Genomic DNA, 144,179 nt, shown 5'->3' with positions numbered 1-144,179 from the left:
TATGGTCCTCCAAGTATTACCAGGGGTCACTCCTGAGCACAGAGCCAGGAATAGCACCCTCAGCACTGCTGTGTATGGACTAAACCTCCCCACACCAAATTTTAAAAAAAGACAGAATATTACTTACTGGTGAGGATGTGAAGATTTGGAACCTACTTATATTCTTGGTAGAAATTTAATCTGGTGAAAACACTTTGGAAAATACCACTTCTCAAAAAGTTAAATAGAGATACTTTATGACCCACTACTTACAAGTATGTAGTAAGATAAATAAAAATACAAGTTCGTATAAAAGTTTGTAGATGATAACACAACATTCAAAATAGCCAACATGTTGGAATGATCCAAATGTTCATAAATGGATGGCAACATAAGATACTGGATACTTAGCCATATAGTGGAATATTACTCCACAGCAAAAGGAATTGAAACATTCACTGGTAAAGTCACATGGATGAAACCTGGAATATTATGCTGAGACTGTAATCAGTGATAAACAAAGACTACATGCCACATGATCATTTTTATATGAAATAACCGGAAGAAGCAAATCCAGAGAGATATAAAACTGATCAGTATTTGTCAGGAGCTGGAGGTAGGACTGACAGGGAAATGGAGAGTGACTGCTAATAAAAGTAAGGTTTCTTTCTTTTCTTCCTCCTCCTCCTTCTCCTCCTTCTCCTCTTTCTCCTTCTCCTTCTCCTCTCCTTCTCCTTCTCCTTCTCTTTCTCCTTCTCCTTCTCCTCCTTCTCTTACTCCTTCTCCTCCTCCTCCTCCTCCTCCTCCTCCTCCTCCTCCTCCTCCTCCTCCTCCTCTTCTTCTTTTTGGTGTCAAATCCAGCAACGTTAAGAGGAATAGGGGAATTACTCCTGGCGGTGCTGGAGGAAACCTATTGTATGCCAGGGATCGAACCCCAGTTGGTTCCAAGTCGGTAGACAAACACTCTGGTCATTGTACTATCATTCTAGCCCAAAGTATGGTTTCTTTATGGAGTGACAAAAATATTGTGAAGTTGAATATTGTGGTAGTGGTTATGTAGCCCTGTCATGTACCGATGGCCGCGGAATTGCATGCTTTAAATGGGTAATTGTGTTGCCTATACATTTTATTTCAGTGGAATGGTTTTTAAAATCTAGGTTATGCTGAATAACAAAAAAAAGCACACAGGCTCTAGTGCTTGACTATCCATTATAATAGGATCTAGACTCTACCACTTTACCAGCTACAAAGCCCTGTGCTGCTTATTTAATCTCTCCATATTAATTTTTCATCTGTAAATGAATGATTACTTCCATATCAGATCTCAAGGAACATTTTCAGAGGTGGAATTTGGACTATTCTCAAAGCAATCACTTTTTTAAATTTATTTATTTTTTATTAGTGAAACACCATGAGGTACAGTTGTAGACTTACAAGTTGTTGTGCTTGGGTTTCAGTTATACAATGATCGAATACCCATCCCACCACCAGTGCCTATTCTCCATCCCCACCAATCCCAGTATCCCTCCCACCCCTCTCATCCCCCATCCCACCCTGCCTCTGTGGCAGGGCATTCCCTTTTGTTCTATCTCTCCTTTTGGGTGCTATGGTCTGCAGAAGAGACATTGGGTGGCAATTATGTTCTGTCGATAGACTACTTTCAGCATGCATCTCCCATCCTGGGCAGATCTTCCCAGCACCCTTTATTTGGTGCTCCCTTCTCTATCTGAGCTGCCCTCAAAGCAATAACTTTTATAGATTATAAGATGAAGACCTTAAAGGGAAGGGAAAAAGGACTAATATGTTAGAGCATTTATTGTATGCCAGAATCTGTGTTAAACATTTCATATACATGACTGAATTTAATCCCTCTTCTATGTAATTATGAAAAAATAACGCTGAAAAGTAAGCCACTAAATGACCAAATAGGGTTCAAGTGCAGGTTTGAGGTGTCCTGTTTCTAAGTGATATGCATGAGGAGGAAGCAGATGGCCAAAGGAAGGAGTGGGATGATTTTGTTAGACAATACTAGGTGCAGGAAAGAGAGTTAAGAACTGTGAATCCAAACAAGTTCTCTCTTTTTAGGGTTGTTCTGGGTACAAAACCCAGTGGTGCTCAGGGGTCCTCCCAACCATGCGCCAGGGATGAAACCAGGGACTCTTGCATGGAAAGCAAATGTTCTAGACCTTTGATCTATCTGAGTTTCATTTGATGGGTGAGATGTAGCATGGCATGACTTATCAAAGAAGGCCATAAGCAATAGAATCGTGAATGTATTTTATGTGAAAATTAAAATTCATCTTGAACATTATCATAGTTGAACTATGCCTTTCAGAAAGTTTGCAATGTTACTCAAAATAGACAGTGTCTGATAAGCTTGTCTTTAATGAATTTTCCAGGAAGAAATTGGTTGGCATCCCAACTGAAAGTTAACTTTTAAATAAATTATGAATTAAACCCAAGTCTGAGAGTTTGTTCCTTTGAGTGCTGACTGTTATTAAGTGACAGAATGATTTTGATGCGAGTTTTAGAGCCAAGAATAAAGAAGAGAAACTTGAAATCATTAAAACTTACAAATCTCACCTTATCTAATGCTTAACAAAGTGAAGACCGCTGTCTGTATAATTATTCAAATGGAATAGCGGGTATGCTTTATGTACTCTATTATTTGATGGTTTGTTTGGGGTTGAATAGGTGGCATGGGCCCTTGCCGAAGATCCCACTCTCAAAATAAGGAAGCTCAGCAAGCACTGGGGACTTTCAGAACCGGAACACCAAGGTTGGTACTGTACGTTAAAAGGAACAGGGAGCAAAACAGTTCCATTCCAGGTGGTACTGAGTTTCAACTCAAGCAACTTGAGTAGCACACATGTAGAACACTCCACATCATGTGCAAGAGTGTTCTATGCCTTCAAAAGGGAGTACTCTGGGCAAAAAATGAGGGGAGAACACATTCTTTACACTGGTAGCTATAATGATTAGTAGCCTCTAGTAGAGTTAGCAACTCTTAAGACAATCCAGGGAAAGGTCTGCATGATGAAGGGTTGCCTTGCATTCAACATGATTTCCAAATCTCCTGCCACATAAATTATTATCTGAGCTTCTCCAAGACTAAACTCTAATACTATTTTATGTTCAGTTATAAAATATTTCTTACTTGGTTTTAAAACATGCTAACTTGTGCAGAAATAAGGCAACTATGTGGGAAGACTAAATTGTGGGAAACACTGATATTTTGTTTTATTTAGTTTTACACTTATTGAGCCATTATTTTTAAGTATGAAATATGGTCATCTATGTTGAAACCATTTCTTTTTGTTTGTCAGGCTATTAAATACCATTTCTATATATTAAGTATGCAGTTTATCTGTAACTACTTGGAGAACTGAGATTTTAAAAATACATCTTTAATTTTCTATTGCCCATATAAGAAAATTATCTTTATTGTATTTTAAAATACAAGAGAATGGTGTACACTGACAAGTAGTACAAATTGAAAGAAGGGTAACTTTCTAGTGATTGTCTTCTATAATGTTTCATGAATATCACAGGGAATTAATGATTGTGATGCGATAAAAAATAAAGCCCATCTTATTTGTGATATAAAACTTTCTCATTTTCTCTACATTAACAATCATCAATATATCTTGGCATCTAATCTTTACATTAAGGTAATTTTTGTCTATTTTTGTGATATTCTTAAAAGTCTCTCATTATTCACCCCAGGCCTTATTTTATTCTAATTTCACTTACTTCCATCTCTTCATTTTCTCATACCTTTTCTACTATGTAACTTCTCATTCTTTGAAATTCAAAAGTATTATTATAAAATCAGACTGTTTTGTTGTATTTTAATGTAGTCAAGCTGAATGCTATATACAAAATACAAAGTCACTTTATTATATGTTACTTTCATTTGACTTCACTTATTAAACAGACATTATGCTAGTATTCAGAATTATGTGCTCCATATCTATAAATTTTCAACCATGATAGCAAACAGAATATCTATTTGTCATAACACTTTTGTAAACTAAATGATAAAATTTGGGGCCAGAAAGATAGAATAGAGATTAATGTACTTGCCATGCATGCTACAATCCTGGCTCTATATCTGGCACCACAAATCATCCCCTGAGTACTGCCAAGAGTGAACTCCGAGCACAGAGTCAAAACTAAGCTGGGAGCACCACTCTGTGCAGTCCAAAATCCAAATATGGGCAAAGTACTTATGAAGCTCAGCACCAATAAATGCAATATCCCCATAAATATGTGAGAGAAAATGAATACACACTTTACTGAAGAAGACAGACAGATGTCCAGAAGATGTATCATCATTTATTATTGGAGAAATACAAATCAAGAAGATAGGTAGAGTCTCACATGACTGAGAAAGGCATATATAAAAATAGATTATTTCATAACTCAGAAATAATTTGTGTTGGTGGGGATTTGATGGAAAAGAAATTTTACTGCACATTGGTGAGAGTGCTGAATGGCCTAGCCCCTATAGAAAACAACATTGGAGATCACACACACACACACACACACACACACACACACATGCACAGAATACAGCTTCCATAGACCCAGCAATCCCATTGCTGGGTATCTACCCCCAATAAACAAAAAAATTAATTTAAAAAGATAAGTGCACACTTATGTTCATTGAAGGAGATGGAACAACCCAGGTGTCCAATGTCAAAAGAATGGCTAATTGAAGTTGGGTGTAGCTACACAATGGAATACTATGCAGCCACATGAAATGATGATATCATGCAATTTGCTTCCAATTGGAAGAAACTGGAAGATCTTACGTTAAGTGGAGCAAGTCAGAAGGACAAGGAAAACTACCAGATATTCTCATTAACCTGTGATTTATAGAATAATTTGTCTAAGTGGGGAAATAATTGGCTTGAATTTACAGAAACAAAAATGCCAAAGAAGGTGAGAAATGGAGGGAGACATACAAGAGGAGGCTTGGGAGTAAAATAGGGGCAGGGGCAGGGACCTTGGGCTTCTTTGGGGTAGAGGCAGGAACTTGTACATATAGCTAAGCCACTAGACCCAGCACCACTGACAGCAGGGACCAAAACTACAGCAATTAAACTTAAAAATGTATCTGTCAAGGAGTTGGAGGTATGCTGTGGAAGGGAACCTAAGGCCGCTGGTTATTGGGTGGTGGGATTCAAAGTGGAAACACTGTGGTTTATGCGTCAAGCCCATGTTCTCCCTTGAACATGTGTCTCGCTTGCTTGTCTTGATGTTTCTTTCCTTGCCTATTTCTACTCTAGAGAAGCTGTGTTTTCACTCGAACAGGTACTTCTCCCTTTCTCTCCCCTCCCATCATCCCAAGTAAGTTCCAGTAAACACTTGCTTCACCCTCCAAATAAGAAGAGGTGCGAACACTGTATGCCTGGAATCCTATTGTTAACAACTTTGTAAAACACCATGTCTATCATACTATTTAGAAGGAGTACTGTGATGACAAATTCGAATATTACAACATGGTTAGTAAAATTATTAATATTGCATTGCATGTTTGACTGTTTCTAAGAGAGTAGATCTTAAAAGTTCTCATGAGAAAAAAATGTAAAAATATGAGGGTAAGAAAGAGTGTTAACTAAAATGTGTATTATTTTACAATGTATGAAAATTATGTTAAACACCTGCAACAAATATAATGTTATTTGTAATTTCACCATAAACAAATCAATCACAGTAAAAGAGAGTCTAGTCTGGTGGAAAGGCGGGAAGGAAAGAAGAATCTTGATAAAAATTGTGAGAAAAAATAGAGAATTCAGAACTAGAATCCAGCAAGGGCTAAGGGTTAGGTATTTGTAAACCTCTTTAGGATGAATGGGCAGAAAGTGTTAGAAGCAGCTGCATTTCATTTGAAGGGTCAAGAGACAGTATGCAGAGTTAGGGACTGAACTAGAAGAGAAGAAAACAGAAGTGCTAAGTCATCTGCATTCTTTAGGGGAAAAAATTTCATGTTTGAACAATGGACAATTTTCTGGCTTGCTGTTACTGAGGGTCCTTTGGTTGTTTAGGAAGCAATTTTGGGCAAAGATCCCTGAAGGTGGAAATGATGAATAAAAGCACTCTCCTTTCCTCACCTGTACTTAAGTTGGACGTATGCAAGGTCTATAACTAATCAGAAATAGCTGTTACAACTCAAATATTGAGGGGGAAAGTGTATTTTAACTAGATTTATATAGCTCATAAGCTTTATACAGCACTTACATGTCATGATAGAGACTCATGCCAATTAAAACAAAATGAAACCAAGAATCCTTTGGGCATGCCTGGATGTTTCCTTTTCTCATACTTGGATGCTTCCTTTTTCCCTTTTGTGGACCTCTTACTACAGAAAAGCAACTACCTCTCTTTAGAAAGACACAGAAAATCACAATTTTTAAACTAATTGAATTACTGTACACTTCACATACTTATTGTGAAGCTCTGAATAAATTGAGATGGGATTTAAATCAGGTGAGTTTCTAAAGAGAAATGTATTATTTATCTTTGAGTTGTTTATACCGTGCATGTATCATGGACATAGGAGAGGCTCAATAAAGATACGATAAATCAAGATGAAATTATACTTTTCTATTGGACAAGGTGTGGGTGCTACCAAGGGTCTCTTGGGCTCAGTCATTGGTCACCACAATTAAATTCTAGTGAATTAGAAGAATATGTATGTTCCTCAGTAGATGCTACTTTTAATTCATTAGATTTAGCTGTAGCTTTGCAAACTCTATACAATCTTAGCTTTTGTGAAATCCTGTATGTGCCACATCCTTCACATTTCTGATGATGGGCTTAACACAGTAAAGCGGAGAGGGAAAGCTAATTACAGTATTGCAGGAAGGATGAATAGTTGGGACCACAAAGCCTTTTTGAAATTGTTCTTAGAGGACTTACTTATTGTCCTACTGAAATTACTGAGAAAAGAAAATGTAAATGATTTCTTCAGATGTGATTTTATTTTATTTAGACTTTAAAATTATTTTCCAAATGGAAGAGAAATGTATTTTAGCCTTGAAGTGATATTGACATTGTGTGCTAAGACTAGCACAGACATGTAAGATTCAAATGTTCCTGATAGCGCATAGCAGTACAATTTTGCTTTGGTTCCCTATTCACAAATTTGAATTAGCAAAATACAAATACAATAAGAGACAACATTTAATGTAAATTAAGTATAATGTAAATTAAGCTATTTGGGTTTCACTTTTAAAGTGTGTTCACACACATTTATATTCACTTAAAAATAATTATTACATTAGGAAGTTATATCTATATATAATTGACTTCAACTTTATACCTAATGCAGACCACTTCAGAACAAAAATAATCTTAGAAAAATTATTATACTATTGCCATAATAAATTTTTTTCCTTTAATATGTTGAGATTGTTTGCTTTTGGTGAACAGTTTAAATGATTTAGAAGAGTCTGTTCTGTTTATTTTATGACACTCTCCGACCCTAGGAGAGAAAGCATTAGCAATTTCTAACCTGTAGACCACCTCACTGTTCCTGTCTTTTCCATTCAGAATTGCCATGGTTACACCTTATTAATGGCTAAGAACAGAGGAAAATGTGGCCGGGCCATTTGAACACATAAGAAAGAATCAGCAGCAGCTTTCAGATGGAAGCAACAGTGGGACCAGGTCACAGTCACGCCCTTCTCTTTGCTTGTGTTACACCTTACATCTATATACTGAGGGCCTCTTCCGCTTGGCTGCTTAGAACATCTATGTTGAAATGTACAGAAAGAACTTCTTGGGCAAGTCAAATAGAAGCAATGATCGGGAGCCAAATTAAAATTGAAGGGAGATAACTTCATATCAAACAAACAAAAGAAATCATTATTGAACTTTTAAAATTGTGAAAATGTTTTAATCAGAAAGATTTTTACAAAGAGAGAACAGCTGCTATTGAAAAATCCAAAATTAGGAACTCTTTGCATTTGCATGGAAATTTGAATTAGGCCTTAAAGATTCTCCTCTGATTTACATGCATAGAAAAATTGTTCTCAGATATCCATTACCAATATTTTCTATTTCCAGAGTATTTTCATACATATTTAGATAAAAATTGATTTGACTCTTTTCAAGTTTCTGCTGGCCTATTTCTGTATTCTTTTTTTTTCTATCACAATGAAACACTCGCTGGCAACCCGTATAAGCAGCTATAAATACATCCTCTGCTAGATTGAACCCCACTGCGCGATACCTGAAAACTAGTAGATAAGCTCTGCATATAATCTGGTGCTTTTGCACTCCATCAGAGCCACCAATAGTGAATCTCCTCATTGGCGGTTTACTAAAAAAGTACTTGACATTTCTATCCTGGAGGTCACTGCAGTTGTTGCCTGTATCTCTTGACAGTAGCCTTTATATGATGGGAAATACCTTTTAACTCTCACACATTGCATATGTTATGATAAAACAATAGACCTGTCATTTTTTAGTCTCCAAATTTCCAGAATAAAAACCTTGTATAAAAAATATGATCCTCATTTACATAAATTCCTCATTGGTTCTTTGATAGCAACCAAAGAGAGCACAATTTGGCTGTCATAAATGCAATCTCATTGAATTCAGGTTGAAATTTCAACAAAAGAGATGAACCACGAAGATTCTACTTGCAGCGTAATTTGCTCCTGGGACATAATATTCACATGATTTGAAAAAGAATTTAGCTTACTTATTCTCCTCATAGATAACAAGTTGTGGAAGGTTATATGTTATAAAAGCCTCGAATTTGACAGCAGGATATTAATAAAATGATGTATGCTTGATGCAACTTGATTACAAATACGTACTTCTCACATGCAGGAGGAGAAAAGTATGTTTGGAGGGTTCAATTGTACAGCTGGTGAATCCGGAATACCACTAAAAACACTTTCATGACAAACTTTCAGCTAGTCCTTTTACCTTGGTAGTCTAGTATAAAATCTTCCTCAATTCTACCTGAGAAGTACAAGAAAAGCACACACACACACATGTATATGTATATATGTATATGTATATACATAATACTGGCATTAATATTAATCTCTCATATCTAAGAGATAACTCCAATAGTAATTATAATTAAAGCTAAAGTCTTGGAATTTTGAATAATGAACTTAAACTGGTTTTTCAACTGATTAAGGAAAAGGGAGTATTTGAAAATATTGAGACCGGAACAATACTATAGTGGGTAGGGCATTTTCCTTGCACACAACCAACTCAGGTTCAATTTCCAGCATCCCATATTGTCCCTGAAGCACTGCTAGGAGTTAATTCTTGAGTGCAGAACCAAGAATAAGCCCTAAACCAAAAAAAACAAGGGTGTATGTGTGCGCGTGTTTGTGTGTGTATGTGTGTGTATATGCGTATATCTGTGTGGTGATGATGGTTACCGTTTAAGAATGGGAGCACTGCAGTATTAATTTTAGTGGCATTATTTGATAACTCAGAAAAAGAAGTTTTATTTTTATATTGAACTATTCCAGACATACTTCATATTCAGGACATGAAGAGCATGTGTAATGGGACAGAGAGATACTACAGAACTGAGGCTCTTGTCTTGCATGTAGTCAAGCCCAGTTTGATCCCTGGCACTGTATAAGGTCCCCCAAGCACTACAAGGACTGATTCCTGTGCATACAGTCAAGAGTATATTGTAAGTGCTGCTGGGTGTGGATCAACCCACTGCAAATGAAAATTCCACAGTGTAGTTACACGAAGCATTTGGAGTAATATTCTTCTACATATAAGCATTTTAGTAATCATATTAAAGAACACATGAGGAGATTCAGAGTGATGCACACATGTCTGTTCAAATAAAGAAATGTCCAGATAAAATAACAGCAGCTAAACATTTGACAAAAATGAGTTGATAACTATTTTTATATAGCCATTTAAATAAAAAATCCAGTAAGTTAAGATGTAAGTCACTTTTATTCATACAGAATAATTGCAAATATTGAAGCTACACTAAGAAAAATTGTTCCCTTTCATTATTGTCAATAAAATTTATCTTCTGGAACTCAACCATTGAGATCATGACTTGTATAGATGAGGCTCTGTGTTAAATCCACAGCACCAAAAACAAACAAAAAGCAAATCATCTTCTAAGCTGTTGTTTTGATATAGGTATAGTCTTTAGTTTCTACTTAGTCTGTAGTATATATTTCAAGATAGGAATTTGTATGAAACCTACTGTACAAAATTAAGATTAGAATCACAGTACAGCAACATGAAAACCAGTGAAGAACAGAGTGAAGAGATCTAGGCCTCAAGAAGTAAAACACATTCTGATCTAACATCAAACCCTCTGTATAAGTTATTTAACAAAAAGTTTGAAATTTATAGCGTCCAGACAAGACTCTTTAAACAAATTTTATAAGCAAATAGTAATATATGCTTCATTAAGAAGACTCACCTGCTTTCTCTTTCCTTCCTTTGTCAGACAGCACCTAAAAAAAAATCACAACCCTTTTAATATTTCAGAATTACACTACTTTCATCCAGAATAACAACACTGAGTTTGGAAAAAAAAATTAAATCGTGAAACTGGAATCTAATGGCCTCCAGAAATAATAATACATACCAACTGGGGTATTATGATCGAATGATTTTAACCTGCAAAACCACTTGGAATAGAACTGCAGCACTGTCCTCCAGTTGTTCATCGATTTGCTTGAGTGGGCACCAGTAACGTCTCCATTGTGAGACTTGTTCTTACTGTTTTTGGCATATCAAATACGCCATGGGGAGCTTGCCAGGCTCTGCTGTGTGGGCGGGTGGGATACTCTTTGTAGCTTTCCGGGATCTCCAAGAGGGACGGAGGAATCAAACCTGGGTCACTGCATGCTAGACAAACACCCTACCTGCTGTGCTATCACTCTGCCCACAAAACCACTTGAAATAGTATAACTAATTAAAGTATTCACAGGGAGATGTTTTACATTTATCCCCTTCTGATTTAAGTAAGAATCTATACCACGCTTACATTAATAACCAAGAAGACTGTACTCTTGTTTCCGCCTTTAGTTCTCTGACCTCATGTTACCAGTGAGCTTCTAAGTGCTACGTTCAGTCCCTACCTCAACTTATCATCTAACAATCCACCTAACATTGCAGCAGTGATCCAACTAAGCACTCCTTTCTGAATTTTCATTCTGTCTTTTCACACTGTCCCTGATGTCATGTCTACATTTATTACTCTTCCTTCTCATTTTCTTCACGGTCTCTTTTCTGTCTGTGTTCCCCACAGAGACAGGTTTCAATTTCATTTTTTTTTTGTTTGTTTTCTTAGACACTGTTCAGACCCTCCTCTTTTTACTATGCGCTTTTCCCAGGATGAGCTCATCAACTTTCTATCCATGTTCTGATAAGCCCCAGATTTTTTTTAACCTCTAGCCTACATCTCTTTTTTGAGTTTCAGGGCAATAGAAGGAACTGGTTGATTAACCCACATTTATAGTCCAGAGTGCAATATTAGCCATCTCGTGTTACATACGCCAAGTCCCAAATTAAACCCCTTTCTAGAAGTGTTATCAGAACAGTGCAGAGTATCAATATTTCTGTGGATAAAATGTTGTGTCTTCTACTCCTTACAAAATTAATATGTTGTCACCTAGTCCCCAATCATTTAGTCTTTTTTTTTAAATTTTAAATAATGTAGGAGTACTGCTATTCGTTCAGTCATTGATTAAGCTGATTGAATTGGGCAAGAACTCCACATTACTTTTTTATTATATTGTGAGATAGAGTTACAAAGCTTTCATGTTTGAGATTCAGTCATACGATGATGAAACACCCATCCCTCCACTAGTGCATGCTTTCCACCACCAATGTCCCAAGTATCAACCCCTCCCCCCACACATACATACACATCGCAGTCCTTACCCTGCCTCTATGGTAGACAATTTCCCTGGTACTCTCTCTCTAATATGGGGCATTAATTTTGCTCGAATTTTCCCACCACCATTCAAGCCTATGTGCCAGGGGCAGACACTAGTTAATATATTTTCCACAGCTCAATTAGAATATCATGAGAGCTCAAATGGGCGCAATTGTAAATGTAAATTTCTAGATTGTAAATGGTTGGGTTCCAGAGGCATCTCTGTATAGCACTAATCCATTCTGAGATTTAATTGGGAGCCTTTGGGCCAGGGCTGTTGGTGTGCTAAGATGGAGTCCAGAGGCAAATTGTGGGCTTGACAGCTAGTCTTACGGGCAGGTGGTGACTCGAGGAGGTACAGCCCAGGTCCTCTGCCACCCTGTGGCCTGGAGATTTCATCCTGAACCTGCCTACCTGGGCCTTGCTTTAAAAGCTCTTGGTCACTGGAATTCCATCTGGAGTAGGTGGGGAGACTGCACTTGCTCCATCTGGAGTGTCCTGGTCTTTTGAGGTAGAGGTTGAGAGGAAACTAGATTTGGATGAGATTATAACCATGGGTCCCCATACTGGAAATTGTATCTTTATGAAAGGATTAAAAGCTTAGAACCCTGTTGGCATGTGAAGACACAGACAAGATGTCCATTGACAATCCTGAAAATAGACCATCAACGAACACTGCACGGCTGCCACTTTTATTTGGAATTTCCAGTCTTCAGAAATATGAGAAACAAAATATTTGCTATTTAAAGCACCCACGCAAAGGTGGTTTTTAGCAGTTCAGACTGCCTAGATTGACCTTCTTTGGTTGCTCAAAGCAGAAATTCAAGGATAACTCTCGATTCTATCCTTCTAGTTACCTAATTGCTGCTGATATCTACTCCCAAACAGGGCATGACTCCATCTACTTCTTTCCATCCCTATTGCTACATCCTGGGCAACATTCATGTCTTAGATAATTGGCAATATCTTTTTCATTCTCATCTGAGTCTAGTATTTTCTCCCTCCTACCTATTTATACCTAATGTGATCTTTCTAAAACACAGTCCTGTCATCCTTCCTGAAACCATTCTGCGGTTCTTCATTACTCTAAGAAAAAATACAATTTAGAGGTTAAGATCATATGTTCAGTAATCAGACAGTTACCAGATGCATGACCTTTAGAAAGTTACCAAGTTTCTCTGAGTCTTATTTCTTTACTGGTTACATAGGATTTCTTTGAGGAGTAAGTACAAGTATAATTCATGTGTTACTTTGAGCAGCAAGCGTAACATAGAGGAGAAATACAATACATACTTACCAATTATTCTAAAGGAAATTTTTAAAAAGATGCTCATATTTTACTTTTTGTAAGCATCAAATAGATGTCAGGGATAAAAGAAAAAATTTTGCAGTTAAAGCTTTGTCATTGAGACCACAGTACCTTCCCCCACCATTTTTATTCTTTCTCCAATACATAATTCTTCTGTGCCCTTGTTCATTACATAAATGAGTAAAATCAAAGTATAAAAGAGTGGAGAACTAACGGTGAAAGGGCCAATAACATTTTAAAATATTCTTATCCTACAAGCACAAAATACTGAAATACTAACTGTAAAATAACAGACTGTGTCACTCAGAGGAAGAGAATGTTATCACTACATTTTTCAAATATGTCAAGTAGGTGACTACTTACTGCTTTACAAAGAACCCAATTTTACTAGAATAGTATTTCATCTTTAAATGGCTCTCACTTGATTTGGAAGCAAACTTACTTTATTTGCTATTTTGTGTCAAGTAGTTATTAAATAAGTACTAAGTATTAAGTAAGATTGAAAGTAAAAAAGCTTTGTTACCTGAAAAAATTATACATGTAAATTATATTTTCTAATGTCATGTTTTAATAATCAGTGTAGAAATGGACCAGTAGGAGTCTTCAAGTTCATTGCTTGCAAGTACTTATGAGCTAACTATAGTTACTGTAGAGAAATTTATGCCTGAAGATATTAAAAAGGGAAACAAAAATGAGACTTCCTTAGTCACTTTTTGAGATTGAGTGCTAACAGAGATGATCATACATTAGCAACTATAAATAACACTTGAATGAACTAAAAATCAGATTATTTTGATTCCAAAATAAATCACTGAGGCCCAGGTGAAATAAGGATTCGTAAGAAAAATAGAATATTTGAGAAAAGTATGGCTGTTTATCAGATCTTTTAAAACATAAGTGGTGCACTAAAATACATAGTTAAATTTGGTAGGTACATAAATATGTATGAAAATACAAAAAATAGAAATGTTTTATAACAGAAAAGTGTAAATTAAATGCCTGAAACTTAAGAAGCTAAGGTTATTATTGTTGAAAAGTAAAAAATATTACTATATTTAGAAGCTGAAGTGATAATCAGCAGGTAGGGAGCTTGCTTTGCAGTCAATCAGGTTCAATACACAGCATGTTTTATGGTCCCCTGAATACCAGCAGGAATGAACTCTAAGTGCAGAGACAGGAGTAAGCCCTGAACACCAGTGGGTGTGGTCTAAAAACAGAAAAAAAAAGAACCCCTTACCCCAAATTGTTATACTTAAATGTATTAGAGTCACTTTAAAATGAACATTTAATGGAGACTGGCTGGAGCAAGGACACACTAGGTAGGGTGTTTGCCTTGCATGTGGTTGGCCCCTTGTGTTTGTTTCCTGGCACCCCATATGGTCCCTGGAGCCGGAGTGATGCCTGAGCACAGAGCCAGGAGTAACCCCTGAGCATTGTCAGGGGTGGCACCAAAACCATAGTAAAAAATTTAATTAAAAAACTCAAAAGCATGTGACCATTTCAAGAGCAAATAAAAAATTAGAAGCAGAAGTGTAGAAATATTCATTTCCTAGGAAGGTTGATGAAGCCAATAACAAATACATAATATGTGTTTTCTATGTCAGTTCTAAAACATTCATAATTGCTATGGGGAATAAATGTATTCCCTTCTGCATATTCAATAATATTTATCACAATAATTTTTATTAAAATTAATGATACGAAGGCTTGGGGGAGGAGAAAATGAGAAGTTGTGTTTAATGAGCACAGTTTCAATTTTCATGATTAAAAGTGTTCTGTATAAAAAGAAAATAGAAAACCTGTACAGACAAGTTCGGACTAAGGTTCTAAGAAAAAAATCTATATTAATATACTAAAGAATGAAACTAGAACAAAACTTTATATCATACCAGAAATGTACAGAAGACTTGAATGGAGAATCTGAAACCATAAAATGCATAGAAGAAAACATGAGGAAACCAGTCCACAATATTGGCTACAGTGATGTCTTTAGGTATTAGACTCTGAGGGCAAGGAAAACAAAACCAAAAATTAACAACTAGAACTACTCTAAAAACCTCTGCTTGATGAAACTATCAGGAAAACAAAAAGACATTCTACTGAACAGCACAAAACATTTGCACGTCATCTATCTGACAGGGAGTTAATAACCAAGGTATTAAAAAACTCCATAACAACAAACCAAATAACCCTATCAAAAATGTATAGATAAGATGAGCATACACATCCAGAGAAAACATGCAGGTGAGCCCTATACATATGAAAAATTATTATCACTTATGATCAGGAAACTGAAAATAAAAAACAATGCATCTCATTCCTGTGAGAATGATCTCTAATTATAAAAAGCAGAACAAACAAGTGTTGGCAAGAATGTGGGAAAAGGGGAACCATTAAATATCGTTGGTGAGAATGTAATCTGGTCTATACAACACCCAAAAGGAGAGAGAGAACAAAAGGGAATGCCCTGCCACAGAGGCAGGGTGGGATGGGGGGTGGGGGTGGGAGGGATATTATCCATGGTGGTGGAAAGTGGGCGCTGATGGAGGGATGGGTATTTGATCATTGTATAATCGAAACCCAAGCACAAAAATTGTAAATCTACAACTGTACCTCATGGTGTTTCACTAATAAAAAGGAAAAAAAAAGAATGTAATCTGGTCTAGTATCTTTGGAAACTGGTATGGACATTTCTAAAAATGCACAAATAAATAAATAATTTTTATAAAGTAGATCTATTATTCATGCGACTGGCCAAGCAAGTGGAAACAGAGATAAACAAATGGGACCATCTTAAACTAAAAAGCTTCTGCACCTCCAAAGAAACAGTGACCAAAATACAAACAGTTTACAGAAAGGGAAAGGATATTTACACAATACCCATCGGATAAGGGGTTGATATCAAGGATATACAAGGCACTGGCTGAACTCTAGAAAAAGAAGACGTCCAACCCCGTCAGAAAATGGGGCGATGAAATGAACAGAAACTTTCTCAAAGAAGGTATCTGAATGGCCAAAAGGCACACGAAAAAATGCTCTTCATTACTAATCATGAAGGAGATGCAGATCCAAACAACAAAGTAACAGAATGTAAGACTAACACCAAAGAATAGTAGAGATAAGGACCAGTAGAGATAAGACCACAGCTTGGAAGCCGAACTCAAATGCTGGAGGGAAAGGAACACCAAGTAAAGAGGACCAAACTCGTTTTGGGAGATGTTTGCCTAAGGTAGACTATAGATCGAACACAATGATCACTCAGTGCCTCTATTGCAAACTACAACACCCAAAAGGAAGGAAAGAACAAAAGGGAATGCCCTGCCACAGAGGAGTGGGGTGGGGGGATGGGGTTGGAGTGGTGGGAGGGATACTGGGATCATTGGTGCTCGAGAATGGGCACTGGTGGAGGGATGAGTACTCCATCATCGTATGACTGAAACGCAAGCATGAAAGTTTGTAGGTCTGTAACTGTACTTCACGGTGATTCACTAATGAAAAAATAAGTGAAAAACCTATCCAAATAAAAATAAAACATTTTTTTTCTTCTTTGCCCATACTTTAAAAAAAATTTTTTTTTTATTATTGAAACACCATGAGGTACAGTTAAGACTTACAAATTTTTGTGCTTGGGTTTCAGTTATACAATGATCAAGTACCCATCCCTCCACCAGTGCCCATCCTCCACCACCGTGGGTCCCAGCATCCCTCCCACAGAAAGAAGAAAAAAATAAAACATTTTTAATTATAAAAAAATTAGATCTATTATTAAATCCAGCAATTTTACTTTCCAGGTATCTTCCTAAAGAATATAAACACATTCATTTTAAAACATATTTTCTTTGCTTATTCAGTGACTTTTTCAATAGCACAATTGTGTAAAATCCCAAGTGTCCAATGATAAATAAATAGATAAAATGAAGACATGGTATATATACATATATATATGCATCTATATAATGGAATGCTACTTAAATATTGGAAAAGATGTGTATGAAGTTGAAGATTAATATGACATGTGAAATAACTCAGAAGGAGAAATATGCCAGTAATTTCACTCACATGTGGGATATACAGAAACAAAGCAAGAAACAAAACTAATCCAATACTAAACTATGGATTTGGATCACAGAACTGAGGTTTCTGAAGGGGGAGGAATAAGGACCATGAAGAGTGGGGGTAGGGGTCAATAAATTGTGGTGGAGGAATATCCACACTTTGATGGGAGGAGTGGTGTCACAACGTACATTGCAAAAGTATGAAAAGTACTCCTCAAACATATGTATTGATGTGGGCCAATGTTACCTCAATTTGAAAAAAAAATTAAATGAAAGCAGAGATAGTTTCATGATATTGAGAAAGATTTAGTCCATGAAATTGCACACAAAAATGACTGCTAATAAATATTACATTGTGTATATTTTTGATGACTAAACAGGTCGAACATGCAAAAGTGTTTAAGTGTACACTCTTCACACTTAATTATTGCTTCCTTTCACTTCAAAGTGTTCTGTTTAGAAATTTAAGTCATCACACAGAAACCTTTTACCCTAGACAAAAATAAAATTAAGAGGATATCTGTAAGAGACCTGGGCCCTACAAAAACAGGATGAGAACGCTATTCGGGTCTCTCAAAGAGGAATCAAAAGAGCTATGCTTGGAATATCACGATTCACTCAAATGAGAGATAGAATCCGGAGTTCTGATCTTCGTCAACGCTCAAGAATCAGGGACGCTGTCTCATTTGCCAAGACATCAAAAATCAGATGGGCTGGACACGTAATGAGGTTTACAGACAACCGCTGGACTAGAGCCATTACTGACTGGATTCCATGGGACATCAAAAGATCGCGTGGACACCCACCTACAAAATGGTCAGACTTCTTTGTCAAGACCCTGAATGATCGGTTTGAGGCTCTGCATGTTCCTAGAACAAACAGATGCCATTGGGCTATGCTAGCACGCAACCGGGATGAATGGAGATGTTACTGGCACCCGCTTGAGTAAATCAATGAATAACAGGGATTAAGTGATTAAGTGATCTGTAAAATCCAAATGGTCACTTGAGGGACTAGAGGAATAGTCCAGCAGGCAAGCCACTGCATATGGTCCCTTAGTACCACCAGTAGTAAGCACCCCCCCCCACACACACACACAAAGAATGTGACTTGATGGTAGAAATAATACAAGAACTATTAATAACATGGAGATAAATATTTATACTAACCTAAAGCCACTACGAGATTATAGTTAGTCACAGAAACATGAAGAAAAAAGTGATGTGCTCTGAAGCAGAATGTGATATAATGGTTAAACGATATCAGTCCAGTTAGACTAAAAATTCTAGGTAACCAATGAGTTTTTTTCCTTCCTTTTTTATCTTATTCAGTAAATATTTGTTGAATGCTGAGTCAATATACAGAAATAACAATTTCTAGAACTACAGTGGATGCTTGTCCTTTTTCTCCATTACACTGTGGCAATTTAAGCAATATAAACTGGAGATTTGGGAACTCTTAGAGTTATCTAGATGTAAAATGTGGATACAATAAATTCCCTTGAAGTGTAAGATTCACTTGCCTCATGTGGTGAAACTCCCAGAACGTGTGAAGATTTTAATTCTTCTGAAGCCACGGTAATTATAGATCTATGTTTATACAGATAACCTAAGAGCAACACCTTGGAAATTTGTTTGATTAATAAAAATTAGATATTTTTGCTACAGAGATTACTGAGGCATGTGTTCTAGGTACACATAGTTAAATAAATAAAGATTAAATGAACATAAAATTTCAGGTACATCCATATAATTTATTGTTGGTAAGATACGGTCATTAAGACAGGCGATAGTAAATCAGTCAGCAAGTCCAAGTGTAGCAAGAAAACTGTTCTAACACCTGCTGCTCCAGAAACACAAAGGGTACATTTATTCTCAATGTCCTTGTAGTAAACTTTTAAAACCCAAAGTCGTAGATAAAAATCCAAAAGTAAATAAACTCCTAGGAAAACACATAACTCATTTTGGTATTTGCTCTTTGACCAGGATGCACCTGTTGGTTTCAAACTCAGTTAATTATATTCAGTTGTGTTCCTGATTTTTCAATTTATGGAACAATGTCAAGGTAGCAATAAGCAGATAAGGCTAACTGAATATCACAAAGAGTTAGTTACCTTGGACAAATGTAAGGACTGTGGACATTGACCATCATCTTTGGGACAAATAATTTAAGGCAGGATAACTTTGATGTAGCGAATTAAATGTTTAAAATAAAACAAATCTTTCCCTTTTATTTAGTCAGATTATAACACCAAATTTATGACTGTCAGAGGGAAGGAAGCTATACAAAGCCAAATGAGTAAATTGAATAAAAGAACCAAATGGTATGGGAAAGAAAGAACAGATACTGATTTGTAACGATGCCTACTGGAAACTTATGGGATCCTATCATGCAAGGTTGCTTCAATTAAAAAAGGAAAGAGCCCCAAATTTGTCTGTTGGGGGGCCACACCTAAAGCTGCTCATGGCTTACTCCTGGCTTTCTGCTCAAGAGTCACTCCAGGTTAAGCTTGAGGGATCAGATGCGATGCCAGAGATTAAACCTGGGTTGATTTTGTGCAGGGCAAATGTGCCACCCACTGCATTATCTCTCTAGTCCCCAAATTTTAACTTGAAACATGACTAGATCTTACTTTTCCTCACTATAAAAATGACCTGATAATTATGTGACACGTTATAGAGGTGTTAGCAATCAGTATAATAGTGCCCAGATTGCATATGTAAATGCAAACAATAGAATACTACTCCGCAGTAAGAAAAAAATAAAGTCATGCAATTTGCTGCTATATGGATGGATCTGAGTGTATCATCTTAAGTGAAGTCAGTCAGAAGAGAGGAGCAGACACAGAATGATCTCTTCCTAAGTGCGATCTAAAGAAACTTCGTAAGGGAATAACAAAACCCAAAAGCAGTAGAAAGGAAGAGCAGGAAAACTGTTCTGCAGTAGGAAGCTTACCACTGGATCGGAGGTGGGGGTGATAAATTAGGGAAGGGAACACTAGAACAATGGTGAAGCGGAAAAGTGCCTGATCTTGGGGCCGGCTGGAAGGAGGGGGAAAACTGGGAACACTGGGAGAGGGAAGTGGACACTGGTGCAAAGATTGGTGTTGGAACTTTGTATGATTGAAATTTAGTAATGAACAGCTTTGTAGCTCTGTAATTCACAGTAATTGCTCCAGCGGGCCCAGTAACGTCTCCATTGGAGACTTTGTTGTTACTGTGTCTAGCATATCGAATATGGCATGGGGAGCTTGCCAGGCTCTGCTGTGTGGGCGAGATACTCTCGGTAGCTTGCCGGGCTCTTTGAGAGGGGCGGAGGAATCGAACCCGGGTTGGCCATGTTGACTGCGTGCAAGGCAAACACCCTACTGTTAAAATTTAAAAATCATGTTTCACTAATAAAAATTTAAAAAAAACTCAGAAGATTTAAAAAAATTAAAAATCATCAAAAATATGTAACCATGGGGGTATGGGGGCTGGAGCAATAGCACAGCAGGTAGGGCGTTTGCCTTGCACGCGGCCGACCCGGGTTGAATTCCCAGCATCCCATATGATCCGTTGAGCACTGCCAGGGGTAACTCCTGAGTGCAGAGCCAGGAGTAATCCCTGTGTATCGCTGGGTGTGGACACCCCGAAAAGTAACTATGAAATCAAAGCTGCATAGTGTTATGTCACTTATCTTTCTGTAAAAATAAACTTTTAAAATTAAATAAATACACATTTAACCTTTAGATAAACTAAGAATATGAAAAATAATTTTTTTATTTTGGGGCCACATCTGGCTGTACTCAAGGCTTAATTCTGGCTCTATACTCAAGAATCATTCCTATCTTGGAGGACCAGATGTGGTACCCAGGATTAAACCTGGGTTGGTCATGTGCAAGGCAAGGGGCTTACCCATTATACTGTCTCTCTGGCTTCTAAATTTTTTATTTTATATTCGAATTTCTTCCTAATCCCTCTCATGCTTCCTAATAGGGTGTGCACAAACTATATGAAACTATATGTGAAAATAAATGAGAAGAAAAAGTACTGGGAAGCATTATAATCCATAATACATTTTAAGGGGTCTGGTTGAGAGATGAGATTCAACTACTACATTAGTTTATTTTTAAAAATCTATAAAATTATAATGTTTCCTTAATGTCATTCTAAATCTCATTACTGGTTTTATTTTTGGAGGAGGAGCGAGAGCAGATACAGGAATGTTCAGTGATACTCCTGACTCAGTGCTCCGAGGTTGCTCCCAGCAATGCTCATGAAACTACGCAGAGTCTGGGTTAAACCCAGGACTCCTACGTGCAGAGCATGCACTCAGCCCTTTGAGCCATTCCTCTAGCTTTCGTTACTGACTGTAAATTTGAATTTAAAATGTTTCAAGCATGACTGCTGAGAATACTTTTCATAAAATTTATACTCAAAGGCCATAGTAATGCTTAATATGGGGAGAAAGAGCAGGAACAGATTTCCTGAGTTGGGAGGACTGGAGCATATGCTTTGCATACACAAGGCCCTGCATTCAAACCCAGGCTCTATGTGGCCCCCAAACATACCAGTTGTGGCCCTAGGTACACTCAGAGCTGTACTAAAGGCACAAATCACCAGGCCAAATACTACTAGCAATGACTCCCTGTCTCCAAACATTGCTGGGGACCTCCTCTCTCTCGGTCCTTCCAAAAAAAAAAAAAAAGAAAAGGAAAAAAAGTATATTTCCTCATAAATGACTTGGCCTGAAGCGTTAGCACAACGGGTAGGGCGTCTGCCTCGCACACGGCCCACCCAGGTTAGAAAATATCCCGCCCGCACCGCGCACAGCAAAGCCTGGCAAGCTACCCGTGACGTATTTCATATGCTAAAAGCAGTAACATGTTTCACAATGGAGATGTTACTGGTGCCCGCTTGAGCAAATCGATGAACACCAGGAGAACAGTGCTACAGTGCTACAGTGCTACATAAATGACTATGGTATGAAAGTGAAAGAAAGCACGTTAAAAAAATAGCAAGAATAAACCATAATGCCCAAAAGGAAAGAGAAAGAGAAAGGAAAGGAAAGAGAACTGGGATCCGTGGTGGTGGGAAATGGGCACTGGTGGAGGGATGGGTATTTGATCATTGTGTAATTGAAACCCAAGCACAAAAATTTGTAAGTCTACAACTGTACCTCATGGTGTCTCACTAATAAAATTAAAAAAAAAAATTTAAAAAGTGCCTGCCATAGAGCCAGGCAGGGGTGGAGTGGAAACAGGAGGGAAATCAAGGACATAGGTGGTGGGAAATGTACACTGGTGAAGGGACAGGTATTGGAACATTGTACGACTGAAACCCAATCACAAACAACTCTATAACTGTGTATCTCACTGGGATTAAATTAAAAAAATAAAAATAATTTTTAAACAGAATAGCAAGAGTACACTATATAATTTTTAAAATTTGATCCTCCTTGATTTCCTTTGGATCTAAGATATGAAAGCAATGCTTATTTTTAGCACTCCATAAAAGTTCTCAAAGCATCTTAAACATAAGTCTCCAATGTAAATCCACTCTTGTGGATTTAAGAATATTTCAATTAATCCCTGATGTACAAGTAGAAGTACTGCTAAATGTAAAATTGGAATATGTATATGAATAGTTACATATTTGAAGAGAAGTAGTAATACATAATTTTTGACATTTAATCTAAATGCAAAAAAATACTCTTTACTAGTTCAGTGAGTCTAAAATGATGTTATTTAATAAACCATGGCATTTTAATAAGCATTCTTGACATCTGGTGCTAATAAAAAGGATTTTATATTTTACAGTTAACATTTAGAGGAAAAACATGACTGTAGTTTTGCTATACTTCACAGACCACAGACAGCATGGACCACATTTGGGTGCTTTCATTTCCTTCTTGATTAGTTTATATAAAAAGACCACTTGTTTTCTCTTTCTGTATATGTTTTATATAAGATTTGGACCATGTCCCAGAAATGAATAAATGGAAGAAAAAAGGAATGCATCAAATGAAAATGAGGTTTCTTAATAACAAAACTGATTATAGAATTTTCCTGGATCCAGTTTAGTTAATGAAGTTCTTTCTAAAACAATGATCCAAGGAATTTTGCATCTGGATAAATATTTGAAGTACATTTTCCAGAACCTCTAGCTAAAAACATAAGGACCTAAAAATTTTTATCTTTTGATATAATTTACTTTCTCTAATTGTTTGATCCTTAGATTAAGGTAACTTCTGTGAGGAATTTTGAAAAGTAGCAGCTGAACAGATATTGCCTAGGATAGCCATTTAGACGTGGAGACTTTCAGATACTTTCCTTGTCTCTAGACCATGGACCTAAACTTATGGGTCTTGGTCTTGCTTGCTCAGAATTCTTATTTGTGTTTCTCTCTTATGATTCTATGCTAAATGTCCTCCTCAAACATGAGCATTGATTTGGGCTGTTCCCTGGCTCTGACTGAACTCCCACAAACCTGTTCCTATCCTTTAATCCTAAAAGAGATCATTACTTATCTAATTACATGATTGCAATAGTATAAACATGTATTGGCTGAATTGAAAATTAATGACTACATGTACAGAACCACTTATCAGATAGTAATAATAGAAATATAAGATATAAAAAGTGGTAAGTAAAACTTCTGCATGGTAAGTCAAGAGATCAGGCTATGAGAGATAGGGAAATGAGAGTGTGAATTCTTTAATTCAAAATCAGACATTTTCACCGGTATTTAATTTGGGCTGGAGCTATAGCACAGCAGTAGGGCGTTTGCCTTGCGTGCAGCCAGCCCAGCCGGCCGAGCTGGGTTTGATTCCTCTGACCCTCTCTGGAAAGCCCGGCAAGCTACCGAGAGTATCTCGCCCTCACGGCAAAGTCCATAACGTATTCAATATGCCAAACACAGTAACAAGAGGTCTCAAAAACTGAAGACGTCACTAGGTCCACTCGAGCAAATTTAATTTGGAATTCTTCAATAGTTATTAAAAATCTTTTAATTTCCTGACTTAAATACAGATTTCATTGTCAAGTAACACTATTACAGATCTAATAATAACTACTTCCAGTATCTATACCCAGCATTCTAGTTTTACAAGAGGTCTGATCTACCTAAGATAATTTTGTAGGTACATAAAAGACTATCTCAAGAAGAGATAAGATACACAAACATAGAACAAATAGAAAGCAATTAAGTGAAGTGAAGAATTAACTGATTAAACAATAAGTGCAATTACATTTATGAGCACCTTAAAATTAGTAGTAAATTTGGCTATTAGAAAAGATGAAATTGTGAAGTTCTACGTAGACAAAACTAGAGAGTATCAGGTTGAGTGAAGTAAATTGGGAGGAGAGGGACAAGCACAGAATTATTTCTCACAAAGATGGATTATAAAGAAGCATAGTATAGAAATTAAAAACAGTCAAGAGTAACAGATCTTTAGAGTCAACTCACAGAACTGAGTTTGCTAATGGGCTGGGGGTTTAAGTGAGCAGCAGGAGACCCAGTGGCAGTGTGAAGGGACCCTGACACTCTGGTGGCGGGTGTGATACTTGTCTATGTGGTATATGCCCGAAACTCAATTAGGAACAAAACTGTAAATCATGGTGCTTAAATTAAAAATTGAAGCAAGTTTTAAAAATAAAAGTAGTAAAGGAATTTATACTACATTTGAGTTTGCTGTTGAAAAATGGATTTGGTGGGAATAAACTTGTATTTTGTTCTTTGAATGAAATCAGTCTAGAGCCAATAGCCTTCTAATAAAGAGGCTGAATCATGTGGAACAACCACACCAAAAAAGGTTTTGGAGAGAGAGGGAGGAGCAATGAGCCACATGAAGAGGACCAGGGGATGTTTATAGAGAGAATCCTAATTGAGTTGTCTCTTTAGAAATAATCAGACTGGGGGCTGCGGAGTTAGCTCAGTTGGCTGGCATGCACGCCTTGCATGCAGAAGGCCTGGATCTGATCCTGGGCACCACATTGCTCCCCACGCACTTCCAGGAGTACTCCTGAGCACTAAACCAGAAGTACCTCCTGAATACCTGTGGGTGTGGCAAAAAAAGATTTAAAAACACAAAACATAATAGCCGTGCTGAGATAAAAAAAAAAAAGAGAGAGAGAATTCCAGAGAAAATAATCCACATGTATAAAAGAAGCAGTAGAGAAAAATGTGGATATTTTGGAAAATGCATATTTTGGTATGGTTTTAAATCAATTTTGGAGAAGACTATAAAATGATAGACCAGATCAGTTTTTCAACTGGGAGTCCATGTTGCCCAGGTGGGGCCCCAGGGCATTCTGAGGGGCCATTGGTAAAAACACATAAATGGGGGCCATGGCAAGAGGCCGGGGAGCCAACCAGTAGGATGGTGTAGGATGGTGTGGCTGGAGATCTGGGGAGAACCATAGAGTATGACAACAGAGTCAGAAAAGTTGAGAAACACTGAACCAGTTTATAAAGGAATCTGTACATAATACTAAAGAATTGGAAATGACGTTTATGAGTGATGAGGACCACGATAATGTAAGTTTCGGAACACAAAACCTGGCATGAATATGCGTGATGGACTGGGGAGGAAAACCCTGGGCACAAGTCAGGTGTCACAGTTGACTGGTGCCGCCAGATGAGAGTGGGTCCTGGTAAAGAGTTTTGCAGGGGAAGGAAAACAATAAGACCCGAACTAGACTGTTGCATAAGAAAGCAGTTGTTGGAAGTGACACTTAGGAGGGGATTGGTTAAAGCCTGGGAAGGAGGAGGAAAAAGAGGGATGAGAATGAAGTGTAATTGATGGTTTTCAGATTTTTTTCTGGAGCAACCTGGTGCATGAAGATGCCATGTTGAGGCCACGAGGAGGTGGTAAAAGGTTTGGGGTTAAAGGTAAGAAATTCTACTTGTAGGCTCAAATTGTCACTGTCACTGTCCTCCCTTTGTTCATCGATTTGCTCCAGTGGGCCCAGTAACGTCTCCATTTTTGAGACTTTTTGTTACTATGTTTGGCATATCGAATGCGTCACAGGGAGCTTGCCAGGCTTTGCCATGAGAGAGAGATACTCTCGGTAGCTTGCTGGGCTCTCCGAGAGGCTCAAGTTATTTAAGGAAATGTGGGATTGGATAAAGAAACTGAGATTTAGGAAAGTGGTCTGGACTGGATAAAAATAGAACATCAGTGAAAACTCTGGCCCTACTAGATGATGACATTGTTCAGAAAAATAGTGTGATTATACTTGGAATCAGAGAGATAAGGGCAAAAATTTTGGACCATAATATTCTTGAGGATGAAAAAATAGCTATGAAAATTAACCAGAGATGAGATTAATAACATGTATGACAGGAAAAGAAAGGAGCAGTGAGCTAATAGAAAAGGACTGAAAATGGACCACTTTGAAGATACAAAAAAAAAAAAAGCAATTACAGGGAAACCTTGGTGAGAGCCTGGGGACAGCAATTTGAGTAGGACAAATTAATAATTAAATGAGGACTAAAGTAAGCTAACTCAGATGCAAAAAAGGCTTATGTAAATTAGAAGAGATTCCAATGCAAATGGGGCCTGAGAAGGAAATGCTGAAGATTCTGGAGTAACTTTGCTGTGATTACAAAAGATCAGGGTTCCCTGGAAGACCCAGGAGCAGAGGTGACTTAAAGAGCATGCAGAAGCTGACAGATGCAGGAGCTGGAGTAAGAAGCTGTGACAGGAAGTTGTCGATGTACACATCTGAGGGTCTCTAGCTCCTTGAAGACCTGGGTGAAGGAGGCAGTAGCTGAAGAGACGCACAGGATAATGTTTATCATTTGACAAGCAACACAGTGTTTCCCCTTCTGCTCAGAATATAGTCTCACACTTCAATATATTTATACTTTTCGTAAATATATTCATTCCCTTGTTTACACACTAGTCTCCATTCTCAAGTAAATTATAAGTACTAGAAAATTAAGGCACAAATCTATTTCTTTTAAGGCATGATGGTGTTAGTAAGAGTTTTATTTCTTTTTGTTATTAATACAGACTGTACCCGGCAGTGCTGTGGGTGAGGTGCTGGGGATAAAACTCAAGACCCTGCCTATGCTAAACATGTGCTCTATGACTCACATGATCTCCCAGGCCCTGAATATTTTTTTAGTTAGACATGTTGAGTTTGAGTCATGAATCCAATCCTTACTTTTTACATGGACTTAGTTACTTTGTTCACTCGTTTGAGACATAGTTTCTGCATGCAGAAAATGAAATAGTAATATGGACCACATAAAAGTAGAAAGATGAACTTAAATAGTAGTCAACTCTCATCTCCAGCATATGACACCACGTAATACACTTAACTTGGGGCACTTACATGCATCCATATAAAAAATATTTTTTGTCAGTTATACTCAGTGTTTAAAATAGTGCCCACCATCAAATATGGAAAAGAAGCTATTTTATCACACTCCAGTCTTGCCCTTTAGCCATGGCACCCTCAACCTCATTTTGGTTGCGCATGAGTAAGAAATCAAAATCCAGAGTTTGGTTTGGCCATTTCCACATGATGGGCCTCCTGGGGCAACATCCCCCTGGGTTTGACTGCTTCATAAGCCTATTTGCATTGGCTTTTAGGCTTGTTTTTGTAGACCAATTCTGCCAGCTTTTAAGATTATACAAGATTATGGTGGCATATTTTATTTAATGCTTCATTTTCTTTATACGAGTAGTTTGGATTTAAAAAGAAAAACAAAACTCCCTATAAGCCTGATGACTTAGGCTCTGATTTTTGCTGTTGAAAATAGGCCAACAGAAGAATTGGGTCACCAAGTTCTGGACTCAGAGCCCTGGAAAATGTCAGAAGTTGGAAGCTCTACATCACTGTCTGGCTCCAGTACAAGTAACAACTTGCATGAATCCTAAGTGCTTTAAAAAATAAAAATGGCTCTTAGGAACATATTTTCTTCTGAGTAAGAATCATTAGTGATGTTGATTTTCTTTGAGCATCCTTTTCATTTTGAATTTGAAAACCACAGAAAAATTAAATCAATAGTTGAAGGAAACACCAAAAAGGGATGAAATCATAATCATGAAATCATGTCATTAATTTTGTTGATGTTAATGAAATTCTGGAACTTTGAAACTCTTATCTACCAAAATATAATTTAACTTCATCTTTAGAGAAAACCATGTGTTTTCTCTCTCAAATGCTACCATTTGATAAAGAAAAGACAAGACCAGAAACATAGGCAGGGTTTAGGAGATTGCCTTGAATGCACCAACCATGGTTTAATCCCTGGCATCACCTGGTCTACTGAGTACTTCCAAGGAGCAATGACAAGAGAGCACTGCTATGTGAACCAATCTTTTCTCCAAATTAAAAAAAAAATGTCGAGGAGAGGAAAGAATACTCTAATAAACGGAGAGTGGAAAAACGAAAACGTGGGATATTTTTTAGTTCTCAACAGCAGTTTAGTATTCAACAGCAGAAAGTACATCACCTGAATTCCTGCCAGTCTCTGCATAAAGGTATTAATGAGAAGCAAAAAGGATACAAGGAATATAACAGGAAATGAAGAACTTTAAAAGTAAGGTGAATGAGTTTATGATGTGAAACGCAGAAGTTAGGTAGAATTTTGAAAGATGGTTTTGTGGGGGTCTGTTTATTTAATACCTCATCTCCTAACTCAAAGGATTATCTATTTTGGACAGAGGGTCAGAGGGTGTTCTAAAAATGCTCTGCTTGGACATGCTTTGAGAGCTGTTGTTCTTCTATACCTCCTTAGCCCACAGGCATGCTACTGGCAGGCTCCTCCCATCAAATGTAGTATTTGGTGGAAAACACTGATTCTCTCTCTCTCTCTCACTCTCTCTCTCTCTCTCTCTCTCTCTGGCAGAAACATTTTTAGAAATCTAGTCCAGAGAGCTGAGATTTACAGGGGTGAGAGCACAACAAGTCTTGCATGTAGTCAACCTGACTTGATCCCCAGCATCACATGATTCCCCTGGCAACTCTGGACGCAGCCCTAAAGACTCTCAAGCACTTCAGGGAATGGCCCTGGTTAGCTCCAAATTCCTAGCAGTTTAACATCCACAGACTCTTAAAATGAACTACCCACACAGTTGACAACTCTGCCTTCCCCCCACCCTGACACACGCACACACACACACACACACACATACACACACGTAGTACAGCTGAGACTCCCCCTTTTATGTCTCCCTTTACAATGTCAAATCTTCAGTATAGTACGGAGGTTGTTATCATCTTTTCCGGTTCCCTTTCATCAAATGTATTGTTTACTTCGGCAGAGGAAGGCTCTTCCTAGCTGAAGTATCATTCCAGATATCACTTATCACTTAACTTCCCGTTAGTTGTCTATTTGCTCGAGCGGGCGCCAGTAACGTCTCCATTTGTCCCTGTCGCGTGCAAGTGTAGCCCAATGGCATCTGTTCACTCTGGGAACATGAAGAGCCTCAAACCGATCGTACATGATCTTGACGAAGAAGTCTGACCATCTGTTAGGTGGGCGGCCACGCGGTCTTTTGACATCCTGTGGAATCCAGTCCGTAACAGCTCTAGTCCAGCGGTCGTCTTTAAATCTCATTACGTGACCAGCCCATCTGATTTTTGACACCTTGGCAAATGAGACAGCGTCCCTGATTCTTGATCGTCGACAGATGTCGGAACTCCGGATTTTTTCTCTCATTTGAGTGAAACGTGATATTCCAAGCATAGCTCTTTCTATTCTTCTTTGGGAGACCTGAATAGCATTCTCATCCTGTTTGCGTAGGGCCCAGGTCTCTGAGTCATATGTTAATGCAGGAAGAACAGTGGAATCAAAGAGATGTGCCCGGAGCCGGAGGTTCTTTGTCCTCTTAGCTATTTCTTCGACGTTCTTGAAGGCGTTCCAAGCCGCTCTCTTCCTCCTGCGCAGCTTGGGTGCCAGGTCATTTGTCATGTTGACTTCTCGACCTAGGTACACATTGCTGTTGCATTCGGAGATGGTCATTCCATTGAGAGCGAATGGGGCATCAGAAACGAGGCTGTTTCTCATAAACATTGTCTTCTTAAGATTCATCTGTAGTCCTACCTTTCCACACTCACGGTCAAAGTTGGCCAGCATTTGTGCCGCTTGGCTGATGTTTGGTGTTATTAAAACAATGTCATCAGCAAAGCAGAGGTGGTGTAATTGCCGACCATCTATCTTCACTCCCATTCCTTCCCATTCCAGTCATCGCATGATGTTCTCGAGGGTGGCACTGAAGAGTTTCGGTGAAATGGTATCACCCTGCCGAACCCCTCTCTTGACATCAATGATCACTTCTTTGTAGAATGGTGAGATCCTGGTAGTGAATCCGCAATACAGCTCACGGAGGATCTTGATGTATTGAGCTTGAATGCCCTGATTTGCTAGGGCTTCAATGACAGCTTCCGTCTCAACAGAATCAAAGGCCTTCTTTAAATCAATGAACGTTAAACAGAGCGGCATCTTGAACTCCCGAGAAACCTCAATGAGTTTGGTTATAGTGTGGATATGGTCGATGGTGCTGAATCCTTTGCGGAACCCAGCTTGCTCGCATGGTTGTCCTTCATCTAGTGTTCTGCCAATCCTATTTAGGATGACTCGAGTGAACAACTTGTAGATGACAGACAATAGGCAGATAGGGTGATAGTTGCCAATGTCATGGATGTCTCCCTTCTTGAACAGTAGTACGGTCCTGCTGGTTTCCCATTGGGACGGAACCTTGCATTCAGACAGGTAGCGAGTGAAGAGCCGAGCCAGTGTATTGATGAATACAGATGGCAGGTTCTTCAGGTGTTCAGGTCTGACCTTGTCTGGGCCGGATGCTGTTTGTTTCTTTACCTACGAAATGGCGTGTTGGATTTCGTAAGGGAGAACTTTGGGAACGACATATCCATGCTGTGGAATTTGGTATGTCGGCAAGTGGACATGGCTATCAAAGAGATTTGAGTAGAAGTCATGGATAATCTTCTCCATTGCCGTTCTGGAGGATGTGATGGATCCATCAGGACATCGGAGGGCAGTCATCTTGGTCTTATAGTTGGCGAAGGACAGGCGGGCGTAACGAATACTTTTCCCAGCTTCTGCCGCATTTACCAGTACTTCTGTTCTTCTCTCTTTGAGGTCTTCCTTGATCGCATCTCTGCACTGATTTGCGAGCTCGGATGTTAGCTTGCGGTTGCCTGAGGCATGCGCCAAACCACGCTGGCGAATTAGCTGAAGAGTTTTCGAAGACAGGCGTTTTTTTGTGACTATCTCTCTCTTGGCGTTCCTCGCACATTCATGGAGGTGCTGAACCAGTCGATCGTATTCCTCATCAATGTTGTCAACAATGGCATCTTCCCATGTTGCCGCAATAGTGCCAACGAGTTCCCAGTTGGTGGTCATTCTGGGAGTTCTCTTTTTGAACTTTGCAGCCCTTTCTCCCCGCTCTGTGAAGTAGAATTTTGCACGAAGGAGACAGTGGTCCGATCCCATTCGAAATTTTGGGACAACAGCGACATCGGTCAGACAAAACCGACGATTGAATATAATGTGTTCTATTTCGTTGTGGAATTGTCCACTGGGAGATTCCCATGTCCAACGTTTAGATTCTGCCTTCTGGAACTGTGAGTTACCATGTATGGTCTTGGTCGACATGATGAACTCAGACAGTCTCTCACCCTGTTCGTTCCATTCTAGGCCATGGGTCCCGATGTGAAGTTCTTCAGCTGATCTTCTCGGTCCTATCTTGGCATTAAAATCACCCACGATACTCTTGTAGAAGGTGTGGTCTTCTTTTTAGAACTTCTCCAGCTCCATGTAGAACTTCTCGATTTCTCTTTCATCATAATGAGATGTTGGTGCATAGACAGCAAAGATAGAAACTGCAGGCAGTGAGCCACATCTATTCAAATGTAAACGTCCGATTCGGGTTGTTAGGCATTCGAATGACTCAATGCTCTTGGCCAAGTTTGTGTTGACAAGGACACCGACGCCTCCGACACCTCTTTTATCACATGTTCCAAGGAACAATTCTTCTCCAGTGTCGAAAATGGCATGGTGAGATTCGTGCCTTCTTGTCTCAGTCAGACCAATGATGTCGTATTTGATCTTTCACGCTTGTACCATCAGGTCCTCGATGGATGCATCTGATGCTAGCGTACATGCATTGAAAGTACAGACGATCATTTTTGTCTTCCTTCGTTGTGGCAGCCTAGGTCGGCCTTGAGATTTTGTCAGCCTCTCCTTTCTCATCCTTCTCAGTGCTGCCATGTCGGTGAAGACTTCAGGGTCAGGTGAATGAGACCAGTTGTAGTTACTGGTTTTGGCATATCGAATACACAACGGATATCTTGACAGGCTCTTCCGTGTGGGCGGAATACTCTCGGTAGCTTGCCAGTCTTTCTGAGAGGGATAGAGGCTTTTGGGGCGACCTCTAATCACCCTTGTAGGTGTTACCATATTTGAATCCTATCAAATGTGGTACAACAATTCCGGAAGATGGGTATTTAGTGTCTTATGATGTGTCGCGCTGCCGCTTTGCGGCCATGCGGGTCCAGAAAGCATCCTGGAGTGTGGCGACGGCTGGGTAGTGGAGGTAGTGTCACATTCCAGATAGTACTCGAGGAATCATTTGGTATGAGGGATTGAACTTCAGCCCACCTACTTGCAAGTATGCTCTCCAGCCCACTGACCTATCTACCTGTCAGTAAATCTTTTACACACCTAATCCTGTATTGGTATCAATAGCCTGTGAGCATTTATTTTTGGTCATAAAAAGTATTTATGAATAGAAAATATTAGAAAAGAATTACTTAACAAAGGTAAAATTGTTAAAGGAGAAACTATAAGGACCTATCTCGGCTCCATTTTAGGGCCCGAGTGATCCGGTCTGCTTGGCTCCGGACCTTATTTTAAGAATAAAGATCTACTAAATGTCGTGCTCAGATTATCCTGCTGCACATTAAAAAGTGAACTGAAGGGGCTGGAGCAATAGCACAGCAGGTAGGGCGTTTGCCTTGCACGTGGCTGACCCCAGTTCGATTCCCAGCATCCCATATGGTCCCCTGAGCACCGCCTGGAGTAATTCCTGAGTGCATGAGCCAGAAGTAATCTCTATGCATCACCGGGTGTGACCCAAAAAGAAAAAAAAAGTGAACTGAAGAGAAGTAAGTCTAGATAGAGGCCAGGTTGCAGAGCAAAACACTCAAAAGAAAAGGCAGCATTGTGAGTTTTGTCCCTAGTAGACAGAGGGGCAGGGGTAGGGTGGGATGGGGGTGTGGGTGTTAATAAGGAAAGCTGAAAAAATTAATAGTTGAGTAGGTATTTTCTCTGTACATAGTTCTGAGCTATGCACTGGGAAATCAGAGAATGAAAAACATTCTCACCTCCAGCAGCATTTGACTGATTTCCAATAAAGAATTGTGTGTGAAAATACTTTTGTTCCTCTTGAGGACTTTAAAGCCCAAGACATAATGGCAAACAGGAGGAGAGAAGCCCTCCAGCACCATAAAATGGCCATAAGCCTAAACCACTGACTACACAACAGAGAAGACAATTACAGTGGAAAGCTCTGTCTGAATGAGGATGCTGAATGTACCCTCAATCCATTCTAAATGTCAGCAATACAACAGTGGAAGATGGTGCCAATGGTGTTTTTTTTTTAAATGTATTTATTTATTGAATCACTGTGGGAAAGGTTATAAAGCTTTCAGGTTTAGGTCTCAGTCATGCAAATATCAAACACATTTCCCTTTACCAATATTTATTTTTTACCATGAAGAACCCCAATAAGACCCCACCCCCCACCCCTCCCAGTCCCTGTGAGGCAGATGAATTCTAGTTAACACTCTATCTGCTTTGATTAGATTCATTGTTTCATTAAAAGATTCACCACTATTATTTAGAGTTTACACCCCCCCAAATCAGACATGCTGAAAAAACATTGTGAAGTGATTTGCTTTCTACAGCTGGGTTCAAGAATTAAATGTTGGTTTTGGATTTCTGCTATTTTACTTATTGACCCTGGAAGTATTTCTACTGAAAGTCAGATAGTTAAGAAATTGGTTTCTGTGCTCTGGAGTTGTGGCCGTGCTGGAGAGCCGCTCATGGGGGGCAACTGGTGACCTCGGTAGGGCATGAAGGGCGGACCGAAACGCCCCCCTTCCCATGAGGTTTTAGTCGCCCCCACACCCCCGGCTCATACCTGCTGTCCACAAGGCTCCCGTGCGGCCACCATCCTTCTTTCCAGAGAAGAGAGGGCGAATGGGGCAACACCCTTTCCCCTCCGGGCAGACATGATGGCCTGGATTAACGCATAGTCCGTTCACTTTTCTGCTCCAAGCTGCTGGGTTCTGCATTAAGTCCTTGTGTTTCTGGGTTTGTGGCCGTGCTTCAAACTTAACTCTGATTTTCAGGGAGAAACGTTGGGTGGTTTACTTCCCATTGATCACTTTGTATATAGACAGTTGTCGCGCGGCCGCTCATGCGGCCACGCGGTTTTGAGGAAAAGTCCTAGCTCCCGCATACACGAGCTGTTCTTGTAGAGGCTTCTGGTCACCGGGGTTCCATCTGGGGGAGGCGGGATGCGGTACCTACCCCATCTGGGACTTCCCGATGATCTCGGCTCTTTTTGGAACCTGTTTTTTTCTTTTTCTCCGGGAGCTGTGGGTCCCGCCCTCCATGTGGCCCTTCTCTTCCGGCTGTATCGCCAATGGTGCTTTGATAAGAACAGACAACAGTAGGAGCATCTGAGAGAAGAAAGGGTTGTAGTTGTGTACAATGCCCAATCAAGGAAGACAAACATGAGCTCACCAAGACGGACCATGGCGTCACCCTCTTTCCTACACAGAAGTAAGAATGAGGGACAGAAGGGAATACCAATCACAGGGTTTTTAGTTCAAAGGCTTAATACTTTATTGTAAATCAAAGTTCCTCGAGGAGAGGGGATCCAACTTGTCCTAAAGCCTACTGGGGAAATCTAAATATTGCCCCTTGAAGTTCCAATGTAGCACTGTAGCACTGTAGTACTGTTCTCCCGTTGTTCATCAAATTGCTCGAGTAGGCCCAGTAACATCTCCATTGTGAGACATGTTGTTACTGTGTTTGGCATATTGAATATGTCATGGGGAGCTTGCCAGGCTCTGCCCTATGAGCGGGATACTCTCGGTAGCTTGCCGGGGTTTTCGAGAGGGGCGGAGGACTTGAACCCAACTCGGCCAGGCTGGCCATGCGCAAGGCATAGTATGAGCTGAAAATGGCCTTTACATTCTGAAAAGTTTCAAAAAATTAAATTAGGAATAATATTTTCTGACACAAGAAATTCAAATGCAGGTATTCATAATTAAAATTTTATTGAAATACATCCATATTCATTGTTTACATATTGTCTACAGTTACTTTCAGGCTTCAAGTTAGGGCTGCCAAGATAAAATACCACAATGACTGTGTGGGTGAAACAGCAGAAATATGTTTTTTCACAATTATGGAGACTGAATGCCCAAGATGGAGGTAATAGGAAAGTTAAATTCAACCAAGGTCTCCTCTTCCTTTTTAAAAATGAACTTCCTGCTGCATCCTCACAGGGTCTTTTCTTTTTTTCAATCATTGCTGGTGGTGTTATTTTCTTAAAAGGGCACTGACCCATTAGATCAAGACTTTCGCCCTTGTGACCTCATTTAACCTTAATTTCCACCTTAAATCCCTTATTTCCAAATAGTTTTGGGAATTAGAGCTTCAATTTGTAAATTTTGAGAAAACATAATTCTGTTCCAAACTGGCTTCAACAGAAGAGAACTGAAAACAGAAGATGTGTGTCTCACAAAATCTAAAATATATACTATCTAACCCTTTTCAGAAGAAGTTTGCCATAAATATCTAAATACAGGAGACTTGTAGTGCAAAAAAAACAACAGACATAGTGAAAGAAAATGGTAGAAACTATTCAAATATAACTGATAATCAAAAAGGAACCAGAAGGATATACAAAATGAAATTTGGAGGAAATGTATGGAGGCAGGGGAAATAATGGAGTGAAGATAAGAAAACTTTAATAAAAAATAATTACACAAAGGGATTCATATAACACAGTAATACCATCCCACAGTTACAAATACATTTATAACATGACCATCTATAATGTTCTTAAAGCTAATATATATATGCTTATTAAAATAATATACTATGAAACCACTTAAAAGACAAAGTCTCAATAGACAAGATCTCAGTTGAAAAGAAGGAAATGGGGACCAGAAAGATAGAACCAAGCACAGATATCCCAAGCACAGAGGCAGGAGTAAGTCTTGATCACTGGTGGATGTGGTCCCCAAACAAAAACAAAAGAATAAAAACATAATAATATTGCAGCACAAAAATTGTATGTGGAGCCACAACACTAAGAGATGAGTTAGAAAACAAGCCAGGACTTGGGAGACCTGAAGAATTCAAGGAAGTGGCAACTGATTACAGCAAAGAGGACAGATTTGGAAGAAAAAGAAAAATCTAACTATGAAAATTTGGTGATCCCAGAAAAGTAAACAAACAAAAAACCCCCAAGAACACAACAAAAGATCCTCAAGTAGGAATAGAAAACATCTCTGCAATATAAACAACAACAATAACAACAACTTAAATTTCTTACCTAATAAAAAACTGCCCAAGAAATTCCTCAGTGTCAAGTTCCAATGAAGAGAGTGACTTGCCCTCTAAGAAATCATATAGGCAGCCAGACAAAATTCCTCAATTCCGTGAAGAGTGAAGGTTTGCTTCCAAAGGTCTTTGGTGGTAAAAATGTAATGCAAAAGTGAATGCTTTATTAAGTTGTTATGAAAGTATAAAAACATTGGATAGCCCTGGGCTTGCAAGAATTCAAGGACCATACAGTATACTTTCTTAAAAAAATACAATTTGATAACAAGAGAAAGATAAAAATGAGAAATTAATTCAGAGATGTAAAAAACCACAATACAATGACAGGTGGTGAACAATGAATTCATTTAAACATAGAATCAAGGCATTTGCATAGCCGTCTATAGTTTTCATTTTGTAATTATAATTCACAATGTTAAGTTTTTGCTCTGACAATGTCAAAATAATAATATAAAAATAAAACATGTGGGGAAGAACATGAAGGGGGGTATAAATGTGTTAATTTATTTATTTTTTATAACGGGAGCTAACAGATATTACTTAAAGTTTAAGTATGTAGTTTACAAAAGTATAAGAGACCCAATTGCTTAATGCTTTTTATATTTTCTATAAGCTTTAGGTAGTCTTTTCTGATCTTTTTTAAATGTGTACAGAAGCTGTTAGTCTCAGCAATGCCCTCAGTGTAATGAGATTTTATTTCTTATCTTCAATTAAAATATGATAAATTATTATGATGATAACACGAAGATTCAGCAATGCTAATACTAATCATAAGAACTTTTCTGTGCGTTAAATAAGGCAATTTTTTGTGGGGGTGGGAGGGAATCACATACACAGACACATAGGCACAGAGAGAGAGAGAGAGAGAGAAGAGACTGAGAAAGGGAGATAGGGAGAGAGAAAAGGAGAGGGAGGGAGGAAGAGAGAGAGAGAACTCTTTGTGGCTGAATTACAAAAGGCTCTACCTTTTTCCTGACAAATGACAGATTTTTAGAGCTCTCTTTTCCGAGAAAGGGTCCATTAATCAGAAAATAACCTGCGCAATAACACAGTCCTTATTTCTTTAAAATAACTTTGTAGATTTTTTAAAGAAAAGCTTATAGCTACTTACCTATTCAAGACATTTCCTAGTTTTAATACTTGTGAGATTTTTAAAAATGCTTACAGCTTTACAGCTTGATAAATTTTAACATATGAAAGCTCCTAAAATCAACATCACAATCAAGGTAGCAGACATTTTGCTCTTGAGAACAGAAGTTTCAGGAATCCCTTTGTTAGGATCTCTCTCACCCTTACTTGCCTCTGGATATCAATCCCCAAAGAACCAATCATATGCCAGGAATACATGTAACCTTTGGAATGGGGCCAGAGCCACACAGAGCCATGCTCAGGGCTTAATCCTGGTTCTGTGCTCCAGCATCAGTCCTGACAGTGCTCAGGGATCTAAGAGAGGTCAGTAGCACGTAAGGCAAATGCTTTAACCCCCGTACTATCTCACCGGCCCATAGATTTAATGACTCAAAATTGCCAAACTATTTTTCAAAGTACGACACTTTCCAGTGTCCCAAGCAATGTATGGTTTCCGATTACCCCATGTCCCTGTCTATATGGGTTATGATTAGTTTTTCTAATTTTAGCCATTATAATAGCCTTATATATAATATATATAAGGATATATATTTTTAAATTTTTTTTGCATTTCCCCACCAACTAATGAGGATGATTAATCTTTTCCATGTGCTCACTTGCCATCTTTCCATATTTATTAGTTGGATGAAGTATCCTTAGATTACATCTATTTGTTACTTGTTTGGTTTTTGTTAGGGATCATAGCGAGTGTTTTTCAGAGGCTACTCCGGGCATGTTGCCTGGGGTTTGGGACAGGGAAATATGTTCCTGGAAGTGCTGGGTGATCATGCAGTGCTGAATATCCAACGTGGTCTGAATGCAAGATCTGCACATTGGCCATCTGCACTATCTCCCTGCCCTATTCCCCAACTTTAAATGCTTGGTAGTTTTTTTCATGATTGCATTTCTAAAGATTTTTTTTAACATTTTGGATACAAATACTTTAGGAGCTAAGTGATTCCTGAAGATTTTATTCCTACCTCTGACTCATCTTTTCATTTTCTTAGTAGTGTTCATGTTGAAAATTATTAATATTGAAAATATTCAAACTGTTAATTTTTAGAGATTATTTTTGATGTCATATATAAGAATTATGGTTATATCTGATTATATAAAGATAGTTCTATATTTTATTCTATAAACTTATAGTTTAACACTTTACATTCACGTATGACCACTTTTGCAATAAATTTTTTATGTGGCAACCAAAACTGTTTTTTTTAAAGTTGGATATGCAACTTTTTAAGGTATTGACTCTCCTACCAAAGGACCTATTTTTTCTTTACTGAACTGTCTGCCTTTCTGTCAGCTTTCTTTTGCACAATGCTTTTTTTTTTTTGCTTTTTGGGTCACACCTGGCAATGCACAGGGGTTACTCCTGGTTCTGCACTCAGGAATTAGTCCTGGCAGTGCTCAGGGAACCATATGGGATGTTGGGAATCGAACCCATGTTGGCTGCTTGCCAGGCAAATGCCCTACCTGCTGTGCTTTCGCTCCAGGCCCTGCACAATACTTAGTGAGAGGCTAAAGAGATAGTATATCAGATAGGGTGCTGCCTAGCACATGACAAACTGCAATTCTACCCCCAGCGCCCTATAAGTTCCTCCAACCCCCACCAGAAGTGATTCCTGAGCATAGAGCCAGAAATAAACACCGAGCACCATCAGGTGTGGCTCAAACACAGAGCAAAACAAAATTTAAAAACCTGTTTAGATCATTTTATTCCAGTTGGTTTTTAACTTTTAACTCTGGCCTTTCTTGCTATCGTTGGTTAGGTCCAGGCTATACAGTCCATGGTCTCAGTCTTCCTGTATTATAATACTTAATTCCTGTATGCAAAACAATACTATACTTCTATGTTCTGTCTTCTGCTGAAAGGCTCTGTTCTGTAGACTGTGGAAAGAATTCACATCAATGAAGTAAATGATGAAGGTGGGCATTATCTAGACACAGCAAAACAAACTAAATTCTTAGATGAAATGAGGGAACTTAATATGATTCAGGTAGAATGTCTTTGAGTTACATATTTAGGTGAAGGTCATAATAATCCTAATGATAATTTGCTTTAGAGATGATTGGTATATTAGACACTGAATCTGGTTTTGTGTGTTTTGCTCTTCCTACCTCTGGGATTTAGCTAAAGGTATCTTTGAGATGCTATTCAGGGGGTGGTCAGTCATTAGATTTTTATACTCTAGTTACTTTTTGAAAAATTCTTATATGTTATTAGATTTTTGCTAGTTAAATATTGTTAGAGTAAAGCTGGTGACAAAAATGATCAAAAATAAAGGATGTTAAAGTTAATGAATTATCATTTTTAGCAATAACATGCAATTATAGAAATATATCACTGTCTCTATGGATAGTACCATATAGTTCTATGTGAAGGACCACTAAACAAGCTATTACATTTTGGACTCTTCCATCCATCTCTGAAGTAGTAACTTCAAATTCCTGAAAGAATTTACCAAGTGGATATTCTTATGGCCATTCAATGTAAGGTTATAAATTGGTTCTTATGATTTACTCTTCCCAACTTATTTGTACTTCTTTGAGCTTAATTTAAAGTTATTAATAACTATAAGAATTTGAAGCATTTATCCTTAGTACTTACCTTTTACTGCTTCTTCCATCCTCAATCTCTTTTTTATATATATATATATTTATTAGTGAACCACCATGAGATACAGTTGTAGACTTACAAATTTTTGTGCTTGGGTTTCGAATATACAATGATCAAATACCCATCCCTCCAGCAGTGCCAATTTTCCACCACAATGGATCCCAGTCTCCCTCCCACCGCTATCCCCCCCACCCGACCCTGCCTCTGTGGCAGAGCATTCCCTTTTGTTTTCTCTCCCTTTTGGGTGTTGTTGTCTACAAAAGAGGCATTGAGTGGCAATCGTGTTCAGTAAGTACATAGTCTACTTTCAACATGCATCTCCCATCCTGGGAGGATCCTCCCAACACCCTTTATTTGGTGCTCCCTTCTCTATCTGAGCTGCCCTTTCTCCTAGAATGCCTGGCTGGCCTCTAGGCCATGGAATAATCCTCCTGTTACTTATCTTGGCTATTCTTGGGTATTAATCTCCTATTTTGTTACATTATGTCCCCCAGATGAATGCAATCTTTCTATGTCTAACCCTCTCTTTCTGACTTATTTCACTTAGCATGATACTTTCCATGTAGTACCACTTGTATGTAAATTTCATGACTTCATCCTTTCTAACAGCTACATAGTACTCTATTGTGTAGATGTACCAAAGTTTCTTTAACCAGTCATCTGTTCTTGGGGACTCAGGTTTTTTCCAGATTCTGGCTATTGTAAACAGTGCTGCAATGAACAAACAAGTGCAGATGTCACTTCGACTATACAATTTTGCCTTTCTGGGACATATTCCCAGGAGTGGTATTGCTGGGTCAAATGGGAGCTCAATTTCTAATTTTTTGAGAATCGTCCATACTGTTTTCCAAAAGGGCTGAACCAGTCAGAATTCCCACCAACAGTGAAGGAGTGTCCCTTTCTCGGCACATCCGCGCCAGCATCGGTTGTTTTTGTTCTTTTGGATGTGGGCCAGTCTCTGAGGTGTGAGATGGTATCTCATTGTGGATCTGATCTGCATCTCTCTGATGATTAATGATGTAGAGCATTTTCTCATGTGCTTTTTTTGGCATTTGGATTTCTTCTTTGAGAAAGTTTCTGTTCATTTCATTGCCCCATTTTTTGATGGGGTTGGATGTTTTCTTCTTGTGGAGTTCAACCAGTATTTTGTATATCCTTGATATCAACCCCTTGTCAGATGTGTATTCAGTGAATATCCTTTCCCATTCTGTAGACTGTCTTTGTATTTTGGTCACTGTTTCTTTTGACATTCAGAAGCTTCTTAGTTTAAGATAGTCCCATTTATCTATCTCTGTTTTCACTTGCCCGGCCAGTGGCATGGCATCTTTGAAAATACCATTAGCCTCAATGTCATGGAGGGTTTTGCCAACTTTGTCTTCAATGTACCTTATGGATTCTGGTCTGATGTTGAGGTCTTTAATCCATTTTGATCTTATTTTTGTACATGGTGTTAGGCAGAGTTCTGTGCCCATTTTTTTGCATGTAACCGTCCAGTTTTTCCAGCACAATTTTTAAAGAGGATTTCCTTACTCCACTTCACATTTCTTGCACCTTTATCAAAGTTTAGATGATCCTATGATTGAGGGGAGATGTCAGTGTATTCAACCCTGTTCCATTGGTCTGCAGTTCTGCCTTTGTTCCAGTACCATGCTGTTTTAATTATTACTGCTTTGTAGTAGAGTTTGAAGTTAGGGAGGTTGATTCCTCCCATTTTCTTTTCCCCAAGAATTGCTTTAGCTATTCATGGGAGCTTATTGTTCCATATAAATTTCAGGAGTGTTTGCTCCATTTCTTTGAAGAATGTCATGGGTATCCTTATAGGGATTGCATTGCTTTGGGAAGTATTCCCATTTTGAAAATGTTAACTCTCCCTACCCATGAGAAGGAGATATCTTTCCATTTCCTCATGTCCTCTTTTTTTCCCTGAAGTAGCGTTTTGTAGTTTTCTTTGTTCAGGTCTTTTACTTCCTTAGTTAAGTTGATTCCTCGGTACTTGATTTTCTGGGGCACAATTGTGAACGGGATTGTTTTTTTCATGTCGCTTTCTTATCTCTCACTGTTTGCATATAGGAAAGCCATGGACTTTTGTGTGTTGATTTTATAGCCTGAAACTTTACTATACAAGTCTATTGTTTCTAGGAGTTTTTTGGTGGAGGTTATTGGGTTCTCTAAGTATAGTATCATATCATCTGCGAATAGTGAGAGCTTGATTTCTTCCTTTCCTACCTGAATGCCCTTAATATCTTTTTCTTGTCTAATCGCTATTGCAAGTACTTCCAGTACTATATTGAACAGCAGTGGAGAGAATGGAAATCCTCGTCTCATCCCAGATCTTATAGGGAAGGCTCTCAATTTTTCCCCATTGAGAATGATGCTTGCTGTAGGCTTGGGGTAGATGGCTTTGACTATGTTGAGGAAAGTCCCCCCTATACACATTTTGCTAGGGGTTTCATCAAAAAGGGGTAGTGGATCTTGTCAAATGCTTTCTCTGCTTCTATTGATATGATCATATGCTTTTAGTCATTTATTTTGTTGTTATGATGGACGATGTTGATTGATTTCCGAACGTTAAACCATCCTTGCATTCCTGGGATGAATCCTACTTGGTCATGGTGTATGATGTTTTTGATGAGTAGTTGGATTATATTTGCTAGTATTTTATTGAGTTGAGGATCTTTGCATCTGTGTTCATCAGGGATATTGGCCTGTAATTCTCTTTCTTTGTAGTATCTCTGTCTGCTTTTGGTATCAGGGTGATATTTGCTTCCTAGAAACTGTTCGGAAGTGTTTTTGATATTTCAATTTCGTGGAAAATCTTAAAGATGATTGGGAGTAATTTCTCTTTAAAGATTTGCAAGAATTCACTAGTGATTCCATCTGGGCCGGGACTTTTTTACTTGGGGAGACTTTTTATTACCATTTCAATTTCCTTGATGTTGATAGGTCTGTTCAGGTATTCCAGGTCTTCTTGGTTCAGCCTTGGGAGTCTGTAGGAGTCTAGGAATTTATCCATTTCCTCGAAGTTTTCATGTCCCGTGGCATAAAGCTTCTCAAAGTACTCCATGAGAACCCTTTGAATTTCTGCAGTTTCTGTTGTAATGACCCCCTTTTCATTTCTGATTCGGTTTATTAGGGTTTTCTCTCTCCATTTTTTGTGAGTTTTGCTAGAGGCTTATTGATCTTGTTAATTTTCTCAAAGAATGAGCTCTTGGTTTCATTGATCTTTCGAATTGTTTTTTGGGTATCCATCTCGTTAATCTCTGCTCTGAGTTTTATTTCCTTTCTCCCATTCGGGTTGTGCTCCTTTTTTTTGGTCCTTCTCCAAACTCTTAAGCTGTGAGGTTAGGTTACTTATGTGTGCTCGCTCCTCCTTCCTGAGGAATGCTTGTAGAGCTATCAACTTTCCTCTTAACACAGCTTTTGCTGTGTCCCATAAGTTTTGGTAACTCGTGTCCTCATTTTCATTCGTTTCTAGGAATCTTTTGATTTCCTCTTTGATTTACTTACTAAGCCACTCGTTGCTTAATAGCGCACTGTTTAATTTCCAGGTGTTTGATTAAGTTTTCTGTTTTTGTGTGTGATTTACTTCTAATTTCAGCGCATTATGGTCTGAGAAGTTTGTTGATACAATCTCTATCTTCTTAATTTTATGGAGGCCTGCTTTTTGCCTCAGCATGTGGTCTATCTTGAAGAATGTTCCATGTATGCTTGAGAAGAATGTGTATTCAGCTTTTTGAGGATGAAGTGTCCTGTATATATCTACTAAGTCCCTTTCTTCCATTGTTTCCCTCAGATGAAGTATGTCCAGCTAAGCTTGAGTCTGGTTGATCTATCAAGAGGTGACAAAGCGGTGTTGAAGTCTCCCACTAGTATTGTGTTGTTATTGATGTCTTTCTCCAAATCTATGAGTAGTTGTTTTAAGTACTTTGCTGGTCCCTCATTAGGTGCATATACATTTAGTATTGTAAGTTCTTCCTGTTGTACAGATCCTTTGATCAATAAGAAATGGCCTTCTTCACTCTGAAATCGATGTGGTCTGATATTAGGATGACTACCCCAGCTTTTTTTTATGGGAGCTGTTTGCCTGTAGGTTTGTTTTCCAGCCTTTGACTCTGAGTCTGTGTTTTCTTTGACTATTGAGATGTGTTTCTTGCAGGGAGCAGTATGTTGGGTTCAATTTTCTAATCCATCCTGCCACTCTATGTCTTTTAATTGGTGCGCTTAGCCCATTGACATTGAGAGAGATTATTGTTATGGGATTTTGTCCCATTGTTCTGTTGAAATTTGGTGTATTTGAGGGGCCTGTCTTGCCTTAAAGTAGCCCATTTAGTTGTACTTGTAACCATGGTTTTGAGTCTATGAAGTTCCTGAGCTGTTGTTTGTCTGTGAAACTGTGTGTTGTTCCTTCTATCATGAATGAGAGTCTCGCTGGGTAAAGTATTTTTTGGAGAGGCATTTATTTCATTGAGGTTTTTCACTATGTCCCACCACTTTTTTTGGGCCCTGAGGGTTTCATCAGAAAAATCAGCCATGAATTTTAAGGATGCTCCTTTGTAAGAGATTTCTTTCTTCGGTCTTGCTGCTTTCAGAATTTTGTCTCTGTCTAAGGTTTTGGTTATTTTGATCAGGATGTGTCTTGGGGTATTTTTATTCGGATTTCTTCTAGCTGGTACCCTTCGGGCCTCCTGAATGTGGTCAGAAATTTTCTTCAGGTCTGGAAACGTTGCAGCAATGATGTCTTTGACAGTTTCTTCTTCATCAGGGTTTTCTTCCTGTCCCTCTGGGACGCCAATAATTCTTATGTTACCCCTCTTGGATTCGTCATGATCTTCTCTTGCCATCTGTTCCCGAATTGTGAGACTCTTTTCCATTTTCTGCTCTTTACCGTAGAGTCTCTGAACTTCATCTTTGAGCTTCCTGATTCTGTACTCAGCAGCTGTTACTCTGCTCTGAGGCTTCCACTGAGTTTTTCAGTTCACCATGTTTTTCAGGTCTCACATTTCCGTTTGCATTTTCCTCATTTCTGCCTTCAAATCCTCTTGTCTTTTATTGGCATTGCTTTCATTGTTTCTTTTAGCTCCCTAAGCATCCTCAGTAGCTCCCTTCTGATTTCCTTGTCAGAGAGGTTGTGTAATACTATAGTACTGTTGGTGTCTTCTGGGCTAGCCTCTTCTATCGGAAAGTTTGGTGGTCTTTTGCGTTGCTTTACCATTGTGACCAGCGTGGTTTACACCTTCACATTCACTGTTACTATTCTGCTTGATATGCAGAATGAATTGAGGTAGGCTTAACGAGTTATTGGCTAATGTGTTTTTAGTCGTTGAGCAAACCTAGAGAACCATAAGAGGGTAACTTATTCCTATGGGATATGTAGTGGGAGAATAATTCGTGGCTGCTAATGTGGCCACTGCTCCAGAAAGGGTCCCTGGCACTGTGCACGGGCGGTACCTGTTTGAATGAGGAGAGAATCCCCGGAGCCATTCAGCTTTGTTTCTGCGAGATGTTCCTCAGTTCTTGTCTCGCGCAGATCAAGGGGGAAAACGGGCTGTTCTTGAGATCAAGCTAGCTGCACATGCCCAGTAAGAGTCCCTGGCCCTGGGCGCTGGGTGGTCCATCCTCAATATCTTGACATTTCTCTTATAATAATTAACCATTGTCCTTCCTTTCCTCCATTATATGAGCAATTCTTACCAACATAATCAAAGCTAAAGTGATAACTTACTGGCAAAGAACTTCTCCCTTCCTTTACAATATTGCATAAAAATAAATCACTGGGGCTGGAGCCTTAGTACAGAGGGTAGAACCATGCACTCAGCTGACCCGGGTTCGATTTCCAGCATCCCATATAGTCCCCTGAGCACTGCCAGGAGTAATTCCCGAGTGCAAAGCCAGGAGTAACCCTTGTGCACCACGAGGTGTGACCCAAAAAGCGAAAAAAAAAATCACTGACTAATCAAGAACAAATGTCTCAATCTGATGGGCCAAGTCATCATTTCTTTAAGAAGTCTATTTGTTACCACAGACTAGCCTATTCTAATAACACACAGTGTCCATATGTCAGGCACTGTTTAGGCACTCAACCAGTATTTGTCTTTCTCCTCTTACTTGTTCTACTCAACATAGCACTCTTTCAATATGTCCATGTTGCTGCAAAATACAAAATTTCATCTTTATTTTTTATTAGTGAAACACCATGAGGTACAGTTGTAGATTTACAAATTTTTGTGCTTGGATCTCGGTCACATCATGCTCAAACACCCATCCCTCCACCAGTGCCCATCTTCCGCCACCAGGATAATATCCCTTCCCTCCCATCCACCCCATCCCCCCTGCCACTGTGGCAGGGCATTCCCCATTGTTCTCTCTCTCCTTTTGGGTGTTGTGATCAGCAAAAGAGGCATTGAGTTGCAAATATGTTCAGTCCAGTCTACTTTCAACCTGCATCTCCCCTCCTAGGAGGATCCTCCAAACACCCTTCATTTGGTGCTCCCTTCTCTATCTGAACTGTCCCCTCCCCTAGAACACCTGGCTGGCCTCTAGGCTATGGAGTAATCCTCCTGGTGTTGATCTCAGCTAATCTTGGGTATTAATCTCATATTTTGTTATTTTATATCCCCCAGATGAATGCAATCTTTCTATGTCTATCCCTCTCTTTCTGACTCATTTCGCTTAGCATGATACTTTCCATATTGTACCACTTTATGTAAATTTCATGACTTCATCTTTTCTAAGAGCTACATAGTACTCCATTGTGTAGATGTACCAAAGTTTCTTTAACCAGTCATCTGTTTTTGGGCATTCAGGTTTCTTCCAGTTTCTGGCTACTGTAAAGAGTGCTGCAATGAACAAACAAGTGCAGATGTCACTTCGGCTACACATTTTTGCCTCTCTGGGCTATATTCCCAGGAGTGGTATCGCTGGGTCAAATGGGAGCTCAATTTCTAATTTTTTGAGGAACGTCCATACTGTTTTCCAAAAGGGTTGAACCAGTCGGCATTCCCACCAATAGTGAAGGAGTGTCCCTTTCTCGCCACATCCGCGCCAGCATCGGTTGCTTTTGTTCTTTTGAATGTGGGCCAGTCTCTGAGTTGTGAGATGGTATCTCATTGTGGTTTTGATCTGCATCTCCCTGATGATTAATGATGTAGAGCATTTTCTCATGTGCTTTTTTGCCATTTGGATAACTTCTTTGAGAAAGTTTCTGTCCATTTCATTGCCCCATTTTTTGATGGGGTTGGATGTTTTCTTCTTGTGGAGTTCAACCAGCATTTTGTATATCCTTGATATCAACCCCTTGTCAGATGTGTATTCGGTGAATATTCTTTCCCATTCCGTAGACTGTCTTTGTATTTTGGTCACTGTTTCTTTGGAGGTGCAAAAGCTTCTTAGTTTAAGATAGTCCCATTTATCTATCTCTGTTTTCACTTGCTCAGCCAGTGGCATGGCATCTTTGAAAATACCATTAGCTTCAATGTCATGGAGGGTTTTGCCAACTTTGTCTTCAATGTACCTTATGGTTTCTGGTCTGATGTTGAGGTCTTTAATCCATTTTGATCTTACCTTTGTACATGATGTTAGGCAGAGTTCTGAGCCCTTTTTTTGCATGTAGCCATCCAGTGATACCAGCACAATTTGTTAAAGAGGCTTTCCTTACTCCACTTCACATTTCTTGCACCTTTATCAAAGATTAGATGATCATATGATTGAGGGGAGATGTCAGTGTATTCAACTCTGTTCCATTGGTCTGCAGTTCTGCCTTTGTTCCAGTACCATGCTGTTTTGATTATTACCACTTTGTAGTAAAGTTTGAAGTTAGGGAGGTTGATTCCTCCCATTTTCTTTTTCCCAAGAATTGCTTTAGCTATTCGTGGGGGCTTATTGTTCCATATAAATTTCAGGAGTGTTTGCTGCATTTCTTTGAAGAATGTCATGGGTATCCTTATAGGGATTGCATTGAATTTGTACAGTGCTTTGGCAAGTATTGCCATTTTGATGATGTTGATTCTCCCCATCCATGAACAGGGGATATTTCTCCATTTCCTCGTGTCCTCTTTTATTTCCTTAAGTAGCGCTTTGTAGTTTTCTTTGTACAGGTCCTTTACTTCCTTAGTTAAGCTGATTCCTAGGTACTCTTCATTTTCTGGGGCACAATTGTGAACGGGATTGATTTTTTTCATGTAGCTTCCCTCTCTCTAACTATTTGCGTATAGGAAAGCCATGAACTTTTGGGTATTGATTTTATAGCCTGCAACGTTACTATACAAGTCTATTGTTTCTAGGAGTTTTTTTGGTGGAGGTTATTGGGTTCTCTAAGTATAGTGTCATATCATCTGCGAATAGTGAGAGCTTGATTTCTTCCTTTCCTACCTGAATGCCCTTAATATCTTTTTCTTGCCTAATCGCTATTGCCAGTACTTCCAGTACTATATTGAACAGCAGTGGAAAGAGTGGGCATCCTTGTCTCATCCCTAACTTAGAGGGAAGGCTCTCATTTTTTCCCCATTGAGAATGATGCTTGCTGTAGGCTTGTAGTAGATGGCTTTAACTGTGTTGAGGAAAGTCCCCTCTGTACCCATTTTGGCTAGGGTTTTCATCAAAAAGGGGTGCTGGATCTTGTCAAATGCTTTCTTTGCATCTATTGATATAATCATATGCTTTTTATCTTTTCCTTTGTTGATATGATGGATTGATTTCCGAATGTTAAACCATCCTTGCATCCCTGGGATGAATCCTACTTGGTCATGGTGTATGATCTTTTTGATGAGTAGTTGGATTCTATTTGCTATTAGTTTGTTGAGGATCTTTGCATCTGTGTTCATCAGGGATATCGGTCTGTAGTTCTCTTTCTTTGTGTTATCTCTATCTGCTTTTGGTATCAGTGTGATATTTGCTTCGTACAAACTGTTCAGAAGTGTTTTTGACATTTCAATTTCGTGGAAAAGCTTAAAGAGGATTGGGAGTAAGTCTTCTTTAAAGATTTGGAAGAATTCACTGGTGAATCCATCCGGACCAGGGCTTTTGTGCTTGGGGACACTTTTTATTAACATTTCAATTTCCTTGACGGTGATAGGTCTGTTCAGGTATTCCAGGTCTTCTTGGTTCAGCCTTGGGAGTCTGTAGGAATCTAGGAATTTATCCATTTCCTCGAGGTTTTGATGTTCCGTGGCATAAATCTTTTCAAAGTATTCCCTGAGAATCCTTTGAATTTCTGCAGTTTCTGTTGTAATGACCCCCTTTTCATTTCTGATTTGGTTTATTAGGGTTTTGTCTCTCCCTTTATTTGTGGGTTTTGCTAGGGGCTTATCGATCTTGTTAATTTTCTCGAAGAACCAGCTCTTGGTTTCATTGATTTTTCGGATTGTTTTTTGGGTTTCCATCTCGTTAATCTCTGCTCTGAGTTTTATTATTTCCTTCCTCCTGTTAGGGTTGTGCTCCTTTTGTTGGTCCTTCTGCAAGTTCTTAAGCTGTGAGGTTAGTTTATTAATGTGGGCTCACTCCTCCTTTCTGAGATAGAGTTTGTAGAGCTATAAACTTTCCTCTTAACACAGCTTTTGCTGTGTCCCATAAGTTTTGGTAACTCGTGTCCTCATTTTCATTCGTTTCTAGTAATCTTTTGATTTCCTCGTTAATTTCCTGTCTAAGCCACTCGTTTTTTAATAGCGCACTGTTTAATTTCCAGGATTTTTGATTTAATTTTCTGTTTTTGTGTGTGATTTACTTCTAATTTCAGCGCATTATGGTCTGAGAAGTTTGTTGATACAATCTCTATCTTCTTAATTTTATGGAGGCCTGCTTTTTGCCTCAACATGTGGTCTATCTTGAAGAATGTTCCATGTATGCTTGAGAAGAATGTGTATTTAGCTTTTTGAGGATGAAGTGTCCTGTATATATCTACTAAGTCCCTTTCTTCCATTGTTTCCCTCAGATGAAGTATGTCCAGGCTAAGCTTGAGTCTGGTTGATCTATCAAGAGGTGACAAAGCGGTGTTGAAGTCTCCCACTAGTATTGTGTTGCTATTGATGTCTTTTTCCAAATCTATGAGTAGTTGTTTTAAGTACTTTGCTGGTCTCTCATTAGGTGCATATACATTTAGTATTGTAAGTTCTTCCTGTTGTACAGATCCTTTGATCAATAGGAAATGGCCTTCACTGTCTCTTATGACCTTCTTCACTCTGAAATCGATGTGGTCTGATATTAGGATGGCTACCCCAGCTTTTTTTCTGGGAACTGTTTGCCTGTAGGATTGTTTTCCAGCCTTTGACTCTGAGTCTGTGTTTGCTTTGACTGTTGAGATGTGTTTCTTGCAGGGAGCAGAATGTTGGGTTCAATTTTCTAATCCATCCTGCCACTCTATGTCTTTTAATTGGTGCGCTTAGCCCATTGACATTGAGAGAGATTATTGTTATGGGATTTTGTCCCATTGTTCTGTTGAAATTTGGTGTATTTGAGGGGCCTGTCTTGCCTTAAAGTAGCCCATTTAGTTGTACTTGTAACCATGGTTTTGAGTCTATGAAGTTCCTGAGCTGTTGTTTGTCTGTGAAACTGTGTGTTGTTCCTTCTATCATGAATGAGAGTCTCGCTGGGTAAAGTATTTTTGGAGAGGCATTTATTTCATTGAGGTTTTTCACTATGTCCCACCACTTTTTTTGGGCCCTGAGGGTTTCATCAGAAAAATCAGCCATGAATTTTAAGGATGCTCCTTTGTAAGAGATTTCTTTCTTCGGTCTTGCTGCTTTCAGAATTTTGTCTCTGTCTAAGGTTTTGGTTATTTTGATCAGGATGTGTCTTGGGGTATTTTTATTCGGATTTCTTCTAGCTGGTACCCTTCCGGCCTCCTGGATGTGGTCACAAGTTTTCTTCAGCTCTGGAAACATTGTAGCAATGATTTCTTTGACAGTTTCTTCTTCATCAAGGTTTTCTTCCTGTCCCTCTGGGACTCCAATAATTCTTATGTTACCCCTCTTGGCTTCGTCACGATCTTCTCTTGCCATCTCTTCTCGAACTGTGAGTCTCTTTTCCATTTTCTGCTCATTTCTGGCAAGTCTCTGAACTTGATCTTCGAGCTCACTGATTCTGTTCTCAGCCGTAGTTACTCTGCTGCTGAGGCCTTCCACTGAGGTTTTCAATTAGGCTACCAGGTTTTTCAGGTCCGACATTTCCGATTGCATTTTCCTCATTTCTGCCTTCAAATCCTCTTGTCTTTTATTGACATTGCTTTCCATTGTTTCTTTTAGTTCCGTAAGCATCCTAAGTAGCTCCATTCTGAATTCCTTGTCAGAAAGGTTGTCTAACGTTATAGTACTGTTGCTGTGTTCTGGGCTAGCCTCGTGAATAAGAAAGTTTGGTGGGCTTTTGCGTTGCTTTACCATTGTGACCAGTGTGGTTTGGTCCTTCACAGTCACTGTTACTATTCTGGTTGAGTGAGGAGAGACTGCCAGGAGTCGTTCAACTTTGTTGCTACTAGATGGGCCTCTTCTACCTTTATGAGTCTGACCTTCTTCTCACTCAGGCTTTATTCTTTGTTTTATAACTGACCTTGAGTGAAAATTTTGCAGGTGGTGTTATTTACTACTGAGCTTGTACAGCTATTTTCAAACAGGACTTTTGTTGGAAATGGAGTAGGCAAGTGGGATGTTGTTGACTTGTAGTAGAAGAGGTGAGAAATTTTTGGTTGGTAATTGGTGACAAGTTGATGAAAAGGATGAAAGGATGAAGGTCCAAACTGCTTGGAGTGAGTGATATACCTGCAGCTGCGTAAGCGCCCGCCCACCAGGAAGAAGGCCACGCCCACTTTAGGAGGTCACGCCCCCTTCTTAGAGGCCACGCCCCTAGCCAGTCCCAGGCCACTCCCTCCCAGGATCCTGGATTGGGACGGGGGTCCGATGGACTGCTGAGCAGCCGGTCCCGGAGCTGGATGCGCGGCGGGTCCACGCTGTCCTCAGGTGGGGATCGGTGGGCCACAACATTTCATCTTGCCTATGTTTTCTTCAATGTGTTTCATGGAATCCACCTGTTATCAAGGGTTTTAACCACTATGAGTTAATTTTGTGTATGGTATGAGGCAGTGGCTCAAATTTAAATTGTTTTGCACATAAGCTTCAACAATTTTGATAATCAATATTATGATGCCATAACTTATCTATCTTTGAACTATTTTTAAAGATGTTACAGAGATTTTGGCTTACTGAGCTATAGGAAATCTAGTTTACCTGTAATCTCTCTTAACCTTGAGTATTGGTAGAAAGAATTCTAAAAACTAGTTTGATATTTTTCATTCAATAAATATTTAAGAATGGTGTTTTTTAGGATCTTTATCATATGTGACTGTGAAGTGGAGATACTGGCAAGAGAAAATATCAGAGAAAAAGCAGATAGTAAAATTCAATAAAGCTATTTGTTGCACACAAAATTCAGTAGGATAGTAAAAGCTGGTACTATTATCTCTATACTTAAAAGGAACTTGAGTGTTTGAGTTTAACATTAGCCTCACCTCACAAAATGAGCTAATGCAGGAGGACCAGAAGAAGTGTCCCATCCACCTTACTGCAAACATGCAGAAGCATCTATTCCAAAAAATGTGGGATAAAGAGAATAAGGGTCAAAAGACATTCCTTTCAAAGTGTCACTGCTAGGATACTCTTTAAAAATATGTATTACTTTTAGTCAAATTCTCCTTCCTTTCAAAATGAAGAGACGAAGAGCATAAAATTTCCCTTGCTATATAGTTATAAAAGGGAGTTAGAAATATACTTGTGAAGATGTGTTATGAAAAGATTTTTTTCTGCATGATGCAAAATAGGATCCAGCTATACAGGGCAGCTGATTCTTAAAAATGAATTACAGCAATGACTAAATTACAATATTTCCTTGAGCAGCAAAGCATGCAGATTAAAATAAATTCCCAATTATTTTCTATCTGATAGATTTACAATGAAATTTATACTTCAAACTGGAGAGGGATATCTAGTATTCCCACAGAGACAGTTTCTATTCTAAAATACAGAATGTACATGGCTGTGTTTCAGAAGTAACCGATTACACAGAGTAGATATATTCGCAGTTGCATTAACCTTCTGCTTTCTTGGTTCCTTGGGAATGTCAGGTGATCAAATAATTTTCTGCCTATCTGCAATGCATACAGATACAGTTTCAATTTTTAAGGCAAAAAAAATGACGCTTCAGAGAAAATATCAAGAGTTATATCAAGCGGGACACAAATCTTTGCAATATTAATAAGCCAAACATTATCAGAGATAAATTTCAACCTAAATCTACCATTTCCTAGGTAGAAATGGGAAGGTTAACAATATTAAAGGTACATTTTTATGATAGATTCTTTATAAATTTCAATTATTTATAGAAAGATGAGAGAGAAGAGCAGAAGTACTGGTAGATGCGGCAGAAGCCGGGAAAAGTATTCGTAACGCTCGCCTGTCCTTCGCCAACTATAAGACCAAGATGACTGCCCTCCGACGTCCTGATGGATCCATCACATCCTCCAGAACGGCAATGGAGAAGATTATCCATGACTTCTACTCAAATCTCTTCGATAGCCATGTCCACTTGCCGACATACCAAATTCCACAGGATGGTTATGTCGTTCCTAACGTTCTCCCTTCCGAAATCCGACATGCCATTTTGTTGGTAAAGAAGCAAACAGCACCCGGCCCAGACAAGGTCAGACCTGAACACCTGAAGAACCTGCCGTCGGTACTCATCAATACACTGGCTCGGCTCTTCACTCGCTACCTGTCTGAATGCAAGGTTCCGTCCCAGTGGAAAACCAGCAGGACCGTACTACTGTTCAAGAAGGGAGACATCCATGACATTGGCAACTATCGCCCGATCTGCCTATTGTCTGTCATCTACAAGCTGTTCACTCGAGTCATCCTGAATAGGATTGGCAGAACACTAGATGAAGGACAACCATTCGAGCAAGCAGGGTTCCGCAAAGGATTCAGCACCATCGACCATATCCACACGGTAACCAAGCTCATTGAGGTTTCTCGGGAGTTCAAGATGCCGCTCTGCTTAACGTTCATTGATTTAAAGAAGGCCTTTGATTCTGTTGAGACGGAAGCGGTCATTGAAGCCCTAGCCAATCAGGGCATTCAAGCCCAATACATCAGGATCCTCCGTGAGCTGTATTGCGGATTCACTACCAGGATCTCACCATTCTACAAAGAAGTGATCGTTGATGTCAAGAGAGGGGTGCGGCAGGGTGATACCATTTCACCAAAACTCTTCAGTGCCACCCTCGAGAACATCATGCGACGACTGGAATGGGAAGGAATGGGAGTGAAGATAGATGGTCGGCAACTACACCACCTCCGCTTTGCTGATGACATTGTTTTAATAACACCAAACATCAGCCAAGCGGCACAAATGCTGGCCGACTTTGACCGTGAGTGTGGAAAGGTAGGACTACAGCTGAATCTTACGAAGACAATGTTTATGAGAAACAGCCTTGTTCCTGACGCCCCATTCGCTCTCAATGGAGCGACCATCTCCGAATGCAACAGCTATGTGTACCTAGGTCGAGAGGTCAACATGAGAAATGACCTGGCACCCGAGCTGCGCAGGAGGAAGAGAGCGGCTTGGAACGCCTTCAAGAACGTCGAAGAAATAGCTAAGAGGACGAAGAACCTCCAGTTCCGGGCACATCTCTTTGATTCCACTGTTCTTCCTGCATTAACATATGCCTCAGAGACCTGGGCCCTACGCAAACAAGATGAGAACGCCATTCAGGTCTCCCAAAGAAGAATAGAAAGAGCTATGCTTGGAATATCACGTTTCACTCAAATGAGAGAACGAATCCGGAGTTCTGACATCCGTCGACGATCAAGGATCAGGGACGCTGTCTCATATGCCAAGGTGTCGAAAATCAGATGGGCTGGTCACGTAATGAGATTTAAAGACGACCGTTGGACTAGAGCTGTTACTGATTGGATTCCACGGGATGTCAAGAGACCGCGTGGCCGCCCACCTACCAGATGGTCAGACTTCTTTGTCAAGATCATGAACGATCGGTTTGAGGCCCTCCATGTTCCCGGAGCGAAGAGATGCCATTGGGCTACACTAGCACGCGACAGGGACAAATGGAGACGTTACTGGCGCCCGCTCGAGCAAATCGACGACTAACGGGAAGTTAAGTGATTAAGTGATTAATCACTTAAGTGATTAAGTGATAGAAAGATGCAATGTCTATATTAATAAATTTTAAAAATAAAATCCTGGTAAGTGGAGTTATAACAGCTTTTTATCTTGTTTTTCATCAAATTATAAATAAGATGATCCCTTTATTTGCATTCTCCTTTTGAGTATAGATTTAGCCTTTTATTTTTGGTTTATTTTTATTATTTTTTAAAAATTTATTTTTTGTAATGGATCCCTGTGAGGTGCAGTTACAGACTTATAAACTTTCATGGTTATGTTTCAGTAATACAATGCTCGAGTACTCATCCCTCCACCTGTGCCCATTTTCCACCACCAGTGATCCCAGTGTGCTTCTGTGGCAGGGCATACCCTTTCGCTCTCTCTCATCTTGGGTATTGTGGTTTGCAATAGAGGTATTGAGTGGCCATCAGGTTCAGTCTATAGTCTATTTTCAGAACGCATCTCCCCTCCTGAGAGGTCCCTCTAAGCACCCTTTACTTGGTGGTCCCTAATCTTTCTGAACTAACTTTTCCCCCAGCATGTGAGGCCGACTTCCAAGCCGTGGAGCAATCCTCCTGGTGCTTATTTCTACTATCCTTGGGTGTTAGTCTTCCTTTCTGTTACTTTATATTCCACAAACGAGTGCAATCTTTATATGTCTCTGTCTCTCTTTCTGACTCATTTCAATTAACATGATACTTTCCATGTTGATCTACTTGTATGCAAATTTCATGACTTCATCTTTTCTAACAGCTGCATATTATTCCATTGTTTTGGTTAATTTTTTACAGAAACTGTTTTATTGAGAATTTTACCATTACTTTGCAATTATTTTAAGATTCATTTATAAAAAAAGAAACTCATTGGCCAAGACTTCTCAACTTTGATATTATAGTTGACAACTGGAACTGGGAAACTCTGTCATAATGATGTCTTTGGTGATGAGGAAGAACTTTCCCATGAATTGTAGGATATTTAGTAGCATTTCTGCTTTTTTGTCAACTAGATACCTCCCATGTTCTGACTTCTCCCTTCCTTTAATTGTTTTGGACATTACTAACTTTCCTCTTGTGGTGGAGCAAAATGGCCCAATTCAGAATATTTGACATATATAGGTGCGAATTTGTCACTCTATATAGTTTTATTATTCAATACTGAAAATTAAATATCTAACAATGTGTTATACAGCAAAAAAATGCATCCTCAAAGGGTTCTCAGCTAGTCATCCTTATAATCCATTTAGAATAGTCTAGAATCACAAATATGCAAAAGATGGAGGTTTTGAGGTTCCTTAAGTGAGGAACAGATAAAGCATTAAAAATAGAATGCTGACATAAATGTAAAAAGTAAAATTAAAATGAGTTTAAGGGAAATTACAAAAATCATCTTTATAACATGGAAAAAGTCAAAGTTCTATTAAATAGTTCACAAAAGGCATTTACCATAAAAGAAGAAATAATAAATTATATCAAAATTGGAAATATGTGCTCATCAAAATATCAAGAACAAAATGTTGGTGTATAGAATGACAGAAGATATCAGAAATTTTATAACTAAATGTGCATTATAAAATATTCACATGTATACATACACATCAAAAGAAAAAATACAGTCCCAATATAAAAGTAAACAAAGTAGGGGGTCAGAGATATGATGACTTCTTGGTAGAGTGACAGCCTTACATGCACAGTGCTTCAAGGTTCATCACTGGCACCAGCTTGCATCTTTTTGATGATTCCCTGACCACAAGAACCCCTAGCATACCACATCTAGGCGTGTGAGCACTGCAACTAAGTGTGCAATTCCTGGTCACTACAGCAACATGAAATAAAAATGAATAAAGTGTTTGAAAATACATAAAAGAGGACATGCAAATATTCAACAAACACATGAAATTATATGTAATATAGATGAGCAAGGATATAAAAATTGAAATTACAACATGCAACCATTATTTACCTGAAAGAACAGCTTAAGGTTAACAACAGCAAACATAATTTTGGTGAGATGCAAGTAGAAATTGGCATCATTGCCAGCAGAAATCTGCCAAAACTGAATATGTCAACACTGTGACTGAATAATGCCACCCTCAGGTGAAGACAGAAATGCATGTGCAGATGTAACAAAGCTCTCTCTAGAACAGCCCTAAATTAGAAATGTAAATTTTTACCTACAGTAGAATCACTTAATCACTTAATCACTTAATCCCGGTTATTCATCGATTTATTCGAGCGGGTGCCAGTAACGTCTCCATTCATTCCAGTTGCGTGCTAGCGTAGCCCAATGGTATCTGTTCGTTTTAGGAACATGTAGAGCCTCAAACCGATCATTTAGGGTCTTGATGAAGAAGTCTGACCATCTTATAGGTGGGCGTCCACGTGATCTTTTGATGTCTCGTGGAATCCAATCAGTAATGGCTCTAGTCCAGCAGTTGTCTTTAAACCTCATTATGTGTCCAGCCCATCTGATTTTTGATGTCTTGGCAAATGAGACAGCGTCCCTGATTCTTGAGCGTTGACGAAGATCAGAACTCCGGATTCTATCTCTCATTTGAGTGAATCGTGATATTCCAAGCATAGTTCTTTCGATTCCTCTTTGAGAGACCCGAATAGTGTTCTCATCCTGTTTTCGTAGGGTCCAGGTCTCTGAGGCATATGTTAATGCAGGAAGAATAGTGGAATCAAAGAGATGTGCTCGTAGCTGGAGGTTCTTTGTCCTTTTAGTTATTTCTTCAATGCTCTTGAAGGCATTCCAAGCCGCTCTCTTCCTCCTGCGCAACTCAGGTGCCAGGTCATTCATCATGTTGATTTCTCGACCTAGGTATATATAACTGTTGCATTCGGAGATGGTGGTTCCGTTGAGAGCGAATGGAGCGTCAGGAACAAGGCTGTTTCTCATAAACATTGTCTTCGCAAGATTCAGCTGTAGTCCGACCTTTCCACATTCACGGTCAAAGTCGTTCAGCATTTGTGCCGCTTGGTTGATGTTTGGTGTTATTAGAACGATGTCATCAGCAAAGCGGAGGTGGTGTAGTTGCCGACCATCTATCTTCACTCCCATGTTTTCCCATTCCAGCCATCGCATGATGTTCTCGAGGGTGGCACTGAAGAGTTTTGGTGAAATGGTATCACCCTGCCGAACCCCTCTCTTGATATGGATGATTATTTCTTTGTAGAATGGTGAGATCTTGGTAGTGAATCCGCAATAGAGCTCACGAAGGATCCTGATGTATTGAGTTTGTACGCCCTGATTGGCTAGGGCTTCCATGACCGCTTCCGTCTCAACAGAATCAAAGGCCTTCTTTAAATCAATGAACGTTAGACAGAGCGGCATCTTGAAGTCCCGAGATACCTCAATGAGCTTGGTTACTGTGTGGATATGGTCGATGGTACTGAATCCTTTTCGGAATCCAGCTTGTTCACATGGTTGTCCTTCATCTAGTGTTCTGCTAATCCTATTCAGGATGACTCGAGTGAATAGTTTGTAGATGACAGACAATAGGCAGATTGGGCGATAGTTGCCAATGTCGTGGATGTCTCCTTTCTTGTATAGTAGTACAGTCTTGCTGGTTTTCCATTGGGATGGAAACTTGCAGTCAGACAGGTAGCGTGTGAAGAGTCGAGCCAATGTATTGATGAGTACTGATGGTAAGTTCTTCAGGTGTTCAGGTCTGATCTTGTCTGGTCCAGGTGCTCTTTGTTTCTTTACAGACGAGATGGCATGTTGGATTTCGGAAGGGAGAACATTGGGAATGACATATCCATCATGTGGTATGTGGTATGTGGGCAAGTGGATGTGGCTATTAAAGAGATCTGAGTAGAAGTCATGAATAATCTTCTCCATTGCCCTTCTGGAAGATGTGATAGATCCATCATGATGTCGGAGGGCAGTCATCTTGGTTTTGTAGTTGGTGAAGGACAGGCGGGCATTACGAATGTTTTTTCCAGCTTCTGCTGCATCTAGCAGTACTGCTGCTCTCCTGTTTTTGAGGTCATCCTTGATGGCTTCTCTGCACTGTTTTGCCAGTTCGGACGTTTGCTTGTGGTTGCCTGAGGCACGTGCCAAGCCACGTTGGCGAATAAGTTCAAGAGTGTTCGAAGAAAGACGGTTTTTTGTGGTTATCTCTCTCTTGGCATTCCTTGCACAATCATGGAGGTGCTGAATCATTCGATCGTATTCTTCATCAATGTTGTCAATGACGGCATCTTCCCATGTTGCCGCAACAGAGCCAAAGAGTTCCCAGTTGGTGGTTGTTCTGGGAGTCCTCTTCTTAAACCTTGCATTCTTTTCTCCTCGTTCTGTGAGGTAGAATTTTGCACGAAGAAGACGGTGGTCTGATCCCGTTTGGAATTTTGGGACAACAGCAATATCGGTTAGGCAAAACCGCCGATTGAATATGATGTGGTCTATTTCATTGTGGAACCGTCCATCGGGAGACTCCCATGTCCAACGTTTAGATTCAGCCTTTTGGAATTGTGAGTTACCATGGAAGGTTTTGGTTGACATGATGAACTCAGATAGTCTGTCACCCTGTTCGTTCCATTCCAGGCCATGGGTTCCAATGTGGAGTTCATCGACTGATCTTCTTGGTCCTATCTTGGCATTAAAATCACCGACAATGATCTTGTAGAAGGTGTGATCTTCTTTATAGAACTTCTCTAGCTCCATGTAGAATTTCTCAGTTTCTCTTTCACCATAACTGGATGTTGGTGCATAGACAACAAAGATAGAAACTGCCGGTAGTGAGCCACATTTATTCAAGTGTAATCGTCCGATTCGGGTTGTTAGGCATTCAAATGAATCAATGCTTGTGACTAAGTTTGTGTTGACAAGGATACCGACACCACCGACGCCTCTTTTATCACATGTTCCAAGGAACAGTTCTTTTCCAGTGTCGAAAACAGCATGATGGAATTGATGTCTTCTCGTTTCGGTCAGACCAATGATGTCGTACTTGATCTTTCATGCTTGTACCATAAGGTCTTCAATGGATGCAGCAGATGCCAGTGTACGAGCATTAAAAGTACAGACAATCATTTTTGTTTTTCTGCGTTTTGGTAGCCTATGTCTGCCTTGGTGTTTTATCAGCCTCTCCTTCCATATCCTTCTCGACTCTGCATATTCAGGGTTAGGGAAATGAGATCCATTTATTACTGGATTTGGCATATCAATTTGGTCTATTTGGCATAGACCACGGATAGCTTGCCAGGCTCTCCCGTGCGGGTTGGATATTTAAGGATATTTAATGTACCCTGAAAATTTAGAGAAAAGTAAATGAATAGTCGCGCGGCCACAGGCCGCGCGCTCCCGGGAGCTTGTTGTGATAATCTCTGGATCCTGGCCTTTGTTGGGGTTACACGGCAGTTGGAGGGTGTAACTGTCTAGTTACTGATAGGTCCAGTCCCAAACCGTGCAGGCTTGGAGATCTCAGCCCCGGGTCCCACACACCTGGGTTCCTCTGCCAGTTTTGTTATGTCTGAGGCTTATCCAAGTGTGTGGAGAGTGGCCCCAGTAAGGCCTTGGTTGGGGCCTGCAGGTCTTCAGCTGTTGGGCCCTGGCGAGGATAGTCAGACACAGGGTAGGAGACTCTGCCTTGTGCTCTCCCGGGAGCTTGTTGTGATAATCTCTGGATCCTGGCCAGTAGAATGGATAAATAAATTTTAGTGGGCTCAATGAAATACTATTCAGCAGAGAGAATAAATGAACTACCCAAATTTAGTTGAATTTCATAAAAATAATACTGAAAGAAGCTGACACAAAGGAAAACACATTCTAAGATGTATAACCCTATTTAAATACCAGAAATTCATAAAATTGAACAAAACACTGAAATTTTTCTAATTCATAGGCTATTACTGATTGATTATAAAGAAACATGAAGGAGAACTTTTGAGGAATTATCATGTTTTATTTCTGGACTTAGATGCTAATAATCCAAATATATTGAATTATATCAAGAGGTATAGAAGTGTGTGCCAATGTGGACACTTGGAAAATTTATTCTTCTATTGATGTGCCTATTTAACTTAACCAAACAGCTAAAATAAAACTGACCTGGAAAATTCCTCAAAAGTAATCAATATAGATGAACTAACCAGATTTTCTCTGCACTCACTCTACCTTATCTATCTGCTACATCAACAAATTCTTGATTCATGTTCTCAATGCTGCAGTTGAAGTCGCCATTAAATTATTACTCTGTAACTACGATAGGCCTGGAACATGCAGAACTCCAATAAATAATTATTGAACAAGAGAATCAATCAATGATGATAAAATTCTGTGTGATTTATCCAAAGAACTCTTCATAATGAAGCTAAAGTGACTTCTAGAAAATATAACCCTGACTGCATGGTAGAACATAGTTGTAGAACTTAGTTGTTAATGATACCTGATGGTAGAACTTAGTAGCTAAAAACACTTAAATTCAGCCCCTATCTTCCTGACCTGGCTTCATCTTCATCACTAAACCTGTTTCTTTTGACTTTCATTTGGTGGCAATTACAGTGCAGGAATAAAATTGTTTCTTCTCCACTTCCTCTTCCTTCTCCTCCTTCACTTTTTCCTCCTTTTCTAGTTCCATAGCTAGAGGAACTCAGGGCTTACTCCTGGCTCTGTGCTCAGGGCTCATTTCTGGTGGTGTCTGGGGACCATATGTGGTGCTGGGCATCGAATCCAGGTTTGCTGTGTGCAAGGTAAACACCCTATCCACTGTACTGTTGCTCTGACCCCAGAGTTGTTTTTGTACAATGTCATCCCATGTGACTACTTCGGCTGCTCCCGTTGGTTCACCTGTGTTCAAGTCCACATGCAGAAGCCTACCTGATTCTGAATGATCTGCATGAAGTTTAACTAGTGTTTCCTGAAGGTCAGAACAAAAGCTCTGAGAAAGCTCCCTGGGAATAATGAGTAGTGCAACAGTAAATGCTTGAAGTGAAGCCCTGCCCTTTACGCTGAGCTTGTACCTAGCTGAGCTCTGCCGTTGCCACTTCCACTGCACCACCACCTCCACAGCCATCAGCAACAGCCATCCAACAGCTTTCAAGCTATCTCTTACAGCTCCTTACATCTGAGTGCATGTATACTTATTTGATCCTTTGAGCGATAGTGTCAGAGAGCAAAAATTAATACCTTTCTTCATAAAGGTAAATGTCTCATAATATATATTATGAATATAATATATGACTATGAATATGATATAATTATGAGTACAACATATATTCATATACAGGTCCTATTGTCCCAAATAGTTGGGATTTAGGTCATCTAAAGAATTTAAAGCTAGCCCACCACAGGCAAGAGACTGTCGCTCCACGTTTTTCCTTTTAGCTATGCACAGAGCGCTATGCCTGGTTTAGTCAAGAGCATCTAAGGAGAAGGGGTCATTTGTCTTCTGATTAATAACAACAAATCAATGATCTGAATCACGAAACATTTTTTCAATTCCATTGCTTTTTACTCTAACTTCAATTAATTTTCTTTCAGCTTTTATAATTTTTTCTCTCTCATAAGTACTCTTGCAAAAAAATTTAAAAAGCCAGAATTCACTTATGTTTTTGTATCAGAATGACACATTTGCAAGTAAAATGTATGCATTTATACTCTTTTACTTTTCCCCCAAATCTGGATGCTATACCCCATTTTCCAAAAACTATTGAGTAAACTTGCAGCAGTTTCAGATTTATTTTTTATTTCCATGATATCAACCATGAAAAGTTCATACTGCTTTTTAATGGCAAAAACAGAACCCACTATAGACTTTGTAAGACATTGGCAAGTTTTGCACGAACTTTATTATGTAGAGATCCTCTGATCACATCTATAAGTATTTTCCTGTCCAATCTTTTCCTTCTTTGAGGTATTCTAAAAATTGAAGTTCGTTTTTCCTTTAAAGTTTCCAATTCTTCTGTTTTGTTGTTGGATGAAAACCTTCATAACTATCGAGGTCTATCTGTTCCAGGAGCACTCCAATAATTGGGACACTGAGAGTGTCCCCTTCACCAGTTATGCCATCCAAGACTGTTTCCACTTTGACTGTTAAGGACGCTGCTGCATTTGCATTCCATGAAGCAACACGCTCCCATCTTTAATAAATTTGATATCTCCGGCATCAGAAACAAGGATCTCCGTGGTACCTTTAGGCCCAAGGGAACTTCAGCATATACTGCAGACCTCAGGCTGTGCTGATGCTGCCTGGCTTGACTCTATGACCTTGGTTATAGGCCTTCACAGACCTCCTTAAACTCTTGAATGTTTTTCCACCCTGGTTCCTTTTTCTAGAATCCCTTTGTCCTATTACTAGTTTATATTTGATCTTGGTGTTTTACATTATCTTATCTGATTGGGAGGCTTTGATTGAATCAGAAGTTCTGTGCTCCAGCAATAATATATGTATATCTCTGTCTGAAAAATATATGTGTATGTCTGTCTGCAAAAATAACATAGTACTATTTTCATTTTTTTACTTGTTAGCCTCTCTTATTTCATGAATACTCCTCCTAAGTTAGAATCATATCTAATCTTTGTATCTATATACTCAGAACAGTGCCTGATGAATACAATGTGCATGGAGGCATAATATTAAATAAATCAGTGGGTTTCCAAGCAATCATACCAGCAAGTAATAGCAATTTGGTTTATGCAGGCTGTTAAAAGTAAGCAGAGAAATCATAAGGAAATAATTTGATCATAGATAACTGATAGTCTGATAAGTCAAACAATGCCTTCATTTTATTAACAACCTAAGCAGTATTGGAATATTTACAGCCCATATTTTTGACACAGTGACATTATCACTTTCTCAATGATTCTATGTGAAAGGTATATTGTCTCAAAATATTGCATATGATAAAACTGAAACTCAAATAGTTTTAACAACTTGACTGGATTGAAAGAATTTTAAACTTCAGTCTTTGGGGCTGGGGGAAATAGTATAGTGGATAGGGTTTGCATGTAGGTTCAATCACCAGCATCCCTTATGGTCTCGCAAGCCTTCCAAGAGCGCTTCCTGAACACAGAGATAGGAGTAAGCCCTGAACACAACCAGGTCTGGCCCCAAAACAAACAAACAAACAAACAACAAAAATAAACTTCACTCATTCATACTTCAGAGTCAATTGATCTTTTTTTGATACCTGCATGGCTGGTTTGTAGGTGCCAAACTATTAACATTATTGACAAGGACCTAGAACTTCTAAGTCATTTATCAAGTAAATTCCTCACGGAACATATAGAAGAAGAGTGTTGAGAAACTTGGTATTTTTAAAAGTTGTAATATAATTTTTTCAATGATTGTTTGTAGCAGTAAAAAGGCATAATTGCTGATATATTATATCTTGTTATAAAATTGTGTCAAAATTTTTTAAAAAATTGTCCAAGTGCATAAAAATTCTATTAGAGTTTCATTTTCACGATGATCTAATTGGAAAATTAAACAAAATGAAATAAAAAATTATGGCAAGACATATTCAAAAGTTCAACAACTTAGTATTTAGATTGAAAAATAGGAAAAATTCTATAGAAATGGTATTACAAAACAAATAAAAAATTCACAAAATAGTGACAATCTCAAGTGGCTTTAAGCATATTAAAAGATAAAAAGCATTGCGTGAAACGGAGAGGTGTATTAAAACTGTACTGAGAGGGCTGGGAAGGTAATTCAGAGGTAAAATACATATAACTCATGTATGGGTTGAATCTTTGGCAACAAACAACAGACAAAAGCCTTACAATGAGATGTCATTTTTTAAAAATGAAAATACTACTACTTCCAAACTTTAATAACGTTCTCTTTTGGTAAGAGAAAAAAAGACACTGAACATGATGCCAGTGTGTTTAGTTATGCAAACTCCTTTAGAAAAGGGAATTTGGAAAGATCTGGCAAAATTATCAGTAAAGCAATTTTAACAAAATTTTAAGAGGTATTTCTAAATGGATCCAGAAATATATTTTATCCTTAAAAAGTAAAAAATGATAGATGGACATTATATTACAGCATTATTCATAAAACTAAATATATGATCAGCACGGGACGGGAACTGAGCCCGACCTCTCGGCAACAAAGCTGAACATCTCCGGGTACTCTCTCCTCATTCCAACCAGGTACAGCCCGCCCCCAGGGCCTGGGACTCTCTCTGGGCATGCGCAGCTAGCTCGGTCTCATAGAACAGCTGGTTTTTTTCCCCTGATCTGCGCGGGACAAAGGCAGGGACCCTTTCTGGAGCCGTGGCCACTAACGCGGCCGCAAAATATTCTCCCACTACATATGCCCTAGGAACCATAAACTATCTTCTTAGATGGAATCTTCTCTATTTTAGCTCAGCCACTAGAAACACAGTAGCCAATAACTCATAAGCCTATCTCAACTCACATTGCATATCAAGCAGAACAGTAACAGTGAACGTGAAGGACTAAACCACACTTGTCACAATGGTAAAGCAACACAAAAGCCACCAAAGTTTCTTATTGAAGAGGCAAGCCCAGAAGACAGCAACAGTACTGTAGTGTTAGACAACATCTCTGACAAGGAAATCAGAAGGGAGCTACTTAGGATGCTTTGGGAACTAAAAGAAACAATGGAAAGCAATGCCAATAAAAGACAAGAGGATTTGAAGGCAGAAATGAGGAAAATGCAATCGGAAATGTCAGACCTGAAAAACCTGGTAGGCGAATTGAAAAACTCGGGGGAAGGCCTCAGCAGCAGAGTAACAGCTGCTGAGTACAGAATCAGTGAGCTCGAAGATGAAGTTCAGAGACTCTACAGTAAAGAGCAGAAAATGGAAAAGAGTCTCACAATTCGGGAACAGATGGCAAGAGAAGATCATGACAAATCCAAGAGGGGTAACATAAGAATTATTGGAGTTCCAGAGGGACAGGAAGAAAATCCTGATGAAGAAGAAACTGTCAAAGACATCATCGCTACAACGTTCCCAGAGCTGAAGAAAACTTGTGACCACATTCAGGAGGCCCAAAGGGTACCAGCTAGAAGAAATCCGAATAAAAATACCCCAAGACACATCCTGATCAAAATAACCAAAACCTTAGACAGAGACAAAATTCTGAAAGCAGAAAGATCGAAGAAAGAAATCTCTTACAAAGGAGCATCCTTAAAATTCATGGCTGATTTTTCTGATGAAACCCTCATGGCCCGAAAACAGTGGTGGGACATAGTGAAAAATCTCAATGAAATAAATGCCTCTCCAAAAATACTTTACCCAGCGAGACTCTCATTCATGATAGAAGGAACAACACACAGTTTCACAGACAAACAACAGCTCAGGAACTTCATAGACTCAAAACCATGGTTACAAGTACAACTAAATGGGCTACTTTAAGGCAAGACAGGCCCCTCAAATACACCAAATTTCAACAGAACAATGGGACAAAATCCCATAACAATAATCTCTCTCAATGTCAATGGGCTAAGCGCACCAATTAAAAGACATAGAGTGGCAGGATGGATTAGAAAATTGAACCCAACATACTGCTCCCTGCAAGAAACACATCTCAATAGTCAAAGAAAACACAGACTCAGAGTCAAAGGCTGGAAAACAAACCTACAGGCAAACAGCTCCCATAAAAAAAAGCTGGGGTAGTCATCCTAATATCAGACCACATCGATTTCAGAGTGAAGAAGGTCGTAAGAGACAGGGAAGGCCATTTCTTATTGATCAAAGGATCTGTACAACAGGAAGAACTTACAATACTAAATGTATATGCACCTAATGAGGGACCAGCAAAGTACTTAAAACAACTACTCATAGATTTGGAGAAAGACATCAATAACAACACAATACTAGTGGGAGACTTCAACACCGCTTTATCACCTCTTCATAGATCAACCAGACTCAAGCTTAGCCAGGACATACTTCATCTGAGGGAAACAATGGAAGAAAGGGACTTAGTAGATATATACAGGACACTTCATCCTCAAAAAGCGGAATACACATTCTTCTCAAGCGTACATGGAACATTCTTCAAGATAGACCACATGCTGAGCCACAAAACATGTCTCCATAAAATTAAGAAGATAGAGATTGTATCAACAATCTTCTCAGACCATAATGCACTGAAATTAGAAGTAAATCACACACAAAAACAGAAAACTTAATCAAACACTTGGAAATTAAACAGTGCGCTATTGAACAACGAGTGGCTTAGAAAGGAAATCAAAGAAGAAAATCAAAAGATTCCTAGAAACGAATGAAAATGAGAACACGAGTTACCAAAATTTATGGGACACAGCAAAAGCTGTGTTAATAGGAAAGTTGATAGCTCTACAAGCATTCCTCAGGAAGGAGGAGCAAGCACACATAAGTAACCTAACCTCACAGCTTAAGAGATTGGAGAAGGACCAAAAAAAATGGAGCACAAACTGAATGGGAGAAAGGAAATAATAAAACTCAGAGCAGAGATTAACGAGATGGAAATCCAAAAAACAATTAGAAAGATCAATGAAACCAAGAGCTCATTCTTTGAGAAAATTAACAAGATCAATAAGCCTCTAGCAAAACTCACAAAGAAAGGGAGAGAGAAAACCCTAATAAACCGAATCAGAAATGAAAAGGGGGTCATTACAACAGAAATTGCAGAAATTCAAAGGGTCCTCATGGAGTATTTTGAGAAGATTTATGCCACGGAATAAGAAAACTTTGAGGAAATGGATAAATTCCTAGACTCCTACAGACTCCCAAGGCTGAACCAAGAAGACCTGGAATACCTGAACATACCTATCACCATCAAGGAAATTGAAATGGTAATAAAAAGTCTCCCCAAGCACAAAAGTCCTGGCCCGGATGAATTCACTAGTGAATTCTTCCATATCTTTAAAGAGAAATTACTCCCAATCCTCTTTAAGCTTTTCCACGATATTGAAATATCAAAAACACTTCCGAACAGTTTCTACGAAGCAAATATCACACAGATACCAAAGCAGACAAAGATACCACAAAGAAAGAGAATTACAGACCTATATCCCTGATGAACACAGATGCAAAGATCCTCAACAAATTACTAGCAAATAGAATCCAACTACTCATCAAAAAGATCATATGCCATGACCATGTAGGATTCATTGCAGGGATGTAAGGATGGTTTAACATTCGGAAATCAATCAACATAATCCATCATATCAACAAAAGAAAAGATAAAAAGTATATGGTCATATCAATAGATATAGGGAAAGCATTTGACAAGATCCAGTACCCTTTTATGATGAAAACCCTAGCCAAAATGGGTATAGAGGGGACTTTCCTCAACATAGTTAAAGCCATCTACCACAAGCCTACAGCAAACATCATCCTCAATGGGGAAAAACTAAGAGCCTTCCCCCTCAGATCAGGGAGGAGACAATGATGCCCACTATCTCCACTGCTGTTCAATATAGTACCGGAAGTACTGGCAATAGCGATTAGGCAAGAATAAGATATTAAGGGCATTCAGGTAGGAAAGGAAGAAATCAAGCTCTCACTATTCGCAGATGATAAGACACTATACTTAGAGAACCCAATAACCTCCACCAAAAAACTCCTAGAAACAATAGACTTGTATGGTAAAGTTTCAGGCTATAAAATTAATACCCAAAAGTCCATGGCTTTCCTATACGAAAACAGTGAGAGAGAAAAAAACGACATGAAAAAAACAATCCCGTTCACTATTGTGCCCCAGAAAATGAAGTACCTAGGAATCAGCTTAACTAAGGAAGTAAAGGACCTGTACAAAGAAAACTACAAAACGCTACTTCAGGAAAAAAAAGAGGACATTAGGAAATGGAAAGATATCCCCTGCTCATGGGTCGGGAGACTTAACATTGTCAAAATGGCAATACTACCAAAAGCATTGTATAAATTCAATGCAATCCCTATAAGGATACCCATAACATTCTTCAAAGAAATGGAGCAAACACACTTGAAATTTATATGGAACAATAATCCCCCACGAATATCTAAAGCAATTCTTGGGAGGAAAAACCTCCCTAACTTCAAACTCTACTATGGGAGGAAATGGGAGGAAAAACCTCCCTAACTTCAAACTCTACTACAAAGCAGTAATAATTAAAACAGCATGTTACTGGAACAAAGGCAGAACTCAGACCAATGGAACAGGGTTGAATACACTGACATCTCCCCTCAATCATATGATCATCTAATCTTTGATAAAGTTGCAAGTAATGTGAAGTCGAGTAAGGAAATCCTCTTTAACAAATTGTGCTGGCATCACTGGATGGCTACATGCAAAAAATGGGCACAGAACTCTGCCTAACACCATGTACAAAAGTAAGATCAAAATGGATTAAAGATCTCAACATCAGACCAGAATCCATAAGGTACATTGAAGACAAAGTTGGCAAAACCCTCCATGAAATTGAAACTAATGGTATCTTCAAAGATGCCACACCACTGGCCGAGCAAGTGAAAACAGAGATAGATAAATGGGACTATCTTAAACTAAGAGGCTTCTGCACCTCAAAAGAAACAGTGACCAAAATACAAAGACAGTCTACAGAATGGGAAAGGATATTTGCCGAATACACATCTGACAAGAAGTTGATATAAAGGATATACAAAATACTGGTTTAACTCCACAAGAAGAAAACATCCAACCCCATCAAAAAATGGGGCAATGAAATGGACAGAAACTTTCTTTAAGAAGCTATCCAAATGGTAAAAAAGCACATGAGAAAATGCTCTACATATTTAATCATCAGCGAGATGCAGATCAAAACCACAATGAGATACCATCTCACACCTCAGAGACTGGCCCACATCCAAAAGTACAAAAGGAACCGATGCTGGCACGGATTTGCCGAGAAAGGGACACTCCTTCACTTTTGGTGGGAATGTCGACTGGTTCAGTCCTTCTGGTAAACAGTATGGACGATTCTCAAAAAATTAGAAATTGAGCTCCCATTTGACCCAGCAATACCACTCCTGGGAATATATCCCAGAGAGGCAAAAATGTATAGTCGAAGTGACATCTGCACTTGTTTGTTCATTGCAGCACTCTTTACAATAGCCAAAAACTGGAAGAAACCTGAATGCCCAAGAACAGATGACTGGTTAAAGAAACTTTGGTACATCTACACAATGGAGTACTATGTAGCTGTTAGAAAAGATGAAGTTGTGAAATTTACATACAAGTGGTACAATATGGAAAGTATCATGCTAAGCGAAATGAGTCAGAAAGAGAGGGATAGACATAGAAAGATTGCATTCATCTGGGGAATATAAAGTAACAAAATATGAGATTAATACCCAAGAATAGCTGAGATCAGCACCAGGAGGATTACTCCATAGCTTAGAGGCCAGCCAGGCATTCTAGGGGAAAGGGCAGCTCAGACAGAGAAGGGAGCACCAAATAAAGGGTGTTTGGGGGATCCTCCCAGGAGGGGAGATACGTGTTGAAAGTAGACTATGGACTGAACATGTTTGCCACTCAAAGCCTGTTCTGCAGACCACAACACCCAAAAGGAGAGAGAGAACACAAGGGATTGCCCTGTCACACAGTTTGGGTGGAATTGGAGGGATGGGAGCGGGAGGGATATTATCCATGGTGGTGGAAAATGGGCACTGGTGGAGGGATGGTTATTTGATCATTGTATAATCGAATCCCAAGCACAAAAAATTGTAAATCTACAACTGTACCTCATGGTGTTTCACTAATAATAATAAAAAAACCAAAACAATATAAAAAAGCACTCGGTAATTATATCAATAAGAGTTTTCTTATGTAACTATGGTATATATCCATGAAATGGAATGCTATGGTATTCATAAAAAAAATTGGGGCTAGAGAAGTAGTGCCCAGTGGGGGCTTTTGCCTTGCAAATGGTTCATTGGGTACTATCGCAAGCTTCTCAGACGGTCCCCAGAGCCCACTGGGAGTGATTTCTGAGTACGGAGTCAGGAGTGACCTCCGAGCAATACTGGATGTGGTCCCAAAGCAAAACAGTAATATGTGCATATATATTCTTATTTATTACATATATATTTTTATATTCTCATACATATTCTTATATTCTTACTTTATATATGTATATACATATATACACATGTGAAACACACATATATATAGATATACATATATAATGAAAGAACATGGAAGGATAGAAGGCAGGACTCCTTTGTATTAATATTTGAGGACCATTAAAATCTTACACTGTAGCACTGTCCTCCCATTGTTCATTGATTTGCTTTAGCGGGCACCAGTAACTTCTCCATTGTGAGACTTGCTGTTACTGTTTTTGGCATATTGAATACTCCATGGGGAACTTGCCAGGCTCTGTTGTGATGGCAGGATCCTCTTGGTAGTTTGCTGGGCTCTCCGAGAGGGACGGAGGAATTGAACCTGGGCTGGCCACGTGCAAGGCAAATGCCCTACCTGCTTTGCTATCACTCCAGCCCCCTAGAAAAATTAAACTTAAAAAGTGATTCTTAGAAACTAAAATGAATTAAATAAGGCCAATATCTATTCAATTAGTGATATAACATTATAGAGAGGATAATTATGGAAATGAATATTAACTACCTCATTTATAGTATTATTGTAGTGGTAGTGACTTTACTGATATTCTCCTACTGAAGCCCTGATGTATATATTTTGGAATAAAAATGACTAGCTCTATGATATTTGATCATTCTTATTGTTTTGCAATCTAGGAAACTTACTGTAGGAAAGGAGAACACAGACATTAGGTGAAACCATAAATGTGGGATGCTGCAGTAGTGAATTCAAACTGAATCATAGACTATGGACTAATGATTATTTTGTCTTAAATGCATTTAAACACACTTATATATTTAATATTGAGGCATTTTAGTTGTGTAAATTAATAAATTCTAGTGACACTAAAATAATAATGACCAATAGAAATTCTGGTGAATAAACGTATTAATTTTAAAAACCAAAAATAAAGAATAAACCATTAATCTTGTATTTGCTGTGTTAATTTTATCAACGTATAACCAAATAGATGAGAAGAAAAAAATAGCATAATTAGAATATGCTAGTTATGTTCTATTTATTATCATTTGCAATTCCAAATGATATATTTATGTAGGCATTCTAAACTTCTGTAACCCATGCCACAAACAAACAAAAATTAAAGAGAAGGAGAGATATAGCCAGATATTGGTAGCTCCCAGTAAAAGAAAACAATTTACAAGTAGTCTTTGAAAATATTACTGAACCACAATTTTATCTGTAAATTATGCTTTTAGATACAATTATCAATTTACAGAAAATACAGAGTATAAAAGATTATGTTGAAAGCAAATATCAAAATTCAGTCTGTATGAAATTTTGTAAAGCATATCACCAAAATTCTCCAACAAATAATAAAGGAAGAGATAAAAAGATTTAAATTTCTCAAATCAATGAATTAAGAAACTTAAAAGCCATAAAGTGAATTCAAAGATGTGGACTTAATTTGTATCCTGGTTAAAACAAGCAAAAAACAATTCTATTTTCATGTGCAGTGCTGTTCACAATATCCAACATCTATAGTCAAAATAGCAACCTAAGTATTCAAGAACAGGTGACTGAATAAAGAACCTAGAATATATATATATACATATATACATATATACATGTATATATCACTGGACTGGAGCGATAGCACAGCAGGTAGGGCATTTGCCTTGCACACAGCCAACATGGCCGACCCGAGTTCGATTCCTTTGCCCCTCTCGGAGAGCCTGCAAGCTACTGAGAGTATCTCACCTGCAGAGCAAAGCCTGGCAAGCTACCCCTGATGTATTCGATATGCCAAACACAGTAACAAGTGTCACAACATTACTGGGTCCGTTCGAGCAAATCGATGAACAACAGGAGAATAGTGATAGTGATAGTGATAGTGATAGTGATAGTGATAGTGATAGTGATAGTGATAGTGATAGTGATATATATTTGCATCGATTTGCTCAAGCGGGCCCAGTAAAGTCTCCATTCGTCCCTGTCACGTGCTAGTGTAGCCCGATGACAAATTGGGGCTCCTTCAGGATCAGAGGAATGAGGACCATTCATTGTTACTGTTTTTGACATATTGAGTACGCCACGGTTAGCTTGCCAGTCTCTTCGAAAGCGATGGAAACTTTTGGGGCAGCCTCTAATCACCTTCACAGGTGTTCCTAGTCAGTGATATAGGCGGGTATGATACTCTCAGTAGCCTGCTGGGTTCTCTGAGAGTGAGAACTAGAGAATAAGAGGTCCAGGAGCTTGGTTTTAGAGTCTCTGGAGCCTGGCCGTTGATGGGGTTACACGGCAGTTGGTGGGTGTAACTGTCTAGCTATTGGAAGGTGGGGGAGCTGGGTGGAGGAGGCCCAGTCCCGAATCGAGCAGACTTGTAGATCTCATATATATATAATTACTGGCTAGAGGAAAAGACATAAAGCATTCAATTTCCTACTATGTGTATGGAACTGGAGGAGATCATCATACTGAGTGAAGTCAGTCAGAAGGACAGATACAGAATGATCTCTTTCATTCTGTATCTGTGGGATATAGAATTACACTAAGGGAATAACAAATGGGCAAAGGCATTTGTTATTGATAACTGTTCCACAGAACTGAGCATACTGTGGATGGCAGGACTGGGGTTAGGGGAGGGGAGTGGGTTGGATTTTGAAGAGAAGCAGCCACTGTGGTGAAGGGCTTGGTGTTGGAGAGTCATATTCCTGAAACCATGTCATTGACAGCATTATAAATCGTGGTGAGTAAAATAAGATGTATTAGAAACTAATTTTAAAATATCTAAAAAAGTTTAAAACATCTGATTTTGACATATAAACACTGACAGGATACTTGATAATAAAAATTATTGGTGTCTTAAGGTTCGAAATTATACTGTTTACTCTTTCAAAAGTCCTTAATTGGGGCTGGGGAAATAGCTCACGCTTAGCCTGTTCGAGGCCCTGATTTTGACGCCAGAACTCCCACCCTGCACCTACTGCCATAAATTCAAATAGAAAGAATAACAATGATCATCATTATTTAGCTTTAAATCTGCATTATTTAGCTTTAACACTTATCATTTCATATTATATTCATTTTATCTATACAACCTCCCACACCTACCACCTGTATTTTTTTATTTTAATTCCAGTCAATATAACAATTCATTGAAAATTACTTGTATCTACCTCTTAAAACTAAGGACACTTGTTTTAGTTTACTTACTAACATATTTATTTATAGGGCTCACTAAAGGTGATCTTTACTATGTGGATTGGTGTTCAGAGTTTTATAAAGTATAAAAATTAACATGGAAAAATGCAATATGACAAGTTCAATTATTTCACATGAAAAGAGAATGAATTCTTTTCCAAGTGTGAGGTGGAAACTGAAGCAGAGAAAATATAAAAAAAATGGAACAAACGCAATATGGTGTCAGAAAATAATACTTCAACATTTCAATTTATGTTCTGTTTTAATGTATAAGACAACTTAGAACTCAAAGTTTAAGGACACACTTTTTTCCAAGGGTAAACATTTGTAACCTTTAAGATGACTAGTCAATATTTCAGACAGGTAGAAAAAGTAAACTACTGTAATACAGCCGGTAGAATATGATAGAGCTACGTGGTGAAAGACTGATCTCTATTATTTAAAAACAATTATTATGAAAGATTTGCAAATTAAACCCAAGAATATTTTCCCCAAACTCCAACTTGGTAATAGCAAGTGCAATTAGTGAAAATGTATTCAGATTGCCTTAAATTAAATGAATCTAAAAATTAAGCAGATGACTTAAAAATTTTATTTCTGTTTAGTTCTTCCAAAACTCTAAGGCATTTTTAATTACCAAACTGAAGTGTCCCATGACGTTACAAATGCTTTCAAGTGAGGCCAGTTTTAAAGATAAAACATTCGCTTTTAAACTCTTTTTGATTTAAAAAAAAGTCCTAGGAAATTATAAAATAATGTCATTATGTATAATGTAATCATGATAGTCCTGAACCATTAAAAACTCCTTTGTTAGTATAAACTCATTAGGAGAGAAATAAGAATTAATGTTTGAATGGAGAATAACATAAATTATAAGAATTTCCAATCCTGGAAATTTTTTTACTGTATGAGGTTATCATAGACATGACTGTCTCTTTAATTTACATAAAAAACTGTAGAAATTAATCTTTCAAGGGCACAAAAATCCTCATTTTTCACTTCAAGAAGATCAAATGAAGTAATGGATATGCAATCACTTTGAATTACATGACATCTCTACAAATATAAGGTATTATCATTATTACTAGTAGTTGAATTATCATAAACTTTCCATTAAAAACTACTGGAGGACAAAGAAGGTGCATGCAGCAGTGTGAAATAGTTGGAAATAAGATGAACTAATTGTCAGGAGTATTTAGGTGAATTTGAAATATTAAAGTGTCAAATGTAGAAAGTGTGCAGTTAAGAGTATTAAAATGAAAATAATTTACATATGATTTATCAAGATCTAAGTGTTTCTCAATTCTTTCATCCACATTTTAAAAAATTTATTTATTGAATCATCATGAGAACAGTTATAAAGCTTTAGGTTTAATTCCCTGTCATACAATGATCAAGCACCCATCCCTTCACCAGTGCATATTTTCCATCACCAAGAACCCCAATATACCCCTCACCCCATCCCTCCCCTGCTTGTGAGGCAGATGATTTCCACTGAATTCTCTCTCTTGCGATTTGCCTAGTGTCTTGGTATCTATATTTCTTTCCAACTGGCTATCATTCCCAAAACCCATCCTTAGATTCAATTAATTTATTAGAGTGGCTTATAGTACTCATCCTTAGTACAAGTAATTTATTATAGTGGCATATAGTAAATCTGTTTTTCTCATTAGTTCATTAGTTTGTTACAAAAGATATTAAGGAATGTTGGTCAACAGTCAGACAAAAGAGAAACCTAGTCTTCCTTCATGGTAGGTAGCATTGTCTGCTATACATTAAAAACCTAACATTTTCTGTCAATCAAAGCCACTTAATCAAAGTCATTTATGTAAAAATAACACTTTCTTAGACAAACAATTTACTATGAAAATATGTTATCAGTTTCTTTCATATTGCTTTACCATTCCCAAGTTCTGAGACCTTGGACAATTTAACCTCCATAAATATGATTTCTTCATCTATAATATATTAATTTTCCCTGCCATATAGCATTGAGATGGGTTTAAATGAGAAAATCCATAGAAAGCCTTTAGCTCTGTCCTAGAATAAAGTTTGCAGAACCTTGGCAGCAAATGCAGCTGATGTTGCTATAGCAGTATTTACTGACTTTGATACAGTTGCTATCATTATACGTACAATAGATATGCTGCCAATGTCTCTGGGCCCTAATCGTTCAGATCTGAATAATTATCGTTTTATTCAGAGAATAATTTAAATACAAAAATCCATTAAGTTACAGTCTAGATGCTTTATAAACGAAAGCTGTTAAACATAAAATTAACAAGATTTAAATATCTAACTGGCCTCATTTAAAAACTCATGAATCAGGTAGCATTACATCTAACAGTGTAAACACCTACAAGGAATTGCACTAAGTGTAGGCTTTCTATAGTCACCAAGGGAGTGGGATGGGGCCAGACATATAGCATAGCAGGTAGAGTGCTTGCCTTGTGTGTGGCTGACCTTGATTCAACCCCTGAGACCCCATTAGGGTCGCCTGAGCCTTGCCAGGATTAAGCCCTGAACACAGAGCCAGAAGTAAGTCCTGAGCACCACTGGGTGTGGCCAAAAAGTGAGGAAAAAAAGAAGAAAGTGGAACAGTATTATTAGCATACAAAGAGATACTTTTCAGATCTTGTAGATTGTGTCACAGATGCTCGACACTGATTGATCTGAGAGTAATTTTAAACTTGAATTTCCAAGACCTCAAGTTAGAGAATTGGCACCATGAGATGCTGGGTGTTCATGTTACTGGAATGCTTTTGATTTAGGCATATTCATAACCCTTCCTTAGTCAAAAGTGCTAACGCCAGTTTGTGGGTATAGCCTATAGCATAGCCTATAGCATCAACCGTTCCTTGCTCTTGCGGGCCTTGCCCTGCCACCACCACTTTCCTCAACTTTACTTTCTTTGCTTACCATGAACAACACTCTCAAATTTATATTTGCTACAGTGTGTTATTCATCTGACACTCACCCTTTCACCTTTTGTAATCTGGCTTCTGGCCCCACTGCTCTCTTGAAAAAAAAAAATTCTCTCCATGACCTCTCAGCTATGTCCTCTCTTTTGATAAATCCAAAGGTCTCTTCACAGTTCTAATTACCAAAGACTGAGTCAAATGTTAACTTCCTCCCTGGTTTCTATGATGTGCCTGCTCCTGATTCTTGTCTTTCTGGTTTTTCTTCTTTCCCCCACTAGTTCCTTAGCATATCCTTTAGAGACATGCTATTAAGTGCTATCCTTGGATCTCTTCTTTCTCATCACTCCTTCAACCAAAGCTCCCTGTATTGGAAAGACCCAAACGGCCACATCTTGATCTCCACAATAGAAAATCCAGAAAGGCACTTTAGAAATCAATGGCTACCTCATAGATACACAGTGGTTCAATCATAAAGGTCTCTCAACCTAGATATGCTCTTTTGTGCCTAAACTTAAGTTAATGAATTTTAGATTTCCCATGTAGAAACCGAAATATTATCTATTTCCTTTGAGCGATAGCACAGCGGTGGGGCGTTTGCCTTGTGCACAGCCAGCCCGGCCGAGCCGGGTTTGATTCCTCCGCCCCTCTTGGAGAGCTCAGCAAGCTACTGAGAGTATCTCGCCTGCAGGGCAAAGCCTGGCAAGCTCCTCGTGACATATTCAATTTGCCAACCACAGTAACAACAAGTCTCAAAATGGAGATGTTACTGGGCCCACTCGAGCAAATCGATGAACAATAGGAGAACAGTGGACAGTCCTTTCTGCATATGGCCCAATTCCTCATAAATTCAACCACTAAATCTACTTGTATTTCTACATCTCATTTTTAATATGTCATTCTTTCCTCCTCATAAACAGACTTGCTTCTAGAGAATAGAATGAATAGCATATAAAATAAGATTAGAAGTATTTACTTGGCAGTAATCTTTCTTTTAAACACTAATCTCTATTGATCTTTTTTTTGCTTTTGCTTTTTTATTATTATTAGCCACTTTCTAACAATGTGTAACACTTCCAAGCTTTTGAATTTGCTCATGATGCCATCTCAGTCTGGAATACCCTTTTTCCTTCCCATCTACATAATTTTTACATAATCACCTTTGCTCTGTAGCTTCTGAAACTGGCTCAGAATAAATCATTCTTTGTGTGTGATCGTACTGGACTGTTAACACTAATTTAAAGTATCTAGAATATGTTTCTTGACCTAAACCTTATATCTATATTTAATTGGCGAACAATCATCTTACTGAGTTAATTATCAAATCCTTCAAGTTTACTACATCTCAAGATGAATGCACTCTTTCTGACTCACTTAATTTTACTATCATGCTCCTGGTCAGAGAGAATGCCAGCTGCCATCATTGATTCTTACATTTCTTTCCAATCCTTCATCTTTTCAAATCAATATCATATTCTTTTTTTTTTTTGGTTGAGGGCACACTTAGCAATGCTCAAGGGTTACTCCTGGCTTTGTTCTCAGGAATTACTCCTGACAGGGCTCAGGAGATTATATAGGGCTCTAGGATTAAACCTGGGTTGGCCATATGCAAGGCAAGCACCCTACCCATTATACTATCTCTCAGCCCCAATTCCATATTGTAAAAGTCTCTCAATCATATTCACATCTCTTTCCTCGCTATTAATAAATAAATTCAGACCATCAACTTTTACTGTTAACATTTATGATTGAATTGCTGAAAAATAAAATCTAAATTTAGAAAAAAATCAAATTATAAACCCCATACACTGTAATTAATCTTTTTAGATTTGTTTTCCCCTTAAAATCCTATAAGGCAATTCATTATAATTAAGTCTTTTGAGAGCATTATTTTAAGTTTTCTTGGTAGGCCAAACTAAAATTATTTAAAGGCTTGGTATTCAGATGTTACATTAAAAGCTAAGAAGACATATTTTTAGTGCTCATTTTCTTCCCCTAATGATTTTTTTTCTTTTTTGGTCATACCCAGTGATGCTCAGGGGTTACTCCTGGCTCTGCACTCAGGAATTACTCCTGGCAGTTCTCGGGAGATCATATGGGATTCCACATGCAAGACAAATGCCCTAGCTATTGTACTATTGCTGTACCATGCCCCCATCCCATGATTTTCAATTAATGATTTAGGTAAGTCAATGTTACTTTTATGTGTTTCAGTTCTATTCAATTAATGAAACAGAATGTGCACATGTGAAAACAATTTCACTGTCACTGTCCTCCCATTGTTCATTGATTTGCTTGAGTGGGCCCAGTAACGTCTCCATCGTGAGACTTTGTTGTTACTGTGTTTGGTATATCGGATACGCCAGGCTCTGCTGTGGGGGCGAGATACTCTCGGTAGCTTGCCAGGCTCTCCGAGAGGGGCGGAGGAATCGAACTCGGGTCAGCCATGTTGGCTGTGTGCAAGGCGAACGCCCTACCTGCTGTGCTATTTAGCAGTTAAATATTCCCCTTTACATTGTCTCTTTAAAATATCTCATTAAAGTTTAATTTACAGTACCGAGTAATTTACTTATTTTGTTTATTCCAGGGCCAAATTGAGTGTGATAATTTTATTAACCTGAACAATGAAGTGTTTGCACTTTAGAAATTAAAAAATCAGAGAAATATACAATAGTGGGGAACTATTTATAATTACTTCAAATTTTATTAAGTTCTGCTCACAGCTAATTTTCAATTTTGAAATGAAGATTCTCAGAGAAGTTAGACACAAAAAAATATTACCTGTATAATTTACACTTTGGAAAATAAAAATAAGTATTAAGATTATTAAGATCCCATCAACGGCCAAGATCCAAAGACTATAAAACCAAGCTCCTGGAAGCTTCTTGTCTAGTCCTCATTCTTGGAGAACCCGGCAGGTTACCGAGAGTATCCTGCCTGCACGGCAGAGTCTGGCAAGCTCCCGGTGGCGTATTTGATATGCCAATACCCAGTAGCAATGATGGGCTGGAGCGATAGCACAGTGGTAGGGCGTTCGCCTTACAAGCGGCCAAGATGGCCGACCCAAGTTCAATTCCTCCGCCCCTCTCGGAGAGCCCGGCAAGCTACCGAGAGTATCTCGCCCACACGGCAGAGCCTGGCAAGCTCCCTGTGATGTACTCAATATGCCAAACACAGTAACAACAAAGTCTCCAATGGAGACGTTACTGGGCCCGCTCGAGCAAATCGATGATCAACGGGAGGGCCTTTACCTTTACCTTTAATACCCAGTAGCAATGATGGGTCTCATTCCCCTGACCCTGAAAAAAGCCTCCAATGTGGCACTTGCTAAAATCTCAGGGCTACATTTGACCCAGCAATACATCCCAGAGAGGCAAAAAAGTAGTTGAAGTGATGTCTGCACTTGTTTGTTCATTGCAGCACTCTTTACAATAGCCAGAATCTGGAAAAAGCCTGAGTGCCCAAGAACAGATGACTGGTTAAAGAAACTTGGTACATCTACACAATGGAGTATTATGCAGCTGTTAGAAAAGACGAAGTCATGAAATTTACATGCAAGTGGTACTACATGGAAAGTATCATGCTAAGCGAAATGAGTCAGAAAGAGAGGGACAGACATAGAAAGATTGCATTTATCTGGGGAATATAAAGTAATGAAATAGGAGACTAACACCCAAGAATAGCCGAGATAAGTACCAGGAGATTTACTCCATGGCGGGGGGGCCAGCCACACACACTAGGGGAAAGGCAGCTCAGATAGAGAAGGAGTACCAAATAAAGGGTATTGGGAGGATCCTCCCAGGATGGGAGATGCGTTCTGAGAGTAGACTATAGACGGAACACGATTGCCACTCAATGCCTCCTTAGCAAACCACAGCACTCAAAAGGAGAGAGATAACAAAAGGGAATGCTCTGCCACAGAGGTAGGGTGGGATGGGGGGAAGGGGGATGGGAGGGACACTGGGACTGGTGGTGGTGGAGAATGGGCACTGGTGGAGGGATGGGTATTCGATCATTGTATAACTGAAACCCAAGCACAAAAATTTGTAAGTCTACAACTGTACCTCATGGTGTTTCACTAATTAAAAAAAAAAAACAATCTCAGGGTTAGGACAAATGGAGACATTACTGGTGCCTGCTTGAGGAAATCGATGAACAATGGAATGACAGTGATACAGTGATACAGTGATTAAGATTATTCTCAAAATTAGAATATTTCTGGAAAAATAAATCATGTGGGCCAACAACTTTGAGCTTAATGAGGAATTTTGTGTTAAGAACTAAGGTGTGATATAAAATATTTATCATCAAATATATTTTAATCTTTAATTAATCTTTAACAACCATGAAAAAATTATTGATACCATTATAAATTGACTTTAATGACAATAATGACAAAAACAAAATTTAACTTTGTTTTTGAAATTTGTGGAATTTATTTTGTTTTGTTTTAAGAAAATTTTACATGTTCTTTTTGCTCTGGGGAAATCATTTAATGTCATACACTGATGGTTATTAACAAGTATGTACCATGCCACATGGACATTTGACAAGTTTACGACATTCTGCAGAATTTGGCAGCAGGATATGGGCAGTCTGTTTGAAATGAAACATTAAAACGAAAGTTCTAAGCTGTTCCCAATCGGTGAATAGGGAAAAGATCTTGAAAAAAATATGAGCTGTAAAACAAAAGATGTTTTTCTGCTACATTCCCAATGTTCTAGTAGACACTCAACATATTTCTTATAAGAGCTATCTTTCTGAGAAGGCTAATACCTAAGGGGGATGTTATATGAAATCAGAAACAATGATCTGATTATCTACGATCTGAAGAATTACAAGTGATTTATTAAGAACAGGCGTGCTATAATATGCAAAAATTTTAAGATTTTTGTTTTTATAAATCCAATAAAGGTTTTAGAAAAATAACAAAAAGATTAGGAATATGGTATACATAATTTTGTGAGCTGTGGATTGTAGCTATTTCGATGTTAACGCTGTGTATCATGAAAGTTTAAGAGACTTTAACTGCAACAGCTTAGCCCCACTCAGCTTTAGGTCTTATGAGCTATTTACAAACCACAGAGCAAAAGGAATTTTTCACAAAAAATGATGTATAAACTTTTTACCTGGCTTTTCGGGTCACACCTGACGATGCACAGGGGTTATTCCTGGCTCTGCACTCAGGAATTACTCCTGGCGGTAGCTCAGGAGACCCTATGGGATGATGGGAATCGAACCCGGGTCAGCCGCGTGCAAGGCCAACACCCTACCCGCTGTACTATCACTCCAGCCCCTAAACTTTATATATAAACTTTAAGCCCAATATAAATAATATGAAAAATTGGAGACTAGTCTATTTCATCTTCTATTATATTATTATACAATGCAGTGAGAAATTCTAGAGTTTTAAGGAATTGTTTGGAAATCCTGTTTTCAAACTGGGTTTGGAACTACAAATGCTGTAAGACTCTTTGGAAGAAACACAAGAACCTGTTTCAGTGGGGAAATTATACGAGATTGAACAATGAAATACTATAGTTACCATTTATTTACGAAATGTGTTGTACTTCTAAGTACTTCACATAATGTATTTCACAGTTACTGAATTAAGCACTGTGACTTTTGGGGGGCCATGCCCCGGTGCTCAGGGGTGACTGGGTGGCAGAGATTGAGACTGAGACTCAAAAATCCAAAGCATATCATTCCAGTCCTTTGAGTCATTTATATGCTCCCTATGGCTTGATTTTTTTTCATTCACCGTGATTCACAGTCCCATTAATGACAGCATTTCATGCATGCAATATTCCAGCACCACCAGAGCATTTACTTCATTTCGTCATTGTCTCAGAGTTCTCCCCTCAAGTGCTCCTCTCAGCAACCGACCAGCTCAGTAGCTGGATCCAGTTAACATCTTCTATTGGTTTAGGGCCATTTTTCATTCCTTTACCTATGCTTTTATGTCCCACATATGAGAAAGATCATTGTATATCTGTCCCTTCTGACTGACTTCACTCAGTATGATCCCCTCCCGTTCAATCCAGATAGCTGCACATTGAATGATTTCTTATAGCCAGGTTGTAGTCTCTCTCTGTTTCTGTCTCTCTCTCCCTCTTGCTCCAGATATACATCGATCTATCATTTATCTATCTAGCATCTATCTATAATTTTATTCAGTTTACCATCTATCTATAATTTTATTCAGTTATCTATTCTTAGACACTTAGAGTCTGGTGTAAATTCCAAAAAGTGGAATTTCTGGGGCTGGAGATAGCACAGATGTTAGGGCATTGGCCTTGCATAAGGCCCACCCAGGTTCGATTCCCAGTATCCCATATGGTCTCCTGAGCACCACCAGGAGTAACTCCTGGGTGCAGAGCCAGGAGTAACCCCTGTGCATCACCACCAGGTGTGATCCCCACCCCCCGAAAAAAAATAGTGGAGTTTCTGGGTCATATGAAAGTTTAATTACTAGTTCTTAAAAGAGTGTCATATTGTTTTCCAGAAACGTTGAATGAGTTTGTATGTCCATAAGAAGTGAATGAAGTTCCCATTTTTACCATATTCATACCAATGCTAGTTGTTTTTGTTCTTTTGAGGTATTTTAATCTCACTGGTGTGAGTTTATATCTCAAATTACCTATAATATATATTTAAAAACACAGACCAAATACTGTTCAAATTCATATAGAATAATAAACTTCCCTAAATAACCAAAAAACCACTAGAATTAAGAGGAGATGGGGGTACGGGTTCCGGGAGCACTCCCCTTTTCCGCGCCTTGCATGTGCATGCCTCCTCTTCCCACTGCTCTGGACCCCCTCCACTGAGCAACTAGAGGAGACTTTGAGGAACACCTGCCCGAGTGCTGTGGGACTTCCCATCCACCTCTTTGGGCTCCCGCCCTTCCAGGTTCCTGGGTGAGAGTGTCCCTGGGATTGGCTGGGGGCGGACCTCCAAGTAGGGGTGTAGCCTCCCCCAAAGTGAGCGTGGCTTCTTCGAGGTCAGCAGAAGCTCACGCATGTAGCTGCAGTTAAATTTTTCCACTCACAGCACACGGACTCTCATCCCAGCACATCACCTAATTCTGTGGAAAAATTCCTGGTTGCCTCAACTACAATACAACAATCTACTGGCCTACTCCAATTCTAACAAAAGACCAGTTCGCAAGAAGCTGTAAAAGCCCAATATTAAAGAGCACCTCCCCCAAAGCTTCACTAGATGCCCATTTTACGTCAAAGAATAATGCCTGAGAGGAAGGTCAGACTCTAGAAAGGGAGTAGGGTGACCACCATTGACCACCCTATCCAGAAACCTCTTCCACAATAAGCGGGAACAGTGCTAGTGAATTCCAGGGTTCTACCTCTAGACAACCAAAACAACATGAAGTAACAGCACAAATCTCCACTACAAGGAGAGGATGAAGAAAAGAGTCCCAAATCCCCAACCGGGATTATCTACAAATATGCTCTCTCTGATAAAGAATTCCAAGATGAAATGCAGAGGATGTTCAAGGAACTACTCAAAGAATCAATGGAGGAGATATCCAGAAAACTAAAGGAAGAAATGAAAGAAACAGTAGAACGGATAGTAGAGAAAATACAGGAAGAAATGAAAGCAGAAACAAAAAAGCTACAAAAAGAAGTGTCACAAATAAAGGATTCCATAGATGAAATTAAAAACTCAGTAGGTGCTCTCAGCAGTAGGATGAATACAGCTGAAGACAGTATCAGTGAGCTTGAAGATGAGTAATAGAAATCCCATAGGTAACAACAAACAATGGGAAAAGACCTCAAAATAGCTCTAAGGAGAAACAAAGACCTAGGAGATGATGCCAAGAGAAACAACATTAGAATCATTGGAGTTCCAGGACAGGGAGGCAGCCCCAATGAAAAAGCCACAGTCAAAGAAATCATTGCTGTAAAGTTTCCAGAGTTAAAGAATGCAGACATCCAGATCCAAGGAGACAGAAGGGTCCCAGCTAAAAGAGACCCTAAAAAAAACACCAAAGCATATCATAGTCAGAATGATGGATGCTGTGGACAGAGACACAAAACTGCAAGCAGCAAGGTCAAAGAAGGAAATAACATACAAAGGAGCACCCCTTAGGTTCACAGCAGACCTATCAGAGGAAACCCTTCAAGCCCGAAGACAATGGTGGGATATAGTGAAAAAAACTCAACAAAATGAATGCCTAGCCAAGAATACTTTATCAAGCTAAACTCTCACTCAAACTCAATGGAATGATATACCATTTTGTAGATAAACAACAGCTCAGGAACTTCATAGACTCAAAACCAAATCTAAAAGAAGGATTAAAGGGGCTCCTGTAAGATAAGAAGGAAAACACTTATAAACACAACCAACCCCTACAGAAAGATGGTACAAAACCCCATGACAATAATCTCTCTCAATGTCAATGGTCAAAATGCACAAATCAAGAGACACAGAGTAGCAAAATGGATCCAGAAACTGAAACCAACATTCTGAAGTCTACAAGAACCTCATCTGAACAATCAGTGCAAACATAGACTCAAAGTTAAAGAATGTAAAACAATCCTGCAAGCAAACAGCTCTTTCAAAAAAGCTGGGGTAGCCATACTACTATCTGACAATATAAATTTCAGGTTGAAAAAGATTAGACAGTACAGCTAAGGCCATTTTCTATTTATCAAGGTACATGTACAACAGGAAAAATTCACACACTTAAATGTATATACACCTAATGAGGGAACACCTGCATACTTAAAACAACTGCTAACAGATTTTAAGGAGGACATTGCGAGCAACACAATAGTAGTTGGAGACTTCAAGATCACCCTATCACCTCTGGATAGATAGTAAAAGTAAGTAAAGTAAGTAAAGGCCCTCCCGTTGATCATCGATTTGCTCGAGCGGACCCAGTAACGTCTCCATTGGAGACTTTGTTGTTACTGCGTTTGGCATATCGAATACATCACGGGGAGCTTGCCAGGCTCTGCTGTGCGAGCGAGATACTCTCGGTAGCTTGCCGGGCTCTCTGAGAGGGGCGGAGGAATCGAACTCGGGTCGGCCATGTTGGCTGCGTGCAAGGCAAACGCCCTACCACTGTGCTATCGCTGGATAGATAAACAAGAACAAAACTCAGCAAGGAAACATTGGCTTTGAAGGAAGAAATAGAAGAGAGAGGGCTAATAGACCTATATAGGGCTTTACACCCCAAAAAGAAAGAATACACATTCTTCTCCAGTGCATATGTAACATTCTCCAAAATAGACCATGTGCTAGGCCACAAGACATACCTCAATAGAATCAGGAAGATAGAAGTAGTATCAACAATCTTTTCAGACCATGATGTGCTGAAGATAGAAGTGAATCACACAAAAACATCGAGAAACAAATCGAACACCTGGAAATTAAACAACTCAATGTTGAACAATGAGTGCGTCAGGAAGGAAGTCTAAGATGAAATCAAAAGATACCCTGGAAACAAATGAGTATAAAGATGCGAGCTACCAGAACCTATGGGAAGCAGCTAAAGCCGTGCTAAGTGGAAAATTTATAGCGTTGCAAGCATTCCTAAGGAAAGAAGAAAGGGCATACATAGATAACCTAACCACACAGCTCAAGATCTTAGAAAAAGACCAACAAAAGGAAACCAAATTTGACTGAGGAAAGAAATAATAAAACTTAGAGCAGAAATTAACGACATGGAAACCCAAAAAAGAATCTGAAAGGTCAATGAAACCAAGAGCTTGTTCTTTGAGAAAATAAATAAGATTGATAAACCACTAGCAAGACTCACAAAAGTTCTCCTCAAGCTTTTCCAGGAAATAAAAAAAAAACTGTCCCAAACAGCTTCTATGAGGCACATTTCTCCTTAATACCAAAAGCAAACAAAGACACCACCGAAAAAGAAAACTATAGGCCAATATCCCTGATGAACACGAATGCGAAGATCCTCAACAAAAAATATTAGCAAATAGAATCCAACAACTCATCAAAAAGATCATACACCATGACCAAGTGGGATTCATCCCGGGGATGCTAGGATGGTTTAACATTCGGAAATCAATCAACATAATCCATCATATCAACAAAAAGTTCAATAAAAGTAAAGATAAAAACCATATGATCATATCAATAGATGCAGAGAAAGCATATGAGAAGATACAGCACCTGTTTATGATGAAAACTCTCACCAAAATGGGTTTTGAAGGAACTTTCCTCAAAACCATCTATGACAAACCCATGCCAAGAATTATCGTCAATGGGGACAAACTAAGGGCCTCCCCTCTAAGATCAGGGACAAGATAAGGATGGCCACTATCACCACTTCTGTTCAATATAGTACTGGAAGTACTTGCAATAGCGATTAGGCAAGAAAAAAAACATTAAAGGTATCTATATAGAAAAGGAAGAAATCAAGATCTCACTGTTTGCAGATGATCACTTAATCACTTAATCACTTAATCCCCGTTATTCATCGATTTATTTGAGCGGGTGCCAGTAATGTCTCCATTCATCCCGGGTGCGTGCTAGCGTAGCCCAATGGTATCTGTTCGTTTTAGGAACATGTAGAGCCTCAAACCGATCATTTAGGGTCTTGACGAAGAAGTCTGATCATCTTATAGGTGGGCGTCCACGTGATCTTTTGATGTCTCGTGGAATCCAATCAGTAATGGCTCTAGTCCAGCAGTTGTCTTTAAACCTCATTACGTGTCCAGCCCATCTGATTTTTGATGTCTTGGCAAATGAGACAGCGTCTCTGATTCTTGAGCGTTGACGAAGATCAGAACTCCGGATTTTATCTCTCATTTGAGTGAATCGTGATATTCCAAGCATAGTTCTTTCGATTCCTCTTTGAGAGACCCGAATAGTGTTCTCATCCTGTTTTCGTAGGGTCCAGGTCTCTGAGGCATATGTTAATGCAGGAAGAATAGTGGAATCAAAGAGATGTGCTCGTAGCTGGAGGTTCTTTGTCCTTTTAGTTATTTCTTCAATGCTCTTGAAGGCATTCCAAGCCGCTCTCTTCCTCCTGCGCAACTCAGGTGCCAGGTCATTCATCATGTTGATTTCTCGACCTAGGTATATATAACTGTTGCATTCGGAGATGGTGGTTCCGTTGAGAGCGAATGGAGCGTCAGGAACAAGGTTGTTTCTCATAAGCATTGTCTTCGTAAGATTCAGCTGTAGTCCGACCTTTCCACATTCACGGTCAAAGTCGTTCAGCATTTGTGCCGCTTGGTTGATGTTTGGTGTTATTAGAACGATGTCATCAGCAAAGCGGAGGTGGTGTAGTTGCCGACCATCTATCTTCACTCCCATGTTTTCCCATTCCAGTTGTCGCATGATGTTCTCGAGGGTGGCACTGAAGAGTTTTGGTGAAATGGTATCACCCTGCCGAACCCCTCTCTTGATATGGATGATTACTTCTTTGTAGAATGGTGAGATCTTGGTAGTGAATCCGCAATAGAGCTCACGAAGGATCCTGATGTATTGAGTTTGTACGCCCTGATTGGCTAGTGCTTCCATGACCGCTTCCGTCTCAACAGAATCAAAGGCCTTCTTTAAATCAATGAACGTTAGACAGAGCGGCATCTTGAAGTCCCGAGATACCTCAATGAGCTTGGTTATTGTGTGGATATGGTCAATGGTACTGAATCCTTTTCGGAATCCGGCTTGTTCACATGGTTGTCCTTCATCTAGTGTTCTGCTAATCCTATTCAGGATGACTCGAGTGAATAGTTTGTAGATGACAGACAATAGGCAGATTGGGCGATAGTTGCCAATGTCGTGGATGTCTCCTTTCTTGTATAGTAGTACAGTCTTGCTGGTTTTCCATTGGGATGGAACCTTGCATTCAGACAGGTAGCATGTGAAGAGTCGAGCCAATGTATTGATGAGTACTGATGGTAAGTTCTTCAGGTGTTCAGGTCTGATCTTGTCTGGGCCAGGTGCTTTTTGTTTCTTTACCGACGAGATGTCATGTTGGATTTCGAAAGGGAGAACATTGGGAACGACATATCCATCATGTGGTATGTGGTATGTGGGCAAGTGGATGTGGCTATTAAAGAGATCTGAGTAGAAGTCATGAATAATCTTCTCCATTGCCCTTCTGGAAGATGTGATAGATCCATCATGATGTCGGAGGGCAGTCATCTTGGTTTTGTAGTTGGTGAAGGACAGGCGGGCATTACGAATGTTTTTCCCAGCTTCTGCTGCATCTAGCAGTACTGCTGCTCTCCTGTTTTTGAGGTCATCCTTGATGGCTTCTCTGCACTGTTTTGCCAGTTCGGACGTTTGCTTGTGGTTGCCTGAGGCACGTGCCAAGCCACGTTGGCGAATAAGTTCAAGAGTGTTCGAAGAAAGACGGTTTTTTGTGGTTATCTCTCTCTTGGCATTCCTTGCACAATCATGGAGGTGCTGAATCATTCGATCGTATTCTTCATCAATGTTGTCAATGACGGCATCTTCCCATGTTGCCGCAACAGAGCCAAAGAGTTCCCAGTTGGTGGTTGTTCTGGGAGTCCTCTTCTTAAACCTTGCATTCTTTTCTCCTCGTTCTGTGAGGTAGAATTTTGCACGAAGAAGACGGTGGTCTGATCCCATTTGGAATTTTGGGACAACAGCAACATCGGTTAGGCAAAACCGCCAATTGAATATGATGTGGTCTATTTCATTGTGGAACCGTCCATCAGGAGACTCCCATGTCCAACGTTTAGATTCAGCCTTTTGGAATTGTGAGTTACCATGGAAGGTTTTGGTTGACATGATGAACTCAGACAGTCTGTCACCCTGTTCGTTCCTTTCCAGGCCATGGGTTCCAATGTGGAGTTCATCGACTGATCTTCTTGGTCCTATCTTGGCATTAAAATCACCGACAATGATCTTGTAGAAGGTGTGATCTTCTTTATAGAATTTCTCCAGCTCCATGTAGAATTTCTCAGTTTCTTTTTCACCATAACTGGATGTTGGTGCATAGACAACAAAGATAGAAACTGCCGGTAGTGAGCCACATTTATTCAAGTGTAATCGTCCGATTCGGGTTGTTAGGCATTCAAATGAATCAATGCTCGTGACTAAGTTTGTGTTGACAAGGATACCGACACCACCGACGCCTCTTTTATCACATGTTCCAAGGAACAGTTCTTCTCCAGTGTCGAAAACAGCATGATGGGATTGATGTTTTCTCGTTTCGGTCAGACCAAACCGAAATTGCAGATGATATGGTACTATATTTCGAGACCCCTAAATCCTCTACCAAGAAACTCCTAGAAACAATAGACTTGTAAAGTAAAGTTGCCGGCTATAAAATTAATGCCCCAAAATCCATGGCCTTCCTATAAGCAAATAATAAGACAGAAGAAAGTTACAGGAAAAAACAATCCCATTCACAATTGTGCCCCAGAAAATCAAATACCTCAGCCTAATTAAAGAGATAAAGGACCTCTACAATGAAAACTACAAAATGCTACTCCATGAAATAAAAGAGGACATGAGGTAATGGAAACATATCCCCTGCTCATGGATTGGAAGAATTAACATTGTCAAAATGGCAATACTCCCCAAAGCATTATACAGAGATTCAATGTGATCCCTATAAGGATACCTATGAAATTCTTCAAAGAAATCGATCAAGCACTCCTGAAATTCATATGCAACAACAAACGCAAACGAATAGCTAAAGCAATTCTTGGGGAAAAGACGTGTTGACGCATTACCCTCCCCAACCTCAAACTCTACTACAAAGCGGTAATAATAAAAACAGTATGTACTGGAACAAAGGCAGGTCCATAGACCAATGGAACAGGGTGGAATATATGTACACACAACCCCAAATGTATGAACATCTAATCTTTGATAAAGGAGCAAAAGATGTGAAGTGGAGCAAGGAAAACCTCTTCAACAAATGGTGCTGGCATAACTGGACAACCACATGCAAAAAAATGGACTTAGACCTCGATCTAACACCATTCAGCAGGTCAGATCAAAATGGATTAAAGATCTCAACATCAGGCCAAAATCCATAAGATACATCGAAGACAAGGTCGGCAAACCCCTCCACGATATTGAGGCTAATGGTATCTTCAAAGATGACACTCTACTGAAGAACCAAGTGGAAACAGAGATAAATAAATGAGACTATCTTAAATTAATAAGCTTCAGCACCTCAAAAGATATAGTGACCAGAATACAAAGAAGGTCTACAGAATGGGAAAGGATACTCACCCAATACCCTTCTGATAAGGGGTTGATATCAAGGATATACAAAGCACTGGTTGAACTCTACAAGAAAACTTCCTACCCCATCAAAAAATGGAGCTATGAAATGAACAGAAATTTTCTCAAAAAAGAAATCTGAATGGCTAAAAGGCACATGAGAAAATGCTCTACATCACTAATCATCAGGGAAATGCAGATAAAACAACAATGAGATATCACCTCACACCACTGAGACTGGCCCACATCCAAAAGAATAGGGGCAATCCGTGTTGGTGCAGAGGTGGCGAGAAAGGGACCCTCCTTCACTGCTGGTGGGAATGCCAACTGCTCCAGCCCTTTTGGAAAACAATATGGACGATTCTCAAAAAATTAGAAATTGAGCTCCCATTTGATCCGCAATACCACTCCTGGGAATATGTCCTGGAGAGGCAAAAAAGCATAGCCAAAATGACATCTGCACTTCTATGTTCATTGCTGCACTGTTCACAATAGCCAAAATCTGAAAAAAGCCCAAGTTCCCGAGACCAAATGACTGGTTAAAGAAATTGTGGTACATCTATACAATGGAGTACTATACAACTATTAGAAAAGAGGAAGTCATGAAATTTACATATAAGTGGTACCACATGGAAAATATCATGCTAGTGAAATGGGTCAGAAAGAGAGGGACAGACATAGAATTATTGCATTTATCTGGGGAATATAAAGTAATAAAATAGGAGACTAACATTCTAGAATAGTCGAGATAATTTATAGGACGTTTGCTCCATGGCTTGGAGGCCAGCCACACATGCTAGGGGAAAGGGCAACTCAGATAGAGAAGGGAACACCAAGTAAAGGGTGTTGGGAGGATCCTCCCAGGATGGGAGAAGCATGCTGAAAGTAGACTATAGACTGAACATGCTTGCCACTCAATGCCTCTTTTGCAAACCTCAGCAACCAAAAGGAGAGAGAGAACAAAAGGGAATGCCCTGCCACAGATGTGGGATGGGATGGGGGTATGGGAGGGGTGAGAGGGTTACTGGCATCATTGGTGGTAGAGAATGGGCACTGGTGGAGTGATGGTTACTCAATCATTTTAAAACTGAAATCCAAGTACAAAAACTTGTAAGGTCAACAACTGTACCTCATGGTGTTTCACTAATAAAAAAGAGGAGATGGGAATCTTTTCTTTTCCCAATATTAACTTATACTATATAGCTATATTAATCAGGACAATGCGGTACTGGACACACTCTCAGACCAACGTAATAGAATTGAGAACTCAGATGTAACTGTCCTCAGTTATACAGAAAGCTTATCTTCAAGAAGGAGCTACAAGTACCAAGTGGAGCAAGGAAGACCTCTTCAACAAATGGTACTGTGGAAAATGTTTTATCAGTCATATATATATATACATATATACATATATATATGACTATTTTACAGATCCTTTTTTTACACCATGCACAAAAGTTAATTCAAAATGGATGAAAGACCCTAAGAGTAATGATAACTCTGGAAAAATAATATTCTGTGTAATTTCCTTGGCATCCTACAAAATCAAAGCCTTAATCACCCATAGTTTGTCCTTTTAAACCATAGTAAAGGAAAGAGCCCTCGCAGAAACAAAGAAAGAGAAATTCTCTTGGGGGCCTGTAGTAAAAAGGACGTAATCAGCACCAAGTCTTTTGGAATAAAAAAGAAAAAAAAGAGCAAAAATAAACCATCACTAAAAAACTTATTTCTAATCTTTCAATCTTCAGAAAATAAATGTAGTTCATTCACCTCAAATAAAATTTCATTTATTATAAAAAACGAATTAAAGACCTCAATATCAGATGTAAATACATAAATTATATTAAAGAAAACAGGCAGAACTCTTTGTAACACTGAATATAATAAGCATCTTCAAAAACTCCGTGCCATTGGTCAAGCAAATAGAAGCAAAGATAAACAAATAGAACCACATCATATTTTAAAACTCCCTCTGCACTGCAAAAGAAATAAGGACTAGATAAAAAGATACCCCAGAGGCTGCCAGAAAATATTTGTTTACCACTTATCTAACAAAGGGTTATTATCCACGGTACATTAAGCATTTGTAAAACTTAACAGGAAAAAAAAACAACTCCATCAAATATGGGGCAAAAAAATGAACAAAAGCTTCTCAAAGAGGACATACAGATATCCAGTAGTTACATTACTAAAAAGTGATCTGCATCACTGATCATTAGAGAAATGCAAATCAAAACCATTATGGTGCCTTTTTTATGCAAAAGCTGAGAATAAGATTAATTTTGCATAAGGTCACGTAAATAAGCTCTGTGAACTTTTGGTTCTTTTAAACTATTTTAGATATGACACACCAATGGGGAAAAAAAGGTCTTTCCTTCTTCCTTCCTTCCTTCCTTCCTTCCTTCCTTCCTTCCTTCCTTCCTTCCTCTTTCTTTCCCTCCCTCCCTCCCTCCCTCCCTCCCTCCCTCCCTCCCTTCCTCTCTTTCTTTCTTTTCTTCCTTTCTTCTTTCCCTCCCTCCCTCCCTCCCTCCCTCCCTCCCTCCCTCCCTCCCTCCCTCCCTCCCATCTTTATTCCTTTCTTTCTCTCTCTTTTGGTTTTGGGGCCACAACTAGAAGTGCTCAGGGCTAACTCCTGGTTCTGTGCTCAGGGATCACTCCTGGAGGGTTTGGGGATCATACAGGATGCTGGGGAGAGAACCTGAGTTGGCTGTGTGCAAGACAAGTGTCCTGCCCACTGTATTACTGCTCTGGCACAAAACAGGTATTTCTTACTGCACACATTTTCTGCAGTATTCTTTGTTAAACAAGATTTGGTGGTCCTGAAGAACACAGACACTTATAAGAAAATCTCACTTCCCAGAGACAATCAGCATTTAGTATACAGAGATTGGTGGAATACCTGAAAAGTTCACCATGGACTTCCAACAGCTTCCTCCATGTTGACTCATCCACCAGCCCCGCTCTATTGATTCCCAACTAAAATTTATGGAATTACTAGCCCCCAAAGCTGAAAACTCCAGGGAACCCTTGGGAGGTCAGTGGGTTGAATACCCACCCAGCCAAAGCTCCAGCAGTTGCATCCACACCTCACCTTTGCAACTATACAAAGCTGCAAGTAGCTCAACTTCATTGCTTTACAAATATTCTTTGCAGAGACACCAATCTGTGAATAATTTCAGGTACCCTATGTCCAAGCTGAGAATTCTGGTGTCTTTTGGATCTGGAATGGATAGCTTCCCCCCATCCTCATACTTCCAGAAGCCCCAATACCCACACCCAACTCTTGCAGCCACTGCCATGTTGATTCATTGGCTCAGACCATAGATCCTCAACTCTCTGGAAATTGTGGCCACATATGTGACCATATGACACCTACTAAAGCACCAGACAGATTAATAAAATCTTAGACAAGAAATCAGAAATCTTGTAATCAAATATAACACTGTTCACATAAATTGACTTTTATAGTCATTTATTATATTATTGAAGCTTCATTATTAATGAGTTTTTTAATTCTAGAATTGTAAAAAAAAAAGGTTCACCACAGTCGTGTGACCTTTAGGAACAACAGTAAGCAAAACTTACTTCTGGAACTGTGACAACCCCCTTGTGAGGCACTGTAGCTATCTAGAACCTAATTCACCTCAATCAATACTCCTCTTACAATTCCCACTAGTCTTAGAATGAACATAGATATTCCATGATCAATAAGGCTTATTGTGCATTTGTCAAAATCACAGATATATATAACACAAAGGAGAACCCAACTATAAGTAATAATAGCCTTAGTTAATAATAATGTATTGATAGTAGTTCAGCAAATATAGAACATTAAAGCAAGATGTTAGAACAGAAAAACGGGTGGAGGGTATAGTCTTTGGGAACTGCTCCCCATAATTTTTATTCCATTTTTCTAAACCTAAATCATTTAAAAATTAAAGTTCATTTTTGACTTTTAAAAACTGTACTGTATTAACCATATACAATATTGAGAAGTACATATTGGAGCAAAGAAAACATAGAAGTCAAGAAAATTCAAATTTTGAATGGATTAAGTTGTGGTATATACACACAATGGAATGCTATGCAGTTCTAAGAAAAAAAAAACCCACAATCATACAATTTGCAGCACATAGATGGAACTAGAGGGCATCATGTTGTATAAAGTCAATCAGAAAAAAAGAGATAGATACAGAATGATCTCTTCCATATATGTGACAACATACAATCAAGGTATGCTCAGAGGGCCAAAGGTAACACATTGGGAGAACTGATCCACCCAATTGAGATGATTGTGTGGGGGTGGTATTGAAAGGGAGGGCCATTGAGGTCCTTGGGGGAGGAAAGTGCGTTCACTGGTGATGGTATGGTATTGGAATTATATGCACAAGAAGCTATCATTTTAACAATATTATGAATCACAGAAACGTAATCTTTTTTTTAAAGTAGTAACTCTGGAAAAGAAAGAAAGCCAAATACAAAATCTACCCTGCCTCTTTGTGCCCCCAATATACAATTTTTACTTCATTTAGAGAAACTCCCCTGTGGCTGGCTATGTTCTAAATGAGAGAGAAAAGAGCTATGTGAAAATCAACAGGTGTGTGCTATCTGATTGGACCTCCCATGAAACCCTGAACAAGTTGCTTTAGGTTTCTCAACAGACAGAAGTTAACCTCCCAAATTTTAAATTCGTAGGGTTTAATTTTAAACCTAAAAATAGAGAAAATTTATGGATGTTGGATTCAAGAAAAAAGACTCCAGGGGTCAGTTTATCCCCTCAAAAGTGGCTCCCTGACTGGAAAAAATGCTATCAGAATAATGTGAGAAACACCAGGTCTCAGTGTAGAAGCATAGTGGAAACTTCCTTCACATATTGACTCAGATACCACCTTCTCAGTACAATTTCTCACTACTGGATCTAGAACTACAAGCTTCTCACTCCGGTCCACTCCCTATCTCTTCTTTTTGTTTTCTCTGGTACACAAGCCCAGTTTATCACATGTAGTTTATTCTTTTCTCACTACCAGTTCAAGTAGTGGGATGAGGCAATTTTATTGTCATTTTTGTATCCTATAAGCATACCATTTAGTGTGTTTCCATTTTGTATTTATTAAGTTGAACTAATGGATCAATGCTTGAAAGGACACTGCAACAGGAAGGTGAGCCTGGAGTCCAGTTCATGGGAAACTGAGCAGTGACAGTCCTGAAAAAGGCAAACTGTCGGAGTAATTATAAACAAGGACTGATAAGATTTATAAACAACCCATTAGAGTATAAAGTCTTCATTCTCTACACCCTCTGGACTTTTGCACTTGCTTTAAGTTTACTTTTGACACATTGCTCTGGGTCATTGTCTGAGACCATTGAGAAGAGAACCAAACAGAACAGTGGCCAACAGGATTGGCTGATAAGACATAATTCCTGAAAAAAGTGAATGGAGGCCTGAGGGGTGAAAATAACCTTTTAATTGAAATGAAGGCAATGTATTTCCCCCCTATAGTTATTACTAAGGGCCAGGAGTTAGTCACCTGGGTGAACTGCCAGACAGAGTTATATATGACTTGATCTGTAGAAGTTACCATTTCAAGGTTTCTCTACTCACACATTCACACACACACACACACACACACACACACACACAAACACACATACATAAGAAGATGAAGAAGAAGAAGCAGAAGCAGAAGCAGAAGAAGAAGAAGAAGAAGAAGAAGAAGAAGAAGAAGAAGAAGAAGAAGAAGAAGAAGAAGAGAGGAGGAGGAAGAAGAGGAGGAGGAGGGGGAGGGGGGAGCAGGAGGAGGAGGAGGAGGAGGAGGAGAAATAGGAGGAGTAAGAGAAGGCAGAGAAAGAAACTGACACTGGAATCACTGAAATGCAGTAGGAAATTCAAAAACAAATGCACCCCAAAAGACTAAGAACTCTACTTAGGGTTCCCACAACAGATCTTCCAAGATCAACAGTATGGTTTAACTAAATGTTATCAAAGCACACTAGCCATACATTCCCGTGACATGACTCAGTGACTCTCTATTTCCTGCCTACACTTCCTTTAGCTCTGGACCTCACTGTGAGCTTTGCTTTTGTGTGTAGTAATGCCAGACTTTTCTAATTTAGCTCTGTTTAAACCATAAAAACTATCGAGAGGCTATGCAATGTGTGAAAATAAAACCAGAAGTCTATTTAATTCCCAATTTCATCCACTATTGTATCTGACGATTAAAATAATATTCAAAACTCTATCACTTCAGGTTTATTTAATATCACTTAAAACTTTGGGGGAAAGGCCTTATGTTTTACATTAAAGAACTGTTATAAACTGCCAACGTAAATAATATGGATCCCTCTATACAGAGTACCATTTGTGAAACCCTCAAAAATAATGATAAATAGTTAGAGGGGTAACATGATCTAAAGTTGTAGGATTGAAAAGCTTGAACACTTTCTTCATGTGGCTCACTTATTTTATTACTCTTAAGTAAAATATTAAATATTGTGTCTCTACTTTTCCTATGTTTAAACAGGATAAAAATACTTCCTTGTTTGTATATCACTTTGCATAAAGACAGCAGAAAGGAAGTTATGCTTGGTTTAGAACTGTTATGAATTATTGTCTATCACTTATTCTTTTCTTTTAATACATTCCTTAGTTTTCATCTATCTTTCTACATATACGTTTTATCATTTATTTTAGGCAAGAATAAAAGTTTTTGAAGAAAATTTTAAAATAATAAATTATAATTGCGTGGCAAATACATTTTATCTAAAGTAGCTGTCATTGAATTGTCGTACCATATTTGATAGGGTTCAAATATGGTAACACCTACAAGGGTGATTAGAGGTCACCCCAAAAGCCTCTATACCTCTCGGAAAGACTGGCAAGCTACCGAGAGTATTCCGCCCGCACGGAAGAGCCTGGCAAGCTATCCGCTGTGTATTCGATATGCCAAAACCAGTAACTACAACTGGTCTCATTCACCTGACCCTGAAGGCTTCACCGACATGGCAGCACTGAGAAGGATGAGAAAGGAGAGGCCGACAAAATCTCAAGGCCGACCTAGGCTGCCACAACGAAGGAAGACAAAAATGATCGTCTGTACTTTCAATGCACGTACGCTAGCATCAGATGCATCCATCGAGGACCTGATGGTACAAGCGCGAATGATCAAGTACGACATCATTGGTCTGACCGAGACAAGAAGACACGAATCTCACCATGCCGTTTTCGACACTGGAGAAGAATTGTTCCTCGGAACATGCGATAAAAGAGGTGTTGGAGGCGTCGGTGTCCTTATCAACACAAACTTGGCCAAGAGCATTGATTCATTCGAATGCCTAACAACCCGAATCGGACGTTTACATTTGAATAGATGTGGCTCACTGCCTGCAGTTTCTATCTTCGTTGTCTACGCACCAACATCTCATTATGATGAAAGAGAAATCGAGAAGTTCTACATGGAGCTAGAGAAATTCTATAAAGAAGACCACACCTTCTACAAGATCATTGTGGGTGATTTTAATGCCAAGATAGGACCGAGAAGATCAGCTGAAGAACTTCACATCGGAACCCATGGCCTAGAATGGAACGAACAGGGTGAGAGACTGTCTGAGTTCATCATGTCGACCAAGACCATTCATGGTAACTCACAGTTCCAGAAGGCAGAATCTAAACGATGGACATGGGAGTCTCCCGGTGGACGATTCCACAACGAAATAGACCACATCATATTCAATCGACGGTTTTGCCTGACTGATGTCGCTGTTGTCCCAAAATTTCGAACGGGATCGGACCACCGTCTCCTTCGTGCAAAATTCTACTTCACAGAGCGGGGAGAAAGGGCTGCAAAGTTCAAAAAGAGAACTCCCAGAACGACCACCAACTGGGAACTCTTTGGTACTATTGCGGCAACATGGGAAGATGCCATTGTTGACAACATTGACGAGGAATACGATCGACTGGTTCAGCACCTCCATGAATGTGCGAGGAACGCCAAGAGAGAGATAGCCACAAAAAGTCGCCTATCTTCGAAAACTCTTGAGCTAATTCGCCAGCGTGGTTTGGCGCATGCCTCAGGCAACCGCAAGCTAACGTCCGAGCTTGCAAAGCAGTGCAGAGATGCGATCAAGGAAGACCTCAAAGAGAGAAGAGCAGAAGTACTGGTAGATGCGGCAGAAGCCGGGAAAAGTATTCGTAACGCCCGCCTGTCCTTCGCCAACTATAAGACCAAGATGACTGCCCTCCGACGTCCTGATGGATCCATCACATCCTCCAGAACGGCAATGGAGAAGATTATCCATGACTTCTACTCAAATCTCTTCGATAGCCATGTCCACTTCCCGACATACCAAATTCCACAGGATGGGTATGTCATTCCCAACGTTCTCCCCTCCGAAATCCGACACGCCATTTCGTTGGTAAAGAAACAAACAGCACCCGGCCCAGACAAGGTCAGACCTGAACACCTGAAGAACCTGCCGTCAGTACTCATCAATACACTGGCTCGGCTCTTCACTCGCTACCTGTCTGAATGCAAGGTTCCATCTCAATGGAAAACCAGCAGGACCGTACTACTGTTCAAGAAGGGAGACATCCATGACATTGGCAACTATCGCCCGATCTGCCTATTGTCTGTCATCTACAAGTTGTTCACTCGAGTCATCCTGAATAGGATTGGCAGAACACTAGATGAAGGACAACCATGTGAGCAAGCAGGGTTCCGCAAAGGATTCAGCACCATCGACCATATCCACACGATAACCAAACTCATTGAGGTTTCTCGGGAGTTCAAGATGCCGCTCTGTTTAACGTTCATTGATTTAAAGAAGGCCTTTGATTCTGTTGAGACGGAAGCGGTCATTGAAGCCCTAGCCAATCAGGGCATACAAGCCCAATACATCAGGATCCTCCGTGAGCTGTATTGCGGATTCACTACCAGGATCTCACCATTCTACAAAGAAGTGATCGTTGATGTCAAGAGAGGGGTGCGGCAGGGTGATACCCTTTCACCGAAACTCTTCAGTGCCACCCTCGAGAACATCATGCGACGACTGGAATGGGAAGGAACGGGAGTGAAGATAGATGGTCGGCAACTACACCACCTCCGCTTTGCTGATGACATTGTTTTAATAACACCAAACATCAGCCAAGCAGCACAAATGCTGGCCGACTTTGACCGTGAGTGTGGAAAGGTAGGACTACAGCTGAATCTTACGAAGACAATGTTTATGAGAAATAGCCTTGTTCCTGACGCCCCATTCGCTCTCAATGGAACGACCATCTCCGAATGCAACAGCTATGTGTACCTAGGTCGAGAGGTCAACATGACAAATGACCTGGCACCCGAGCTGCGCAGGAGGAAGAGAGCGGCTTGGAACGCCTTCAAGAACGTCGAAGCAATAGCTAAGAGGACGAAGAACCTCCGGCTCCGGGCACATCTCTTTGATTCCACTGTTCTTCCTGCATTAACATATGCCTCAGAGACCTGGGCCCTACGCAAACAAGATGAGAACGCCATTCAGGTCTCCCAAAGAAGAATAGAAAGAGCTATGCTTGGAATATCACGTTTCACTCAAATGAGAGAACGAATCCGGAGTTCTGACATCCGTCGACGATCAAGGATCAGGGACGCTGTCTCATTTGCCAAGGTGTCGAAAATCAGATGGGCTGGTCACGTAATGAGATTTAAAGACGACCGTTGGACTAGAGCTGTTACTGATTGGATTCCACGGGATGTCAAGAGACCGCGTGGCCGCCCACCTACCAGATGGTCAGACTTCTTTGTCAAGGTCATGAATGATCGGTTTGAGGCCCTCCATGTTCCCGGAGCGAAGAGATGCCATTGGGCTACACTAGCACGCGACAGGGACAAATGGAGACGTTACTGGCGCCCGCTCGAGCAAATCGACGACTAACGGGAAGTTAAGTGATTAAGTGATTAAGCTGTCATTATTATTAACTACTACACTTTTATTATTAAACTATTTAGAATTGGTTAGTTATTAAAATGTCCTCAAGGTAGCAAGTTATTTTTGGTCCAATTTGGGGGGACAGGTCTCCCTCAGATTGTGCTCAGGGAGTCCATAAGCCACTCCTAACCATTCTCTGCAAACAGGTTGAATAGTTTAATGGATACAGTGGTACTCAGACCCCTTAGTGTCTAAACCACCAGGGTCACTGCAATGGTGCTCAGAGGCAACCAATACCACCCCAGTAGTGCTCAGGAGCAGGAAAGCCTGTGTTGCCAAGGATGGAACTGAATTGGGGACAAGCTTGTTCCCATTTTCAATTTGCATGTATCTTCCTAACTCATCATTCTTGACTATGCTGCTTCCCTTCTTCTTATTACTAGAATGCATTATATTGTTCTAATTAGAACGACATTAAAGCTTTTTTTCAAGTGCTTAGGTAAGTTAGATACTTTTGTCATATTAATTCCTTTGTTTGAATCAACTGTATGACCAGGACTATATAGTATGGTTTTACATGGTAAGCAAGCAAACAATCCCAATGTTTATTTATCCTCTGTGCAATACTTTAAAAAGAGTCACAACCCCTGAGAGAGTGCTTTTAAATTTCATCGTGTTACTGCCAATAAGGATTTAAAGTCTTCCCCATATTTATTGCTGTTTGTAAATAAAAAAATAAGAGCAATTTGCTTCAGTATCAATGATAAACTACATATAAAACTTTATCTTTTATTTTAAAAGATTTAAAGACTTTAAAAATCCATTTCAGGATACTTTTTGGTGATATGATAAATCACTCTGATTTATTGCTATTATCCTACAAGTATCATTTTTTCTGAACTAAATTTAATATATCAGAAACAGATGTTTTATTATTATTTTTTTTAATAGTGAGACATCATGAGGTACAGTTGTAGACTTACACATTTTTGTGCTTGGGTTTCAATTATACAATGATCAAACACCCATCCCTCCACCAGTGCGCATTTCCCACCACCACGGATACCAGTATCCCTTCCACCCCCCCCCCCCCCCCCAGTCCCCATCCCACCCTGCCTCTGTGGCAGGGCATTTCCCTCTCTCTCCTTTTGAGCGCTGTGGTCTGCAAAAGAGGCATTGAGTGGCAATCATGTTTGGTCGATAGTCTACCCTCAGCTTGCTCTCCCATCCTGGGCGGATCCACCCAACACCCTTTATTTGGTGTTCCCTTCTCTCTCTGAGCTCCCTTTTCCCCTAACATGTGTGGTTGTCCTCCGGGTCATTGAGCAAAATTCCTGGTACTAATCTCTGCCATACTTGGGTGTTAGTTTCCTATTTTGTTACTTTATGTTCCCCAGATGAATGCAATCTTTCTATGTCTATCCCTTTCTTTCTGAGTCATTTCGCTTAACATGATACTTTCCATGTAGTACCACTTGTATGTAAATTTAATGACTTCATCTTTTCTAACAGCTACATAGTACTCCATTGTGTAAATGTACCAGAGTTTCTTTAACCAGTCATCTGTTCTCGGGCACTCAGATTTTTTCCAGATTCTGGCTATTGTAAAGAGTGCTGCAATAAACAGACAATTGCAGATGTCACTTCGGCTATACTTTTTTGCCTCTCTGGGATATATTCCCAGGAATGGTATTGCTGGATCAAATGGGACCTCAATTTCTAGTTTTTTGAGAATCCTCCATACTGTTTTCCAAAAAGGCTGAACCAGTCGGCATTCCCACCAACAGTGAAGGAGTGTCCCTTTCTCACCACATCTGCGCCAGCACCGGTTGCTTTTGTTCTTGTGGATATGGGCCAGTCTCTGCGGTGTGAGGTGATATCTCATTGTGGTTTTGATCTGCATCTCCCTGATGATTAATGATGTAGAACATTTTCTCATGTGTCTTTTAGCCATTCGGATTTCTTCTTTGTCAAAGTTTCTATTCATTTCATCTCCCCATTTTTTGATGGGGTTGAATGTTTTCTTTTTGTGGAGTTGAACCAGTATTTTGTATATCCTTGAAATTAACCCCTTATCAGATGTGTAGTTGGCGAATATCCTTTCCCATTCTGTAGACTGTCTTTGTATTTTGGTCACTGTTTCTTTGGAGGTGCAGAAGCTTCTTAGTTTAAAATAGTCCCATTTGTCTATCTCTGTTTTCACTTGCTTGGCCAGTGGTGTGACATCTTTGAAGACACTATTAGCTTCTATGTCATGAAGGGTTTCGCCAACATTTTCCTCAATGTATCTTATAGATTCCGGTCTGATGTTGAGGTCTTTAATCCACTTAGATCTTACTTTTGTACATGGAGTTAGGCAGAGATCTGAGCCCATTTTTTTGCATATAGCCATCCAGTTTTGCCAGCATAGTTTGTTAAAGAGGCTTTCTCTGCTCCACTTCACTTTCCTTGCCCCCTTATCGAAGATTAGATGCTCGTATGCTTGGGGGGGGGGGGGACGTCCGTATATTCAACCCTGTTCCATTGGTCTACAGCTCTGCCTTTGTTCCAGTACCATGCTGTTTCAATTATTACTGCCTTGTAGTAGAGTTTGAAGTTAGGGAGGTTGATTCCTCCCATTTTATTTTTCCCAAGAATTGCTTTAGCTATTCGTGGGGGCTTATTGTTCCATATAAATTTCAGGAGTGTTCTGGAAAACAGTATGGACGATTCTCAAAAAATTAGAAATTGAGCTCCCATTTGACCCAGCAATACCACTCCTGGGAATATATCCCAGAGAGGCAAAAATGTATAGTCGAAGTGACATCTGCACTTGTTTGTTCATTGCAGCACTCTTTACAATAGCCAGAAACTGGAAGAAACCTGAATGCCCAAGAACAGATGACTGGTTAAAGAAACTTTGGTACATCTACACAATGGAGTACTATGTAGCTCTTAGAAAAGATGAAATCATGAAATTTACATACAAGTGGTACAATATGGAAAGTATCATGCTAAGCGAAATGAGTCAGAAAGAGAGGGATAGACATAGAAAGATTGCATTCATCTGGGGGATATAAAGTAACAAAGTATGAGATTAATACCCAAGAATAGCTGAGATCAGCACCAGGAGGATTACTCCATAACTTAGAGGCCAGCCGGGTATCCTAGAGGAAAGGGCAGTTCAGATAGAGAAGGGAGCACCAAATAAAGGATGTTTGGAGGATCCTCCCAGGAGGGGAGATGCATGTCGAAAGTAGACTATGGACTGAACATGTTTGCCACTCAATGCCTCTTTTGCAGACCACAACACCCAAAAGGAGAGAGAGAACACAGGGGATTGCCCTGCCACAGAGACAGGGGGGATGGGGGGATGGGGGTGGGAGGGATATTATCCATGGTGGTGGAAAATGGGCACTGGTGGAGGGATGGGTATCTGAGCATTGTATAATTGAAACCAAAGCACAAAAAATTGTAAATCTACAACTTTAAAAAAACTAAAATAAAATAAAGGGAAAAATATTTTACAATATAAATGTTTAAAACCATCTTATAACATTTTTATATTTATAAAGTGATGTTTACAATTATTTCCAAACAAGTGAAAAAAAAACAAGTAATGTGTAATTAGCCAGGTGGATTTAGTTAAATTTAATTTTGTTTTCTTCAAAATATCATTATTTCTACTTGAATTAATTTTAAGTTATTTTAAGGTGCTTCTTTAAAAATGTGTTTGTATTAAATGTTGAGTTTATTACCACAAAAAAATAAAAATAAATTTCAGGAGTGTTTGCTCCAATTCTTTGAAGAATGTCATGGGTATCCTAATAGAAATTGCGTTGAATTTATACAGTGCTTTGGGAAGTATTACCATTTTAGAAACAGATGTTTTTAAAGAGAAATCTGTTTGGCTTATTTTTCACAACAGACTTCCTCTATGGCTATCCTTTCATGACAAGAGAAAAAGACCTTGGCTTTCCTTAAAATCTTTGAGAAGAATAAAAAAAATTCTTAGCTTAATTAGAGTGACCTCAGATGAGTCTTGTCACATTCCAAAAACTTTAAGTTTCATAATCATTAATCTAATTGTTGTTCTGGAAAAACTGATTTTTGTATCCTTCTTACTCAAATGTGTACTGTTGATGTTATGTGCTGAACACCCAGACATGGCCAAATATATACAATCTACATTGCTTCCATAAGTAGTAAATGTGCTATGTTCCCTGAATAATGTCAGTTGTCTTGATGGGAACTACAGACTGCTCTCAGTCTGATTAATTTAAAATATCATGCAGAGTAAAAGTTATTATGAACACTTAAGTATAATCTGGCCATAGGTGCTACAAATTATGTTGGCCAACTTCTATCTTGATAAATAAGTGAGAAATGGTTTCCAAGATCATCAAAACATTTAGTAGACAGATATAAGTACTAGTTTGTAGGGTTTAGACACGAAGTTACCACTTCTATTTATTTTGACATTTATTTATCTTGTTGCCTCAATATGAAAATCTTTTATGTTCAAGTTGTGACCAAAATAACATATTTATTTTATGAACTACCTACTATTAATACTGCTAGCAGTCTTTTCTCCTGTCTTTTGTGCTAATTAGCATTGTTTCATATTCACCTGACAAGTATAACAAATACTGCTGTGTCTTCATGAATGCAAATCACTACGAAGAGGTTTGAGTTTGGTTAAGATGGAAAAGATTTGGGTTTGGTGTAAAAGATGGGTAAGATTTGGTTATGGTGTAATAGATGTCTGGCATGTATAATCCTTGAAACTCTGGAACGATAAATCATTTGGATGATCTGTGGTTTCTTTTTGTGGTTCTTGTATGATACCTTAAATCATAAGAGTTGATATACATATATCAAAAGCTCTGTAATGTGAAATGATGAGTCCTTTCACCATATGCGTAGTGCCAGATGTTTCCTAGTATCAGACAACATTACAGTGGATTGGGTGCTTGCCTTGTATATGGCACATACAGATTCAATTCCTGGCACCATGTATGATCCCTTGAGCTCTTCCAGGAATGCTCTCTGAGTTCACGTTCCAGGAATAAGCCCCTGGGCACAGCCAAGTGTGCAACACTTGCCAAACAACATCAGATAAAAAAAGAGTTGCGTATCAACAGACTGACCGAGGTTAAAACAACTAGAATTCAATTCACACATCAGAAATGTGAATTGACATTTTTAGGCAAATATTTATTTATAAACAGAGAAAAATAATATATTACTCTTTTTTCCCCTTCTGTGGGGGTGCACACATTGAAGTGCTAAGATTGTTCTCCCGAATCTGCACTTAGAGACTGCTTCTGGTTATGCTCAGAAGACCATAGGGTGCTGCGAGTCAAACCCAGGTCAGCTGTGTGAATGGCAAATGCCCTAGGTGCTGTACTCTCTCTCTCTCTGCCCCCACATATTACTCTTGAGTCTAAGTCAACATAAAACATTTACAAGTAAAGCATGGTAATTGATATGTTTAAATTCTAGAAGTTAAGAAGTCTCAGTGAAGGGAAATGCTATCCCAATAGTCTTTCTTACTGAAAGACTAATAAAGAAAATTACACTAGTGAGAATTAAACAGATTAAAACCCATATTTCTCCAATCACTTAGAAATAGATTCTTAGCATTCCTTCATTTTACAATACTGGTATGTGTAATGAACCTAACCCATTAATAGGTAATAGAGATGACTGCAGCAAGAAAAAGATAACAGTGTATTTTAGGGATAATATTTTTAAAAGTAGTTAAAAGAATAAATATTTTATAGGTAAACAAATCCAAATAATATGCATGAAATGAAATTTTCAAACAGCAACTTTGAATGATAAAAAAATCTTCTTTTAAATTAAGTGAAATTGATAAATCATAAAGAAAATGAGAAATTAAAAGTATATATAGCTGTGACCCAAAAGTTATAAAATGGTGAAGACATTCATACTTTTAACATGCAATGCTTCACAAATATTAATTAATTGGAAGACCGAGAAAGATTATTGAACTCTCTCTGCTATAACTTATCTATTTATTATACATTATAGTTCAAATTCTAGCACATGAATAAAACTCAAAAGCAATTTTTAGCATAATATCCTACTTTTGTTATTAATAGAAGGTAAGGGAGAGAAATAAAAAAGTTTGCATAATCTTTCAAAATTTCTTAAGTGAAAATAAAGAGAAAATCCCAGCCTTTCTGGTACTTTGACTGGGTAATTTTTCAGTGTAAATTATCATGCCATTCTCATTTAAATTGTTTGAATTTTTTCTAACTTTATATAAACACTATGGTTTACAAATTTGTTCATAATACACTTGTTTCAGGCATTTAGTGTTCCAACACCAATCATGCCACCATTGTGACCTTCCCTCCAACGTTCTCCCCAGTTTCCCACCACTCCCGAAGTCTGATCCCTTCACATATACAAAATAATTTATTTTATATTGCTTGTAACAACAAAATGAGAAATGAATTATCAAAAAATAGTTCAAATGAAAATTTGTGTAAATTGTTATATCTCACAATGGTGTTATTAAAGTCATTGTCTGAGAATTTACTGGGCTGTTCGTTGCTAGTTGAACTTTTTGTATTATTGTTTTCATTTATTGAGTATACTGCTCTACTATGCTACTTTCCCATCTAATTTGCTGTGCTCTGGCTGGGTTGTCGGTATTGTGGAATTATACACAGTGCATATTCAAGGAGCTATAGAACTGGAACAATTCTTTGACTTGGTGTTTCTTGAGTTTAGTTGTGAAGCTAGGCTTTTTACATGCTTGAGGCTGCAAAAGTGTGGTTGTGACTACTAGAGCTTCTGGCTGTATGAGGTGGGAGGAAGCTGATCCCCTCCACCCCCCCAATCCCACACACACACACACTCCATGAAGGCCAAAGTTCTCAGCCTGAAGACAACATACCTGGGAGTTTCACCAGTTTGGCATCTCTTCTAAGATTCTTGTTTGGCATATAGAATTAATTATGCAAGTTTAAGAAAGATAGAAATAAAGTTATGAATCTGTAAACTCCAGAGGAGAGAGATAAGATGAAAATTTCCCATAGTTCTGTATAATCTATGTTAACTGTCTGCTTTTCAAATTAGCGTTAGCATCACTGAGAAAAATATTTTAAAGATGATCAATGAAAAATTTTACATAATATAAAATAAATCCATTCTGTGTGCTCTTTGATTTGTTATTTCTTCAGAAAAAAAATCAATTATGTACTGGATGAAAGCTTTTCTACTTCAGATTGTGATGACTCCTAATACTTTGGGGGAGGGGTTGTTTAGCAACAAAAAGAATCAAGGACTGACAAATATTAATAAAATAGGAACAAGTATAGTAGGACTCTCTTATGAGAGCTGAATTACTCATGAAGTCAAGCTATAGAAGAGAAATTTATATTTAAATCATAGTCTCTCGGGACTGGAACAATAGCACAGCGGGTAGGGCCTTTGCCTTGCACGCAGCCAACCCAGGTTTGATTCCCAGCATCCCATATGGTGCCCTGAGCACCACCATGGGTAATTCCTGAGTACAGAGCCAGGAGTAACCCCTGTGCTCCGCCAGGTGTGACCCAAAAAGCAAAAAACAAAAATAAATAAATCATAGTCTCTCAATCTATGATATATAGACATTAATTTTATTTCTAGTATTAAATTTGCACAATGAGGATTACAAACTAGTTTAAGTTTTATAGAATAATGCTTAAATATGAACATTATAACCATGAACATTATAATCATGAACATTATAGTCATGTTCTTTAAGAAAAACTGTATGTGGGTCAAAGTGATAATCTGAGGGTTAAGGTACTTGCCTTGTAGGTAAAAGAGCTGGTTTAATTCCTGGCACCTCATAAAATTCCCTAAACTCTTCCAGGAGTAATCCCTGAGTGCAGAACCAGAAGTAGGCCCAGAGTACCACTGGGTACGGCCCCCAAACAAAACAAAACATAAAAGAGTGATTAGCTTGAGGAAGAGCACAATTGAGCTGTAAGACAAAGTAGATGTCTTTTCCAGGGAAGCCTATTTTCACATGAACGAACAATTCACACACTAACTATACTTATTTCTAACTTGGACTGGCAAAAAATCTTCTCAAGAAATAGCAAAGTGCATCTGTCACTAAAAGGGTAAATGGCAGTCGATACAATTTAAACTTTCAAAAAGTAAAACTTTTCTGAAAACTTGTACTAATCATCTTGAAAATTTTCAAGGACTTTGCAGATAATTATGGTGATGTAAATAAATGTGATTTTTGAAATATGTAATTTTGTGACTCAACTTTTGGAAGATCTGCATAATGAATATTTTCCAAATAACCAAACTTCATGTTTTAAGATTATGAATGAAGAGCGAATTCAATTGATGATCTTCAGTTTATAAGTAACAATATGTAAAAGCTTCATATGGTTTCAGAATCTATATGCTAAAATTAATATTTATTTTTTGTGTAGCACTGTAGCACTGTCCCACTGTCCTCCAGCTGTTCATAGATTCGCTGGAGCAGGCCCAGTAACATCTCCATTGTGAAACTTGTTGTTACTGTGTTTGGCATATCGAATACCTCACAGATAGCTTGCCAGGCTTTGCCCTGCGGGCAAGATACTCTCAGTAGCTTGCCGGGCTCTCCGAGAGGGGTGGAGGAATCGAACCCTGCTCTGTGGCTGGCGGCATGCAATGCAAAAGCCCTACCGCTGTCCTATAGCTCCAGCCCATATTTTTTGTGTAGTAGAAAGTAAAATATACACAATTACCTTAAGTAGCTGTTAAAATACTCTTCCTTTTCCCAAGCCCATAAATTGAGATATTTTAAAATATACCATGCTATAACATACTGTGCTGTACTATTAAACTAAATAAAGCCAAGTATTTCCAAATACTTCTACCAAAACAATACCGCAGTAAACTGAAGCAAAAGCAGACATAAACATCCAATCATGCCCTTATCCTGACTAAATCTCCCAGGAAATGCAGGCCAAGCCTCTAAACTTGATGGAACCACGGGTCTCTGCAGCTGCAAAGTCCCAGCAAGCAGGCCAGAGGAGGGCTGGCCCGCCCAGCTGTAGCTCCCACAGCAGCACCCTCACCCCACCAATACAGCCACGCCAGGGACTGAACTCCACTGCCTCACATATAGTCTCTGCAGAGACTCCAATCCACAAATAATTTCAGGTACCTGGCACCTGGGCTGAGAACTCTGCCATGTTTTTCCAGAATTATCGTGGGTAGCCTCTTCCCGATATCCCCTAAACTTCCGGAAGCCCTGGCAGCAACGCCCACCTCCCGCAGCCACGGCCATTTATACTCATTGGCTGACTCCACAGATCCTGAAGTCTGCACCTCAGCACTTCCTAAAGTAACAAACAGCTTAATAAATTCTTACACAAGAACTTAACCCTGCAATCAGATATAGCAATGTTCACATAAATTGATTTTCTGTATCTACTAATTTTAATATTGCAGCCTTTTTATCTAATCAATGTTAATTCTAGAATTATATCAATAGGTATGGACTTTTTTCAACATTAAAATAAATAATATTTTACAAATCCAACTGTGAGGCTCTAAGAGTACCTTAGTGGTAAAGCACCTGTTTCTGTGGACATGGGTTCATAAATTGGATTCCTAGCACTGCACCATATGCCAAATGTGATTCTATGGCAATGTGGTTGCATGATCCCTGCACAAGAGTGGTGAGCAGTGCAACCAAAGTGTGCATGAAATCAGAAATAAAGTGTGGAATCATGGCAAACACTGTGTGCAACATCAATCATGCAATAAAAAGAACATAAACAAACAACAAAGGGATGGGAAGGAGGAAAAATCCAGTTCTCTACCATTCAGTCACACATTAAAAGAGCTGTGTGAAAATGTGTGGGGGGTGAAACAAAGTACTAAAACAGGTAGTTAATAATAACAAATGTACAATTCTCAGTATTACTTTGGAAAATATAGCAATGTTTGATTCAATAATCTAATTGTGTTAACATGTAATGGTTTGTCTTCTAGTTTTATATCCTGTGGGAGCCATGCCCCTCAGCCCAGGGATGGAGGGCATGCCATGCTGGATGGCAAACCAGGGTCTTGCATGTGCAGAGATGTACTCTACCTCTGAGCTACATGCCAAGTCTCTGTAATTATTTACTTTGTTATCAGAGGATGGAGCATTGGTGTTAGGCAACAACTCCTGGCTGTGCTCAGGACTTACTCCTGATTCTCTGCTCAAAAGTAAGTCTTAAGGCTGCTCAAGCAATCATAAACAGTGCTTGAAACTCAATGCAGTAATTCATTCTTGGACATTTGGGTAATTTCCAGAATTTAGTTATTGTGGATAGTACTGTAGTAAACAGAATTGCAATTTTTTTTAAAATAGAGATTTGGGGCCCTAGGGCTAGATACCAATAAGTGAAATTTGGGGATTATATGGAAGCTTAATTCCTACTTTTTGAGATTTTTTTTCTTAAAAAGGTTGAATAAGTTGATATTACCATCATGAATTAATGAGGGTCCCTTTGTCCCCCATCCACACCAATGCTGGGCATCTGCCTTAGTAATGTGCACCAGCTACATTCGTGTGAAAGCTGATATCTCATTATGCTTCTGTATTGCAAACAAAATAATTGCCAGAATAGAAGACTCCCCACAGACTGGGAGAGTATATTTGTACATCATTCATTTGACAAAGGATTAAAATCCAAGATTTATAAAGTCCTGGTAGAACTTAATAGAAAAACAAACAACCCCATCCAAAGAATGGGGGGAAAGAAATGAATGAAACTTTCTCAAAGAAGATATACAGAAGGGTATAAAATTATATGCATCATATATCATCAGGGAAATGCAAATCAAACATTTTCTGCTGTAAGTTGTCCATCGCAGAGAATAGCTGTAACTCCTCCATAAAGCACTACCAGAAATTCAACTACAACCCCATCAGCTAATGCTAGATTCTGATCTCCCAGCCTGAGATCTGAGTGGCTTAGGAAAGTGATAAAGAATAGAAGCAGATTGAGCAGGGGAAAAATAAATGAGAACTGGAGGGGAATGCTTGGTCATAATTAGACAAGTGTCAGTCCAGATAAGACTCAGGGAAATAAACAAAGAGTTGCATGCAGAAAAGCTTTGGCAGTTCCCAATTCACAAGGAAAATTTCAGCCCCAAACCTGTATGAAAAAGAAAAAAATGGGGGAACTAAAATATTATCTGTTAGCATGAAAACCTTCCCAATAATCATCTGCCATGTAGTTCTGTGGGACAATATAAAAGGAAGTTCCCAAAGAGCAAGATGACACCCAGATTCTTGAGCAAAGTACTCCTCCACGAATAGTCAGGGTGTCCTTACCTCTTTGACATGAGATGATTGTTTGACTCTGACATTGTTTAGTAGTTGCCCTTCTCTCTTTCTGCAAATGGAAGTTTTATTGCAGCAATAATAGTGCTTTCTCTCTGCACCTGTTTATCATTAATATTAAATATAACATTTTACCAGAGAATCCAAAGGTGTTTATTCCAACCAAGAAAAATGGCATGCCTTGGGTGTTAATACTGAATGAAGTAAATAGATGAATATAAGAGCTGCCTTGGGGCTGGAGCGATAGCACAGCTGGTAAGACGTTTGCCTTGCATGCAGCCAACCCAGGTTCGATTCTCAGCATCCCATATGGTCCCCTGAATACTGCCAGGAGTGATTCCTGAGTGTAGAGCCAGGAGTAATGCACCCTTGTGCATCGCCAGGTGTGACCCAAAAAGTGAAAAAAAAAGGAATTGTCTTGCTCTATTTGGGCTACTGCCAGCAGTGCTAAAGACTTACTCAGGGTTCATTTCTGGTGGGGCTAGCAGGACAATCTGTGGTGCTGTGGATTGAACCTAGGTGGGCTGTGTGCCAAGTCAAGAGTACTGTCACTTAGACAACAAAAGCCACTGTATGTCACTTAGACAACAAAAGTTGTATTGAAGTAAGGAGTTTTACCTTAGGAAAGTTGTACTTGCATTATATTAGCTAGGGTCATTTGGGGAATTTTATAAACGGAAATGAGGTAGATACGGATGCAGGGCAGCATAGGGAGGGAGCAAAAATGGAAGATGGAATTAACATGTGTTTCATTGTGTCTAGAATCTCTGATTTTGTATTTCTTTTGTCGCCACACCTGGTAGTTCTCAGAATTTATTCCTGGGTTTCTGCTCAGGGATCAGTCCTGGAGGTGCTCAGGAGATCACATAGAGTGCTGGAAATTGAAGTCAGTTTGGTTAGGTGCAAAGCAAATGCTTTATTCACACTACTATTATTCCAACCCCTAGAGTCTCTTTGGGAACCCTCTTTTTCCCATTTTAATCCAAATGATTTGAGTAGAGTTCATCACACCTCCTGATTCAAAGATAAGGCACTCATTGAAACTGTGACCATATAAGTACTCAATATTGTTAATCAGCTATTAAGTCTAGGGATAGACCGTGATCCTAAATCAGTCCAATTAATGTTCTAGAATATTGTTTGGAGCTATTGTGAAATAGATTTTTTGCTGTATGTGGTATAGTATGTGTTGGCAAGGGGTGGGTTGTATGTGTGGGGTTGTGGGGCGAGGAGGAGTTACATTAGGAATGCCAAATTCCAGTACACTATAAATCCAGAATTGTGTTAGTTATTTTTGCTATATTATGGGAAGTAACTTTCCAAAACTGAAATCAACTCCTCATTTAGTAAAGCATAAGACTATGCGAGAGTCTTATTTAAGACTTAAAACTAGCCATAGTTAGATAGGTAATTTCTGGCTCCCTAATGGTTTGAAATAGAGGATGCCTCTTTTAACTTAAATTAGTTTGAGTGAGACTTCTGTCACTTTCAAGCAAAAAGAATCCAGATAATAAACTAAGGGGTTAATCACAAAGCATATGTGCATACCTATGTTCATAACAGCATTATTTGCAACAGCCAAGGTCTGGAAACGACTAAAGTACCCAGAAACAAATGAATGGTTAAAGAAACTGTGATATACATATATATATATTTGTAATATATATACATATATACATATATGTGCATGTATATGTTTCACTCTATCACTGTATGGAGCGATAGGACGTGGGTAGGGCATTTGCCTTGCACATGGCCGATCCGGGTTCGATTCCTCTGCCCCTCTCAGAGAGCCCGGCAAGTTACCAAGAGTATACCACCCGCACGGCAAAGCTTGGCAAGTCACCTGTGGTATATTTGATATGTCAAAACCAGTAACAACAAATCTCACAATAGAGACATCACTGGTGCCTGCTCAAGCAAATTGATGAACAACGGGAGGACAATGCTATAGTACTACACCATTGTTCATTGATTTACTCGAGAGGGCACCAGTAACATCTCCATTTGTCCTAGCCCTGAGATTTCAGCAGCCTCTCATTACTCGTCTTTCCCAATGCTGCCGTATTGGAGGCTCTTTCAGGGTCAGCGGAATGAGATCCGTTATTGTTACTGTTTTTGGCGTACACAGGTAGCTTACCAGGCTCTACTGTGATGTATATATTTACATATATATATGCATATATATCAAATACTATTCTGCTATGAGTTGGATGTCATGCTGAGTGAAAACAAATAATCAGTTTTTCTCATTCACATGCAGAGCATAAAAACCAATGAAATGGTGTCAGGCAATCCTCAAAGGAAACATATCCTAATATATGATTGACAGAACTGGGAACTGAGCAGACTAAGGGTTGCAAGGGAGATGGTGAAACCAGAGTGGAAGGATACTGACCACTGGTGGAAAGATTGGCATAGCAGTTCTGCAATTGTAAAGCAATGATTTCAATATTATTGCAAATTGTGATACCTCAATAAAAAAATTAAAACTAGGGTGATTTTGCTTACTTTCAGTTCTGTCAAAGAAAAATAATCGAATTGTCACTTAAATTTTTTTCAGACAAAATTTTGGAGTCCAGTACATATTTATTTTTTAACAAACAGAGTACTTCAGAAAAGAAATAATTAATCAAGGAATCTGTGGAAGAAAAATCGCTATAAACTTGTGTGGCATTAGAACATAACTAAAGTCACAAAAATATATTTTACAGGATGAGAGTCATTTGGTATTTATATCCTACTTACCTTCAAAGTTCTATGTCTTATTGCGGTAGAAAATATTATGTAATAAAATTATAAATGCAAGTTAAGAATAAAACAATTCAAATAATAATGTAGCACTATAGCACTGTCCTCCCGTTCTTCATCAATTTGCTCGAGTGGGCACAGTGACATAGCCTTTGTGAGACTTGTTATTACTGTTTTTGGCATATCGAATACGTCACAGGGAGCTTACCAGGCTCTTCCGTGTGAATGGTATATTCTCGATAGCTTGCTGGGCTCTATGAGAAGGGCTGAGGAATCGAACCCCAGTTGGCTGCGTGCAAGGCAAACGCCCTACCTGCTGTGTTATCACTCCAGCCCCAAATAATAATGTAAAAGTATAAAATTAAATTAAAAACTCTAGACTAGATCTTCCTATCAAAATTTGTATAAAAGCAAAGTGGATGACGAAAAGTTGTGGAGCATGGTTATTTCAAAGAAAATAGTTTAACTGGAAACATTAGGGCGTTTGCCTTGCACGTAGCCAACATATATTAGCAATATATAGTGCCCTGAGCACTGTGGCACTGTCCTCCCTTTGTTCATCGATTTTCTCGAGTGGGCACCAGTAACGTCTCCATTGTGAGACTTGTTATTGTTTTTGGCATATTGAATATGCCTGTGGGCCGGATACTCTTGGTAGCTTGCTGGCTCTCCAAGAGGGATGGAGAAATTGAATCTGGGTCAGCTGCATGCAAGGCAAACGCCCTACCCACTGTGCTGTCGCTCCAGCCTCCGCCCTGAGCTTTAACAGGTTTAACCCTAGCAGCGTCTTGAGGCTTGAATAGCACTGCATAGTTTGTCCAGAGCGCCAAACCCTCAGGAACAAATAGCTGGGTCAAGTATTGCCAAGAATGACCCCGTTGGTCCTTGAGCATTGCTTAGACCAAAAACAGTGCTTAATGTGATCTTTATTTGAAATTCAACGTTGCGTGCTCATGTTTATAGATGAGCTATGTCTTTTCCACATAGGAACAATGTCACATAGGAAAAACCGTTGTTGACCACATCTTGCTCTCAGACAGTTGGCTTCCATAACAAAAACAATACATTTATGCTGTTTAAGACACCCATTCCATTGTGTTCTATCCTAATATTTCTCCAAAACAAATACCACCATCATTGTTTATTCACCTATTATCTACAGCTGCTTTCTTGCAACAAACACAAAGTTGAAAAGTTTTAATAAAGATCATATGACCTCAAAATCCCAAATATCAAAGATCCTCTTATATAAAACATTTGCTGATTTCTGATTTACCTGATACATCAGATAGGGGAGACGGTCACTAGACTTGTCTATTCTCCATGTATACCTTCTCTGAGAACTCTCTGGTGATTCTCAATTCTTCTTTTTTGGCAAAGATCTGAAAATATATAGTTAATTTGCCTGGGACTAATGGTAAATTCCAATAAGGAAAATATAAAAGGCATTGGACACCAAGGTACACTCCCCAAACTAGCTTTATTGGCAATGATATTTTTATTTGCATATCTATCATACCTTTTCTCTCTCTTAACTGGTTTTCAATCTGAAATAGAGAATTTAATTTTCTATTGGCTTCCATAGACACCTAATTTCTTTCTACTCATAGCAAAAAAGTGTTGGAAATATCATTTCCTTCTTGAAGTCTCTCCAAAAATGCAATTTTATTTAACTTGGTCATATTCTGTCTGAAGATAAAATTCTCATGACTCATGCTGAAACTCTGAATGAATCACATTAATGTTTAAAGTTAGGAAGAGTTTTCATATTTTATGAACATACTATATGATGTATTTATGTAATTATCTGCATATACTTTTACATAGTAAACGTAAATTCGCATGACATCTTTTAGGTTGTAAAAGAACTCTTGAATAGACTTCTAAAATGAGGTCTAATTTCTTCAATAACCAACATAATGCTGTGATAATTAATGTGGTTTTTATCACTAATAAAGAAGACCCTAAAAGTTTACTGTCAACAATTTTGTTTATGCACGTTCATAAAAAAAAGAAAGTCATGTTAAACAATAAGCATGTAGTATAAAAATGGTTTTGAGCACAGTACCAGGAAAAAGTAAAGTCAGGTATGGCCCAAATACTTCCATCCTAAATATCTTAATCACCAATAAAGCTACCTAGAAATATATCTGAAAAAAGTTAATTTCTGATCTGTCTCCTATAGCTTAGCAATGAGCTCATTGATATTCATTAAGAAGTTCATTAAATATCTTCTCTTGGGCATTTTCTGGAGAGTGGGTCATGAAAAAATAAGAACAACTAGCAAAAGATCTTGCCATTCAGGATAAAAATATACCTTCAATTCAACAAATGTTCCCAAGGCTAAGTAAGAAAATGGAGGGAGCTTTGTGGAAAACTTGTTCCAAAAATTGTGAATGTAGAAATTTCAGCTTGATAATCTAAACTAGTGTTTTTCAACCTTTTCTGACAATGGTCCTCTTTCAACTTGTTTCTTTCCTATGATACCCCATGCTACCTTGGTATCCTAGTCTCCTGCTATGGCCCTACAATCGTTTTATTCATTTTTATGTGATTTTTATTGTGGCCACCTTGAGATATGTTGGGGGCCCAAGTGTATCTTGGAGGTCCAAATATCTGGGGTTACCCCAGTCTCCTGCTATGGCCAACACTTACTTATTATTTGTGGTGCTCACTTGTTGCCACCTTGGAATATCTTGGGCGCCCAACAAGAGGCAAAATGCCTCCCAGTTGAGAAACACTGATTTAAGCTCTAAGTAAGCTAAATAGTGGTTAGGAAGGGCAGGATAGCCCTACAGAGACTGATGGCTAGAGTATTCAGGAAACTAGCACATTCAAAGTCAGGGCATCTGCTGCCCTCTTCACTCCTGACAGCGGCGCCCATCTCATCTTAAATCCAGGTCAGCACAGATGCTGGCTCACGACCCTAGGACCTCCATCTTTCCCTGCAGGACCCCAGGTTTCCCCCGAGATGCCTGAAGAGAAGCAGTTTTGAGCGTCTGCCCTGCCCTCTTCACTCCTGATGGTGGCGCCCATCTCATCCCAAACCCAGGGTTCTGTAGAGGCGTGGCCTCCTCAAAAGTGGGCGTGGCCCCAAAAGTGGGCGTGGCTTAATCTCTGGCGGGCCAACGCTGACGCAGCCGCAGGTTGTTTTCCCATACTAAGGAACCTAGTCCCCAGGGAATCTAGTTCCCAATCTACTCAGCAATATGAAGAAACAAAGAAAATCTCCAACACAAGAGGAGAACAACGAAAACAATCTAGACCATTCCATCAATACAGCTCACCTAAGGGACCTCTCTGACATAGAATTCAGATACGAAGTCATCAAGATGTTCAATCAACTCAATGAAACAGTCAGACAGCCAGTAACACCACAGAAAAAATCGACAAATTACGAGAAGAAATGAGAGCAGAAATGTCACGATTAAAGATTCCATAGATGAAATGAGAACCTCAGTTTCTTCTCTTAAAAATAGAATGACCACAGCTGAAGAGAGAATCAGTGAGCTGGAAGATCAGCTGCAACAAGCCAACACGCAACAACAAACAGTGGCAATGGACCTCAAAATGGCTCTACAGAGAATCAGAGTCCTAGCAGATGATTCCAAGAGAAACAATATTAGAATCATGGGACTATCTGAACCTCAGGGAAACAATCCTAACAAAAAAAACACCGTCAAACAAATCATTGCTGAAAACTTCCCAGAGCTGCACAATGCAGCCGTTCAAGTTCAAGGAGCCCGAAGGGTGCCAGCTAAAAGAGACCCCAACAAAAACACTCCAAGACATATCATAGTTAGAATGATCGATACTGCCGATAGAGACACAATACTGCAAGCAGCAAGAGCAAAGAAGGAAATCACATACAAAGGAGCATCCCTTAGATTCACAGCAGACCTATCAGAGGAAACCCTACAAGCCCGAAGGCAGTGGCGAGATATAGTCAAAAAACTCACGGAAATGAATGCTTCCCCAAGAATACTCTATCCGGCTAAACTCTCACTCAAAATCGAAGGAACGGTACACTATTTTATAGATAAACAGAAGCTCAGGAACTTCATAGACTCAAAACCAAACCTAAAGCAAGGCCTAAAGGGGCTACTATAAGAAAAGACAAACCCTACAACCACAACACACCCGCACAGAAAGATGACACAAAACCCCATAACCATTCTCTCTCTCAATGTCAACGGTCTAAATTCACCACATAAGAGACACAGAGTGGCAAAATGGATACAGAGACAGAACCCAACATTCTGCTGCCTACAAGAAACTCATCTCAACATCCAGAACAAACACAGACTCAAAGTCAAAGGATGGAAAACAGTCCTGCAAGCACACAACTCCCTCAAAAAAGCTGGGGTGGCCATACTAGTATCCGACAACATTAATTTCACCTTGAAAAAGATTAGAAGGGACAGTGAAGGCTATTTTCTCTTCATCAAGGGATACGTACAACAGGAAGAAATCACACTCTTAAATGTATACGCACCTAATGAGGGAACAGCTAAATATTTAAAATAACTGCTAACAGATTTTAAGGAGGACATCGCTACCAACACAATAGTACTTGGAGACTTCAACATCGCCTTATCACCTCTGGATAGATCAACAAGAACAAAACCCAGCAAGGAATTATTGGCTTTGAAAGAAGTAATAGAAGAGAAAGGGGTTATGGACTTATACAGGGCTTTACACCCCAAAAAGAAAGAATACACATTCTTCTCCAGCACGCACGGAACATTTTCAAAAATAGACCATGTGCTAGGACACAAAACATACCTCAACAGAATCAAGAAGATAGAAATAGTATCAGCCATCTTTTCAGATCATGATGCACTGAGGATAGAAGTGAATCACACAAAGACACGGAGAACCAAATCAAACACCTGGAAATTAAACAACTCGATGCTGAACAATGAGTGGGTCAGGAACGAAGTCAAGGATGAAATCAAAAGATACCTGGAAACAAATGAGAATGAAGACACAAACTACCAGAACTTATGGGATGTAGCGAAAGCTGTATTAAGGGGAAAATTATAGTTCTGCAAGCATATAGAAATGATGCACATAAACAATTTGACCTCACAGCTCAAGACCATAGAAAAGGATCAGCAGAAAGAGCCTAAATCAGGCAGAAGGAAAGAGATCATAAAACTTAGAGCAGAAATCAACGACATGGAAAACAAAGAAACAATCCGAAAGATCAATGAAACCAAGAGCTGGTTCTTCGAGAAAATAAATAAGATAGATAAACTACTAGCAACACTCACAAAGAAACAGAGAGACAGAACCCTAATAAATCGAATCAGAAATAAGAATGGGGATATCACAACAGAAACTAAAGAAACTCAAGAGATCATCAGAGACTACTTTGAAAGTCTGTATGCCACGAAACACGAGAACCTGGAAGAAATGGATGAATTCCTGGATTCCTACCATCTCCCAAAGCTGAATCAAGAAGATATAGAGTACCTGAATAGACCTATTCACATCAAGGAAATTGAAACTGTAATCAAAAGTCTTCCCAAAAACAAAAGCCCAGGCCCAGACGGATTTACTAGCGAATTTTTCCAAACATTTAAAGAGAACCTATTGCCAATTCTTCTCAAGCTTATCCAGGAAATTGAAAAAACAGAAACTCTCCCAAACAGCTTCTATGAAGCCCATATCTCTCTAATACCAAAAAGGAAACAAAGACACTGCAAGAAAAGAAAACTACAGGCCAATATCCCTGATGAACACGGATGCGAAGATTCTCAACAAATTACTAGCCAATAGAATACAACAACTCATCAAAAAGATCATACATCATGACCAAGTGGGATTCATCCCAGGGATGCAAGGATGGTTCAACATTCGGAAATCAATCAACATAATCCATCATATCAACAAAAGAAAAGACAAAAATCATATGATCATATCAATAGACGCAGAGAAAGCTTTTGACAAGATCCAGCACCCATTCATGATGAAAACCCTTGCCAAAATGGGGATAGAGGGGACTTTCCTCAATATAGTTAAAGCCATCTACCACAAACCTACAGCAAACATCATCCTAAATGGGGAAAAACTGAGACCCTTCCACCTAAGGTCAGGGACGAGACAAGGATGCCCACTCTCTCCACTGCTGTTCAATACAGTACCGGAAGTACTGGCAATAGCGATTAGGCAAGAAAAAGATATTAAGGGCATCCAGATAGGGAAAGAAGAAATTAAGCTCTCACTATTCGCAGATAACATGATACTATACTTAGAGAACCCTAAAACCCTACCAAGAAACTCCTAGAAACAATAGGCTTGTATAGTAAAGTGGCAGGCTATAAAATCAATACCCAAAAATCCATGGCATTCCTATACGCAAATAGTGAAAGAGAAGATAGTGACATCAAGAAAACAACCCCATTCACAATTGTGCCCCAGAAAATCAAGTATCTAGGAATCAGCTTAACTAAGGAAGTGAAGGACCTGTACAAAGAAAACTACAAAACGCTACTTAAGGAAATAAAATAGGACACGAGGAAATGGAAAAATATCCCCTGTTCATGGATGGGGAGAATCAACATCATCAAAATGGCAATACTTCCCAAAGCACTGTACAAATTCAATGCAATCCCTATAAGGATACCCATGACATTCTTCAAAGAAATGGAGCAAACACTCCTGAAATTTATATGGAACAATAAGCCCCCATGAATAGCTAAAGCAATTCTTGGGAAAAAGAAAAGGAAAACGGGAGGAATCAACCTCCCTAACTTCAAACTCTACTACAAGGCAGTAATAATTAAAACAGCATGGTACTGGAACAAAAGCAGAGCTGCAGACCAATGGAACAGAGTTGAATATACTGACATTTCCTCCCAAACATATAATCATCTAATTTTTGATAAGGGGGCAAGAAAAGTGAAATGGAGCAGGGAAAGCCTGTTCAATCAACTGTGCTGGCAAAATTGGACGGCTACATGCAAAAAAGTGGGCTCAGATCTCTGCCTAACACCATGCACAAAAGTAAGATCAAAATGGATTTATGACCTCAACATCAGACCAGAATCCATAATGTTTATTGAAGACAAAGTCGGCAAAACTCTCCATGATATTGAAGCTAATGGTATCTTCAAAGATGTCACGCCACTGGCCGAGCAAGTGAAAACAGAGATAGACCAGTGGGACGATCTTAAACTAAGAGGCTTCTGCACCTCAAAAGAAAAAGTGACCAAAATACAAAGACAGCCTACAGAATGGGAAAGGATATTCACCAAGTACACATCCGACAAGGAGTTGATATCAAGGATATACAAGGTACTGATTAAACTCCACAAGAAGAAATCACCCAACCCCATCAAAAAATGGGGTGAGGAAATGAACAGAAACTTTCCCAAAGAAGAAATTCGAATGGCAAAAAGGCACATGAGAAAATGCTCTATATCACTAATCATCAGAGAGATGCAGATCAAAACCACAATGAGATATCATTTCACACCACAGAGACTGGCCCACATCCACAAGAACAAAAGCAACTGGTCCTGGCGCGGATGTGGCGAGAATGGGACCCTCCTTCACTGCTGGTGGAAATGCCGGCTGGTCCAACCCTTTTGGAAAACAGTATGGACGACTCTCAAAAAATTAGAATTTGATCTGCCATTTGACCCAGCTATAGCACTCCTGGGAATATATCCCAGAGAGGCAAAAAGGTATAGTCGAAGTGACATCTGCAATTGTTTGTTCATTGCAGCACTCTTTACAATAGACAGAATCTGGAAAAAACCTGAGTGCCCAAGAACAGATGACTGGTTAAAGAAACTTTGGTACATTTACACAATGGAGTACTATGTAGCTGTTAGAAAAGATGAAGTTATGAAATTTGCATACAAGTGGTACTACATGGAAAGTATCATGTTAAGCGAAATGAGTCAGAAAGAGCGGGATAGATACAGAAAGATTGCATTCATCTGGGGAACATAAAGCAACAAAAAGGGAGATTAACACCCGGGAATGGCTGAGATTAGTACCAGGAATTTTGCTCCATGAATGGAAGGCCAGCCACACGTTCTAGGTGAAAAGGAAGCTCAGATAGAGAAGAGAGTACCAAATGAAGGGTGTTGTGAGGACCCTCCCAGGGTGGGAGAAGCATGCTAAAAGTAGTCTATAGACCAAACATGATTGCCACTCAAAGCCTCTCTTGCAAAACACAGTACCCAAAAGAAGAGAGAGAGAACAAGGGGGAATACCCTGCCACAGAGGCAGGATGGGACGGGGGGGGATGAGGGTGGGGGGGGGATGCTGGGACCCGTGGTGATGGATGACGGGCACTGGTGGAGGGATGGGCACTTGATCATTGTATAACTGAAACCCAAGCACAAAATTTGTAAGCCTATAACTGTACCTCATGGTGTTTCACTAATAAAAAAAAATTAAAAAAGGAAAATAAGCATACTAATATAAAAGAGGGAATATTGAAAAAGCTAAAAACTCATAGAATAAAAATTTTCAATATAAAAAAAAAAAACAAAGTCAGGGCATCTGACTGTGATTCAAGGGAGCACTGTTGGAAGAATGTGATAACTGGGATTAAATGCTGGATATTTCTATGGCCCTCTTGGGGTAGAGTAGGGGTCAAATAAGCATGAGAAGATAGGTTCCTAAAGACTCTGGCAGACAAAGTTTCACAGCAGATGTATCAGTGGAATGTAAAGTTGGGCAAAGGGCACAGTGACCACTGAGGGATGATCGTTATAGTGGGGTTACAGTGCCGACAAGTATCTTGAACATTCATAAGGTAGGCCTTAAACAGCACAAACCTTGAGCAACCTCCTAAGTTTAGAGGGTTTCAGCTGTGTCATGGAATGGATAGTGGTGATGGCATCATGGATTCCACACTAGAACTTGAACAAATAAAAATGGTGTATATCACCATATAGTAAACAAATTCAAACCTTAAATATATATGATTTCCCACCCATCCCAAGTTCCCACACATAAAGTTTTAGGAAGAAAAAAATGCTAGAATAGTTTAGCATAAACTGTAGAACTAAAGTTGTAATTATGGAATCAGAACTTTGGAGTGAGTTCATGGGTAAAATCATTGTTTTAAGATTGTGTGGCCAAGGAAACAAAATTTACAAAGGTATAAAAGAGGAAGTGTTATATTGTAAGGGCAAGTATACCCAGGTGCTGACTGTATTATATTTTAGTCATGTGATCTTGATCAAGTTGTTCCAAAGTTCTGCGCTTCAAATTCTGCATTGAAAAAAAGAAAAAGAATCTTTCAATTGCCCTCACAAAGTTGTGAAGAGCAAATGAGATTAAATGTGAGAAAACACTATAATAAAGGCATATAGTGGATGGAAGGAAATAATAAAACCTAGAGCAGAAATTAATAAACTGGACAACTAAAAAACAATTAAAAATCAATGAAATCAAAAGTTGGGTCTTGGAAAAATTGAAAAACAAGATTTATGAACAATTAGCAGGACTCACAATGAGAGAGGAAGAGAGAGAGACAATTAGAGACAGAGAGAGAGAGAGAGCCCTAATAAACCAAATCAGAAATGAAAGGAGGGACATCAAAACAAATAACAGAAATTCCAATGATCATCAGAGATTACTTTGAGAACCTTTATGACATGAAACCTAAGAGAAATGGATAAATTCCTGTACTCCTACCCCAAGATGCTAACATCCTAAGGTTGAACAATGAAGATAAGGAACACCTGAACAGATTTATCACTTTCGAAGAAATTGAAATGGTAGTCAAAAACCTACCCCATGTTTGGAGGATCCTCCCAGGAGGGGAGATGCATGTTGAAAGTAGACTATGGACTGAACATGATTGCCACTCAATGCCTCTTTTGCAGACCACAACACCCAAAAGGAGAGAGAGAACAAAAGGGAATGCCCTGCCACAGAGGCATGGTGGGATGGGGAGGATGGGGGTGGGAGGGATACTGGGATCCATGGTGGTGGAAAATGGGCACTGGTGGAGGGATGGGTATTTGATCATTGTATAATTGAAACCCAGGCACAAAAATTTGTAAGTCTACAACTGTACCTCATGGTGTGTCACTAATAAAAATTAATTTAAAAAAACCTACCCCAAAACAAAAGCCCAGGCCCAGATGGATTCACTAATGAATTATTTCAAACCTTGATAGAAAATCTACTGGTAATCCTTCTCAGTCTCTTACAGGAAATCAAAGAAACAGAAACACTCCCAGGTTTTATGACGCAAAAATCATCTGACACCAAAAGCAGACAGAGACACCATAGGAAAAAAAATGACAGACCGATATCCCTAAGAAAGACAGATGCAAAGATCCTCAACAAAATACTAGCAAATAGAATCCAACAACTCATCAAAAAGATCATACACCATGACCAAGTGAGATTTATCCTAAGAATGAAAAAATGATTTAACATAGGCAAATCAGTCAATATAATAATCCATATCAATAAAATAAAAAATAAAAATCATATGATCATATTTAATGCTCGTACGCTGGCATCTGCTGCATCCATTGAAGACCTTATGGTACAAGCACGAAAGATCAAGTACGACATCATTGGTCTGACCGAAACGAGAAGACATCAATCCCATCATGCTGTTTTCGACACTGGAGAAGAACTGTTCCTTGGAACATGTGATAAAAGAGGCATCGGTGGTGTCGGTATCCTTGTCAACACAAACTTAGTCACAAGCATTGATTCATTTGAATGCCTAACAACCCGAATCGGACGATTACACTTGAATAAATGTGGCTCACTACCGGCAGTTTCTATCTTTGTTGTCTACGCACCAACATCCAGTTATGGTGAAAAAGAAACTGAGAAATTCTACATGGAGCTGGAGAAATTCTATAAAGAAGATCACACCTTCTACAAGATCATTGTCGGTGATTTTAATGCCAAGATAGGACCAAGAAGATCAGTCGATGAACTCCACATTGGAACCCATGGCCTGGAATGGAACGAACAAGGTGACAGACTGTCTGAGTTCATCATGTCAACCAAAACCTTCCATGGTAACTCACAATTCCAAAAGGCTGAATCTAAACGTTGGACATGGGAGTCTCCCGATGGACGGTTCCACAATGAAATAGACCACATCATATTCAATCGGCGGTTTTGCCTAACCGATGTTGCTGTTGTCCCAAAATTCCAAACGGGATCAGACCACCGTCTTCTTCGTGCAAAATTCTACCTCACAGAACGAGGAGAAAAGAATGCAAGGTTTAAGAAGAAGACTCCCAGAACAACCACCAACTGGGAACTCTTTGGCTCTGTTGCAGCAACATGGGAAGATGCCGTCATTGACAACATTGATGAGGAATACGATCGAATGATTCAGCACCTCCATGATTGTGCAAAGAATGCCAAGAGAGAGATAACCACAAAAAACCGTCTTTCTTCGAACACTCTTGAACTTATTCGCCAACGTGGCGTGGCACGTGCCTCAGGCAACCACAAGCAAACGTCCGAACTGGCAAAACAGTGCAGAAAAGCCATCAAGGATGACCTCAAAAACAGGAGAGCAGCAGTACTGGTAGATGCAGCAGAAGCTGGGAAAAACATTCGTAATGCCGCCTGTCCTTCACCAACTACAAAACCAAGATGACTGCCCTCCGACATCATGATGGATCTATCACATCTTCCAGAAGGGCAATGGAGAAGATTATTCATGAATTCTACTCAGATCTCTTTAATAGCCACATCCACTTGCCCACATACCACATACCACATGAGGGATATGTCATTCCCAATGTTCTCCCTTCCGAAATCCAACATGCCATCTCGTCGGTAAAGAAACAAAAAGCACCTGGCCCAGACAAGATCAGACCTGAACACCTGAAGAACTTACCATCAGTACTCATCAATACATTAGCTCGACTCTTCACACGCTACCTGTCTGAATGCAAGGTTCCATCCCAATGGAAAACCAGCAAGACTGTACTACTATACAAGAAAGGAGACATCCACGACATTGGCAACTATCGCCCAATCTGCCTATTGTCTGTCATCTACAAACTATTCACTCGAGTCATCCTGAATAGGATTAGCAGAACACTAGATGAAGGACAACCATGTGAACAAGCTGGATTCCGAAAAGGATTCAGTACCATCGACCATATCCACACAATAACCAAGCTCATTGAGGTATCTCGGGACTTCAAGATGCCGCTCTGTCTAACGTTCATTGATTTAAAGAAGGCCTTTGATTCTGTTGAGACGGAAGCGGTCATGGAAGCCCTAGCCAATCAGGGCGTACAAACTCAATACATCAGGATCCTTCGTGAGCTCTATTGCGGATTCACTACCAAGATCTCACCATTCTACAAAGAAGTAATCATCCATATCAAGAGAGGGGTTCGGCAGGGTGATACCATTTCACCAAAACTCTTCAGTGCCACCCTCGAGAACATCATGCGACGACTAGAATGGGAAAACATGGGAGTGAAGATAGATGGTCGGCAACTACACCACCTCCGCTTTGCTGATGACATCGTTCTAATAACACCAAACATCAGCCAAGCGGCACAAATGCTTGCGGACTTTGACCGTGAGTGTGGAAAGGTTGGACTACAGCTGAATCTTACAAAGACAATGTTTATGAGAAACAGCCTTGTTCCTGACGCTCCATTCGCTCTCAACGGAACCACCATCTCCGAATGCAACAGTTATATATACTTAGGTCGAGAAATCAACATGATGAATGACCTGGCACCTGAGTTACGCAGGAGGAAGAGAGCGGCTTGGAATGCCTTCAAGAGCATTGAAGAAATAACTAAAAGGACAAAGAACCTCCAGCTACGAGCATATCTCTTTGATTCCACTATTCTTCCTGCATTAACATATGCCTCAGAGACCTGGACCCTACGAAAACAGGATGAGAACACTATTCGGGTCTCTCAAAGAGGAATCGAAAGAACTATGCTTGGAATATCACGATTCACTCAAATGAGAGATAGAATCCGGAGTTCTGATCTTCGTCAACGCTCAAGAATCAGAGACGCTGTCTCATTTGCCAAGACATCAAAAATCAGATGGGCTGGACATGTAATGAGGTTTACAGACAACCGCTGGACTAGAGCCATTACTGATTGGATTCCACGAGACATCAAAAGATCACGTGGACGCCCACCTATAAGATGGTCAGACTTCTTCGTCAAGACCCTAAATGATCGGTTTGAGGCTCTACATGTTCCTAAAACGAACAGATACCATTGGGCTACGCTAGCACGCAACCGGGATGAATGGGACGTTACTGGCACCCGCTTGAATAAATCGATGAATAACGGGGATTAAGTGATTAAGTGATTAAGTGATTAAGTGATGATCATATAAGTAGATGCAGAGAAAATATTTGACAAGATCCGATACCCATTAGTGATAAAAACTCTCAACAAAATGGGAACTAAAGGAACATTCTTCAGCATAATCAATGCCATTCACCACAAGTCCACAGCAAAATTATACTTAATGGGTCCGGTCCAGTCCTCCCATTGTTCATCGATTTGCTCGAGCGGGTCCAGTAACGTCTCCTTCATGAGACTTGTTGTTACTGTGCTTGGCATATCGAATATGTCATGGGTAGCTTGCCAGGCTCTGCCGTGCGGGCGAGATACTCTCGGTAGCTTGCCGGGCTCTCCGAGAGGGGTTGAGGAATCGAACTCTGGTCGACCATGTTGGCCGCTTGTAAGGCTTGTAAGTAGACTATGGACCGAACATGATTGCCACTCAATGCCTCTTTTGCAGACCACAACACCCAAAAGGAGAGAGAGAACAAAAGGGAATGCCCTACCGCTGTGCTATCTTAAAATCTTCCCTCTAAGATCAGACACAAGACAAGGCTACTCACTCTGCTCACTTTTATTCAATGTAGTATTGGAAGTACTTGCCATAGCAATTAGGAAAAAAAAGATATTAATGACATCCAGATATGAAAAGAAGTCAAGCTCTCTATTTGCAGATGATGTGATACTATACTTAGAAAATCCTAAACACTCTACCAAAAGGCTTCAAGAAATAATAAATTTGTATAGTAAAGAGTGGCAGATAACAAAATTAATCTGCAAAAATCCCTGGCTTTCCTTTATGCAAATAATGAAAGAGAAAAGTGATATTAAAAAAAAAATCAGTCACAATTGCGCCTCAGAAAATAAAGTACCTTAATTACTTAATCAACTTAATTAAAGAGGTGAAAGACCTATACAAAGAGAATTACAAAATATTATTTCAAGAAATTAAAGAGGACACAGGAAATGCAAACATATCCTGCTAATGGATTTAGAGGATTAATATCATCAAAATGGCAAAATTCCCCAAAGTATTATAAAGATTCAATGGCATACACTTTTCTTCTCTCTCTCTGTGTCTCTCTGTGTCTCTCTGTGTCTCTGTGTCTCTGTCTCTGTCTCTCTGTCTGTCTGTCTCTCTCACTCTTCCAATTTTAGGCCATGCCTGGTGGTGCTCATGGGCAACTCCTAGTTCTGTGCTCAGGAATTACACCTGGCTCAGGGCACCATATGGAATGCTGGAGACTGACTCCAGATCAACCATGTGCAAGGCATGTGCCCTACCAACTATTCTGTCACTCTGGTCCATACCCATGACATTTTTCAAAGAAGTAGATCAAACACTCCTAAAATTCATATAGAACAATAACCCCCCTGAATAGCTCAAGCAATCATTGGGAGAAAGAAGAGGCAAGGTATCACTTTCCCCAATGTGAAACTATACTACACAACACTAGTGATAAAAACAACATGGCACTGGAATAAAGACAGACTATTCTATCAGTGGAAAAGATTTTAATAACCTGAGATAGACCCTCAGGTAAACGATCAGTTAATCTTCAATATAGGAGTTAAAAATATAAAGTGGAGGAAGAAAAACCTCAACAAGTGGTGCTAGGGAAACCAGCCAGCTACATGTAAACAAATAATCAAACAAACAAAAAAGAACTCAGGCTTCTTTCTGACACCATGCATGAAAGTAAAATCGGAATGGATTAAAGATCTTGATATCAGACTTGAATCCTTAAGGTTCATAGAGTAAAACCTAGGCAGAACTCTCCATGACATTGAAGCTAAAGGCATTTTCGAGGACAAAACACCACTTATAAAGCAAGTGGAAGCAAAGATAAACAAATGAAACTACATTAAATTAAGAAGGTTTTGCATTTCAAAGGAAATGATTATCTGCATACAAGGACAGCCCATTGGATGGAAAAAATTATTTTCCCAACACTCATCTGATAAGGGGTTACTATCAAAAATATACAAGGCACTGGTAGAACTTTCTGTAGCACTGTAGCACTGTCCTCCTGTTGTTCACCGGTTTGCTTGAGCAGGCACCAGTAACATCTCCATTGTGAGACGTAGAACTTTATAAGAAAAAAATTCAACCCCATCAATAAATGGGAGGAAATGAACAGAATGTTCCTCAAAGAGGAAATGCAAATGGCCAAAAAGCTTATGGCAAAATGCTTTGCATCACTAATCATCAGGAAGTCACAAATCAAAACAATAATGAGATATCGTCTCACACCATAGAGACTGGCACATCAGCTCTAGCCTGGATGCAGGAGAAAAGGACTCATTCACTGCTGGTGGGAATAAAAGAGAGAGTGTGAGAGAGAAAGAGAGAGAGAGGGAGAGAGAGAGAGAGAGAGAGAATTTTTACAATACTACTTTTGGGAGTTTTGTCATTTTGATATTAATCCTCTGAATCCATGAACAGGGATGTATTTTCATTTCCTTGTGTCCTCTTTAATTTCCAGAAAGCCTTTCTAGAAAACAATATGGGAATTTTTTTAAAAATCTCGGAATTGAGATTTTTTTTCTAATTGAGATTGTTTGGTTATATTCCACTCACAGGGCCCAAAAACAAAATATAGAGAAGAGATTTGCACCTCTATGTTTCCTGCAGTGCTATCCACAAAAGAAAAATCTGGAAACAGGCCAAGTTTCCAAGAATAGAGGACTGGATAAAGAAATTATGCTTACATATACACAATGAAATATTACTCAGCCATAAGAAAAGATAAAGTCATGCAATGCGTAGCTACAGGGAGGAAACTGGAGAGTATTATGTTGAGTAAAATTAGTTAGAGGGGGAAAGATTGGCACTGAATGATCTCTCTCATATGTGAGGCATACAGAAACATAACAGTGTTATGTTTAACTCAAAGGCAATGGAAACAAGAACATGAAAACTGGAATTCAGTAGATCACATGTCACTCAAGGGTGCTGGTGATAGGACATAGAGGGGGTAATGACTATGGTGGAAAGAAGCCTCCAATAGAGAGGAGGAGGTGGTGCTGAAAGGTGGTAAAGTATTATGTATGAGACCCTATCAGCAATGATGCTGTAAACCACAGTGCAAAAACTTAGAGGTTAAAAAAAAAACCTGTCCGTCATAGAGGCAGACATTTGTAGGTGGGAAATGGGAGGAGGGGGGAAATTGATGGAGTGAAATGGGCACTGGTGAAGGGATTAGTGTTGGGTGTATGCCTGAAACCAAATCATGAATAACTTTGCAATCTCACAGTGACTAAATTAAAAAATTAAAAACTAATAAAGGCCTATACTTATAAACACAGGATGTATTGAAGAAAGGACCACTGAATCCTAGCCAACACCTTATATAAAATGTTTTTGTGTTTTCTAATGCAATTTTCCCAGAAAATAGTTGTTCTCATGCATAATCATCTCAGCAAAAGCTAAAGCTGCTTGAAATGACTGGGTGCAGGAGCATGCTTATATGTCTGTGTGCTCAAGGGGAGACAGCAGGGAAAATGCTGTCAGTATCTTGCACAGGAGGAATGAAAGTGTGAAAAGTCTTTTGGGCAGTAGAATAGAGAGACCACAAAAATTTTGACCTTATTTTAACTTTTTTAGTATTACAAACTTTGTTGGTAGAGATGGTTCTAACGGAAAGTCTTACTTTTAAACTGCCTAATTTCTATGCATCCAAGAAGAGCCATTTGTAAATTTTAAGAAACCATTAAAAGCACGAATTATGGGTAATTAAAAAAATTCTTAAAATTATTTTTAAAAAATTAATTTAAAGAATAATTGAATGGTATATGCCCTCACACTAAATCTATAAAGGTAAAGGTAAAGGCCCTCCCGTTGATCGTCGATTTGCTCGAGCGGGCCCAGTAACGTCTCCATTGGAGACTTTGTTGTTACTGTGTATGGCATATCGAATACTCTCGGTAGCTTGCCGGGCTCTCCGAGAGGGGCGGAGGAATCGAACTCCGGTCCAGCCATGTTGGCCGCTTGTAAGGTGAACACCCTACCCGCTGTGCTATCGCTCCAGACCTACACTAAATCTATAGTGAGAACAATGGGCTATAGGGTGAAGAATGATAATAAATATTCTATCAAACAAATATAAAATTGTCCCCAACTTGAAGATCTTCCTCACCTATTCTAACTTTTTCCACCTAGACAGCAAGTTTTCAACATTTAATAATGCTCTGGAAAGAAGAATTCTCTCCTGTTAGGCATCCCTGAGAGCCCATTTCCACAGAACAGTCCTTTCTTTAGGCAATAGCAATAATTCATTCATCATTCATCATCCTGTTAATCGTCGATTGCCTCGAGCAGGCCCCAGTAACGTCTCTTTCATCCTAGCCCTGAGATTATATTCAAGGCTTTTTAGGAGAATGAGACCCATAATTGTTACTGGTATTTGGCATATTTGGTGCGCCACGGGGAGTTTGCCAGACTCTGCCCTGTGGGCAGGCTATATTCGATAGCCTGCAAGTTTGTCCAGAGTAGGAATGGGATAATGAGATATCATAAAAAGATGTTCTGATAAGATGTCGCGCGGCCGTGAATGCGGCCGTGCGGTTCCGGGAGCTGCATTTTGTAGTCTCTGAGTCTTGGCCGCTGATGGGATTACACAGCGCCAGGGGGCCAGGTGGTGGGTGTGACCCCCGCCTACTGGAATTTGGAGGATCTGGGTGGAGGATGCTCGACTCCAATTCGAGTAGGCTTGGAGATCTCGGCCCCGGAACCCGCGTGGCTTTGTCCCTCTGCCAGTACCTTCATGTGTGCGGAGAGTGGTCTCAGCATGGTGGTGGCTGGTCCTGGAGGTCTTCAGCTGCCGGAGCCCTGGTCGGGGTGGGGAGGAAAGCTCAACCCGCTCCCCTCCAAGGGACCCCGGCGAGGAACAGCCAGGCGCGGGGGCAGGAGACTGACTGCACTGACTGTAGCTCCCGGACGAGACCAATAGCAATAATAAACCATGTAAAATTTTCACAATTGAGAGAGCACTTTATAGAGAAATAAATGACTCTTTCAGCAGAAAGGAGGTTTGAGAGCCCAACTACACCTAGGGAAGTAATTATCCATATTAGCTTCTGGCTTCTCTGTAAATGTATACACTCATAGGATTTGGAGAATCCTCACCTTTGGAGTTCATCTTTCCTTCTACTCTTGTCCCAGAGCTGTTTTTCTTACTTAAGAAATCCAAGACAATCTTTAAATGAACTCCAACTCTAACTTTTAATTCAGAGTAAATACGTCCCCCTTACAACCACCATGCTGAGACCACTTCTGCCCCCGCGCCTGACTGTCCTTGCTCGCCGGGACCCCTTGGAGGGGAGCGGGTTGAGCTTTCCTCCCCGCCCCGACCAGGGCTCCGGCAGCCAAAGACCTCCAGGACCAGCCACCACCATGCTGAGACCACTCTCCGCACACATGAAGGTACTGCCAGAGGGACAAAGTCATGCGGGTTCCGGGGCCGAGATCTCCAAGCCTACTCGGATTTGGGCCGAGCATCCTCCACCCAGATCCTCCAAATTCCAGTAGGCAGGGGTCACACCCACCAACTGGCCCCCTGGCGCAGTGTAATCCCATCAGCGGCCAAGACTCAGAGACTATAAAAACCAGCTCCCGGAAGTGGATGGCTGTATTCGCGGCTGAGTGACATCTTATTATGACATCTTATTATCTCTTTCCTACTTTGGACAAACTGGCAGGTTACCGAATGTAGCCTGCTCACAGGGCAGAGTCTGGCAAACTCCCCTTGGCGTACCCAATATGCCAAATACCAGTAACAATCATGATGGTATTGTCCTAAAGAGCCTTGAATATAATCTCAGGGCTAGGATGAAGGAGACGTTGCTGGGGCCTGCTCGAGGCAATCGACGAATAACAACCACCTGAATCCTAATGGTAAATTCTAACCTCATTAATCATGATTAGTCAGTTCATTTCTTGGGAATGAGAATATTATTTTGTTGAGAGTTAAGCAATCCTCTTAAGTTTTTCCTCATTATTTCCTTACTGCTCTCTCTTACTTACGTGTTATACGTTTATTTGTAGTAATTTATTTGTAGATAATTAATTGGGTTTGCTCATCACTAGGTCATTCTTCCTTATCCCCAAGCAATGCTTTCTCCTCTAGCCACATGTGGCTACTGAACATTTGTAATCTAGCAAGTCCAGAGATAAGCAATGAATGTAAAATAAATCAAATATAAAAATGGTACAATGGGGAAAAATTGTTTTTGTACCCTACTTCTTATTGCTCCAAAGTGCTTTCCATTTTGTTTTGTTTTGTTTGGGGGCCACATATATTCATGATGTGTGCAGGGCTTACTCCTGACTTTGTGCTTAGGCATAACTGCTTGGAAGGACTCAGGAGACTATATATGGTTCTGGGGATCAAACCCAGGTCAGTTGCATGCAAGGAAAATACTCTACATGCTGTATATGTATATGAGTGATATATATATCACTCCAGCCCCTACCTAAATGGTCTAATTATCCCCTTCATTTCTAATGCCAGCTTTAGCTGCATTTTTCTAGTTTGAGTATAATGTATAAGCAGCAGATTTTGAGGACATGTTATCCCCCCTCCCAATAAAATGATATTGAATCTCCAACTCAACCCCAAATCTTCTGGACTATTTTCTTTTCCCATAGTTACAAGTATCCCACTGAACTAAGAATTCTCTTTAATTATTCCTACCTAAGCCAAGGGCTGGAGCACAGTAGGTAGGGCATTTGCCTTGCACATGACCGACCCTAGTTTGATTCCTCCGCCCCTCTCAGAGAGCCCAGCAAGCTACCAAGAGTATTTCTCCCACTTGGCAAAGCCTGGCGAGCTCCCCATGATGTATTTGATATGCCAAACACAGTAACAAGTCTCACAATGTTACTGGGCCTGCTCGAAGAAACCGATGAACAACGGGAGGACAGTAACAGTGACAGTACCTAAGCCAAAGACGAGTTTCTCAACCTGTTTTATTTTTTATGGGGGTTGGGGGGGAGAGGAATGATGGTGAGGGGGTGTGGAGATTTAAGTGCTTAATAGCATTCATAAAAAATATGCTGGCCCCAGGGGCTGGAGTGATAGTACAGAGGGTAGGGCATTTGCCTTGCATGCGGCCCACCCGGGTTCGATCCCCAGCATCCCATATGAGCACTGCCTGAGCACCGCCAGGAGTAATTCCTGAGTGCAGAGCCAGGAGTAACCCCTGTGCATCTCCGGGTGTGACCTAAAAAGTGAAAAATAAATAATAATAAAAATATGCTGACCCTTAAATTAATCCATTAGAATTTTTTAAAAAGAATTTTATTCGGAAATAATGTCAAAAGACTTAAAACAAAGCAAAATAAACAGAGTAGAGGCATAAGATTTGCAGATATTTCTACTGGCCTTGGGAAGCAGAACTGAATTCCTGGAAAATTACATCCAGTAAGACAGTTCCACATGGAGTGAAACAAATTTCGTCCTGATATTCAAGAGAATGCATAAAGGTTCCTCTGAGAATGTGGAGTTAATAAAAATGGATGGTGCGACCGGTTGTATTTTCCTTGAAGGAAGTTCACAAGCAGTATCAATTCTACCCAGGGGAGCACTGGAGCTGAGCTCCTCCAAGTGCTTGACATAAACAGCAAAACCTACTCCCTCCTTTGTGGCTTGCCATTATTTTTACACTTCTGATATTTTCACAGACAGAGCGATTCATGCACAAACATGTTTAAAACAAACCATTGTTAATCCCTTTTATATTCAGACATGATTTATAAGGGCAGAACATATTAAAAACTGCACTCCTCTACTTAATACCTCCTCCAGTCATGCTTGCTTTCTTCAGTGTCATGCTCTACTTCTGGGACCCATTATCAAATAAAGACCCAAAGCTTTTGGAGAATCAGTGAGATTAAAAGGGAGAGGTGATGAGAAAAGGCTGAAACAAAGCAGAAAGTATTTAAAGGGCAGGTATCTGAATTCTGCCTCTGCCTCAAACAAAATTCCCCATGCATTGTCTGTTTTGATTTCATTTTAACGTGTTTCAGTACCAGATTTTCCCTTACTTCACCTCGAGAAATTCATTTTGGCTTAAGAGAAAAATTATTTTAAAAATGAAAATATTCCCGAGTATTAAAGAACTCTCAGTATTTTATGTCATAGTATGAATTTATTCAAAACGCCTCTCTGCTCTCTGTTTTTATCAGTCCACTATTTGTCTTCAGCAATGGGAACAAAACACTTAACTTCAAAATAAATGATTAGAAAACTGGCTCTGTAAGATTACTCCATAAACTTACCAAGATATAAACATTTGTTTACTTTTAAGTTTTTGGCCACACCTGGAAGTGCTCAGAGTTTACCCTGGCTCTGAGCTCCTGGTGGTGCTCAGAGAACCTTGTGCAGTGCTAGGGAACAAACCTCATGAGGAATGTCTCACGTAAAGCAAGCATCTTTTTGTTTGTCTCTTTGTCTTAGGCCCTACCTGGCAATATTCAGGGGTTACTGCTGACTCTGAACTCAGAAATCACTCCTGGTAGTGTTCATATGGAATGCCAAGGATCAAACTCAGGTATGCCTCATGCAAGCCAGGCGCCTTACATGCAAGCATCTTATTCCTTTTATTTATGTCACTGGCCTCAAGATATGAATATTTTAAAAGCTAAAAATGACACGTCAAAGTTTGGTTTCTGTGGTTTTTTTAGCTTTTGGGCCATACACTTTGATGCAAAGGGGTTCAACCTGGGTCTGCACTCAGAAAGTCATGTCAAGTCTTTTAAGACATTTTGTTTCAAAGAACTGCAATCCCATGCTGTGGAACCATGTCTTTGTTTTCCTCCAGTAAAATGATTTAAAAATGGGGAAGTATCCAGGAAATACTGTATTTTCTACACGGAAGTGGTGTTGACCACCAATTTATGGTCCTATGTATGCTCTTACTATGCACATGGAAATTTTAAGTTTGATTACAGCAATTTGAATAAAGCCATGAAAATATATAGTGCAGATGGGGGCCACTGGCATAATTCAACTACCCAAGTCAGTTGCAGAAACATTCACGTAATTACTAAAGGATACATATATAGAACACAACCTTTTAGACCAGAAGTTTATAATAATTTCTGCACTCTATACATCTTGATGGAGATTTTTCTGAACATTTAAAGTATTAGGGACCCAAATCCATTATATCCTCTAATCAAATCCTCCTCATGAGCTGGGCTCCCTTAAGTCCTGTCACACACAGGTCACTAAGGTCACAGCATACAGTCAACTCAAAAGTTCACAGGAAATACTGCCTTTAGTGGAGAAAATTATTTTATAAAAATAATAAAAATAACATGCTTGTAATTCTTGCTCCAACTTCCTAATACAAAGGTGTATTAGGGTCTGTCAGCAGTAGAGAGACCCTGAAAACCTAGGAAATTATTAGTTCCCCTATATTCTATTTAGGGTGTAGCATATTAGCAACACTTCAAAGTTTTATACCACAGCCACCTAATACACAAAACCCAGCAACTCTTACTAGGTTCTACCAAGCAGGCACTGAATAACTGAATAATTTGCTGACTGGCTTGTTCAATGGGCTTTTAAAACCACAGAAATACCTGCATCCTGATTTACTTGTAAGTCTATTTTCTCTAAATACCACCTTATCATAGATATCAAATCATCCTCAGTTGCCATCTGGTGCATAACATTGGCACTGGATAATGTGCAACACAGGTTTGCAGAGTAGAGAATTTATTACAATTGTTGAACTGCTATTCATTCATTTCATAGAGTAAATGTGTATAATCAGTAGAGGCCATAAAACAAAATGAGAGCACTAAATTTTTCAAATACACCATGTTCAAAAATACTTTTAATAATTCAGAGAAGAAATATGTTTGGTTGGTGGCAGTGGTGACTTCATGATCGTGTCAGGGTCTTAAGAATGCAGTGACTACATGGGGCTTTTGACTGCACATTTTCAGCCACACAATTGGGCTGAATTCCTGGAACAGATGTTGTTTTACACAGGCATGCCTTTGTATGTATTAGCAACAGTAAACACTCCTTAAATCTGCTGGCCACAAAATAAGGACCTAAACATTCTAGAAGAGTTAGTCATGACTTGATGATCATAAAAACATATAAAATAGTATTTAATTTTCTTAGATATTACTTTTTAAATAGTGTGCATTATATAAATAAACACACATATACACACACTTTTTACTTAAAAATAGTCTCTAGGAGTTACTAACTCAGTTTGGAGGGATAGGAGCACTCTGTTGAGAGATACCAGAGTCAGAGAGCTAAGAGGAAGATGAATGCAGTGCAGCTTATGGAGGACAGGTCCCATGATGCTGGCATTTTCATACCACATTTCTTCTCTGCCCAGGATAGCACTTCCTTCCTTCCAAAATGAAATTGCTTACCTGTCCATTCCATCTTCCACTGGGAAGGAAACATTAATCAAAATCTGCCTTTTAAGTCACTGGCTTCAGAAAAGGGCCCACCTGCTCTCTCAAGTTGAGATCAGAGAGCTAGAATAGACCAGATTTTTAACTTGGGACTGCTCAGTTTCAACTTTCCTCCTAAATACCATCCTGAGCTTTGCAATCCTGATGTCCAGATTTATAGCTAGGTGTTTGTGGTTTCTATCATTATAGCCTGGACACCCTCTTAACCAGGTCACAGCTAGCTAAACCCTTATGCTGGCAGAAAAGAAATTCTCTTGGGCTGGAATTCAGTGTCTCTAGAACTTAGAGTTTTGTGAACATAGCATGTCTTTGTGCTCATCAGAATAGGTATCCTAGCTCAGGGCATACCAACCGAACACACTGCCCTGATCTGGTTTCAGATTTAGATATTTGACTCTTTGGCAAAACTATTCTTGGTTTAAGCCCTGAACTTTTTTTTTGCGTCACTTATTCCAGCACATGCCATCAACTACTTTCAAGACTCACTTTGCAAATGATATGAGAGAAGAATAGACAGAAAGACTGCCAAGGTAGAAACACATATTCCAAACTTTGGGGGTGTTCTACTAAAATCACAGAGAGGCCATAACAATACAGGGTCAAAAACCTTCATCCTCTGCACAGCACTAGCCCCATGGGAAACCTGCCCAGAACTCACAAAGGCTTTGCCCTCCCTATTCAGCAGGTAGGGCTTTCCTCAGAAACGAATATTCTTTCTCAGACTGAACAGGGCAGTGAAATCTGTACATCAGGTACTTTACGATGGAAAGAAATAATAAAACTTAGAGCAGAAATTAACATCATGGAAACCCAAAAAACAATCTGAAAGGTCAATGAAACCAAGAGTTGGTTCTTTGAAAAAATAAAAAAGATTGATAAACCATTAGCAAGACTCACACACACACACACACACACACACACACACACACACACACAGAACCCTAATAAACCGAATCATAAATGAGAAAGGAGAAATCACAACAGAAACCAAAGAAATTAAAGATCATCAGAGTCTACTTTGAGAGTATCTATAGCACGAAACAAGAGAACCTAGAAGAAATGGATAAATTTTGGATTCCCATAATCTCCCAAGATTGAACCAAGAAGACTGGGATAGCTTAATAGATCCATTCATATCAAGAAAATTGAAACATCAAAAGTCTTCCCCAAAATAAAAGCTGAGACCCAGTTGGATTCACTAGTCAATTTTTCCAAACATTTAAAGACCTGCCACTTCTCCTCAAGCTTTTCCAGAAAATTGAAAGAACAGGAACTCTCCCAAACAGTTTCTATGAGGCACATATCTCCCTAATATCAAAAGCAAACAAAGACAACGCCAACAAAGAAAACTATAGGCCAATATCCCTGATAAACACGGATGCGAAGATCCTCAACAAAGTATTAGCAAATAGAATCCAACAACTCATCAAAAAGATCATACACCATCACCAAATGGAATTCATCCCGAGGATGCAAGGATGGTTTAACATTCAGAAATCAATCAACATAATCCATCATATAAACAAAAGAAAAGGTAAAAACCATACTATCATATCAATAGATAAAGAGAAATCATACGACAAGATCCAACACCCGTTTATGATGAAAACCCTCTCCAAAATGGGGATAGAAGAGACTTTCCTCAATATAGTTAAAGCCATCTACCACAAGCCTATGGCAAGCATCATCCTCAATGGGGAAAAACTAAGAGCCTTCCCTCTAAGATCAGGGAAAAGACAAGAATGCCCACTCGACCCACTACTGTTCACTATAGTACTGGAACTACTTGCAATAGCGATTAGGCAAGAAAAAGATATTAAGGGCATTCAGGTAGGAAAGGAAGAAATCAAGCTCTAACTACTCGCAGATGATATGATACTATACTTAGAGAACCCTAAATCTCTACCAAGAACTCATAGAAACAATAGACTTGTATAGTAAAGTTGCAGGCTATAAAATCAATACCCAAAAGTCCATGGCTTTCCTCTACAAAAATAATGAGAGAGAAGAAAATGAAATGAAAAAAACAATCCCGTTCACAATTGTGCCTCAGAAAATCAAGTACCTAGGAATCAGCTTAACTAAGGATGTAAGAGTCCTGTACAAAGAAAACTACAAAATGCTACTTCAGGAAATAAAAGAGGACACTAGTAAATGGAAATAGACACATCCCCTGCTCATGGATAACGAGGATTATCATTATCAAAATGACTATACTCCCCAAAGCACTATACAAATTCAACTTGATCCCTATCAGGATACCTATGATATTTTTCAAAGAAATAGACAAAATACTCCTGAAATTCATATGTAACAATAAGCCCCCATGGATAGCTAAAGCAATTCTTGGGGAAAAGAAAATGGGAGGAATCAACCTCCCCAACCTCAAACTCTACTACAAAGCAGTAATATAAAACAGCATGGTATTGGAACAAAGGCAGAACCGCAGACAAATGGAACAAGGTTGAATATACTCACATCTCCCCCCAAACATATAATCATCTAATCTTTGATAAGGGACTAAGAAATGTGAAGTGGAGCAAGGAAAGCCTCATTAACAAATTGTGCTGGCAACAAATTGTGCTGCAAAAAAAAGGGCTCAGATCTCTACCTAACAACATATACAAAAGTAAGATCAAAATGGATTAAAGACCTCAACATCAGACCGGAATCCATAAGATACATTGAAGATAAGGTTGGCAAAACCCTCCAGGACATTGAAGCAAACGGTATCTTCAAAGATGACACGCCACTGGCCAAGCAAGTAAAAACAGAGATAGACAAATGGGACTATCTTAAACTAAGAAGCTTCTGCACCCCCAAAGAAACAGTGACCAAAATACAAAGACAGTTTACAGAATGAGAAAGGATATTCGCCCAATACCCAACACGGGGTTGATATCAAGGATATACAAAGCACTGTTTGAACTCCACAAGAAGAAAACATCCAACCCCATCAAAAAATACGGTGATGAAATGAACAGAAAATTTCTCAAAGAAGAAATCCAAATGGCAAAAAGGCACATGAGAAAATGCTCGACATCACTAATCATCAGGGAGATAAATATCAAAACAACAATGAGATATCATCTCACACCACAGAGACTGGCCCACATCCAAAAGAACAAAAGCAACCGGTGTTGGCACAGATGTGGCATGAAAGGGACCCTCCCCTTCACTGCTGGTGGGAATTCTGACTAGTTCAGTTCTTTGGGAAAACAGTATGGACTATTTTCAAAAAATTAGAAATTGAGCTCCCATTTGACCCAGCAATACCACTCCTGGAAATATATCCCAGAGAGGCAAAAAACATACAGTCGAAATGAGATCTGCACTTCTCTGTTCATAGCTGCAGTGTTCACAATAGCCAAACTTTGGGAAAAAAAAACCCAAGTGCCCGAGAACAGATGACTGGTTAAAGAAACTTTGGCACATCTACACAATGGAGTACTATGTAGCTGTTAGAAAAGATGAAGTCATGAAATTTACATACAAGTAGTTCTACATGGAAAGTATCATGCTAAGTGAAATGAGCCAGAAAGAGAGGGACAGACATAGAAAGACTGAACTCATCTGGGGAGTATAAAGTAACAGAATGGGAGTAGAACACCCAAGAATAGTTGAGGTAAGTACCAGGAGGTCTGCTCCAGGGCTTGGAAGCCGGCAGCGCGTGCTGGGGGAAAAGAGAACTCAGAGAAGGGAACACCAAGTGAAGGATGTTTGGAGGACTCACTCGGGATGCGAGATGCGTGCTGAAAGTAGACTATAGACTGAACACAATGGCCAGTCAATACCCCTGTTGCAAACTAAAAGATCCTGAAGGAAAGAGTGCCACAGAGGTGAGGTAGGTTGGGGGGGATGGGGGTGAGGGTGAAAGGGCTAGTAGGATCATTGGTGGTAGAGAAGAGCATTGGTGGAGGGATGGGTACACGATCATTGTATAACTGAAACCCAAGCACGAAAGTTTGTAAGTTTACAACTGTACGTCATGGTGTTTCACTAGTAAAAAAAATGAAAGAAATCGCTAAAAATAATTTTTTGACAGCCACAAAAAATAAATAAAAGACATTTAGAGTTTATATGAAGAGTAAACAAACAAACAAACAAATAAATAAGGCTATAATGTTGCTTAACTTTAGAGCTACTATATGAATTAGATTGTCATTATTTGTGAACATTTAACAATATTCGTGTAAAATATTACATGTTTAATAATCATAGTTGACAATGTTATTTTTATTTCAATGTGTGCTGAATATTTTTTGTTTGGCACATAAAAACACTCCTAGCTCTTTTCATCTTGCTTTGTGGGGTACAGTTTCTAAGGATACATTAGTTAAGGGTCCATCTCCTCTGATTTTCTGATAATATCAGCTAGTAGCAAGTTAGAAGCCAG

The 144,179-nt window shown here is 39.3% G+C and overlaps 1 pseudogene; it reads right to left on the bottom strand.

Moving 5' to 3' along the window:
• Window positions 1–62,246: 62,246 nt before the first annotated feature.
• On the bottom strand, window positions 62,247–139,751 carry LOC130017220 (T-complex protein 1 subunit zeta-like; annotated as a pseudogene).
• Window positions 139,752–144,179: the final 4,428 nt, after the last annotated feature.

This window comes from Sorex fumeus, unplaced genomic scaffold, assembly GCF_029834395.1.
Source record: "Sorex fumeus unplaced genomic scaffold, SorFum_2.1 ptg000183l, whole genome shotgun sequence".
NCBI classification, from domain to species: Eukaryota; Metazoa; Chordata; class Mammalia; order Eulipotyphla; family Soricidae; genus Sorex; species Sorex fumeus.
This window is presented reverse-complemented; position numbering and strand designations above follow the sequence as displayed.